Raw genomic sequence first — 144,179 nt, forward strand, 5'->3', positions numbered from 1 at the left:
CTTTTTATTAAATCAGACTAGGCGAGATATATACCACTGGAAATGTCCTGATTGAATCTGTGTTATCTGAGATATCCTTTTCTTTTAGCAGTGCTTTTGCCTGTTTCAGCCCAGTATAAATCACGTACTTTACATTACTAAGCGTCCATTTTCAAAACCATACCACAGTTAACCACAATATTACAGCATTTAAGCCCCCAAAGACATGCAGTGCCTGACGTGACCCGGCTTAAACAGCTCTGGCACGCCAATAGTAATAGCACTATGGAAGAATTGCGACATTAATGATATAGCACCACACATTTGCATAGATAATTGCCTTATTATATAATTGTAATTACTCTCATATAGATTGCTGCCTCTGACACCAAATGCCACAAAGATAATAATTGTGCTGTCAGGGCAGAGTGTGTTGAATACCATGTGTGTTGAGAGATACGTGGCTTGTTACGAAATGGAGGCAAGATAATACTACACAGGAAAATTCTAAGTGTTCATTTAATGTAACACTTGGAATGGAAGTACAGTATACAACGCTCATAGTTTTACAGTGGTGACACCCGGCGCTATCTCTGCGTGTAGTGAAAGATGCATACCACTGCTTGGCCATTTCAACCAATCAGGCTCATTAAAAACCTGTTGGCAGAACCCTCTGCATTTTTTATGAAGCAGCAAGCATTTGGGATTCCGCCAGATGTTTTATTCATTGCACTTAAAATATAAATGGCATATCATCAATGTTGAATGTGGTTTCTTTCGACATATGTGTTTTGTTCATAGCCCGGCTGATTATGCTAATGTCAATGAAACGGTACTGGTTGCTTTTGATGTCGCTGTGTACTCTCTCTCTCTCTCTCTCTGTGTGTGTGTGTGTGTGTGTGTGTGTGTGTGTGTGTGTGTGTGTGTGTGTGTGTGTGTGTGTGTGTGTGTGTGTGTGTGTGTGTGTGTGTGTGTGTGTGTGTGTGTGTGTGTGTGTGTGTGTGTGTGTGTGTGTGTGTGTGTGTGTGTGTGTGTGTGTGTGTGTGTGTGTGTGTGTGTGTGTGTGTGTGTGTGTGTGTGCACACGTTTATTTTTGTTTGTGAGTGCATGCACGTACAGTATTAGCGCGTTTGTGTAGGTTAGAAACCTGTCCACCCCCATACACACACACACACACACACACACACACACACAATAAAAAACACACACACACACACACACACACACACACACACACACTCTGTGGGGGCATTATTGTGCTCCAGTGATCCATCGGATTCCCCAGGCCAAATAACTGCAGTCGCACTCTATACATCAGTGCCGTCAAAGCAACCCTATTACGGCCATAGAGCATCAGGACAGATACACGTGCACACAAACTGTGCATGCACACACACACACACACACACACACACACACACACACACACACACACACACACACACACACCCTCAGACCAATCCCAAGCCAAATAACACCCTTAACAAGCCAAGCAACCATGCATGTATACTACCATGGATATACAGTACATGCAATGCAACATGTTATCCAATAAACCAAGGGGGCACGCCTATGGGAGTTTCGTTTAGACATGTACGGTTACGTTTTAAGGTCAGTGCATGGTTGTGAAATGCTCGATTTTACTTGACTCTCAGCCAATTGAACCTCTGCTGGTTATCAGCCCACAGTAATTACTGTAACAATCCAACATGCACTGGGTGAATGCACAGTGCATGCATCCCCCTATTGCAGCATTTATAAGCAGCGAAAAGACATCAAGAAGTATGTTGATACAATTTTCAAATTCTGGGTCAAACAAATTATCACACTACAAATACCAGTAAGACGCCTAAGGTCGCGTGCACGCAACCGTCTGGGTGACAGCAGACTGCTGGGCGAGCGCTGGCGCTTTGGCATGGGGGGTCAGATCTAACCTGACGCTGCCAGATGAGGGCGGTATTGCGGAAACATATTCCCCAACACAACACTCATCTGGGATCTCTGACGGAGTTGAGCCCTGAGTCAGATCTGCTTCGTACCGAACCAATCAGCGTGAGCTAAAGGCGGGATGCGGATGTGACGGTATATAGACACGTCGATATGATTGGTTGTGTTTGCACGCCCACACGGTGATAGACAGACGCTCCCATCCAATCATCTACCATGTATCTTGAAAAAAAGGAACAGCCCCGTCATCGAATTTGCTTCCGCGATCCCAGATCCAAATAAGCTGTGAAACAAATTTGTGTAGCAAGCTTTTTGGATCTGGCAGCGTCAGGTTAGGTCAGATCAACATATGGAATGAATTCTGTAATGGACATATATGGAGCGTGTCTTGAGTGGACAGGGTTTGATGAGGTCAGATCAACATATGGAATGTCAGAACAGGTCAGCTCCATACTGTATAAGGGTGGCAATGGGGGCAGTGATACAGACTTATAGCATGTTATGTAGACCACTATAATTGCATTGTATGTAGTCATAGCACGTCATAATACATAATATGTACTATGACTATGCTATACATATGTATAGCATAGTATAGTAGTATATATGTATAGTTTTTTATGTATACTGTAGTTTCATTATATAGATATTCCACTGTTACGTTCTTAGCTTACGCATGTTTCATGATAAATGCTTTTTATGTGATGTATTCCCATGCTTTTTTGTTCTTGCTTAATGTAAATCGCTCTGGATTAAGAGCGTCTGCTAAATGCCTAAATTGTAATTTGTAAATTGTCTTGAGTGTACAGGGTTTGATGAGGGCCAAGGTAGGGCCGGGCCTTAATTTTCGGGCCTATTGATAACTCTAGTTTTCGCCGGTTGCCAGGCGCGGCTGCACTAAAAGCTTTGGGGCTAGAGTTTAAATGGACTGGTATCAGTCAAAAGGGAGACATCGAAGAGGAAGGATCAAGATATGGAATGTCAGCTCCATACATGGAGATCTAAGGGTTTGAGGTTTGAGGTCAGATGTAGAGTTGCTGGCCAATATTGATGACATCAGGGATCTCCATATACAGGCTTAATATTGATGACATCCCTCCATCCCTGATAATGTCAGGTGACCATATATGGTCATGCCTGGGGTGAGCAACCAACCAAACAACACACTGATGGGAAATGCATGATTCCATAGACAAAATACTGGTCTGAGAAATGTATTTGAGATACAAATAAGTATTTTGATTTTGAAAATTAAATTTGTAAAAACTGATACTGACCAGAATACTGACCAGGATAAAGGACAATCAAAGTATTTGCTTGTATGACCATGCAGTAATGTAGTCATCACAGACGTAAACTTTCTTTAATGCATAAAGGAAATTCCATGAGGTTTCATTCACTATAGTTGAGACAATTATAGATTATAGAAAGTCTGTCTCAAGAGCCACCCTACTCTGCCTCTCATTTGTGGTTGAATTTGTTCAGACGGTTTATGTCAATCAGAGGCAGAGTGAGGTGGAATATCTCACTATTTATAAACGAACCAATCTATGACATGACATTTTGCACATGCACACAGAGTGATGCAGCACTGGTTCTTCTTTAAACCACTGAATGTTAGTCAAAGCCTGAGGAAGACAGCCGTAGCATATTAACAGTAAAGAATAAATGTAATTTTAGCTATGAGCTCGAATTAATGATCTGGGCATTAGTCTTTTTGCAGACAGCGAGCAAGAAACAATTAGAATGTGAGGGCAACGTAACCTTGACTCAGTTTCAAAGGGACCTATTGTGGAGTTTTAGTTCACACAATTATCTGCTGTAATACATTTGTACAAAGTAAAATCCTGTTCATTTAACTCTGGACTGGTAAGATTGCATTTAGTTCCACACTCTGAGGTCCCTTTTCCACTGAGGTTGTACCAGTTCCGTTCTTGTTTCCCCGCCTAATTCTAAATCAAATTAATTGGTTCCGATCCCTAAAAATTGGTTCGGGGAACCAAAAACAGTTCTCGAACTAAAATAATTTTGGTGGAAAAGGGGCCTCAAGAGTTAAACATCCGTTGATTCCATTTTCACACTCTCAGGCCTCAACACATACTAAACGAACATTCTGTGTTACGTCTGTGTTTCATGGCTGCCTCTATGCTTTTCCAATGGAAGTCACGTGGTTTGAACAAACACTTTGATTGCCCCCCTCCCCCCATCAAACACGTGATGGGGGGAGGTGTTTAGAATGTCGTGATAAAAAGTATGCATGAATGTCGTGATAAAAAATATGCATGAATGTCGTGATAAAAAATATGCATGAATGTTGTGATAAAAAATTGTGTTTGGTGCAAACCACGTGACTTCCATTGGAAAAGCATTGAGACACAGACGGAACACAGAATGTTCGTTTGATATGTGTGAATGAGGCCTCAGAGTTACTTTTACAGTGTAGGCTAGGCCTGCATGGTGCAGAAAATGATATTTTCAATATAAATATTGTGAACAAACATGGCATGGCATATGACTCCTGTACAGAATAGATCTTAGATGTATCTTCCTATGACATAGCTGCATTGTGAGAACATTCACAAGACCTAGGATTTATTTATCCATGCACATTCTTGTTCGAATGCCTATATTTCGAAAAGACAGATAATACATTCTCAACACATACCGAGTGTTTACTTGCCCTAGGTGCTTTTCTTATCCAACCTTGGGCAGGCTGTATTATACGTCAGCCCTCGGTTGGCTCAGCTTGCCTTGGGCAATGACAAATCCCCTGGGGGATAGTTTATCTTGTCATCCATATTGTGCCTCACTATATTAAAAACATTCACAGGGTTTTCCTCCCAATCTAGTTGTTTTGCAAATTGCCAACTTTCCCCATGTGTTGTCCCTATCACCACTAACACCTACAGTGGTCATGTGTTGTCCCTATCACCACTAACCCCTACAGTGGTCATGTGTTGTCCCTTTCACCACAAACCCCTACAGTGGTCATGTGTTGTCCCTGTCACCACTAACCCCTACAGTGGTCATGTGTTGTCCCTGTCACCACTAACCCCTACAGTGGTCATGTGTTGTCCCTTTCACCACTAACCCCTACAGTGGTCATGTGTTGTCCCTATCACCACTAACCCCTACAGTGGTCATGTGTTGTCCCTATCACCACTAACCCCTACAGTGGTCATGTGTTGTCCCTATCACCACTAACCCCTACAGTGGTCATGTGTTGTCCCTATCACCACTAACACCTACAGTGGTCATGTTGTCCCTATCACCACTAACACCTACAGTGTTGTGTGTGTGTGTGTGTGTGTGTGTGTGTGTGTGTGTGTGTGTGTGTGTGTGTGTGTGTGTGTGTGTGTGTGTGTGTGTGTGTGTGTGTGTGTGTGTGTGTGTGTGTGTGTGTGTGTGTGTGTGTGTGTGTGTGTGTGTGTGTGTCACCCAAACACAGTGAAATAGCACGGATTGGGAATTCCGTACATGCACTATAGTGAAAGCCACGCCTCATTTGTGGTCAAAACAATAGTAGTGCAATATGTACGGATTTCTAGTAGTGTATGTATGGAATTGCCAATCTGTGTGTTTGGGTGAGATCGGGCTGAATTGAGTTGTTTTGGGGAAACAAAGGGAAAGTGATAGTGGATACTATCTGTGGGTTTTTATGAATATTTAACAAATGAAAAGCAGTAACTAGTAGGGGTGGGCTCAAATATCACTAAAATATTGGATGACCCCTATTGACTTTGTGACTGCATGTGTACCCCGTGGCCCTCTAGCTGAAAGCCCTATAGATTACTGGCTTTAACACAAAGCGCCATGAAAATCATGAGTCAGGCAGCATCTCACACTCCAGGCTGTCTGTGAGGAAATTATCATTAGAAGATTATTTCAGTTTATTTCTTTATAGGCCAACTTTTTCTGGATCACGGCCCACTTGGAGAGTGGTGGCCCACCCATCTAATGGGTGGGCCGTGTGCATTTACAGAGCATATTTATTCATCGATTGTGTTCCAGCTTCAATGGAACCAATGTAGTATACTTTATGTTCCTATTCATCTGTATCACAATTGTTGTCACATTGTTACTTTTTTATATTTATATTATATATTATCATTGAAATCTTAGTGTTTTGCCTAATAATTATTTGGAGGCCAACTTGCAACACCCTCACACCCCACCCTTGGGCTCGAGCCCACAGTTTGCCGGAAATCGTTGCCTTTTCCTCCCTGTCCATCAAAGCCGTAAATGACAAGCTAGCCAGAGCCCAACCCTGATCTGTTTGTATATTAATATTAATGTCTTTTCATTTACAGATGTCATTTTCTATGTTGATCTTTAGATTCTTTACTGATCTCAATGGACAGTGGTCAATTTGTTGCCAGTACTGCATGTTCTTGTCAGTGTTGTATTGTATCGTTATTGTATCCATGACAAGTTAGACAATGAAGTCTATCCTATTCTATTCCTATCATATCCCATCCTTTCCTAGATATCCACTTGCCCACAAGATATAAAAAACAGGCACATTGCCATAAGTCTTGCTGAGTGCATTTCAACCCGAACCCAATGGACTTTTCTCTTGTGCCACCCTTCAGCCAAAAATGTCTATTTGGGTGTAAGGAACAGCACAGCCTCTAGGAGCCGATAGCAGGGCTTTTAGACGTACTTTTCTCTGCTTTTTATGTTTGACTTACAATCTTGTTGTTGTTTTTTCACACTGTACTTAGCCAGTAGGCTGAGAAGGGCGTTCTCTGTCTTCATCAGAATATTAATTTGAGCGGCCTCTCTTCTCGTCGAACATTGTGTTTCCTCGTGCGCCTGTTGCATTCGTGACTAACCTTTACTTCCCTCCCCCTGCTGGGAGGAATGACTTTCCCATGAAGGTCACGCAGCATCATCAGCCCAGACGCTGTAGCGCCCCCCGTTGCTCTCCAGCTCTCACAGCTTTGCATGCTATTTGCTATGGCGGCGGACGCTGTTGTCACCACGCTGGCATGCAGAGACGGTCATGGTGACGGTAACATTGGCGGTAACATTGAGACAGTGACGTCAGCCTTGCTGCTGCACATACAGTAACAGTAGCCTACAGCACGCATACATGGGGACACCCGGTTGAAAGTGTTTGACCCCCTTCTGAAAATATGTTGTTTCAGGGACCCCCCAAAAGCAAAGATTTGAGTTTTGAAAGAATATATTTTCAAAGATTTGCAACCCACTTTCACGATTTTTTCACGATAGCAGATCTACAAGCTCATAGCACGGCACTCTGTGCCGCGCTATGAGCTTGTAGATGTTTTTCAATGGCTAAAGGGGTTCCCGTCCTGAATGGGTTAAATGAATATCCGGCGTGTGTTTTATGTGGTGGGAAAACTTGCAGCGTCCAGATTAATTCTGACTAGAAAGTGTTGACAAGATTGTGCTCTGCTAGGCCATAGAGATTGCTGTCTCCTTGCTGTCGCTCAAGGTCATGGCTGCTGAAGGTTTTTTTATTTTTATTTTTTCATCCGCTGTTGTGCCTGCTCACTTGCTCTGAGTCAGACGTGGATGACTCACAGCTTCCTAACATTGACTGCTACAGTGACCTTCCTTCCATTGTGCACATGTGCACAATGTTCCACCCTAATGTGGTCTGTTGTTGAATGTTAAAACACATTTGAGTCACATACTCTTTGCTCAGTTTGCTGTCTCGCCCTCATCATAATAATCAGCATTATTATCATCAAGTCAGACTTTATTACCTCATTCCACAAAGTACTGGTAGACAGTGTTTTACAGAAGGACTTGTGTAAGTATAGGATATTAATACAGCTCACAGTAAGGGGTGTGTGTGTGTGTGTGTGTGTGTGTGTGTGTGTGTGTGTGTGTGTGTGTGTGTGTGTGTGTGTGTGTGTGTGTGTGTGTGTGTGTGTGTGTGTGTGTGTGTGTGTGTGTGCGTTTGTGCGTTTGTGTGTGTGTGTGTGTGTGTGTGTGCGAGCCTGCATACTCACACATGCATATGTATGAGATGTATGAGAACTCCTAAATGCAATGACAAACCACCGATGGGAGCTTAAAGGCCCCATAGGCAGATGAATGAAAGGAGACAAATGACAGGTATGGAAGCAACGATATCTCTTTCACGGTACAAAATGAATGGGTTCTGAGGTTGGATTTAAATACTAATACCCTGCCTAAACCTTTTAAACTGCTAGAATGTTTATTCAAAACGGAGAGAACCCTGTGGGAGATTATTCAGCCTCACGCTTTCAAATGTCAAATTCAAGGAATATAGCAACTTTTCCATGGAGAATGGGTTCACAAGGACAAAATCAATTACTGTAGTATTATAGCGTTGCACTCAGGGTTTGTAAATTGATTTGTCAGTTAGAAGCAGTAGTAGTCTGTGTTTTTCAGAGACTGTATGAAGAGCAAATAAGATTGGGGTCATGTTTTGGATTTGTTTGAATATTTTGGGTGCTGACGTTGGAAAGAGTTGGACTTGGAAGAGTAGTGGAAAAACTAGTTATAAGCAGCGTTATCTAGGTCAGTAATGCAGAATCTAGATCAAGCGTACAGTTTTGTACATTTTATTGGATTTGTTTGGGGTAACTGCAACATTTATTTTCTTTTAATCCTTTTGTCTACGCTAACAAGTGGAGAATTGCTTTTTATCCATGTCTCCAAGTTTAAAGGATTCCAGGTTTGAGGCTGCGTTTCACGGGAATAGTCTGGTAATACTGTAGGTTGGTTGTAAACATGATGTTACTTACTGTACTTACAGTAATAACCTTGTTCAGGCCAGACAGCCGTATAGTTCTGAAAGTCTCCCCTCCTTTTCCCCCCCAATATACAACGCATCCCTTATTCCCTTCACGATGCTTTGTGAATTTGTAGATCAGCTTTATTTGACGAATGTGCACCCACATTTTTTTCACCAAATGTTCACCTTGTGACATGCCCAGTATAGGGACTCTACCGTGATTGATTGAATACTTTATTGGCAGAAATGTAATCAGTACAGGGTACAATCAAACAGAAATGTAATCAGTACAGGGTACAATCAAACAGAAATGTAATCAGTACAGGGTACAATCAAACAGAAATGTAATCAGTACAGGGTACAATCAAACAGAAATGTAATCAGTACAGGGTACAATCAAACAGAAATGTAATCAGTACAGGGTACAATCAAACAGAAATGTAATCAGTACAGGGTACAATCAAACAGAAATGTAATCAGTACAGGGTACAATCAAACAGAAATGTAATCAGTACAGGGTACAATCAAACAGAAATGTAATCAGTACAGGGTACAATCAAACAGAAATGTAATCAGTACAGGGTACAATCAAACAGAAATGTAATCAGTACAGGGTACAATCAAACAGAAATGTAATCAGTACAGGGTACAATCAAACAGAAATGTAATCAGTACAGGGTACAATCAAACAGAAATGTAATCAGTACAGGGTACAATCAAACAGAAATGTAATCAGTACAGGGTACAATCAAACAGAAATGTAATCAGTACAGGGTACAATCAAACAGAAATGTAATCAGTACAGGGTACAATCAAACAGAAATGTAATCAGTACAGGGTACAATCAAACAGAAATGTAATCAGTACAGGGTACAATCAAACAGAAATGTAATCAGTACAGGGTACAATCAAACAGAAATGTAATCAGTACAGGGTACAATCAAACAGAAATGTAATCAGTACAGGGTACAATCAAACAGAAATGTAATCAGTACAGGGTACAATCAAACAGAAATGTAATCAGTACAGGGTACAATCAAACAGAAATGTAATCAGTACAGGGTACAATCAAACAGAAATGTAATCAGTACAGGGTACAATCAAACAGAAATGTAATCAGTACAGGGTACAATCAAACAGAAATGTAATCAGTACAGGGTACAATCAAACAGAAATGTAATCAGTACAGGGTACAATCAAACAGAAATGTAATCAGTACAGGGTACAATCAAACAGAAATGTAATCAGTACAGGGTACAATCAAACAGAAATGTAATCAGTACAGGGTACAATCAAACAGAAATGTAATCAGTACAGGGTACAATCAAACAGAAATGTAATCAGTACAGGGTACAATCAAACAGAAATGTAATCAGTACAGGGTACAATCAAACAGAAATGTAATCAGTACAGGGTACAATCAAACAGAAATGTAATCAGTACAGGGTACAATCAAACAGAAATGTAATCAGTACAGGGTACAATCAAACAGAAATGTAATCAGTACAGGGTACAATCAAACAGAAATGTAATCAGTACAGGGTACAATCAAACAGAAATGTAATCAGTACAGGGTACAATCAAACAGAAATGTAATCAGTACAGGGTACAATCAAACAGAAATGTAATCAGTACAGGGTACAATCAAACAGAAATGTAATCAGTACAGGGTACAATCAAAGTTTTGTGTGTGTGTGTGTGTGTGTGTGTGTGTGTGTGTGTGTGTGTGTGTGTGTGTGTGTGTGTGTGTGTGTGTGTGTGTGTGTGTGTGTGTGTGTGTGTGTGTGTGTGTGTGTGTGTGTGTGTGTGTGTGTGTGTGTGTGTGTGTGTGTGTGTGTGTGTGTGCGCGCGCGCGCTCACCAATGCTAGTTGGGATGGCTCAGGGTAGACAGCGTAAAGTGTTAAAAATTGGGATTGGTATTTAAGATATAAGGGATAGCTTCTGCAATACCCTGCCACCTGCCTAACTACTTCTCCAAAGTTTGTGACACCCACAGTCACAACACTAGACTAGAGTGAGCGACCATGATCTAGGTAAGAATTTGCATTCTCCTACTCTCCCACAAAAATGTGTAATATTGACGGCATCTATCAGGAGACCACAAGGGGACGTAAATGTCAATTCCCATCGAAAGGAGGTGTCATTGACTGCCACCGTTTTCCCCTTCTCCTTATTTGTATTTGTTGATTCAAATGAAAGGCTCGCTAAGCTCAAGGACACTCTGGAAAAGTACATACTGGGTGCAGATTCAGATAATACGTACTATCCGCACTCTCTGTATGTATTCATTTTTAATAAAGATTCTGCTCCCCATGCAGCAGCAGTCCAATTAACATTTCGGTCACAGTGTCACTGACGAATGCCTCCTGTATGTGTGCCAAAACGCGCATGTTGCCACGAAACGGATGACGTCATATCACCTTCATATATTGTAAGGTGCAGAGAATAGAAGGTATCATTCATTAGTACAGTGTTAGTCTGTTAGAGCAGTGTTACTGCTACCTCATCCATCGCCAAGGACTTATTTAACTTCTTTTTTATGATGTCCTAGACTGCCAACAACGTCTTTAACGCCTTTTTAACACGTGTTTAACGTTGGGCAAAAAATTATAAAATAAAATAAAAATAAAATAAAATAATTTATAGAAACTGGCGGTCAGGGCTTTTTGGTGCCCCTGGTGACGATGGATGAGTTTTAAGCTATAAGGCTTCCCCAAATAGGAGTCTCCATAGACCCGGTCCCTATAAGTATAGGAGGATCTCAGTTACAGCATATGTTTGGACTGCTGCTGCGGATCGGAATATTTATTTAAAAAAGACTCCTAAATACTTCAACAGAGGGTCCGGATTGTATTTGTTGATGTAGGCCTATTTATTGGATTCATGTTTTATGCTGTTGATTAATTGAATACATAGGACCACAATGGAAATAAGTCCCCAGGATTGTCTTTCTGTTGCTTTAATAGTTTAGTCAAGTGCTTTAACAGTCTAAAGTTTGCCGTTTACATGTCTGACTGACAATACAATCAATCAATTGATCAAACAAAGTCACCCATAACCATTAACCCTGGTGTCCCTATATTGAAAATCCAATTAGGTCCAATGGTAAAAGAAGTCAATGCGATGCCATGTGATGCGTTCATTTTATAGATCGTCTATATTCACTATTTACGACCTAACAGGGCTTAAGGTCCATATACACACTGGGAGAATGTATTTTCTGCGATCAGTTTGCATTCATTTAAACTGCTGTCTTATGGGTACAGTAATGTACATGCACACTGAGCATGATTATAACGAGGCGATGAAGCGAAACAGGGTAGGCTAAATGAAATAAAAGCATTAACCTGGTGTGTATGGACCCTTACGTGGTTAATTACCTGAAGTTGGACGCTGAAAGAGTGAGAGGTGGAATGAGAGACGGGAATTAATTCGGGTATATAGTCTATAGGCCTATAACAAGAGAGGGAACAGAAATAAGAAAACATACAATATGCTGACCCCATAATAAGTGATGTAGCCCACAGTCAAATCATCAGTGTTAATTACTCGAGTGTACTGTTACAAATGTAACCAAATGGACCTGCGTAAAGGTGTCGCACATTGTACATTGTGACCCCCCCCCCCACACACACACACCCCTCCATTCAAATCAGAAGATGTTACTGCCTGGATATGGAAAGAATATGAGAACAACCCACATGCACAGAACAGATGCATGTGGTGATATAGCTGCTGAGGCATTTCAGGGTTGTATTCACAATTCTAGGAGACACTTCCCCTGCTGCTTGGCCATGACAGAACATTGCCTATGTGAGGATGATGATGTCCTGTGGCCAGACAGGAACCGACTCTTTCTTTCTTTCTTTCTTTTGCAGGCCTATTTTCCATTGTTTGTTCTGTTCTGTACAAATCATTTTACACATCCAGTTTTCAGACAATGTTTTTGCTATCAGAAAATGTCTAAACAATAAGGAAAAACTGTAATATGCTTACTTGGCATGAACACTATAGCTAGGCACATATCATACATGTACTGTATAGATGTGGACACACATGTACACACGCACAATTTAAAATCCACAAATTATATTACAATGACTCTGGGGAAAACTGTCAATATGAGGCAGCATTGTTTTGATACTGGCCACCATTGTCTCGTCTGTCTCTTGTCTTACCTTTCTCTCTCACATCAGCCTTTTATTATTCACTTCTACCAACTCTTCATCAGTGCTCTTTTCCTCGTGTCTTCGATCCCCTCCATTCATTTATCTTTCTTGAGAGACAATTTCCTGCCTGAGTGCTTTTTCTTAAAGTCGAGCATGAGTGAGAACGAGGCAGCGGTGGGCGAAAAAAAGAAAATAGAGCTTTACTAGGGGTGTGCTGATAGATGACCGGATAGTGTCAACTACAGAACACAAAAGTATGTGTGCATGTCATTCCCTCTCTCTGCCTTCTCTAATGTCCTATGTAAATGATAAAACACTGCCATGATTTATCTTCTGTTGCAGTAGATCAATAATGTACTCCTAGTTACAAACTAGTAATAGTGTGTATGTTAATAACTGGACTTTCCCTCTTCCTGTCCTATTTTTGCAGGGCGCTAGCCCCTCCTATGTCCAGCTTTGAATGCCATTGCAATGAATAGCTATCTTTGAGTGTTTGTTCAAACACAAACATTGAATGCCTTTGACAATGAATGGCAAGCTTTGAGTGTTTGGGAAACGCAAACATTGCGTGAACACAAAAATTGAAGACGAAGGCGAGCATGCAAATTGTGATTGGCCGGAATGAGATGATGGGAGATGTGAAATTGTGATTGGTTGAATGAGACGATGTATGATGACGTATGAAGATAACAGCGCCCCTCACTTCACACGGCTGTGGTTTTATTGTATAGGATTTGTTGTATTGTCATTTGAAAAGCACTTTGCAATAGTTATCTGGAAAAGTGCTTTATTAGCCTATAATTCGTGTACCACGGAATGTGATGATTGGATTGGCTGAGCAGTGAGCACGGAATGTGATGATTGGATTGGTTGAGCAGTGAGCACGGAATGTGATGATGTATGACAAGAGCGCCCCTCACTTTTTTCGAACACTTTGGGTGTGTAATATGACTACTGGAGGTGTGGCCAATGCTGTTTGGTTATTTTGAGTGGTCAAATCGCATTGGTCACGCCTAAGACCTGGTACTTAAGACACGCAAAATAGGGCCCTTTGTGCCCAACACGTGGTGGCATCTACTCCGCAATATTCCCTGTAAACCCTGCTCAATAAAAGGAGAGATCTACCTGTTGCAAATGCATAGTTTTATTGCATAAAGATAACATTTAATGTATAAGATTAGCTTAAGAGGGATAACCCCCCCATTGGAGTCTAGACGGTGGTGATAGCAGTGTCAGAGGCAGTGATATTTAAAGACTAGGCTATTAAGTGCTCGGAGCTCTTAAGCTGTAGATGACAACAGAGATATTCCTTATTGAACTTTGGACCTTCTGGCTCTATTAGCTCAACAAGTTCTCAGTGTGACACCTTTGAATCTATTATCTACCACAAGAACTTATCTTTCAATACACTCTTCCTCTCAGAGGTTTAAGCCAGCTGTACTGGCTGGAATCCACCTGCCAGTGGTATCCCTTTTCTTACTTTTACCCTTTTGGGCTGGTTCTTTGCCTTTTGGGTTTTGGCGAAGGTTAATAGTTCGCAAAGTATCACCAATTTCTCACTGACTCATTATCTTTTGATTCTTTCTGCCTACGGTAAAGCTTGTACAGTAGCTTAACTTATTTTTCAAGGCTCTGTGATGTGTATTGAACAAGACGCCTCCGGTCCTTATCGGATGTTCTTACAAGTGAAGGCTCACTGCTGCCTAAAGGGTTTGCCCTCTGCTCACACATGAGGCAATGAGAACGCTTCTAGGTTTTGATATCTACAGTTGATGTCTACTGAGTTGCTGTATACTGCATATTCTCTTGTCGTGGTGAGGTCTACTCATCTAGCTCTGAACTGTATTCATTTCTAATAATTTGTAAATAACCTGATTCTCTGTAACAGAGTTGTTTTCTTGATGTGTAAAATCATGCTAGGGGGAGTTAATCTGCCTCCTCTTTTACCAGCCACTCTTCAAGAGCAAAGGTGCTCATGACCTGCTGATACTGTATTCATGCAGGAGGCCTTACGATACACTGATACTACAGAACCACTCATACAATCCCCCTTTGACCTCCCCCGTCAGGAAAATCTGAGTCACAGCTTCAATGTAACCTGCATTTGAACCACAGTCTTCCAACCAAAACTCTGCTACACCGTCAAAGCGGTGTCCCCCCTTGTCTAAGGGAGATACTATAGGCTTATGTGCTAAGAAGGAATACACTGGTCATGGAACAATATGACTTAACCCATTCCTGATTGTGATTCATGGTAAAACAGTAGAACATAGTGTTTTTACACTATACTGTCCATGTATGCCTAACAGAAATAAATCACACCCGTGTGAAGTGAGGGGCGCTCTAATCAATTATTGAAACACTGAAACATACCTTAGTTACGTCACCAAGAATGGTGGTCCCTTATTGGCCAAGACTTTCCACCGACATACCGACAGCCGATTTGCTCAGACACATACAGTATGACGTAAATTCTCCATTCATTGTCAATGGCATTTAATCTACAGAATCTACACTACAGCTGTTTATAGGAGGGGCTAAAAACATCACACTTGTGTGAAGTGAGGGGCGCTCTTATTATCATGCATCACATTCCGTGCTCAGCCATTGAAATCATCACAAATGTCATTCCGGCCAATCACTTTTGTCATCTTCACTTTTATCTTCAATATGTACTTTGCTCAGCCAATCAAATCATCGCTATGGCGTGATCAGCCAATCATCAGCCAATGTTTGTGTTCACACAAACCCTCAAAGCTGGGCATAGGAGGGACTAGCGCAATAAACTTCAGTATTACCCTTATTGCTCCCCCCCCCCCCCCCCCTGGAGCATTATATGTCAATGTTGTACAGACTGAGCAGGCAACCGGACCCACCACAGGTCCGCGGGGAGCCCAGCATCAGTGGTGCACCGATGCAGCTGACTTCTTGCGGCTTCAACCACTGATACGACTATTGGAATGGAACCCAGTCATCGTGCCGACTGTCACCGTCAATTACAGTGATTTATTTATTTATTTTTAAAGGAAATTCTCCCCCTCAAGGGGTTTCGAGCAAGAATTCTGTACGAACGGTGTTACGTTGTGCTACTCTTGTAGGAGTCCTGGGAATTTAGATTTAATAAATAAAACATGAGTCATTGATTGATTGGTTATACATACATTCTTAACCACCATCATTTACTATAGAGACCGCATTCTGCGGGCAAACATTTGGCATTGCAACACTTTGTGAGCTTGTAGATCAGCTATTTGCGAGGAGGAGATTTGGTGTACCGTGAAAAAACAAGCTGACCTAGTATAGAGCCCTGGGGGACCCCGGTCAACGAAGTATATGGTTAAAAACGACAACAATGGTGCAGTGCAGTCCCAAAGTGGTGCTCACTGCACTGTCAGATGAAACGGCTGCGGTTGACCTATTCTACAGTATGTGTCACACAGTAATAGGATCACGTGTCACATACTGTACTGTGTGTCAGTGAGAAGATGTGCTCTGAGCTAGGCCGTTTAATATACAGTCCTGTGGGAGTTCTCAGCTATAAAGACGTCACATCTGTTATGTATGTGTGAGCTGTCGAGTCTAGCATATTGTATCTATGCGTGATCTGATTGATTCTATTTGACATAGATAAGACTAATTGTTTTTTAATCCCTCTTTTTTCATATTGTTTTCATGCAAATGTTTTTCTTATTCTGTATTGTTGCACGCCATATAAATAAAATGCATTATGTATTATAAAGATAGATGGATATATATATGGAAGGAGAGAGAGACAGAGAACTTGGGGTAGCCACTAGTGGGTCGCATCCGCGATGCAGTGAGCTATTTTCCGCGCACAACATGGGTGTACGGCGTAGTAAAAAATTCAGGCTTAATGGCTGAGCCCTAGGGAGAGAATGAAGGAGAAAGAGAGGGGGGAGAGGTGGGGGGGGGAAGGAAAACGTTGGAGCTGTCACATTCTCTCATATGAGACCAGTCCCGGGAGAAAAGATACTCTAGGATGAAAGAAGCATGCCTTGCTCTTTCTTCACTCTCCCTCCCTCTGTCTCTTTACTCTTTACCTTTTTTTTTTTTTCTTTCTTTTTTTTCCTTTCTTTTTTTCTTTTTTTTTATCCCACAAATGTGGGGGGGGGGGGGGGGCATCAGACACACCTCATAGATAGATAGATAGATAGATAGATAGATTTCTTTATTTTTGTGTCAAGGCGCCCAGCCCACATGGGCTTACAGGACACACCATATCATTGCATTCAATATTGCAACAAAACATTCTGCCTTATTTCCCACGCCCTGCATAAAAAGTCTGCCAAAGCAAAAGTACCTTTCCTAAAACAAAATTCCAGTTTTTCCCGTGGAAGGGACACGTTATTCGGACCAGTTCCTTTCCCCCCCATCAGGCGCCCCGGCTGGACAGGGGGAGGCAGTTTATAGAGGCCGGGATCACTGCATGTTTTTGTGAGGGTACCTACCCTAGGGGACACAGGGAGAACATGCAAACTCCACACAGAAAGGCCCTTTCGCCAACCCCGCCACGGGTATGGGCACTGATGGCGGGGGAGAGAACGCGCCCGCAGTGTCCCCAGCGGGAATGGAAAGTTATTTTGTTTTTCAATTGCAACACACACAGACACACCACACGCAAAGAAATCTTGTTTTGTTAACTTGGGATCAATCAGTTCCCAAGCTTGATTTAAGTTTTTAAGATACAAAAGGCTTAACACCACCCCAGTACTCAATCCACTACAATCACTGCAGAGTGGTGGCTGAGAGCCTATATGTTATTGTGGATGCAGCCCCAGTCCCTCTCTCGTCAGTTACGGCATGTGGGTCAACGGGTCACTCATGATTATGGTGGAGTCTTCATCCCTCCTGTTCGGCTTTGACCAGCAGAGCTGTATGCTGCCCTCCGCCGGACACCGCTAGCACTGTGCGGTTCTCCAGCTGTTTGCCTGATATCTTCACGGGGCTCCACTCGTCGTTCTCCTCCCCTGTGCCAAGCTGGAGGTTGGTGCCCATGCCCCACGCGTACACAGAACCTGTTCTAGTGATGGCAAAGCTGACACGGGACCCACAGCTCACTCCACTGGCCAGCTCCATCCCAGGCACGGGCGAGGGCTCGCTCTTCTGTGCGGCTCCCTGGCCCAGCCCCAGACGACCGTAATGCTCACTGCCCAGGCTGTATACCTGCCCTTCGCTATCCAGGCAGAGCGCATGCTCCTCTCCTCCAGAGAACTCCACCCAGGCTGTGGTAGAGTCGTCGAAGCAGGTCGGTTTCACTGGAGAATAACATGTCTCTATAGTCCCGAGCTGGTGGTAGTTTGACAGACCAAATACATACACGCAGCCATTTTCTGATAGAGCGAAGGTGAAGTGTTCCCCACAGAAGGCGTCTATGATGTGAACCTTGCCTTTTAATAGCACCGGCTGGGGAATCAGTAGCCGGTCAAGGCCCTGCCTGCCTCGTTTGTCAGAAAATATATCTTTCCCCCTTCCCAGCTGACCCTTCTCTCCACACCCTGCCGTGTAGAGGTTCCCTCCACGTGTTACCAGCACAAGGTGGTCGTCACCCGATGCGACTTTAACCACAGGCTCTTTCAAGGTGACTTTGACAGGAGCGTTGCACTTTTCCTTGGAATGCAAAAGGCCCATAATGCCATTGCTATCTCTAAACGAGCCCCAGAGGTACACGGTTCCGTCCTCTGTGAGGGCGGCCGTGTGGCACTTGCCCGCGGAAACCTGAACCACCTTCTCTCCCAGGACCACCTTCCCGGGACAATTCTCCGGTGCAGAGTCTGACGTCTCCCGGCCCAAGGCACCCTCGTCGTTGCAGCCAAACGTGTAGATGCTTCCGGAACCACCGAGGCACACCGTGTGCACTCCTCCAGCTGCTACTTGCACGATGTCTTCTGGCAGGGGGACGAGGGCCGGCTTCTTCCGTTGCGGTATGTTGTCTCCTAAACCCAGCTGTCCGAAGAGGCCCTGGCCCAGCACCAGAACCTGACCCGGCTGCTTCCCGTGACTCCTGTGGTGAACTTTCACTTTTTCCTCGTGACCCGTCTTCATCCCACGATTCCTGGGATGAACTTTCCCTTTTCCCCCATGATATGGCGAGTGCCTTTTCCTAGAAGTCTTGCTTGGAGACTTCCCTGACATACGTATTGCAGGCATGTCGGCGAAATAAATGCGATGTACATGTGGCCGTGCCACCAAACTAAACCAAACTAAGCATGTGTATGTCGTTGTTCCTGCATTATGTCATAGTCATGGGAATTCCTGATGTCACAGCGCTGATGTCAGAGTGCTGGCCGGATTATTATACCCAAACTAGACCTGTGCCCGGCTGTAGAGCACAGAGTCACTAGACCGGTGCCCGGCTGTAGAGCACAGAGTCAGTAGACCGGTGCCCGGCTGTAGAGCACAGAGTCACTAGACCGGTGCCCGGCTGTAGAGCACAGAGTCACTAGACCGGTGCCCGGCTGTAGAGCACAGAGTCGGTATAACGATGGAAGTTGGTGATCCATGCCCCACCCGGCTGTGCAATACCCGTTCCACCCATCTGTCTGTCCCTTTTATGTCCATGTATGGAGATTTTTGTATCTGTCTCTCTGTGTCCCTTTATTCCTATATGAAGTCGGTGGTTCTCGATTTACGTGGTTCCCCACATGGAGTTATCTATTTATAGATATTAGATACTGTATACCATAAAGCTTTTTATTTTTTGAGCGGTGCTAACTGCTAACTGCTAAATGGGGAACATAGAACCTTAGGGAACATAAGGATGACCTCAATAAAAGGTACCGCTCACTTCACACAAGTGTGATTTTATTTGTATTTGTAAGGGCCGCTCGCCCCTTCTATAAACAGCTTTTGTCCCCACATGTCTCAAGATTTGCTATTGACCACGGTAAGAGAATTCCGGTTAAATGTCAGCTATGTTGTCCCCGACCGTCTCAAGTTTGACCATTGACATGGAGAAATGACATCAGAATTCCGCTAAATATGATGTAATATAAACATTAAAACATTAAACGCCATTGATATTGAAGGAAATATTTACGTAAATGAGCAAATCAGCTAACCAATCACAGGCAACAGGCATTCTGATTGGCCAGTATGAGATGATACACGATGATAAGAGCACCCCTCACTTCACACGGGTGTGTTTTTTTGCACCTATAGCACCTTTATGCCATGTATTCCAGCGTCGTGCATCACGTTTCAATGGTCTCAGAACAGTGCACTGGGTGCGTACATTTTTGGGAGAGGAGCGCCGCATTTAACAGTTGGATCGGTCTTCACCACCCATCTGAGATGATGCTTTCTAGTTTTACTCTTTTCTTACTGTCCTGTATTATTCATTTTACTCCTGCTTCTCTCTACAGTCTACACTACACCATCTAATTATCTCCCTTCTCATTTGTTCAATCTCCTCTCAATTGGCAGACTGGCTCCAGAGTCTTAATTACACCCCAGAGGATCATTGTGTCTCTCCCCTCATCCTTTCATCACAGCGGCTCTCCTCATTCCCTTTGTTCCTCCGTTCGCCCCATGCCACTCATCATCCTCCTCCTCCTCCTCCTCCTTCACCCTGCTCCTATTGTATGTTCATAGCAGCAACATGTTCTTGGCTGTCTTCATCCCCTTGTGACGTCCATTTAGCGACCATTGTCTTTCTCTCCAGCTCTCTTCTTCTCACGGGAATTAGTTCACCCCTCTGCCATTACAACCCATGCATCAACTCATTCAACTGTCTTCCTTCCATCTGCCCTTAGAACCCATTAACTCATTCAACTGTCTTTCATCTGGCCTTCATTATACTTGCGCAAGCAGAGTACACAAGTACTGCGATCGGCTGGGTGTCAGGGTATGTACAGTATATGTGTCACAACAATAATAGTATGTAAACATATATAACTCTGTACTACGCCATACTTGGCCTACTTGTGTGTAAGGCGCAAGTTAGCATCTCGAGTGCATTTCTAGTTACTTCCTTCACTCACTCACCTCTCGTATTCATTCCTCCCATTTTATCAATTCACCACAACCGCTTGCTGCAGCACAGCGTCTTCGTGAATACCAGAGCATGCACAAATGCATGCATGCACACTTACCACCCATCCTATCTCCATAATGTGCACATGCTGTGCGGAATATGAAATATGCTGCATGCTGCAGCCATTAATGCCTAATGTCTTAAGTGTACACAATGTACTAGGCCGAAGAGCAGATCTGTGAAATGCCAGCGAGCGAGAAATTGAGGGAACACATTTTCATGTTAAACATCACTGATGACTTATGTATTTGATGACAAATACTGTACATGCAAACACACTCCAATATGCAAAAGACAACAGCATATATGCTATGAGAGATTAATAAGTGACATAAAAGATATATATTCACAGGCCTTCATAACAGTAAAATAGCAAAAATGCATGTATGTTATATACTGTGGTTTATTGTGTTTGTTAAACAGGAAAAAAGAGCAGACCCTTACGTTTACTGAGCCAAAGGTCAAATTTACAAGGACTGACGGTTAAATGTCAGAAAACACACATTTAACATATGGATCCAATATGTAGTGGGGTCCCTGCTTCATCCCACTCTCAGCTAGGGGTCCTTGGCCTGAAAAAACATTGAAGACCCCTGCTGTATACGACATCTTTGCTGTGAAGTCGAACACACTCGACAGACGCAACAAATCACACTCCCATGCTCCAGGCCATCTTCCTTTCAGATTACCTGTCAAGGTTTGCTGAGAGCGAGTGAAATGGAACCCCCAGTGCTCTCCATAGTTGATCCTTTGTTTAAAACCTCATTAGTGGAGAGACCTGCTCGGGTCCCTGGTAGGCTTAACACCTAACGACGTAAATGGGAACCCTTGACTGACATTATAGAACAGTAATGCCTCCACTGTGGCTCAGGTGTTAGTTTCTTTGTGTTTTTTGTGTGCATTTGTTTGATGTGCATGTAATCCCAAAGCTATATGACTAACTAATCTCTGAGACATGTACAACCAAGCGCGTGGCCCCTTTACGGTCCATTCACCCAGAAAGCATAAACGCAACCTGATGTCTTAATGAGGTCACACTCGCCATCTCTGCGTCTTCCCGCAGCACAATTATTTTCTGCGCTGAAGGAAAAAAAATAAGGGGGGGGAACCTCACATTAATTCTTTCATAGCTCATGATTAATTTGGCTTTAATCAGTTGCTTGCTGTGCTATTTCCACCCCGCTCCTGGCAAATCATCTATATAAGAATCTTATAATAAGATAACACTGTGAGTGGCTTTTGATGCATGAAACAGTAGAACATGACAACCGCACACTGACCCAGCCGCTTATGTTGTTCAGTCACTTTCGGTGCACCTTGTAATCCCCACTGGTCTCTCAGATACAAATCTGCACATGTACATTCCAAAGAATAGGAGATGAGAGTCTCTTGCCATGTCAGCAATGTGAGTGCAGACTATCGCTGATGAGATGCCACATAAACCTGTTAAAAGATGCAGGTTTCTGGCCGTGTTGTAAAACACTTTTTTTATCCTTCCCACCGCTCCTCTTTCATAATATTTGTGTATGTGGTGTTGATGTCCACGAAGAAGAAAATAACATTTGGCAGCTAAAGAATACCACTTGGCAGTTTCATTTTCCCTGCTAATCCCTCACCTGAGCAGTGTATCACTCAAAATCCCCTTACATGGGGAAAGCCCCCATATATGGTGCCCAGGTCTCAATGACATCACGTGACATCATGGGATGGAGATCCCTGCAATTAAGCCCATATATGGAGATCCCTGATGCTCTCATCAAACTCTGTACACTCAAGACACTGCCCCCGCTGCCACCCTTAGATCTCCATATATGGAGCTGACCTGTTCTGACATTCCATATGTTGATCTGACCTCATCCAACCCTGTACACTCAAGACACGCTCCATATATGGACAGTAAGGGCTTCTCGCCCCCAGGCGTCTTACTGGTTAACTAGAGTCTATGCAGATGTCATAACAATCATTGTGATGTCAGAACAGGCCAGCTCCATATATGGAGATATACTGTAGTGGTGATCAGGTCCAGAGCCCGGGCAGATCGAGGCTTTTGTGCTTGTTCTGGACAACCGCCTATCTGCCAGACGACACCGGGCACTGAACTCCCTGTGGGATTGTGGAACGCGTGTGTCGAATTTGAAGTCGGTGGGACGAAAGGTTCGAGTTACATGGATTACAGACGTACACACAGAGACATTTATGATTTATAGATAGATAACTATCAGTGATTTAGCTGGGGATCATCCTCAAGCTACCCTATAGGACCCCTTCGTCAGGATGCCACCCTGATAACCACTAGATTACATCGTCATAGGACAATGACGTGACTCTGACTATGACATGAATTCAGAAGGATATGGCTCGTAACACTCCCTTACCCCTGATAGACCATGCTTCCACCTCTCCCATCAGGCAGGAAGAAATGTCTCCCGTTATCGATGTGTATAAAGCCTCATCCGGAACATAACCAACCAACTCACCAGCCCTCTCACTTTAAAAAAAAGCAACTCCCAAGAATACACTTCAACAACTGTTGAAATGTTTCCGTGCACTATTTATTTTTTATTAGAATAAAACAAGTTTGACATGTTTTGACATGTCTTTGTCATGTTTCTCTCCATGATGCCTCCTCCCTTGTCTCCCAGAGTCGTACAATAATAACCACCACTTCAGACCTGATAACTCCAGTGAGGATGTTTGCTTGCAGTCCATGGTTGTGTTTGACATGGCCATCTTATAGACTTATTCTTGTTTCACAATACATTTGACATTTTGACATTTTGAACTAGTTTAATGCACAACACAGTTGCATTGAGATGAGGACAGACCACGTTTGTATTGTGATATTACATCATATCACGCAATGTTATGGTTTGAATGCAACATCTTTCTTCATTTATTGATATCAATTATTTTATTCATTTATTGTATTTCATTTGGAAGTACAAAATTGTATTCAAATTATACTTAACAATGGACTGCATGCACAAGCATTGATTGAATGTTGTATTCTGTATACAATGCATTTCACTATTATTATGGAAGAATTTGTTATACAGTAGGCTATTTTACTCTACAGAGTGGCGTATATTGCTTTGTCTGTCTGTAACATCGCAAACTATATAGGCTGATCAGTGACATATTTCTTGTGTATGCTAGGGCAAGGATTAGAACTCAATTCTTGAATAATATTTGAGGCGCTCAACGACAACTGTCATTTTTGTGAAGTAATAATCATAATATGTCCCGCAAGGCTATGGACCGGTCTGGAACCAGCCTTTATCAAGTCCCGCAACCCATTGGTTGCCGTTTCGTGGTTGACAAAAATCCTTTCTCTCCATCCACTACTACTACTGCTTTTCAGTTGCTCCGTATTGATATTCTGTGCATTCAATTCTTATTTTAAACTTGGTGTCAGTAAAAAGCATCACAGGTGAAGCATGGTGACTGGGTTTGTTTATTCTTTTTTTCCCAAAAATGATTTATTTTATTCAACATAAAGGCGGAACCATGCAGGGCGGAGCAAGGCAGAAAGAGCCTGCTGGTCAGTCAGTCGGGGACCAATCAGAATTCAGAAGGCTGACAAATAGTGGCTTATGGGTTCCACACATACTACTAGCAATTTTACAATGCTTTCTTTCTGTTTTGCTGTCCCAAGATCTCATGGGATGTGCATCAGATCTCATGGGATGTGCATCATGTGCTATTCAATCACAGGCATGCAATACGTTGACAGAAGCCATGGAATGCCAGCTCATCAATGTAATGTAGAAAATAATCATCTTAGTAACACTAACCGTGTTCTTATTTATTTAAGTTTACAGCAGATTAAAAAGGTTCGGGTGGACGGCCTCGGAAATGATTTCGGGTGCTGTGCCTCCGAGGTATTGTTGCCTAACCAAATTAGTCTGGCTACTGTGATTGGTCAGATATTGGTCAGACGTGTCGGATTGTTTCCACATAGCCTTCAGCTCAGCTTAAGTTCATTCTGTCAGCAGTGAAGCGAGTGAAAAGCAGCGGTAGTTTGGACTGTGTGTGTGTGTGTGTGTGTGTGTGTGTGTGTGTGTGTGTGTGTGTGTGTGTGTGTGTGTGTGTGTGTGTGTGTGTGTGTGTGTGTGTGTGTGTGTGTGTGTGTGTGTGTGTGTGTGCGCGCGCACCAATGCTAGTTGGGATGGCTCAGGGTAGTGTGTGTGTGTGATGACACTATTATGTGTGTGCCTCTGTGTGTCTCCATCTCCAATAGCTGCATGTTGTGTGTCTTTGTGTACGAGCAAGGCAACATTTAGTTTTCCCGTGTGCCTGTCGTTTGGCGACCTAAGAGATGCAGGGCATGGCCCCACTATGCCTGTTGTGAGCTGCAGAAGAGGAGGACGGGGAGAGACTGCAGACAGAGAGGGAGACAGCGGGGTATAGACGTGAACGGAGAGATGAGCAAGAGATTGGGAAAAATGAGAGAGGACAGCACCGATGATTGGAGAGAGGGTGGTGGTAGGGGGTTGTAGAGATAGCAAGAAAAAGGGCTATTTGCACGGGTGGACAAATTGCTAGGGAGAGAGAGTGGCATAGACTGAGATGATGTGGCGAGAGAGAGAGAGAGAGACAGAGAGTAATGCTTCATTGGAATCATGGCTGGGACAAAGATGGGAGTAGTCGAAGGAGGGAGTGAGAGTTGGGGAAATAGGATAGAGAGGAATGTTATGGTTATGTTAATAGGAAGGCAGTCATTATAGGGTTGTAGAAGAGTTTATAATTGTGTCAAAGAGAAGATGGGCACAGCTGGCATCAGCAAGGTGATTCAAGACTTTTTAGTTTTAGTTGTCACTCACTCTTTCTCAATTGCAGTGAAATGTTGATTGATTAATTGAATCATTTTTTACAGGGGCCAGTTTCGAATTGCAGCCGTCCGTAGGTGCCCTTTGAGAGCGGTTTTGAAGGAGTCAAGGGATTCACATGTCTTAATGACTGTTGGTAGGGCGTTCCACATTTTGGTGGCATAGGAGCGAAAATAATTTAGTCCCTTGTTTGTGCCGAATCTGGGTTGTACATGGTTTGTTGCACTCCCTCTGGTGTTGTGGGTGTGGACTTCGTTTACATTAAGGAAGTATTTAGACAGGTACATGGGTATCTTGGTGGTGTATTGTATCGAATCTTGTGGACCAGACCCATTGCAAGATGCTGTACTCTGTCGTCGACCCTAAGCCATCCCAGCCTGTCAAAGTGGGCAGAGGTGAGGTGGGTTCGGGGGGTGAGGCCAAGTAGGAGCCTGACCAGATTGTGCCAGCTAGAAATATATCATTATTTAACAACTAAAATAACGAAGTACAACACAAGTTAAAAGTGTGGTGAAGGTTGAGGTTGTACTGTAACAAATACTGTATACTCTTAGTGAATAGTGAATCCTATAGTGCTACAGTTAGTGTTTTGGAACCCTTTATTTTTTGCAACTTGTGAATTTGACTCATTCTTCTCTCCCGTGCCTCTCAGTGACCATACTCACCTGCCCCATTGCCTATGCCTGCCTCCCTGCTTTGCCTGCCTGTCATCTTATCTTAGCTACAGTTACAGCATAGCCTATAGTATAGAATAGTGAAGTAAATTGATTATCTCTCAGTAGAACTTCCAAGTAAGATGCGTATCCCCCTCTCCCTTTTCCATCATAAAATCCAATCTCTGCCAGGTTTTTAAATTGACTGTGCAGGCTTCTGAGAACATTAAAGTCTCAATAGCAAAGCCATTTCCCGCAGTATGGCTGTATCTATTCATTTGAACGATAGTGGCCACTGCAAGCTGCAAAGTTACCAAACTAATTATTTTTACCCCATGCACCACAGGGTATTATGGAAAGTTATTGCACGTTTGGCACACTGACCACCAGCCATGTGCAAACTTGGGAAGGCCCAGCATGCCAACCGGTTATCGTTATATCAGTAACACAGTAACAGCTCTGTGAGCAATGTAATTGCGTCTGGGTGTGTGTGCACTGTGCAAGCTCTTGTACCTTTGTTACTGTGAAGACAGATTTCTGCTATTCATTTCAAGGACTTATTAAACCCATACTTGCTGATCTACAAGCTCACAAGGTGTTGCTTCAATATGCCGCTGTGAGCTGTGAGCTCATAGATCTGCTATTTTTTGGACACTGCTGTGCAGAAAAGTATAAATCGGCTTTAGTTTATTGTAATAGTAGTGGTAAGAGTAGGAATCAGAATCAGACTTGACTTTATATTATTTGGCGGTTGAGGAGTGAATGTATTGATGAGTAATAGGATTTTCTGTCTCTTGCCACCCTCTCTCCCTGCATGACAAAGTGAATTAGGGAGGTTTGTCCTCCCTGACCCACTGTTACAATTTGTGCCCAGTCAGTCAAACTGCGACGGAGAACTGTAAACCCTTATGAAGCGGTTTTAAGCCACATGGCCATTAATAATCCATATGGCCAAAGCTCACTTTAGTTTTTTCTATGCTTAAAATGTCCATAAACACACATGCATGCTTTAATTTCATGTATAATAATTACTATACTAACAAAAAGGTTGTCTACCCAGGTCGTCAACCCGGTCTCCCTCCAATGTGTCACATTTTGTAGTAACACACATTTGTCGCGACATACTTAGAATAAATAAATATATAAATCACCCCCACATGAGTGAGATGAGATTGAACGTATGAGTTTTTGATTGCAGCTATGTGTATCCTTGGCTGGCTGTGTCTGTCTCTGTCTGTCCGTCCGAACACGGACAGCTGAAACACCTAAGCAATACCACTGGATGACACTGTTGCGCAGTGTCTCTAGCCAGGATGGAGGGCTTGTACAGTACCGTATAGTATACTATATATATATATATATATATATATATATACTGTATAGTATTTTTTTTGTCAGTGTGTTTTCACTGTATGTATATATATATATATATATATATATATATATATATTTAAAAAATACAACCACTTACAGCACCTTTAACACTAAAATGAATCAACATGTACAATCAACCTCCTGTATACATGGAATGGAGTAAGTAGTACAAACACTATCTGTGGTTAAACCCATTAGCAGTAGATCGTCTGAGAGCATGCTTAAGCAGGCCTAATGTTATTGTGTACAACCAGTAGTCCATTGGTAAAAGCACCCACGTGGGTGAGCAGTCACTAAGCATTAATCCAGTGACGGGGAAGAACGCCCATGGTGCTTGTAAATCCTGATGGCCACCGGCATAAAGGACTGCCCAGGAAGGTCCAAACCACCTCCAGATTATCCAGTTCATACTTCACACTACAGGGCCAGCCTTCTTCACTAGCTGCAGAAGGTTATGCTGTAGCTCTGCAGCATCCTGTCGCACACATTGAAGGACCTTGAGCTTCCACAGGAAGAACGGGTTGCGGCGTGCCTGATAGCCGAGTGGTTAGGGTGAGCCCACTCTGTGTATGCTCTGATGCCTGATAGAGAGTCCCTGGTTTGACTGCCGGGCTGGACAGACCATTTTCTGCTTGTCAAAATTCTAAAATATAAAATGGAGATGAATTTACAAGCTGATAAATACTACATTTAGAAGAAAATATAGCTTGGTCGTTGTGGGAGGATGAGGGAGAGAATATAACCAGTCAAACAATTTGTAAGCTTACATTAGATTATGATGATTAACATTAAGAAATTTTGACCATTTAAACCTTTAACCACTTATACCCTATACTTAGTCCCCTTTAGGGCCTAGAGGGTCTACTTGGTCTGTTCCTTTTCTTTTCCCCTCTACTACAAATATTTTTGTCCAAAATGCAAAAGAAAAAGCAATATAAGAGCTCACGTGTCACAAAAACATACACACACTCACACGCGCCCGTGCTCACACACACACACACACACACACACACACACACCCACACACACACACACACACACACACACACACTAGCTAGCATTGTTGATCATCAGCCCCTGACAGAAAGCAAACAGCACTGTCTCTATCAGCAGATGCGTATCAGGGACAGCACATTCATTCTTATTATCAGTGATTACAGCTACAAGAGTGCTGTCCGTGTATAGGCTACTGTAGGAGATCTTTATCTGGCTAACTGCTAGGAGAACGGTCTAACTATACCACGGCAGGATGCAGAAGGCGACAATGGCAGTGGCGATGTCAGGAGGAGATATAACCTAGGGATTAATGGTGGTGAGGTGGATGAGGCGATGTGATGGCGAAGCATGTTTGATGGAAGACGCACACAGCATTTTATTTTATTCTTTTATGGCTGTGCTCAACTCCACGTGCTATACGTACTGCAGTGATTCACAACCTCTGGGCCGTGAAGATATATGGGCTGTATTTTGCGTGTCTTAAGTACCAGGTCTTATTCCCTAACTTGAGTAAACTAAAGACCTGGAGGTGTGGTCAATGCTCTTTGGCCACTCAGAATAGCCAAATGGCATTGATCACGCCTCCAGGTCTTTAGTTTAATCAAGTTAGGGAATAAGACCTGGTACTTAAGACACGCAACATACAGCCCTATATACAATGCAAGTGGACCCCATATAATGCGAAACACTTTTATTTATTGATAATGAAATTAGTATCTATATACCGGTATCTATAAATATATAATTTTCATTTTCATTTCCATTAAAACCTGAAGAAGGTCAATAGACCGAAAGCTTGCAATAATAATAAATACCTGATTTGAGTGTGCGGAGCCTTTGAAAAATGTGGTTTCTGTTAAATAGGAACTTATACAGTAGTATATTAGTTCCATTGATCCAAGCAGGAACACAATTGATTTGATGGATTAATCACTAAAATAATCATGCTCTGAATATGCATGTTGACCACCTTGAAATTCTTTAAATAGTCATTATTAATTTAATATTAGTAGCCATATTATTTTAAGTTGTTTTGTTATGCTTTTGCTGACCTGTCAAATAATAGATGGAGTGTACAACAATTATTCATTATGCAATGTATTATGTGGTGGGTATTTTTCCAATTTCCGTGCATAAACGTGAGCTGCCCACAGCTTAATCTTGTTAGAATATTTGAGCAGTGTGTGTCTTAAATCTTGCTTAGGTACCTAGATATTGCCTTTGCTGTGACATCTGCATGCAAATCAAATTCCGTACATATATTCATTTACATTCCATATTTAAATTGAATCCATGCAAAGGTATTGTGGGGCCAGCTCTGCAAGACGTGCAAATCTATTAAGCCTGCCTCTAATTTGCCCAAGCTCGTTGCTCGGAACTGCCTCTCACCTGCCTCTAAAATAATGCTAAGTAAATAATGAGATATGGAAATGAGGGTTATGAGGCTACATCTTAATTCCTTAATGAGTGATAGCTCTCTCTGCAGTGTTGCCTGCAGATCAAGGGTAAAGCCGATAGAACAGCTGGTGGGAGGAGTAAGTGATCAAGATACCCCAAAACCAGGGCATAATGGTCACTGTGTAGTCGTTAGGGAGTTCAAAAGCTCAGACAAACAAATTAAGCAGGAGCAAAACTCATTGGGTGTGCAAAGGATATAAAGGATATTGTGCTTTTAGCAGGCCCTAAATTAATTCATAGTAATAGTCAATGAAAATAGTCAATGAAAATAGTTTTCATTGGCGTCCGTGCCGGTTTTTTAATTGATTTTAATCATGCATTAGTACGTTTAGCTTGCATTGTCAATATCTCATTGTTCAGAGTTCAGAGTATATACAGTACCAGTAAGACGCCTGGGGGCTGAGAAGCAACCTCGCCCTTTAGGGCCATATAGACGCCTTAACAGACGACGTCACACTGATAAGCAACAGCATGCGCACGCATACCGGCAGCACAAGAACCCTTCCTCTCAAAAGATGCAATGGAAAAGTTCTAACTCCACTCACGTGTAAAAAAAGTCAAACTTTCAGATGCTGTTTTTCTCCCAATGTGGAGGAAGAATAGGATTTTTCTTGTGATCTCTCGCCCTTGAAATATATAATCCTTGATTTCTGTTGTGTTTGAACAATAATAGCAATTCAAATCAGTTGTCCTCGAAACCACACATCCAGTCGCTGTCATAAGAATAAGGTGCGCTCATGAAGAGCCTGGTTTGTGCATGGCTGCACGTGCACCTGCAACCCATCAAGTATAATGTATGCTTCTTCCCGCGATGCGATGTGAGCTTGTATATCAGCTGTTCTCTGTGGGCACTATTGTTGTGCTTTGAAGTATAAATGTCTCCTAGGGTGCATCTCACTAGCCAACACACAAGAGGAGGTTGAATGAACTGAAACCAGCACTCCCCAAAACAACAGGTTTGGAGATCTGTTGGGAATTGATTACATGAAACAGTCACCTGTGAAACAGTCACCCGTGCGTACACAAATAATTGGTCTATATGGTATGATATGATATGGTATGATATGGTATGGTATGATCATATGGTATGGTATAGTATGATATGATATGGTATGGTATGATATGGTATGGTATGGTATGATATGATATGATATGGTATGATATGGTATGATATGATATGGTATGGTATGGCATGGTATGGTATGGTATGGTATGGTATGGTATGGTATGGTATGGTACGGTACGGTACGATATGATATGTATGGAGCGTGTCTTGAGTGTACAGGGTTTGACGAGGTTGGATCAACATATAGAATGTCAGAACAGGTCAGCTCCATATATGGAGATCTAAGGGTGGCAGTGTGTTGAGTGTAAAGGGTTTGATGAGGGCACAGGTAGGGCCAGGCCTTAATTTTCGGACATTAAAGTATTTGCATTGGTTCTGCAATACAGGTGTTTTTAAATCACCTAATTATTTCCACCCAGCTTTAGCTCCTACATTGAACTTGGCTGTCACCAGAGTTATCAGTATAGATAGGCAGAGATCTCTGATATGGCTGGCTACGTATAGACTAATGTGGAGGTGGCAGATTCCAGGGATAGCCAGTGATACTGAGAGGTCAGACAATGTTCAAGTTTTTAGAGGGGAATGGAGAAGGAAGAATGAATAGTAGTGACTCACATTCAGAGATGTCAAAGTGATGAGACATGTCTAATCTGCTCTAGCTGCTGCTGCTGCAGAATGACAATTATGTCCAATATGAGGTAGAGACATCACTGAGTAGGTGTGCAATAGAATATATTATAAAGAAGCATGTGCTCATTTTGTAATTGTCTTCCTATGCTTTCGTCCCAAAACTGCAAGGCTCTAGAATGGGGCTTGGGCAGGTGCGGTTTAAATCCTACTTCCCCATGATTGGACTGTCAGCTGTCACTCAAGGAAGATTAATGTTAAGGCTGATTTAAACGTTGACCATCACACAACCATGCGCAGCCATGTCACTTAACAAAGTTGACATATATTCAGCAGAAAATATGTAATTTCTGTAATGTAATATCGAATTGACCTTTAGTCGACTATAGCAATACGAGATGTGACATTCAGTTACTATGACAACACAGCCGGGTTCACATGACTGTAACGAAAAGACCCATTTCCAAAGAATAGTAGTCAGATTTTATATCTCAGAATTCTGAGTTTATTCCTCGTATTTGACCGTCTCATATTGTCCGATACAATTCACAAATCAAGTTGCAATTGCAAGAATCGTTATTGGTCTTCATCATTGTGTCTTTATTAGTAAGACTATTTAGTCTCTTGAGTCCTTCCTTGCTCCTTGCTTGTTCATAAAGTTTCCGTGCCAGTTGCTTCCTGTTTTCTGCCTTACTATACCTGCATTACCGTTCCTGTCTGAAGAAGACAGGAACTGCAGATTTAATAGTTTATACAAGAGTTTATGGTCCCCCTTTGTCCCATTGCCTGTCCTTGTAAACACTTGTGAAAGATATTGAGAAAAATATAGACACATCTATGCCGGTCATAAAAATCCCTGAACATTCCTCTCTCTTTCTCTGCCTCTCTCTCTCTCGCTCGCTCACACGTACACACACACACACACACACACACACACACACACACACACACACACACACACACACACACACACACACACACACACACACACACACACACACAGTTAATAAATCCACAACACATCCACATTCACATGCTGGGCATGAACAGCATGGGCCATGCAGGCTTCAAAATCCAACATGGTATTTGGTATCCTCCAGCAGATTGTGGCATTCCCCAGTGTACTATATGTGCCAGAGAAGTCTTTACAATATGTATGGCTTTCTTGATGTTGGCCATGCGGGGGAAGTCTGTTCTGCTGTTGCTGTGGAATGACAAATGTCCAATTAAATGAGGCAGATATCACTGTCCTTTGAGTTCCTCACACACGTTTGTCGTGTCCTTGTGTGTCATTCGTGCCCAGAAGAACTTCAATGAGTCGTTGCTCGCGAAGTGACATTGACATGACATTATGTCAGCTATTTTCGGCAAAGAGATTTGGTGGAAAAGATGGCACCCCGGTCAACTAAGAATTTGTTTACTAAGTGTCAAGGGTCGAAGTGATTATCTATGATTTGTGCACAGGGACGGGCAAATGCAATTGACATCAAAACGTATCTATTTGGCACACTGACATCAGAATGTCAGTGTGCCAAATACACATTTATTTAGAATTTTCAAAATAAAGAAAGTACACTCAGACATCTCTATCATTAATGGATAGGTATGCTCTAAAAATCATAACCATCTAATATTTTCAAGCTTTTCTTTTGTGCACTTGCAGTCATCCTCTGCACCCCCTTCATTTACGCCACCAATGTGTGTGCTCACTGCTCAGTGTACTATAGGCTCCATGACAAACTCCTGAGTGTACATTTCATAATTATTATTATGTTATGTGTCAGCAATATATGTGCCTAAATTGACTAATGCATTAGCACTGAGGGATTACATTTTAAAGTCGTGATTCAATCACATTTTAGTTAATGTCTTCACAGCACAGTTTTGGGGGAAAGCGTTTTCACCTTTGAATAGCCCGTATACCATTACTATCGGGAAGAAAGCTTTCTATCTCCATATAGGCCTACAAACTTTTTGTGTTTTTGTAAATTAATGCATTTACTTTGTCATAGAGTGCAAAAGTAGTGGAAATATACATACAGCATGTTTTAATTTATATATTTGTATATTTATGCAATGCAACATCATGCATTATAGCCTATACCTGCCATATTTTAAGCACAGTGGTTTTGAATTGTTTACCAATGTATGTGTGTGCATCTTAAAACATTGCTGCACTGTCAAAAAACACGAAGCACCAGCCCTGTTTAAAAGAAATAAGACATGAAAAACCTGGAATTCCCTTTCAGTGTGCCTGCCGAGATGAAGGATATGGCAGACACAGCAGCAAGAAACAGTATTTTTGGGGATGTCTTTCCGCAGAGTTAGGCTGTTTCTGTTTACAGAAGTGACAGAAAGTAGACTTGCATCTGGAAAATATGTCATTGCACTGTGTGCACATATGTAGCTCCTTAGTCCTTAGTGTATACAAACAAAAATCACCAAATGTACCATAATATGGAGATCCTCGATGATATCATCATCGGTTTAAAGTCTGCTTTCCAGGCACCGCTGGGTTGAACTGGACTCTCGATATGGCTTTCTTCCACTGGGAACGGTCCATGGCCACCTCATGGGAAGGGTCCATGGCCACCTCATGGTCGATACACGCGCTTTCATGTCAGCCAACACGGTCGTCTGCCAGGCCTCCAGGTCTTCTTAGGCCGGCCTGAACACTGATATCATAGACTGGTCTTCAAGTACTAGTACCATATAATAGTGGGTACAATTACAAAGGGTACTCTGACAAATACAATGGTTACAACATGTAGTTGCATAACCGGAGAGGCATGTGCATTCCCAACAGACATCATTCCCAAGGAGCATTGTTCCCAACGGGGCGTCGTTCCCAGCGGACATTGGTCTACTCTAGATTTCTAGAATTGCACAAAATCTCTTTGAGTGAGTAATATTATGTGAGAATTGCCTGACTGATTGACTTCAAACATTGCATGCGTATCACAGAAGACCCAAGAGAGTGTGTGCTCACAGGTAGTACCCCCCCCCCAGAGAGGACGTATAGGGCCTTAGTCCTGCTCCTCCTCCCAGCCCAAATCACACCTTGGAAAGCATGAGTGTCTATTTCAAACAAAGTATTTTCTGACTGGGGGGGGGGGTCATATTTTAACAGCAGTATCAGGATGTATTATGATGTTGATATTCATTCATCACTGCAGCCAACACTCCCCAATCACCGGTAGTGTGTGTGCTATCCAGAACTGATCTCACAAGCCACGCATCCACTAATAGGTGCCGATCGGCCCAGCAGTTTGCGAGGTTATCTCCGGGCACACAGAAACAAACACTCTCACGTGGATCGCTGTTCTGACATGGGAATAGCGTGGCTCCAATCCGGATCTCTGACTTATGGAGCCATGTGGTGATGTCAGTGGTCTATATGACATATCTATGACATGTGACTCGTCTCTCTTGTCTCATCCAGTTAGGTCTGTTCGTTTAGTTCAGCCTCATTTTAAAAGGCCTATCTATATACCTTTATTTAGCTACCATTAGTTATTTGTTTGTGGAAACTTGTTTTGTATTTGACCTGTGCCTTGACTGCTTGCTCCTCAACAGTTCTGTTTTTGCTGTGCAAAAAGCAAAGTCAACACCAGACAAATTTTGCTTACTTCACCGCATTAATGTCTGGAAATGATAATGAAGTGATAATGAATGTGGTGGCCTCTGCTTGGGCCGTGGCTGAAAAGGCTGGCTCCATTGTGAGGAAGGTCCTCCACAGTGGAGAGCTCGGTGTTGTGCGAAAGACGGGGGATAATGATCTGCAGACGCTGGCCGACAGATTGGGCCAGCAGAGCATCTGTGCCTCACTGTCCAGACGCTTCCCCAAAATCACCATCATTGGGGAGGAGGACCTTCCAGATGAGGAGGTAAGGGAAGACCTTATTGAAAATGGCCAGGCTGAGGACATCCTTCAAAAGACCTGTCCTGTCGAGTACAGTGCTGTGAAAGAGGAGGAGCTAGTCGTGTGGGTTGATCCCCTCGACGGCACAAAGGAATATACGGAAGGGCTCCTGGATAATGTGACTGTCCTCATTGGTATTGCGTATAAAGGCAAAGCCATCGCCGGTGTCATTAACCAGCCATTCTACAACTACCAGCTCGGAGCAGAGGCCAACTTGGGAAGAACTCTGTGGGGAATGCTGGGACTAGGAGCATTTGGATTTCAGCTGCAGGAGGTCCCAGGCGAAAGGCGCATCGTCACCACCACCCGTTCCCATAGCAACAAGCTAGTGACAGACTGTGTCAACGCCATGGAACCTCATGAGGTCACTAGAATGGGTGGTGCAGGAAATAAGATCCTTCAGCTGATTGAGGGAAAGGCCTCTGCCTATGTCTTTGCCAGCCCGGGATGCAGGAAATGGGACACATGTGGTCCTGAAGCACTCCTGCGAGCTGTGGGAGGTGAACTGACAGACGTGCATGGCAATGCGTACAGCTACGATGCTAACGCAAAGCACATGAACTCCGCCGGGGTCCTTGCTACACTACGCAACCACCAGTACTATGCCAGCAGAGTACCACAGTCTGTATTGCAAGCCCTGAAGTCAGACTCAGTTAGTCTGTCAAGCCATACAACTCTTCCACAATCATCGTGAACCCTGATGATGTTTCATGGCACTTCCAACTCCAAGACTCTCATCATTCCAAACACTGTAGTCAAATGTGTGTACGGCATGAAGAAAGATACTTAGGCATACCGCTAGCTGTTGCAGAAACATTCCTTTGACAATCTTTTCCATTTCTGACTCCTTCAAATTTGTTTGTGAACCTAGCTGACCTGCCTAAACTAACAACACACTGTGTGCTTACTGTGCTATATGAACAGAATCTGTGGTTCTCTGAACTTGTTTCACAACCTAAAGTAAATGATGGACTTTTCTGCACACCTGCGTTTATCTTTCAGAGCTGTACTATCTCTACAGCGATATTGTTGTCTTTCAGTTTCCTGGACCAAAACTGTCCAACCAGTACAGCAGTCCTTTTGTAGAAGAATGTGGGACATGTGGGAGAGGGGCAACATACAGTAATAGTTTGACTATTATTTAATTCATTATAAAATTCCTTCATTTCATAAACAAGGGTCTTGTTACTAATCTGCTTAGTTTAAAAATGCAAATGATATTACCGGTAAGGATATAGCCTATACTTTCAGGATAGGGCTAAATTATTGCATTTTGCCTTCGATTTATTTCTCGTTATCTATGAATGTCTGCATTGCTCTGTAGCCAGCCTGCCTTGCCCAGCATCTTGCCAGCCAGTTTAGCAAACAACGTTAACAGCTCAGCTCTCTCTGCCATCTTTCCAGACAGTTTTCCAAACGACAGCTAAGCTCTCCGGATGGCCCGAACCACTGCATGCTGTTCTGGCTCTGCTCATCATCTTTTTGCACATAGTTATTAGAAAGTTTATGAGAGCGGAGCTCCAACGCAATGAAATTAACTCTTACTGGAGCAGTGAGCACACCTGCATCAGAGAACAACCAGAGTGATTCTGATTTCTATGGACAAAGTCATGGATGTCAAACTCCTGGGATTGGACAGGCAGCAACTGTTTGTTTATTTCTGTTTATTTTTAGATTTTAGTTTGAGTTTATAAATAGGATAAAATTGGGATGAGGCTATATACAGTACAGGCAGTCTGGAACAAGATTGTGCTGAATCTGCTTGGCCTCTTGTCAACTGAAGAGTAAAGATGTTCTTTTTAGATCATGATGTTTACTCTAACCTTCATGGTTTCCTGTGTGACTTTCCTACTGGGTCTGCGATGACAACGATTCCCCAGGAAGCCAAAACTAAAGCGGAAGTAATCTGAGCCACTGTCCCCACGGAGGTTGGACCGCCTCGGACCATTGCTTTACGGGCTCCACTGTACACATACGCAGCAGACAGAAGCAAAGCACCGCCAGAGAGGATCCCACAGCTCCAGCAGTTCTGAAACAATGGTTTGGGAACGGGTGGATCTGCAGCTGGAGGCGAAGAGGGCGGTTCGGGTGCCGGTGTGAACATTGCACTGTTTTGTCATGTGGGCCAAGCATACACAACACCTTGCTTATATAGTGTTCATAATCAACTTCACATTTAATGAATGTAATAGTCAATCCAGGCACTCAGTGTGACATATTTTTTCCGTTCAATGTCGATTTGTGCTGAAGTGATCTCCGTATATGGGTATAATATATATATACCTGTGCGTGTGTGTGCATATATATATATATATATATATATATATATGAGAACAAAGTTGATGGCAGCAGTATAACCCAACAGGTGTGCTCTCAGCAGGATTCCACTTCCATGGAAAGCAGTCAAAGCAGTCGAGTCTGCACACAGCATTAATAGGCTAAAAGAAGTCTTAAATACAATTTAGAATTGGTGGGTTGGACTGTGATGATAAAGTTGTTATAATTAATTTTGCTCCAGCAGCAGACTGATGCTGATTAACGTTTTGTTGTTTCTAAGGTAAATAACAAGGCAGAATGATACTTTGATAGAGATGCTGTTGTTGGGAGATATCCTCACTCATTGGAATTCCTCTCAGGCAATCAAAATGCGAGGTCGGAACTAAAGGTATAATTATTTGTGCAAGCAGAGCACGCAAGTATTGTGGTCGTGCTGGTACGAATGCATGTGTATGCTTAGTGTAATGCATGTGATCAGGCACAAACCCTCCATATAGGTATTTGTTCAGTTTCTGTTGGTCGATGCTTACACTAATATCTAGCCGGAGAGGCAAGTATGGAGCTCTCTGCTGGAACTGTTGCCCCCGCGATCCGACTCTGGATAGGCGTTTGAAGATGGATGGATGGATGGACATGCCTGCCACACACAGATGGTCTTAGACTATATAAATAAAGAAAGACCAGTTATTAACTTATTATGCACTAGATACATCTAAAAAGAATGCATACCTCCCATTACCACCTTAGATATGATTGAGTCAGTTTGCCCTTTCCCTTGATTTTGTCCTTTGATCTTTTCAACCAAAGATTTATTAATCTCTCCAAAGCCGTCTACTGATCATTTCCAGAAAGTTTTGTGTAAATCCACACATCCATTTTGTTAGTAGAAAGACCGATTTCAACCTTGACCTTGATTGTGACATTTTCAAACCAAAACTTTATAATCTCTTTAACAGAGGCAGGACTGAATATTTACGAATGAAATGCCAAAGATTTCTTATTTCCCATGCTAAGCCACGTATCTCTAGACAGATATCAGTTCAGTGGCATTCACAATATTAATTAATCACACATTCTGAGACTCCGATAACAAGTGCTCCTCACTCAATGTTGCTACTACATAGTAAACACATCGTTTCTTTGCACAGTATAGGCTACTAATAGAAAATTAACCGTAGAATGGCCTAGCCGATTTATTTCTACATTTTGTACTGTACAAAGCAAAGCATTTCAGGCAAAAGTGTTGAGTGCTCAGAACTCGAGGTGTCTTTAAAAGCCGATGAATATGCTTTACTTGGGAAAACTGCAAACAAATGTATAGGCCTAATACAATTCCCTGGTGTGGTGAATAGCTCCCCTGGAGGCATGCATTCAGTAGTAAGGTCACAATTTCTCCATGCAATTAGCAATAGCCTGTATAACAATAACCCTGAATGTTTATCAGACAAATAAACAAACATAACTTGTTCAGTCTCTGTATGATAGATACGGTATCAAACAGCAACACATTGAAGGAATTAAGAATATGCTGTGTACAGTACTTTGAGTTGTTGCTTTAATGATAAGCCAAGCCATATTCTTTTAGAATTACATCAGCTGTTGTTTTCACTCTACTGAAGTAATTCTTCACGCTGCCTTCATTTAATGTAATAATGGCTTCATTATTCAGAATTATTTGCTGCAAAAGCAAATTTATTTCATGTCACTGAATGCCACACCAGATATGAACGGTTTTCACTATACATTATTTTGTTGTGCTGTAACTGCATACTGTACACTGTGTATACACCCATTCCAGACTAGCATTCATTTCTTGTTGAATAATGATCTAACCAGCAAATGCTCAAAATATACTGTGACTGTCAATGGCTAACTGCATGTGTAACTGTTAAATTGATCAGTTAGGCGACTGTAGGCCTACAGTAAATTATGTGACGGACATCTTTAAGAATCGTTTTCAATTCATTGTTTTGATTATTTTGTTTATTTTTCTAGTTTTTTGTTTAGTTTTTTTCATTATCAGCAGGCCTGATAAAGTGCCTCTAAGGCTAAGGCTAAATCTAAGGCTAAGGCAAAATGGTTTCCTCTCATCCTGGTTCTTATTGCGAACGCAGTGATTGCGAACGCAGTGAGCACTTACTATGAGACCTAGCAGATCATGTCTGTGTGTCTGTGTGTCTGTGTGTGCGTGTGTCCCCCCTTTGTGCCCATATATGGAGCTACGTCCAAATATGGAGTGTGTTGCATCAATACGTCACCATGACTCAGCCATAACCATATAAGGAGTCCCCAAAGCAGCTATACGTCCAAAACCCAAATATGTACAAGCTGCGTTCGCTTACCGCGTTTGCGTGTCTTACTGGTTATTGTACATATACGTATAGTGAATAAAGTTGGTCAATGTAGGATCTATCTTTGAGGAAACCATTATTTTCTCTAGATGGAACGTAAGCCTGCCGTTGAGTATAGAGGAATATAAGTTGTTGTAGACTGTACAAACAAGACTGATCCATCTATAATTAAGAGGCACCCTTGGGTCATCATGTTTAAAAATAGAGATTATAATGGATCTGAACCACACCGTGAGTGACAAATAAATCCCTTTTGATTCTTGGTTGCTGACTGACTGCCTGACTGCCTGCCTGACTGACTGACTGATTAATTGATTCTTCATCCATGAAGTAAAGGATTCTAAGCATAAGGTAGCCTAATCATTGGAAGTTATCCCCCTTCTCAAGAAATTCGTTTTTAAGTGCTTCCCTGGAGAGCCTGTGCGCCAGCTGATGCACAAATACCAATGATGCATAAAAAGGACAATGGCAGGATGTCCTTGCTAGGATTACAGTCCTTGCCTTGTAATATGCATGCAAACACCTGAGATTATATATATTTTAAATCCACCTTCCAAGTCACCTGATTTGCCCCACTTGCCATGAAGGCACACAGTAAAATCCTCAGCTAATTTACCTCTGAAGAGGGTACAAATGAAACCAAATGGACCATTTGATTCCATTTGTTGAGTTAAACGAACACTAAGGATTTTACTGTGCACTGTTTCTGGTTCATGCAAATCAAGAGAAATCATACTGCACCTCACTGCTGAACCAGGCTGACTGATCTGAGCCTACATCACTGAATTATTAAGGGTTACTTCCTTGTCATTAACTTGGGAAAAGTGCATAGTGCTTTACAACACTATGCGCTAATGACATGTCACATTACCGTCTAATGTGTGGCAGAGAGAGACTGAAGAGTGAAGACAGTGGCATATTTGGCCTAATACCAAGTAGTTTAGCCTTCAATTGAAATGAGCCGTCAAATAACTGACAAATAATCAATGCACACAACTGTGTGTGGCAGATTGTAAAATACTCTCTCACTACAAATAGTCAATACAAATATGCATTTTATGTGAGCAAAAAATGGCTATTGATTCTGTATACGTTATCGACAAAATATTCATGATATAATACCAGTTAGTCACTTTTTGACCCAGTATTTGATCACACTCAAGATCTATTCTTCTGTGACTACTGACTAGCAACTATAGATCTCCAGCTGTCCTTTCCTCTACAAACAATTGCACAGCTACCCACAATCTGTATTACTAGTTTTAGACCTAACCAGAATACTGAAACAATTGCTTTTTTGTGTGGATGGGAGGACAGGTGGGTTTACTTTATATCTGTTTGAACAGTACATACATTTCTTTGTTGTATTTCCGTCCGTTTGTGTACAGCTAATCTACAATGGCCCACAATAACCTACAGTAACTGGCCTGGTGGAGACCTGTGCTCCAAAGAGCACATTTTTCTAGTTCAACCTAAACTGATTCCTTCTTTGTTGTCCGTTGTTTACTAACAACATGACAGTGACAGTAAAAGCTAATCATGACCAATTTTGGTAGTTTGCACATATAGGCTGGTGGCCGACGGACACGTACGGGTGCATGCAGTACTTGGTTTAGACTAGTCATTTGGTTAGACCAGTCATTAGTCCTACAACTACAACTACAACATCTCAAACCCTCACCCTAACCCTAACCTCCCACGGGGCAGCACACCTAAACCTAACCTTAACCCATGTCTAACCAATGACTAGTCTAAACTAAGTATGCAGGTCTAGTTTACCATATGGGCTCAAGCTGTAACCTTTGAGGCCAGTCAATCTAAGATTTGACCCAAAATAAATTGCAATAGTAATCATTCAAGGTTTTGTATGATCCAATTAGGGTCATCCAAATAACAAAAGATTCAAAAGATTGTTTTATACATTTGATAACTTGAAATGGGACAGTACTTTTTCCACCACTGCGGCCTCACAGCTAGAAGGTCCGGGGTTCAATAGCCACTGGTTCCAAAACACTGGGTCTTCATTTGTGGGTCGTGGACACATTTTTATGGGTCCCTCTATTTTTGGTTTTACACATTTATTCTATGATTTCCTCAGTAATTTCGAGAAGAAATCAAAGAAATTTCAAAACAAATGTTAGAGAAGTAGTGAAAATAGTGTCTGCTATTTTCATTTGGGTCCTGGGGAGAGATTTCTCTTCTGGGTCAGGCTAAAAGGTTTGGGAACCACTGCAATATAGGTTGCACAATATGATGCAGTTTCACAATAAAGCCATATGGGGCCTATTCTTCAGAGGCTCGCAATTTGTGTATTTCAGGTTTCTCATATAAAAAAATCTTATGAAATTGTGCAAGCAACCATGGAGAGCATGAGTTGAAATTATCGTGATGGGACATCTCTCCTATATCTTCTCTTTCTGTTTCTCTCTCTCTCTTTCTTTCTCTCTCAAACACGCAGGAGCATGAGTAAGGACTACTGTATATGCAGAATTGAACACGCCTCTGTCAGACAAGCTAATCTGGTTTGACACATGGCTCGCAAAACAGGGGTGTGAACGTGTGTGTGTGTGTGTGTGCGCACGTGTGTGTGCGTGCTCGCATGCGTGCAAACAAGTGACACCTGCAGCCACCAAAATGGTACCAAGATGCCCACTTTCACTGTGATGAAGTAGCGAGGGTCATGTTCTTACTCTTGGTCCTGACTTCCTTCCTATACTTCCTAGCCTGATCTCTTTCTTTCTTTTGCCTTCCATATCTGCCTGTGCATCTTCTTCGTTCCACCTCTCCATCTCTTCTGTCTTTCCCTGTCTCAGTATCTTTTTAATCCTGTCCCTGAAATCAATTATTCAGAGTCCTCCTGCTGAGTAGGCAGACACTGATTATATAGGAGAGAGAGAGAGTTAAGTAAAAAGGAGAAAGAAACAATGAGGCAATTTAAAACGGAAAGGATGGAAGGAAACTTTCACTAGACAATGGGCTGAGATGTGAGGTCTCTCAATTTTTTTCTGTTTCTGTGTGTGCGCATGTGTGCGTGTGTGTGTGACATGATGCAAAAGTGAACCAATAACTGATCTAATAACTGCATGTGATACCAGCCAACACCTCCTGCTATGTAAATTGTGTTAATTATTATTATAGTATTAAGACCATCCACTAAGCATGTGTTTATGTATGCTATTGCTAATACGCACGCACGCACGCACACACTCACTCACTCACTCTGGGCTCAGTAAGACATTATTAAATGTAGCCTTTTTTGTGCTTGCTTTTCTTTATACCCATTAGGGCCTCGTATCTATCTTTACAGACAGAATTTATGATTAAAGGACTGTGTGGGCACTGTTCACCCATTATTGTTAATAAGTTAGCAAAGCATAAAATATAAAAAGCAAGATGCTCCATTTTTCCTTTAGCCAGTACAGCTGGCAGTGCACAGTGTATAGTGTCTCACGCCTGCCCTGTGCATGCCAACGCACACTCACACACAGTGCGCTTACATTTTCTCCAACTCTTTTCACAGACATATAGTTTCAGAACAGAATTCCAGTAGGAATTCAAATAAACTCAAGATTTCAAAGTCCCACGCAGTCCATATACCCGACTGCCGCCAAACCCACATTATCACAGGCCTGCATCATTTGATACAGCACATTACTGTAAACCTTCTTACCCACATAAACATAAACAATACAATATCAGTTGTACCAGCTCAGGTCGGCAGTGGCTCAGTAGGTAGAGGCTAGAGCAGCAATCTTGGAATCATATACGGTCCCCGTTTTGAGCCCCGGCTCCAACCATCTGCGTGCCAAAGTCCAATGCTGCTAGCTGCACCCGACTGTGGTGCCTTGCATGGTTTCCTCTGCTATCTGAGTAAGAAGTAGGCTACAGTAAGTGCGCATGCACGTTCTCCAAAGGCCAAAAGCAGTATGGACCCCTTTTGTGTCACAGCGTTAGCTGGAGGCTTCTGCTGACAGCTGCTTTTCATCAGTGGTGGTGCCAGCGGTAGCCTCCGGACAGACTTTCTGCACTGTTAATATTGCAATATAGTGTTCTTGGACAGTCGTTTGCCTCTACCTAGTCTCTTGAGACAGACTAAAAGAGGGCACTGTTTTTCTTTTATTTGAGTCTCTGTCAGGATGTTATGATATTGCCTGTGTAAAACACAGTGTTCTGTACTGCTGCAGTTATTGCACGTATACCTGTTGGTTTGGATGGCTAAACGTCCGTGCGTGCGTGGCCCAGGGGCCCTTGGAATTCGGGGAAATTGCACCGTACTAGGTTTGATGCCCTGAAAAGGGCTCCTGGGACCCTCCATTGGCTGTTGATTTTGTTAAATTTAGGTTAAAAACACGAATATGTCCCGCACACGCGCGCTATGGGGGCCCTGCAAATATTACCGACCCAGAGGCCCTCGTGGGGGTTAATCCATCCCTGGTGGGAGGTGGGGGGTAATGGCAGGGCACAATGATTTCTGCTTGCCTCTGCTCCACTGGAGTAAGTAAGTCTGCTCCACTGGAGTAAAACAAATGATCTGAAAACATGTACTGAATGCGATCCTTCTAGTTGCTCAAAACCTTATTATTGTATAGATCGAGTCAGTCATTACAGTCAATATTTAGGGGTATGAATCCAAGATTCAAAATGACAATTGCAATTCGAGAAAATCTCATTTAACACAGGCTAAATTAATCCCCAAATGCATTTATTATACAGATATTGTAGACAGTTGGATTGACTGCTTGCTGGCCACCACTTGAGAACATGAAGGCGCTTATTGAAATGTTTAATCTGATTGACGGAGAAGAACATTTCCTGGCTGGAGTGGAGACTTGCACTTGGAATAAAACCTTGTTAAAAAAGATTTCACTTTCTTTTACACCTACAGTATGAACCTTTGGTTTGACAAATGGAGTGACGTTGCTGTACAGTACACAGTAGCCTACAGTACTTCAATAATATAATGAACAAGCAAACAAGTCAATTTGAAATATTCACATTAACTGAACTTTATTTTATTGAAATACTTCCGATTAATTTTCTTTTTCTTTTATCTTTTCTTAGTCACACATTGTGACAGGTTGTGAGCTTCGCCTATAATGACATGCCCAAAATAGGGATGCCAAGTTTTTAAAGACTGGGGGTCTGAGACACATCAACTGCATAACTGCCAATACCAATGTTGTAAAAATAAAAGTAAAATAATGTCCGATACATCGCCCAGATCTAAATATTTGTCAGGCTCTATTGAAGAATGCTCCAGAACTCTGTCATTCCTCCATTTTATTAGTGCACATCAAGCCAAAGTAATACATGTTTCCATAATATTTATTTTTTTGAGTACAACATATACTGAAGCCTGTTTATGAGGCACTCTACTTCTTGGTATGGAGGAACTTCCAGCGAGTCAGAGGGCCCGTCTTGGCGATATACTTGACGCCGCAGCCGTCGGGAACCACACGCTTCTCTGCCATCATCGCGTCGAAGTCGCACGCGTTGAACTTGGTGAAGCCGTACTTCTTGGAGATGTGGATCTTCTGGCGTCCGGGGAACTTGAACTTGGCCCTACGCAGGGCCTCGATCACATGCTCCCGGTTCCCGGTCTTGGTGCGCACGGACATGATCACTTGACCGATGCGCACGCGGGCCACCGTGCCCAGGGGCTTTCCGAAGGCGCCGCGCATCCCCGTCTGGAGCCTGTCAGCACCGGCGCACGACAACATCTTGTTGATGCGGACGACGTGGAAGGGGTGTACGCGAATGCGGATGTGGAATCCGTCCTTGCCGCAGGTCTTCACCATGTACTTGTTGGCACAGATACGCGCCGCCTCCAGCGCCTCCGACGACAGCTGCTCGTACTCGTCGGAGACCATGTGGCCGCATAGCGGGAACTCCTCCACATGGGCCTTCTTCCGGCCCAGGTCGAAGATCCGGATCTTGGGGTCGGGGACCCCCCGGCAGAAGCGGGACTTGGGGTAAGGCTTGTTCTTGCAGTACCTGTAGCAGCGGGCTGGTCGGCGACCCATGACTAAGATTTATGGTACTCACTCAAGAGGAGCAAGACAGATTGTTTGATGTAAATTCAGTTCTTATTTCGTTTATATAATGGTGTATTGGTAATGCTGATGCTGAAGTCCTTTGCCCATATATGGAGATCCCCGATGTCATCAGTATCTGTAAAAAACGAGGAACAGGACACGTTCTTTAGTGTTGCTTGGCTCGGTCAGCAGCGGTTTATTAGACTCAATATATCAACATTAATTTGCATATATCAAAATAACAACAGACATCTTACTTCACAATAGCTTAAAAAATACAAAATACAATAAACCAAATAAATCAAAAATAAACTGTATCCTTCATGAAACCAAAAATAAAGTGCACAATAATAACCCGTTTGACATAATATCCAATCTTTAGTGTTGTAGTCGAGACCACCTAAAGCGAGACCAAGACAAGACCAAGACCTAGGAGGGTCGAGACCGGGACGAGACCACCCCGAGTCTAGGGGGGCCGAGACCAAGACCAAGACCTAGAGGGGTCGAGACCGAGACCGCCGCAAGGCGAGACAGAGTTAAGACCAAGACCTGGTTTATTTTTTTCTTATTTGATATAGGCACAGAAAACAATCTTGATCTGAAACACTACAAATAGATTTTACTGACTTTGGAAAAGCTCAATATTATATTATGTATAGGCCTACTACAGGATGATTTATTCAAATATTTATTTTAAATATCAATGATTGAACAACAATGAGGCATGCACATCAGAGCCCATTGGGAGAAACTTTTTTGTGTTAATTAACTATACAAAATCTATAAGGCCAAACCTTATTAGAAAAAAAAGAATAGTATGAAAGCAGGTGCTGCCAAATAAGTAATTACCTTCATGCCAGTATAAAGGTCGGATCAATTAGCAGAGCGGAGCAGCTTCTCACTGACTGCAGCACAATGACCAGCTCTTCTTAAAGTTTACTTACTTTAATAATATAACAGTGTTGGATCTCCAGACAAACAAACATTGGATTAGAATTATTGGATGATAATTCTTCAAACAACCAGCACGAGCCACAAGGTAAGAAACTAGAGTTTTGCATTGTCTCGTCTCGAGTGGTCTCGGTTGGGGAAGAGACCCGAGACAATTGGTCCGAGACAAGACCAAGACAAATGAAGGGCTATAGCCCCTCTCGGAACCCTACATAAAACTTTTATGAAATTTGATTGTCGCTTTAATCAAAGTGTCAGAAACTTTACTACATTTGGGTTCTGCTTGCGGGGCTAATGAAGGGCGAGACCAAAACGAGACCGCACCACGTCTGTGTGGTAACAGTGTAAAACTACCTGGCAGCAGCCATTATTCAACTCAAAAACAATAAAACTACTGGTCCAAATTCACTTCAAGTACACTCAAAACGTTACTAAACATGTCACTGACAGTTCACAGTAGTTTCAACATCATTAGGAATGTTTAGATATGGTTTTTATACCTGTGAAAAACGAGGAACAGGACACGTTCTTTACTGTTGCTCCATAGAGTATTAAAAGGAGCTTGGCTCGGTCAGCAGCTGTTTATTACTGACTGCGCATGCGTGGGACCGAGACTATAGGCAGTTCCTCTATGATTCACAGCAGCGCCATCTATTGACTAGGAAGTCTAATAAGATGTGGCATCTCATAAAAAAGTGTCAATAATGTTAGAATAGTTAATACATCTTAAAAAATGGGGGGTGTATGTTTTAGTGACAAACTATAATAGAGGCTATTTCTGAACCCTCTACACTTACATATACTGATGACATCAGGACATCCGTGTTGTTCCACTTTGTTGTTATGTGAATGAGAGAGAGAGAAGTAGAGCAAGGATGGCAGAGGAGGCAGGGAAATACAAGGAGAGGGAGCATCACCGCAGTTGTAGGACAGCCCTCTGTGATTGACCAGTATAGTGTAAGACAGTGGTTCCTAAACTTTTTCATGTCAAGGACCCCCAAATAGACAGTAATTAGTCTGCGGACCCCCATTTGGATATATACTGCGGTGCCCCTGGGGCCTCTACAGTGGTGCCCACTGGCCTACTTGGAACGATGCAAGTTGGAAATGAATGCCCCACCCAGATATTTTGTCTGTGTCCCTTATATGCTCATATATGGAGTTATTTGTCAGGCATGCCCAAATATGGAGTCTATATGCACACGTCAGAATGATGTCAGAACAGGCCAGCTCACCGTGGCACACGGTCTATGACTGAACCCATGGGTACATACGAATTTACATAGAGCGCCCAAGTCCTGACGTCACTCATGGTTCAAGGAAGTAATTTCTCTATGAAGAATAACATTGGGTCATGTTATAGTCTCACTCTCATATAAGAATTTTGGTCCAAAAATAAACAAACTGTCCTAGCGATATTGTCGGGGAGGTGGCTCTGTATCGTTTACGACAGTCATATTATATTATATTTTATACAGTCTGTTTCTAGTGAAAATGAGTGCAACCACACTAATAATGTGTAAAAAGAAAAACATTTATTTACACTGATAGTTCTGTCAAACTGAAACAAGTCAATGAAACTATTTATGAAAACTATGAAAAAGTTTCATCTGCAACACTATCTATTATTACAATTGAGATAATTTCACACCCACATGCGGAAGTCTGAGGGTGCGAAGTCCACGGGTTCATCTACTTTTTATTTGCATTATAATCCCCATAGAGGGATTTTAGATCGCCTCATAAGAACTGTGTTTGAAAAATACACACATCATCCTGGCCGTTTCACTCATATGGATATTAAGAATCAACTGATTCGCTAATGTTACTGCTGCTGAATTAGTTACATTTTCACTAGAAACAGACTGTATCAAATATAATATAATATGACTGTCGTAAACGATACAGAGCCACCTCCCCGACAATATCGCCAGGACAGTTTTATTTATTTTTGGACCAAAATTCTTATATGAGAGTGAGACTATAACAGTATAACATGACCCAATGTTATTCTCCATAGAGAAATTACTTCTGTGAACCATGAATTTGTCTGTACCCATGGGTTCAGTCATAGACCGTGTGTCACGGAGAGCTGGCCTGTTCTAACTTCTGACATGACATCATTCTGACGTGTGCATATAGACTCCATATTTGGGCATGTCTGACAAATAACTCCATATATGAGCATATAAGGGACACAGACAAAATATCTGGGTGGGGCATTCATTTCCAACTTGCATCGTTCCAAGTAGGCCAGTGGGCACCACTGTAGAGGCCCCAGGGGCACTGCAGTATATTTTCAAATGGGGGTCCGCAGACTAATTACTGTCAATTTGGGGGTCCTTGACATGAAAAAGTTTAGGAACCACTGTCTTACACTATACTGGTCAATCACAGAGGGCTGTCCTACAACTGCAGTGATGCTCCCAAGAGTGTCTGCCATCCTTGCTCTACTCTCTCTCTCTCTCTCTCTCTCTCTCTCTCTCTCTCTCTCTGTCTCTCTCTCTCTCTCTCTCTCTCTCTCTCTCTCTCATTCACATAACAACAAAGTGGAACAATTAACACGGATGTCCTGATGTCATCAGTATATGTAACTGTAGAGGGTTCAGAAATAGCCTCTATTATAGTTTGTCACTAAAACATACACCCCCCATTTTTTAAGATGTATTAGAACTATTCTAACATTATTGACACTTTTTATGAGATGCCACATCTTATTAGACTTCCTAGTCAATAGATGGCGCTGCTGTGAATCATAGAGGAACTGCCTATAGTCTCGGTCCAACGCATGCGCAGTCAGTAATAAACCGCTGCTCCTCTTCCTTTTCCTGCTGCTGAGCTACACTAAAGAACGTGTCCTGCTCCTCGTTTTTCACAGGTATAAAAACCATATCTAAACATTCCTAATGATGTTGAAACTACTGTGAACTGTCAGTGACATGTTTAGTAACGTTTTGAGTGTAGTCGAAGTGAGTTTGGACCAGTAGTTTTATTGTTTTGATCGAGTTGAATAATGGCTGCTGCCAGGTAGTTTTACACTGTGTTACCAGACAGCACACGTGGTGCGCGTGCGTTTCTGAATGAAAACGTGTTATTTTGAATGTGTATTTGAGCTAATGGTGTGAATGAATAAGAGTATTAGATTTAGTAAATTTATTGTTATGATAAATGGAATCTGAGTGTTCTGACTACAGTATTCATTTTGTAATATGTTGAGAGTTAGCCCTGAAACATGACGCAACTGCAGCCTGTTTTATGCAATCGCTACATTTAGTCCAAACGTGTATATAAACATTCCGATTTCAAATAAAGACCTCGCCACATGTGCCACGGGTGTTAAAAATGTGCTGGTACAGCGATTAGCATTTCTGCATCCCGCGTTGTTAAATAAAAAGCATTTTTATCCGAGCGCCCCGGCTACTTTTCTCAAACGGGGTTCGTTTGGGAAATCCACAGTTGCACACCGGGAGCGCACTCGCCTATTAGTCTGTTTTCGCAGGGCGGTCAGCGTGCCTATATCGAACACACCGAGTGCCACCTCCTCCCGACCGATAGGGGCGAGTAGTTGAAAGCAATGGCAAAATGACAGCTCGGATAAAAATGCTTTTTATTAAACAACGCCGGATGCAGCAATGCTAATCTCTCTACCAGCAAAATTCTAACACCCGTGGCACATGTGGCGAGTACTTTATATTTGGAATCTGAATGTTTATGACGTACACCTTTACAATGTAAATGTAGCGATCGCAAAACAGGCTGCAGTTGCGCCGTCATGTGAACCATGGCTAGTTGAGAGTAAGAATACAGATTAGATAGTATGTCAAACGGGTTATTATTGTGCACTTTATTTTTGGTTTTATGAAGGATACAGTTTATTTTTGATTTATTTGGTTTATTGTATTTTGTATTTTTGAAGCTATTGTGAAGTAAAATGTCTGTTATTATTTAGATATATGCAAATTAATGTTGATATATTGAGTCAGTAATAAACCGCTGCTGACCGAGCCAAGCAACACTAAATAACGTGTCCTGTTCCTCGTTTTTCACAGATCATTAGTCATGGGTCGCCGACCAGCCCGCTGCTACAGGTACTGCAAGAACAAGCCTTACCCCAAGTCCCGCTTCTGCCGGGGGGTCCCCGACCCCAAGATCCGTATCTTCGACCTTGGCCGGAAGAAGGCCCATGTGGAGGAGTTCCCGCTATGCGGCCACATGGTCTCCGACGAGTACGAGCAGCTGTCGTCGGAGGCGCTGGAGGCGGCGCGTATCTGTGCCAACAAGTACATGGTGAAGACCTGCGGCAAGGACGGATTCCACATCCGCATTCGTGTACACCCCTTCCACGTCGTCCGCATCAACAAGATGTTGTCGTGCGCCGGTGCTGACAGGCTCCAGACGGGGATGCGCGGCGCCTTCGGAAAGCCCCTGGGCACGGTGGCCCGCGTGCGCATCGGTCAAGTGATCATGTCCGTGCGCACCAAGACCGGGAACCGGGAGCATGTGATCGAGGCCCTGCGTAGGGCCAAGTTCAAGTTCCCCGGACGCCAGAAGATCCACATCTCCAAGAAGTACGGCTTCACCAAGTTCAACGCGTGCGACTTCGACGCGATGATGGCAGAGAAGCGTGTGGTTCCCGACGGCTGCGGCGTCAAGTATATCGCCAAGACGGGCCCTCTGACTCGCTGGAAGTTCCTCCATACCAAGAAGTAGAGTGCCTCATAAACAGGCTTCAGTATATGTTGTACTCAAACAAAAAATAATTATGGAAACATGTATTACTTTGGCTTGATGTGCACTAATAAAATGGAGGAATGACAGAGTTCTGAAGCATTCTTCAATAGAGCCTGACAGATATGTAGATCTGGGTGATGTATCGGACATTATTTTACTTTTATTTTTACAACATTGGTATTGGCAGTTATGCAGTTGATGTGTCTCAGACCCCCAGTCTTTAAAAACTTGGCATCCCTATTTTGGGCATGTCATTATAGGCGAAGCCTTTAAAAAAGTTTTAAAAAAAAATGTGGATGTATAAAGCTCACAACCTGTCACAATGTGTGACTAGTCTTTGCTATTAATATGTTAGATTTGTATTACTAACTTTAAAATAGAAAGTAGAGGTCCTGATGCCAAAAACACATTTGTTACCAACGTTTCGACAAACAAGTTGCCTTCTTCAGGGTATCTTCAGGGTTTGTGTTACTAAACACTTAAACACGCAATACTTTAGTAAACGACCTTTTCCTCTGTACTTTGGAATAACTCGTCTCAACCTCTATTTACAGTATTTGTATGTTTTTCTATGAGGACCCCAGGAAGACTATAGCTGGTTGCCATGGCACCATCTAATGGGGATCCTTAAAGAAATCAAATAAAATCTGTCCTGTCTAAAAACAAAGTATAATAAAGTTGAAGCTGTCTGAAACGCATTTTCAAGATTTGGTGGCCAAACAAAATCACAAGTGAAGAACTCTGGAGGAAAGGGAGTCAGGAACCAGTGGAGAAACAGATCCTAAGGAGAAAGTGGGGATGGATTGGCCACACCCTGAGGAAACTGGCAGCTAGTACAACGCGCCAGGCACTTGGAACCCCCAGGATAAGCGGAAGAGTGGGCGGCCTAGGAACACCTGGAGGCTGGACACTGAGGCGGAGCTGAAGAGACGGAATCAGCTGGGGAGAGGCGGAAAGGAAAGAGCGACGGGCCTAAGTAAGTAATAGTAAAGTCTAACCAATGAAGTATTAAGAGCTTGTGTTGTGATGATGAAATAACTCCAGTGGTTCCATTGGAAGGCAGGTTCCTCTCCATTTCATTAAACGTAACTACTTGGGACATACAAGGTTTCCACCTGCCAGCATCGTGTACTAATGGAAGCACCATTTCTTGGTATTTCATCATTCAAGCTGTCCTCGTGTTGGTACGTTCTCTCTCTAGATGTGCCCCCGAGCCTCTTAACATTAATACCCCCTAAAACTTATGAACCACTCGGTGTGGATGTCACTCCCCTCTGTGAAGACGCTTTAACCCTGAGGAATAATTCACACAGTCACCCAGGTGTCCTCAGAGGAACCTCTGGGGAGATTTTCCCACCCAACAAGGAAGAGTTTGGTCTTACATATCGTTGCTGTACAGTACAGGCAGAAAACCTTGTATGTCCAAAACCAGAGGGAAAAAAACGGTATTCCAATGGATCCAGTGTACTTCTTTTAGTTACAGGCTCTATTTATAAAAGGCACTGACAGGCTACTACTTATACTAACTATACTTTTAGCCTGGCTTCCCTGTTTTGTACATACTTCCCCCCCCCTATTTAAAAAAAAAAAAGTCGATCAGCCATTTTCACTACTACTGTCATGATGCTGTCAAACAAATAAGACAATCTATGAAAATAATTGTGCGTGTGTGTGAGAGAGAGAGACGGGTCAAAGAGCCCCTTCCTTAATAAATAGGGGCCTTGGACCCGTGTCCTGATCTGTGCAGGACTGTGCAAATGAGAATCTACCTCTGTAATTACTCACACAGTTGATTGTCTGGTGGCAGCAGTGTCACTGAAGCCTCATTCATACTACTGTCGTACGACGATGTCGCTCATCAAATATAGCCAATCTACAAGCTCACAACGTGCCCCATCACCATGACATTATGAACTTGTAGATCTGCTGGCGAGCGACACCATCATATGACATAGTATAAATTAAGCATTACAGATGCAGACAGATTGAGGAGTGTAATCTGCCGGAAGATGACGGATTATGTCCTGCAATATTTCCGTTACGTTTCTACCTACTGTGAATCAATTTGAAACACAGTTTAAGCTCACTAAAGCCTGATTTCTACTTAGTTGTGCGTAAATCAGCTATTTTCGGTGCTCAACACAAAGCATGGTACAAAACAAGCATAAGATGTACGTGCACGTGTGCAGTCACACAAACATGAGTGTGATGCTAACGCACATCCACATCCAGAGTTCCAGACTATTGAGCAAACAGTGGTGGAGTGTTGACAGAGTAACACACACGCAGCCACAAACTCAAGAGCGGTGGAGGTTAAAAGGATTTTATGTAGTGACAGCATCCATCCGTCATTGTGTCTATGACTAAAACAACAAATAATGGCCTGCCGTCAAACCTATACAGTATGGCTGTGGCAGTAGAGGCGTGGAGAGTTGGTGTACAGTATTTATCTTTTTTTCTAGCATGGCTGCCTGTATCCATTCCACTTTTGACTTCAACAAATATAGCGTAAAAGCAATATGCATTATGTTCTCCGCTCTATACTATGGTGTCTGCTGGGGAAACTGCATGACAGGGTCACAACGAAAACTAATTTTCAAGATTTTTAAAGTGACATAAACACATAATACATTTTTTTTTAGGTTTTCTGAGCACACTTAAATATGGTGCCAGAGAGTCATGCAACCAATCAGAAGGGGTTAGGGAAACACGGGTTAAATAAGACCAGTCAGTCCCTGTGATATGAGAGGTCGGGATCACGGTCATGTGGTGTCTCAAGTTCAAATACAAGAGGAGTTATCTCATAAGAGGCTCTGGAATATAAATTCCTTGTCATAGAGACACTTAAATGTATCTGAGAAATACAGCAGTATACAATTGTGAAATATAGAACCATACAACATCGAAATCTATACATAATTAAATACATTCAATACAATCAATATAGAAAAACAATATTCATAGATATATGTGGATTAAATCCATGTCCTGAAAGTAGACCTGAATGCCCCTCTAGTTATAATGGAATAAGCCTAGAGTATATATACAGTAGGTAGGACACCTGCAGGTGAAAAGGGGAAGGTGGCCATCACAATTAGGGTTAAAAAGGGTTTACAAAAAAATAATGGAAAAGTTAAGTTATAAGTACAGAAATATTTTAATTGTATTTTATTACAAAAAAGATTTGAGGTCAAAATCTACATTAAGGCCAAGAGGAGATATTGTTTTTAAGGACTGAATCCAAAAAGCTTCGCGTTTTAGCAGAAGCTGATGAATCCTCTTCTAGGTACAGACACTTTTTCTATGCCTGTAGTGTAGAGAGGATACAGGGTGGTTGGCTTCCACAAAATGGGCAGCAACGGGGTATGTAATATTCTTACACCGAATAGTGCTCTGCTATGCATACTTTTAGTTCACGAGAAGTCTTACCTACATACAGTACGTCTTGCCACACGGGCATGTCAGTAGATAAATGACAGCCCTGGTTGTGCAGGTAATAATGCCTCTGATGGGGATATTTTTACCAGAATGAGGATGCTTCAATTTGTGACATTTGCGAGTGCTGTTGCATTGAGCGCAGGAGCCGCATTTATAGTTGCCGTTAGGAATAGGAGCCAATACACGTTGAGTGGGGGTTGGGACAGGGGGTAAATCAGACTTGACCAAGTGATTTCTAAGATCCTGACCACGAGAGAAAACAATCAGAGGAGGTTTGGAAAAGGTATTAATATATAGTGGGTCCGATTGTAAAATATGCCAGTGTCTTTTTATAATAATTATGACTGAGTTTTTCAGACACTTGACTTAAAATATTTTGGCCAATTATTTGGGGGCCCACTCATGTGGTATCTCACATCATGTCAGGTTACACTGTACTCCTACTGACGGCCCTGCAGTTTCCTTTCCGCTCTCAACCGTAGCTACGGTATGTGTCCTCATGTACTCTGCATCAGACAGACAGCACCAGACCGTCCTGTATTTAATGGAAATGGCTTGTGGCCATTACCGATCTCACTGATGGGTCTGCGGGTCCCTTCCCACACTCGACTGTGGCTGGATGTCCTTAACTGATCTACATCAGACGCCATATTACGGGGTAATTGCTTTCACTGACACTTTGATGTCCCTCGTTGTGTTTTAATTATTATTAATGTACATGCCAGTTGGGGCTGTATTATCAAAGGTATATTAAAAAAGTAATATAAAGATGGATTTTTGTACTTTTTCTGTTTTGTATGTGTATGGAGTTCACATTAATACCCCAGGTGTGGTTAGAATATTCAAATATGTCCCAGTGTATTTTTGGTTTCTTCCTGAAACTGAAAGCCTTTGAGCCCAATCGAAACTAGAAATGCACTCTGTCGAGGTGCCAACTTGAGCCTTGCCTACTTGTACTGCAAGTACAAGTAGTAACTAATACTAATGTCTATTACAATTGCTGTTCTAAATCCTAATTGGTATGTCCTCCCCACTCTTTTCCCCACTCTTTTCTGTTTCTGTTTCTGTGTCTGTTTCTCTGTCTCTCTCTCTCTCTCTCTCTCCCTCTCTCCGTCTCTTTGTGTGTCTGTCTCTCTGTGTCACATTGCAGTAAATCTTCTGTTGTAAATCCACCCCCTCTCACTCCCTATACTCCCTTCACTCCATCACTCATTCTCAGTAACTCAACCTTTCAGTTCATCACCTTCACCTCGTGTGTGTGTGTGTGTGTGTGTGTGTGTGTGTGTGTGTGTGTGTGTGTGTGTGTGTGTGTGTGTGTGTGTGTGTGTGAGCAGTGTCCTGCTCCCAGGTGACTTAACCTCCATAAATGATTGAACAAGCTCAAAGTGAAAAATGGAGAGAGAGAGAGAGAGATATACGGAATGAGAGGTGTGATTTGAACCTATAGTATTTCTCTCTGTTTCTCCCGCACTCCCTATTTCCCTTCCTAGCTCTCTCATCCCCTCACTCATTCGATAATACAGTATATATCCCACTCGATGTGGGATCTACGTTAAAAGGTTCACGTGGATGTAAAACATACCAACAACAGTCTATGAACCTGTTCACTTGCTCTTGGGGGGAATGTGCTTCAGCTTTGAGGCTTAAGATATAAGGACACTACATCAAATGCGGCTGCATCAAATGCGGCCGCGTCTCGTGTCCAACACAGATCAGCTACCCCGGGAGAAATCAAGCACCGCTGCATTGCCTCGCCTCAGAGCCCCCTCCCCTGACCCCCCCTATACATCCAACTCTCATCATCCCAGGAGAGGCCCTCTGAAACTGGGGGTGGGGGGGCTAGCAGCTGTGTGTGAATCAACCCACCGACCCCCTTCCCGATGCAGCATGTATAAGATTGGCTGCAGAAATGATGTATAAACTACTATAGGAAGAGGCCTTGATGTGATATACGCATTACATAAGCACACCATGCTGTTTGTCCCTCTGGGGATGCCCCTGTGCAGTGGTGATTACAGTCTGGCTGCCAACTTGCTAATGGGGGACCATTTAAAACAAAGGCGGCTTGCTGCATTTCGCTACTAACAGAAATTTGCGTGCACAGGGGGCGAAGGGCTGCCAAAGTAGGCTATATATCTTTTGTTTGTTTGTTTTTCTGGTTTATTCGCCCCCCTCTTTTCGAAGTTAGACTGGGCTTTCTTTAAACTGACTGGGCCACGGCCCGGGTGGCCCAATGGACCCTACGGCGGTGACGTATACAAACACGTGCACATACGTACACGTACGTACTAAATAAATGGCTCCTGAGTTCATTGCTTACATTACATATAGTCACTTTAGTCAAGTGAGAAACGAGCACACGTACTTACTACTTACACATTCCCACACACTTTCTCATGCACCTGCACGGAAGCAAAGGGAGAAATGTATCGTGGCCGATTTTTCAGGGGAACCATGAAAACCACGCCTACTGCTATTCCCTATAGGCAACTACCATGCATGAATGCACATGTGCGCGCACACACACACACACACACACACACACACACACACACACACACACAGAAAGACACTACTGGTGTGAAACAACAATTCAACACAGTCACACAGTCATTGTTGGTATCTCATGAAATGCAACAGCGCTATCTTCTGTCCTGCAGGAGGACTGCAGGACTGCAGTAAGTGGATTCTGTGAACAAGTAGTAGGTCTCCTTTTCTCCTTCCCACCTGTATGGACAACAATCTGCTGATTCATCTGAACCAATGAACACACACACACACACGCACGTGCGTGTGTGCGTGCATGCATGCATGGTTCCGATGAATCTGTGTGTGTGTGTGTTCCACCCTATTATTAAAGATTGAATACAAACGTATACTATCTGTCCAGTGTCCACTACAAGGCGGTGATAGTGAGCCTGCATGGGGTTGCTGCCATGCACATTCCTCCACCCACCCCCATGTCTGTCTCCCATATCTCCCTGCCCAGTGCACTGGTGTTTCAGATCTTCCTCCCCCTCTCTCTCTCTCTCTCTCTCTGTGTTTTTGCCCTAGCTATTCTCACTCCACGGCCTCCTCTCATCTCCACCTCCCTCCATCCTTAATTCTCGTTTACCACCCTTTCTCTCCACGCCACTCCATTCTGCTCCCCTCCTTCTCTGAGGCTCTCCCTCCTGTTCATCCCCTCCTTCTCTGAGGCTCTTCCTCCTGTTCACCCCCTCCTTCTCTTTCCCCATTCTACCCCTCCCCCTCCCAATATCAGCTGCATTTCTTTCCCTCCTACTCTCCTTTTCCGACCTATACCATTGTTCTCCATCAACCACCACTGACATATACCCCCCAGTCTCTCCCTTGCTCCCCTCTCTCTCTCTCTCTCTCTCTCTCTCTCTCTCACTCACTCTCTCTCTCCCTATTTCTCTCTGATGTCATAATGAACTGCAGTGTGGGCTCTGGCGCTTGCTCACGCACGCACGCACGCACCGGTGGTGGGTGGGGAAAGACAAACTAAGTAAATGACACGAAGAGGAGTAACATATACATATACACATTATTCTATGCTCAAATGACACGCATATAGTGTTGATCTGATTCTGAACTATGGTCTGGATATTTTGGTCTTGGCAAGGCCGTCATCCATGCCTCCTTAAGGAGGGGAATCGGCATACTGATTCTAGCACCGGCGTTGATAATGATATGACTCATAATGTGTTTCGCAGGCATGGTGCAAAGGGCCCTGCACACACAGGCAACACAACAGGCAGAGATGAGCAGACTGGCGTCACACTGACGAAAGAGATATCGAGATCAAACCACAGAGTATAAAATGAATGTTTGAGGAGAGGAGGGAGAAACTGAGCATGATATTGTTCTAAGAAAAGGATAGGCAGTTTTCAGTTTGTGTGACAAAGTTGGTGAGAAGGAGAGAAAGAGAAAACTATAGGATGTGTGAACTGAAGGCATTTTGGGGCAGTGAGCAAAATAATCTAGATGGAGAAAGGGACGTACTGTAGACATGCAGACAGCAAGATGTTAAGTGATTAGCATTCTATGGAACTGGCTGCTGAGTCAGGAAGTTGTGCACTCAGTCTTCACGCAGCACGCTATACAGGCACACACACACACACACACACACACACACACACACATTTCTTGCAAACACCAACTCAGTCTCATCAGGGACTATTGTATGATGAGGACCGATTTCTGATTGAATGAGTGTGCAAAGATGTTTTTCCAGGCAATTTCTATATCTGCCGACGTCAAATGCTTCAGTTTTGCTTGATATGATTCACTGCATTGTTCTTTGTCTTTTGTATGGAATTGTTTCCCTGTATCAATGTGCTTAACATTTGCATTTGGCATGAAACTAATGAGGAATTATTTACTGCCTGCCTATTGTGCTCATTTGGGTCATGGTCATGACTAAGTGGACCACAGTTTAATTCAAAGTGACTTGGCAATCAAACACACACACACACACACACACACACACACACACACACACACACACACACACACACACACACACACACACACACACACACACACACACACACACTGGAACTCAACTCATTTATTTTGAGAACAGGAGATTGAAATCCAATATCCCGTGGGGCAGACTTTCCAGCTGTAGCATCAAAGCAGCCGTTCCGGTTCCAGTCATGCATGACTCCCCTCAAAGATGAGTAGCTCATCATTGACTCTAAAATCCAATTTGGCTGCTTTCATACCTAAACTAACCTAAGCGATCACACGGTATAGTCTAGTTTGTGTGTGTGTGTGTGTGTGTGTGTGTGTGTGTCGTGTGTTAATTAAAGGATGAAAATTAAAATAAAATAATAATCTGAAGAAGCAAAAATGAGAATATACACAATAATACCTGAAGAATAAAAAAGGAGAATATACACACATTATTTTTCCAGGTGCCCAGTCATCCAGGTGCCCACATATCCCTAGGTAGGTACCCACTCGTCCAGGCGCCCACTTGTGCAGGTGCCCAGTTGCCTACTCGACACTCGTCCAGGTGCCCAGTTGTCCAGGTGCCCAGTTGCCTACTCGTCTAGGTGCCCACTAATCTAGGTGCCCACTAATCTAGGTGCCCACTGCCCAGTTGTCCAGGTGCCTATACCCCCCCTACTCGTCCAGGTGCCCACTTGCACCCGGATTAGCGACTGTGCTGGCATCTGGACTCAGTCTGATTGATGGTCGAGTGAATGTGTGCCATCTGGTGGACAAACGCATTATGGTCTGATTTTCAGCCAGCCGTGCTGCCACGCCATACACGATAGATCAATTTAATTTAGGGTGTCAGACCTTGCTCAACAAGCACAACCAGTAACACAAAAAATAGCATCAATATAAGAGACCCTGACGTTTGACCTGTCCGGAACCTATTGCTAATTGTTTACCCTATTTCAAGCCGACATCGTTTCTATTATAGAGTAGGCCTAGAGCCCTAGACACTCTATCACCTAGGCAACACAACAACCATGGAATAATAAATGCCAGATTGCAGGGATAGAGTTCGATTCATGGCTCATGGATGCATGGCATATGGCACTGCAGGGCAGTGCAGGCACAGTAATGGCCATGGTTCACATGACGCTCGTACTTCTCAATGACAGTCATGTTTCAGGCCTAGCACAGTAAAGAATATGAACAGCAACCAGAACTGGATGGCTAATTTAATAATAATAATTCTACATGACTTTGGTGGTGTCTTGGTTTTATAGCCCGCTTGCACTGCTGCTCGTGTTTGCTTGTTGTGAATGAAAGTATGCCCGGAGTTGAATGAATGGAAAATGTAAACGCATCATGCCATCGTAATGCCCACGTCATTGATCTGCTCCACTGCGGAAGGATATTGGCTGGAAACGTAGTTCAGGGATCTGGAACTACTTCCCGGCTTGGAAAACACTATGGGGGCGCCGCGTAAGGATACCACAGAGCTATGCAGAGCTACACGTCGCTACTAGCAGGTGCATATGACGCAAAACAGTGAGAACCCAGCAGCGAAAATAGGACGGGGAAGATGCGATAGGAAATCGTAATTTACCTTTATTTATCGGTAAAGAAGCCAAACATACCACATCTCGATACAGTACCACGATGATACGGTAAGTGTGCTAGCATGCTATCGCACAATATGCAATTATGCATTCAATATTCAACCATGGTTGCTAGCAAATGTTAGCATATGTGGCTAACAGCTGATTGTCAATATGGTCTGTGATATTGATGCTTAAACACGACAACATCGCAAGTATTTGTAGGATATTTGGTATTAAATCAAACCTCGTGATTTTGTAACAGAATGCTTTATACCATTCACTGCTTTTTCTCGTCGAGTCACAATTCTCCCAGAAAATGGCATCATTCGCATACATAATTAGGTCTTCCCTGACAACACTTACGTGTCATTACAAATATATACCATAGGCTTTTTGGTAAAAGACTTAAGAGTGTGTACACACACTCTTGTGTATGTGTGTGTGTGTGTGTGTTTTGTAGATATCATTAATGTGAATTATTTGCTCCTTGCTTTAAATTATGGTATGTCAATTTACTTGTATACACACACGCATATCATAGTCAGACTGCTGTGCTTGCTTTTCAAAGTTCGTTGCTTTTAAAGAGGTTATCTTATCTGTGTGTGTGTGTGTGTGTGTGTGTGTGTGTGTGTGTGTGTGTTGGGGGAGGTGTGGGGCATGGATGGATGCATATTGAGGAATACAATTGCCATGGTAATTATAGCCCAAATATTTGCAAGCTATTGTACCACACCCTGTCTGTATGCTCCAAAGTGCCATATAATCAATCACCTGTTGCAGCTTCCAAAGTTGGAACTTTCTGTTTACTGATGCCAAACTGTTAGTAGACTATAGTATGCAGCGTAATGTAGGTGGTTTGAATTGTGAAAGCTTTGTCATTTTGGGAAGCTGTGGCATTAGCGTGTTACCCTGTGTGTGTGTGTGTGTGTCAGTCAAAGTGTTATATTGGTTATTATTCAGGGGAGGTCCCTCAGTTCTGGATGGCAGAGTTTTCTCTGTGTGGAGAGAGGGTAAATGGTGCATTTATATAGCGCCTTTATCCAAGGCGCTTTACAGAGATTGTGCATTATATTCACCAATTCACACACACATGGCAGCGGAAACCATGCAAGGCACCAGCCAGCACTTAGGGATTCAGTGTCTTGCTCAAGGACACTTCGACACTAACTCTGGGGGAGCCCGGGTTCGAACTGGCAACCTTGCGGTTACCATCCGGTCACTCTACCCCTAAGCCACTGCTGCTGGTAAACAGAGGGAAACATTGTGCGGGCTATCTGAAGGAACAGCTGGCTTGGGTCTGGTCAGGGAGCAAATTTGTGTTTTGTGTATATATATAACGGATAAATACAGACACTCTGGAGAATCTTGACACCATAACACTGTTCCCATTTTATCATAAATAGTGACTGACTGTTTCAAGGAGGAAATGTCACACATGAATGTCCACCTGCCTACACACTGGGATGTCTTGAGCTTTGTTTAATGGCAGCAGGCGGCAGGGTGTTGGCCAGCATGTGCAAACATGGGTCACCCGAGTCTCACCTGAGCTGCGGACCAAACCCTCTTTGTGGTCATGCAACAAGGAGGTGGGCAGTTTTCCTTATCGTAAAAACACACGGCCTGCCACAAAGTCAACACGCGGTGCTTGATTCGTAAGTGTCCTGTCGTGGGTTTTTGACACAGTGGCCCCATTTAGAGTGGTTCCTTCTTACACTGCATCTCTATTGTTTGTTTGTTTTGTAGATATCATTAATGTGAATTTTATTTGCTCCTTGCTTTAAATTATGGTATGTCAATTTCCTTGTATACATACACACACATATCCATAGTCAGACTGCTGTGCTTGCTTTTCAAAGAGGTTGTCTTATCTGTGTGTGTGTGTGTGTGTGTGTGTGTGTGTGTGTGTGTGTGTGTGTGTGTGTGTGTACCATTACTGTATTTACATTACTGTGTTTGTGGTTTGAGGATAATCCTTGATGTCTTCTTTGTGCCCATGCTCTTGGGCACAAAGACTTGTCCTCATGTGGGAATTTGTTTTGGAGAACGTCTTCTAGGTGAAGAGCTGTCTTCACCGAGTCTTTTGGATTTGGACAACAGCGCAGCCATTTGCAGCAGTGTTGTCAGAATGTCAAGATAATTTGTGGGATCACGGTTCAGGAGGGTTTCTGTCATCTTGACTACCTTGGCAGTTGATTACGCTGTTGGCTGATTACGTCTCAGAATCTGCGTTCACCCCACTGGCTTCACAGAGGCAGAGCTGTGAGCCCGAGATGGCTGGCAATCCTCCAAGCCTCAAATTGATTTCCCATCTCTCTTCAAAGTCCTAAATTCCTCTTCAGAGATGCCGCAAGCCTGCTGCTGGAATGAATCACTCCTAGGCGAGTCTGTCCGCCTGCTAGCGAGCTGCATTGGCGTGCTAAGATTATTAGCATTATTATAATACCATTGTGGCTGCCTGTGTGTGTATGTTTGTGTGTGTGTGTGTGTGTGTGTGTGTTATTTATCAGTCGGTGCACAGCATGCCTTGCTAACAGTGTCCCCTGTTGCTGTATTGTGAGCTTTTCTTGACAAAGCTGCACTCCTGCTGTTTTATTCTGTTGAGTGAAGGCCGAGGCAGGTGGCTGTTGCATTCTGTTGAGGGGAAGGGGGAGGCAGGTGCATGGTTTGAGAATGCTTTGCTGTGACATTGTTGCCATGGAGATGGAAATACATGAATGGATGGAGTTTATTTGATGATTAAACCTAACATATATAACACTGCACTGCAGTCAATACATGTATGAATCACAGTGAGGAAGAAAGGATGGAAATACATTAAAGCCCAAGCCAAGGGCTTGGCTATTTCGATTGTCTAGTCCAGTGGTTCCCAAACATTTTAGCTTGAGACCCAAAAGAGAAATTAGACGTTTGTTCTACAAGCACACAATGGCCCCTTTTCCAACCGGTTGGTTTCCAATGGGAACTGGTTCAGTTCTTTTTGTTTCTTACTCCATGAGCCAGAGCTCCAAAATTTGATTATTTATAGTATTACACACTTTACATGTTTAAGTATTCAAATGAGGCATGTAGGAAAATATGCAAAATAATAGAAAATATGAAAAAGCTACTACTGTGGAAGGGTTATCATGTTTTAATTTACTTTTATTGATCCTATAAACAATTTAATATAGGTCTAGTTCTTCCCACCAATTTTGGAGCTCTGGCTCATGGACTAAGAACCAAAAAGAAACTAGACCATGAATTGTCACCCCTTGTATCATGCATGTTGACCCTCTAGTCCATAGTATGTTCCATGCATCTGCATATCCATTACTGTATATTCATTATTCACACTTGATGACGCATGTTTGTGTGTCCCTTTTCCCACTGCCATTCTCTCTTCATTACTAGTATGCATGCGTCATGTTGCCCTGCCAGAGACCTTGTAAATGTATTGCTGGCAACTAAAGTACGTAGGATGATAGGATCATTTCTGTGATTTCCGCCTTGGACAACATTTAACCCATTCTGGGAGGGAACCCCTTTTGGTGTTTTAAACATTATGTTGTAATTTAGCTATTGAAAAATAGCAGCTCTACAAGCTCATAGCTACGAGCTTGTAGATCTGCTATTTTTGAAAAATCGTGAAAATATTTATTTCAGAAAACTGGAGGATTTAGATGATTTCTTTAAAATGTTGAGGTCAGGCCTATTTCTGGGTTAAAGAGGAGTACACAGTACTATGATGAATGTAATTCATGTGCACTCGTGGCCATGTTGTACCATCCAGCTAATAGAGCCTGCTTGCTTGCTCAGGGGATAATATGAAAATTCATGTCACATCCTGTGTCTAGGTCAGGGGTTCTCAACCTGTGGGTTCGCCAAATTATTTCGGCATGCATAAGTTCCTTAATGATTATATCTGGTTTCAGTATTTATTTGTGATGTATTTTCGCTATTCAGGTTATTGTAGCGGTCCCCAGCCAAAAAATGTTGAGAACCCCTGGTCTAGGTGACTGTGAGACATGATGACCTTGACACGATGTCTCAATAGAAGAGCAGCGAGACAAAATACAACCACCACAGTTGTAATGTTATACTCTAGTCTAGAGCCATTGCAAAATTAGTAAGCCCAGTAAATTATTTAAAATGTCCATGGCAGAAGACAAACCAACTGTGTGTTGAAGCTGTGTGTTGGGAAGTGGCTTAGATCAGATGTAAATTTTGATTAGCTAACCATCCATGAGAAACACTTGTCTGTTTGTCCAATCTCCATGTCTAAGACAACCCAATGATTGTTGCCTCGAGTTCTTTCCACAACAAGGAACCTGTTATTCACTTGACTTCCACTCGTCCGGCAAGACACCAAATGCACATTGAATACTGGTGAGCAGCAGTCCTACCAGCTTTAACCCATGAAGACATGGGAACGCATCTGTGTCACCTTATAGCTTTTAACCACTGTCTATAACCATTATTTTAAACTTTAGCTGTTGAAAAATAGCAGATATACAATCTCATAGTGCGGTACCCAGTGAGTTAATAACGCAGTCTGAAGTGAGCCTTTTCAAAATCATTCAAGGGATCTTTGCACTGCAGGTGTTCTGCAATTGGAAACCTACACGGATAAGGATCGAGTTTAGGGTTTTAAGCTTCTGTCAGTCACTTGTATTTGGACTTTCCCCCACAAATGTCCCTGTGCTACTTCCGTGAGCCGTGTCATGAGTTGAGTCTGGAAGAGCCGAGACAAAGAATTGTTTGTGTTCATGCGTTATGTGAAACAATGTAAAAATAGGCCTAAAGGCATACTAAATCCTTTATTAGTTTAACCTAGATCTAATCAGGGAAACGGAACAAACAAGAAAATGGAGCATTCGGTAGAAATAATAATGCAGCCTAATGAAACTGAAAAATGTGTTAACTAGGGATGTCAGGGGTTAACCGGCTAACCGGTTAGCCGACCGTTAAGAAACATCCGGATATTATTATCAGCTTTAACGGTTAATTTGCATAATAATAAATGTGTGTTCTGATCTTAAATAGTGATCGACCGATAATCGGCCACGGCCGATTATCAGCTTCGATATTCATGTTTTTTATTAATATCGGTATCGGTGGTAAAAGTTAATAATCGAAAAAAAACGGCCGATTATTATATTTTGTCATAAATGCGCAAAAAAGTACAACAACCACTCCACTCTCATTGAAAAGCCGGTAGAGTACGGTTGTAAGGAGATGTATATAGCTTAGCTGCGTGTCTAACACGGAGGAGTAGACGCACACAGAGCACAGCACGCTCTGCCTGTGCTCCTCCCTCCCTCCCAGTTCCACACACACACGGAGTAAAAAGAGAGAGGACCAGGGCTAGAAGGAGTAATACTAACCTTGTAACCATAAACATTGCTGTTTTCATCTTGCATTAACAAAAATAAAATCCACACTGAGAGGGACAGAAGGTGTAACAGTGGTAGACCTACAGTAGCCAACGCTAGCTCCTATGCTAACGCTGCAAACGTACAGCAGATGTAAACGGTTCTTTGATTGTGTGTGTGTGTGTGCGCGCGCGCGCACATGCTGCGTGTGTGTGTGTGTGTGTGTGTGTGCGCGCGCGTGCCCACATGCTGCGTGTGTGTGTGTGTGTGTGTGTGTGTGCGTGCGTGCGTGCATGCGAGCCAACTGAATGTTTTCTAAAAGGACAACTTTCCCCCCCCATCCTGACCAGCCTATTATTATTATTGCATTTTGGCTATGTGCAATAACTAACTGCAAGCCAATGAAGAATGAACCAATCAGTAGCATTGTCAATATTTGTCTTAATTTCTAATTCATATGTATTTAGTTGACAATAATGTAACGGTAGGCCAGTGTTTTGAGACATACAAGGCAGGCTATTGTCTTGTATTGCTATAAAATTATGATCTTGAAAGTGGCAAATTTCAGTGGTGGAGTAAAAACAACAAGGTCACATGGCTTTGGGGAGTTTGGGCAGCAGATCTACAAGCTCTCAACATGTCATGCTGCAATGTGCTGTGGGCTTGTAGATCACCAATTTGGATAAATAAACTGATTATTTTTCCCTGATTTATTTTTAAATAAATGTTTTAAGCCTGTGCCTGCACTTCATACAGCACTATGTTCCATATTCTGCTACAGTACATGTTTGCACTAAATTAAAGCTGCATTTGATGGGGGGGGGGGGGGTTGTTACTGAAAACGATGTTGGTGCTTCTTGCACTAACTTTTTATAAGCAATAAATGTTCTCCAATGCATTTAAAGGAATTGTTGTGTTAGTAATTTAGTTACTGTAAAAAAATTTTTTTTTACTTAAATTAATATCGGTCATAATATCGGCTATCGGGCTTTTTGATTCTCCACTAATCGGTGATCGGAAATATCGGCCAAAAACCATATCGGTCGATCACTAATCTTAAATCCCTTTATTTTAGATCGTTTTTAGTAATAGTACAACATAAACATTACTGTAGTTGTCACTGTACAATACTTTAAAACAGTTGCCTAAAATTGCTCTTATTTGTGCCGCCCAGCTTGTCACACTCCAGGCTGCATGAACAGCGCTCTGGCTCTGTTTTCTGCCCCCCTCAATGTCCCCGTTCTCTGTTGTACTTCAATGGCTAGTTGGCTACAAGCCTACAACGGTAGCGTTGCGGTAGTCAAAATGTAAGCGAGTGACAGGCTGACAGCGAGACGAGATTAACACATGTCGACCGTATCAATGCAGAGACCTACATTATTAAATCCATTATTGGCCATTTGGCCTGGAGGGAGAACGTTTAAAGCCGCTGTCGCTTTCTCCTCAACCTCCTCCTCCTATCCGTCTCCTCGAGTCCCCACACTGGCATGGCTTACGGCTATCAAGTTAGCCATGTGCTATCGATGTTTGAGGGTTTTCTCGTCAGCGAAAAGTCAACAAATGGAACACGGTGACATGCATGCTGATCTTCCTTAATAATAAAAAAAGCCTTAGCCCATGCGTCCAGTGGCTTTATAGGTATAGGTTGCTCAGATCTGGACTGGATTTATTTATGTTTTGGACTAGAACCGGCGGACCTCTGTACTGTAGACGCGCAGATGCATGCATCATGCAGATGCGATGCGTTGTTTATTGATGATTAAGCCTACAACAATTTATTTATATTGTTAAATGTTGCTTTTTAGTTTGTCTTTTAAAAAGGAGCATAAATAAATGTATACAGTACCATTCGTCTACCAACTTTAATTATGTAGCCTATACATGCATATTACATTTGGGGTAGCCTATTAAAAAAGAAGAAAAAATCAACCACTATCCGTTAATGACCCGGTTAATCCTATCGGCTAACCGGCTGGGAAACTATCCGTTACTGACATCCCTAGTGTTAACCAGAATAATGTTTTCCTCCTCATTCCATCTGTTTACTGGTCTAATTATTATTTTTCTTTCTAGTGATGTTTAGTTTCTATTTTATAAGCCACATTTCATCTGATATAAGTAGATACGCATGCACACACACACGCATACGCTTGCGCGCACACACACACACACACACACGCACAGTCGCACACGCAAGCACGGGCAAAATTAAGTGAAACAGTTGGCCTACTGCTCCTGTGCAGACTCTTCCCTCATTATCTTTAGAGGCATTCTCTCTGTCTTTGTGTTTCTTCTTGTCCTGACTGAGTTCATACAGTAGCTACACCATGTCTTATCTGCAGAAACGCAATTCTAGCGGAGTGTTCTTTTCGTGTTTTTAATTCATTTTCCGGGTATTCCGGCATTAAGTGAGGGATAATTATATCGGCAGAACGGATGACATGCAATCAGCGACGTGTTGAGCAGGACTCAACAAAGTTTTCCAATGTTTCCGAGTTTCCCCCTCATCCACTCTTTTCTGTCTCTACAGAGAGGCTGCTATCTGTTGACCTCCTTACTCCAGAGCGGCCACACTCTCTCTGCACAGCCGCTGTTCACTCTGCCTCCCACCAGCATGTCAGGTAAAGACTCTGAGGCTACAGTCTGTGTCTTTTTATACAATACCATTCCTGCTAATGATCAGTTGTGTTTGCTTCCAAAATCCACATCAAAGTTGTGTTTCATAAAATGGGATATATATATTTTTACGGCATGGTCCTCCTGGAGTCTAGCCGTCTATAACAATGAGAGTGTCAGTCTGTGTCCTATGAGCTCTGCTAATCTGGCAAACCAATGGACTGTTGGTGAGACCTTTCCTGTGCACACTGCCAAACTAGAAAGATTATAAGCACAGCTCGGGTCACAGATCTACAGATAATATACTATTTACAGAGTGCACGTCTCGGAAGAGTTCAATATCGGTAAAAGAATGCCAGCATTTACGGAAGTGTCCTTCAGGTACTTTTATTTAGATATGGCACAATGGTGAAATAACAAAGGTGTTTCAACCGAAGCCTTCCTCGGAGTGATAAACATGATGATTATCATGCTGAGGAAGGCGGAAAATGGTTTACCCGTATTATATGAAGAAAAGTACCTGAATGCACACAAACGCGAGTGTTTGCTGCTGGCATTCTGTTGCTGACTGGTTTGCTTTATGTTTTCTAATTATTGAAATATTTAACTTAACGTAATAATGTATAATGGATGTCAATTGGCCGCTGATTAGGATGAAACCGCTGCTAAATTTTTAGTCATGCGTCCGATGACTGCGTCACAAACTGGAGATGCAAATTGGAGCCACACCATAACGATGTGGATCCCGAGATCTACATGATTAAGTTTTTATGTAATTGTTTCTAATAAACTTGAAGTAAAAACGGTTGTATGCACAGTTGAGTAAAGTCCTCTGCTCTTTTTCCACCTCTTCTGCCTTTTGCTCTTTAAGTGAAAATCCAACTTACAAAAGAGAACTTTGACCTACTTTTTGTGTGTGTGTACTGTGTATCACTTCTGTGTATACCGTACTACCTCTCAATTCTCATTGGCCGTTGCTGTTCCAGGTAGCTACACTCCGGCCCCTGGGGGCCCCTTCTCAGCCCTCACCCCCAGCATGTGGCCCCAGGACATCTTGGCCAAGTACCACCAGGTGAGGCTGGGGTTTCTTTTGACGTTTAACACGTCCTGACGAGTAGGCTCGTCTTGAGACATGCAGCAAAGGTCATCATGAACAGCTGTCAGGCCAAAGCCTATATGTGGCATGCGCCACATATTACTTATTTTGTGTGTGTGCTATTTTGTGTTTTTTGTGTAGCAACGGAAGGTTTTCCTGTCTAATTTGTGCAATAATTATTACCTAGAAGTCAAATGGTCAAGTCAGTATATCATCAGTTGTCACAGTGTAATTTAGATCTTGTGCATGGTAACTAACTGGTGGCTCTCAAGAGCTGCCATGGACCTTTTTCAGCAGGGCTTTTATCATGCAACACCGCTTTATGTGGCCAGATCATAGGACTATTTGAAAGTGGGATATCTTTTGTGTGTCTTCTCTCTTGTCCTACAGAAGGATCCCGAGGAGGAACCAGAATTCCATTATGACGAATTTGGCTTCAAAGTGGGCAGTGACGGTAAAACACGCACACAATGTTTTCAGTTTCTCAGGAACCTTTTTATAAATTATGTTGCTCTAAGAGGATAGAGCACCACAGAAGTGTGTTGTTGGTTACGCGAAAAGTGATTAAATCAATTTCCCACCATGGTTAATATTATCTTTCAAGTTAAGTGTTTAATAAACCCGGTACGATTTGGCATGTGTGTGTGAATAATGTGTTGCATGTGACCCGGACGAGTCCCTTGGCTGAAATTCAACTGAGCCATTTCTCAAGATGGCTCTTGCTGATAGACATGTGTGTTCAACAAGGACAGCGATACACTACCTACCTACTGTACCTACCGCCTGCTCGCGGTGTGACAGTGCTTTAGAGCAGTGGTTTTCAACCCTTTTCATATCAAGGTCCATTATTTATTCAGCATTTGAGCCACGGACCATAATTTGATGACATTTAGCCTCAAGAAGACTAAAGAATATTTTCTTGTCGTTGGCTAAGATTTTGTCCACAATTCCATGCTGTATGTTGGTATCATTAGGAGAGATACCAGGCAAAGTTGATCAAAATAGCAATTATATTACATTCTCTAATTGTGTAGCCTTCTTGTAAATTAAGTAATGCAGATGTTTAACAATGATTTAACTTTTTCTTTTTTTTGTGGATTTCACCATTATTTTTTATGGAGGGATAGACTGTAAGCTGACAGGAAATGGGGGGGTGACATGCAGTAAGGGCCGTCGGGATCAGGAGTCGAACCCGCGGCACCTGCTGAGCCACGGTCCAGGCCACAATAATTTAACTCTTGAGGACGTACACATTTTATGCTCTCAAGAGTTAAAGATCGAATAAAGGTCCATTTGGATACCATCCAATTTGAAAACCACTGATTTAGAACACTGTTTCCCAAACAGTGGGTCAGGAACCATTTGTGGGTCGCAGACACATTTTTATGGGTCCTTAATTTCTTGTTTGCTACGTTTTTGTTTTTATGATTTCAAAACATAAAAAAAAAAACGTTTTTATGAATTAATACCAAATTAAATTATTTTTTTCTAAATCATTTCTTGAATAAGGACAGGAAAATAGAAGAAATTGCACAAATTAGAAAACGGATATTTAAGAAATAGTGAAGATATACAAGAAGTCACTTCATGCCGCATTGTAAGCTTGTAGATTTATTTTCGGTCATGGGCTAAAAAGTTTGGGAACCACTGTTTTAGAACAGTGATTCTCAACTTGTGAGGATATTGCAAGTGGGCCCCTAAATAATTGACCAAACATTAAGATTTCAATGATAATATAATATTCATATAAAAACAAACATGTAAAACAATGTCATGGTATTTTTGATAAATCTATTTCCTATTTTCATTGTGATACCGATAAATAGTCACAAAAGTATAGTACTGTTTCCATTGATCCAAGCTGGAATTAAATCTATGATTGGTCATTAAATAAACATGCTCTGAAAATGCACCCAAATCAAAATCTTAGAGTTCATTTTATTATCTTGGGTATTATTGTCTGACAGCTGATCACTGGCTTCGATATGTTCTATTTTAGATTTATGACTGCAGCTGTTGGTGTGTATACTCAACTGTTATTAAATCAATCAATTAAATAAATATTATTCACTTGGGAAAAGATGATCCTTTTTGCCATTCTTGCAAACTCAAAATCTTTAATTTGATATTGCTTTAAAACTGACTTTCATCAACTCGGCTCGGGTGGGTACATTTTATAGGGTCCAAAAATATATTTATCTCCCCCATACATACTATACAGTACATTATCTTTCTTATGTTTAGGTTAATATGACCTTGAACTCTTTCCCATGTGTGCGTCCATCAGGTTGTGAATCAAAGGCAAACGGCTCGCCGCAGCGCGAGGACCCCCAGCAGCGTCTGCGCTGGCAGGCCCACCTGGAGTTCACCCACAACCACGCCGTGGGCGACCTCACCTGGGAGCTCATCTCGCCCCTCCTGCCGCGCTCGGACCGCCTGCGCTCGCTGGTGCTCGGTGGCATACCGCACAGCATGAGGCCGCAGGTGCGTTCTTTCAGACTATTGTTGATTTCGTCGACTAAGTCTATGACGACCTTTTTTCACTGACAAACTGAATAAGAACTAGGCTATGATGACTAAAACTAAGACTACATATAGGCCTACTGATAATTTTGTCAACAAATAGAAACTAGACTAACATTTTAGGGAGGTACTAGTGGAGAAGAGATCTAGTAGAACTAAAGGACAAGTCATTTTATGCTTTGTTGCATGCTGAAAATAGAAGATGTACAAGCTATGGCTATTTTCAATATGCAACCAAGTCTAAAATCTGCCATTACGAAGCCATCATGGGCCGCCAAACATTTTAATTTTATTCCAAAGACTATGACTAAACAAAAATCAAAATTTGCTGCCAAAATCAACACCGATTCAGACACAGCAGGATGGAGCTGATTGGTAGGGCAAGGCCCTTTTTTGTATTTTGCCACAAAGAACACAGACTCATTTCTTCTTTTTCATTTGGTTGAACCACTTATTGTTGTCCCACTCCCTGCTAGTTATTGATCCATCTGTCTTATTGTTGTCCCTGCTAGCTATGGATGCGTCTGTCTGGGGCTCTGCAGAAGAAAAGAACCTCTGAGATCTCTTACAGAGAGATCATCAAGAACAGCTCCAACGATGACACCACGACGGCCAAACAGGTCTCGCACACACACGCACGTGTGCATACGCACATGTGCACACACACACACACACACACACACACACACACACACAGCTTATATAAAGAGCAGTAGCAGAAACTCACAAGCTGACTTTGACATTCGTGGTTGCAATAAACATTTCCGTGTTAACAGCAAGCTTCTTCACCATTCTGAGAAGTCGCTGTTGCACTTGGGATTATAGGTAATGCAGTATGTCTTTATGACATTGTGATAAACCATGTTTTCCTTCAAACTTGGTTGATCTCATACAGACTTTTATGGTGTATATACCATGATTTCCCAATAGCATAGCTCTTCGTAAATGTACCATGGATGGTTAGAACATTATGTCTAAATATCCAAATCCTCTTAAACAGAATATGAGGTCTATTGCAAATTAGCTACATAATGAACTTATGAGTCTGATGGAATTTGCATGAGGCCTACCATTAATTAGTGGTATTTATTATTATGCTGATAGGAGCTGATTTGCCAGACTTCCGACTTTGCCAGGTCTCCCTAGACGTGTGCGAGGCTGTACATAAGCCACATGGATTCCACAATCCTCCACAAACACAATCCTGTAGTTTAACCACTTAAACCCTCTATTCTTAGTAAAAACACTCTACTTGGACAGCTTTTTTCTCTCTACACCAAATTTCTGCACCAAACATAGCCGATCTACAACAAGCTTTGTTTTGTACATCGGCTATGTTTGGCTAATGTTCCCCCAGAATATGGATGTTGGGGTTCAAGCGATTAAATGTGGGCTGCAGCCCAGTAAATAATATCTAGTCAATCTCATTCTCCTCAAGGAGAGATGGATGGTAGTAATGAAACTAAAATGTCTGCTGGAAAGAGGTACGAGATAAAGAGCTAGCCTGCACATATTTTTATTAGTAATACAAGCCCAGATCTCTTTAAGCCACAGTTAATTAAAATGCTATTGGAAACACTCTGGAAATTAGATCTGCAATATGAAGGAGCTGAGATTAATGCATAGGCACCCAATAATACTAGAGTGGTAAAATAGTAAAAAAAAAAAAAAAACGCTATTTTATTGTGTTGATTAAAATGACAATTCTTTATTGACAAAAGCAGTGTGTGCTTCTTTGATACATTTCTGTGACACAAAACTGTGGCTCTCACATTCCATGAGAGCCTAACAAATCAACGCTGGCCAAACAATACACCAGATTTTCCACAAGAGGACAACTATAACCTCTTGCAGAATTAAGTGACTTCTGTACAGGTGGTGAACTTGGGTTACACCATGTTTCTGATAGGCTGCCCACTTGAATGTGTTCAGACTAAAATATTAGTTCACGTTGCCTTTATGTTGTATACTCGTTCATGAAAATCAGCGGGTAGCACCCTATTATGGATATAACTGTATTGACCTCATTTGACATTACATTGTCATGTGTCATTTTCATAGTTTTAGTAGATGGCCCCAGTGATTATTAGGAGTTCTCCTTTTCTCTTCTTCCTCTCTTTCTGTGTATATATGAAATGCTTATCTCCCTTTCCTAGCTGGTGCCTGCAGTTGTCAACATCCTGATGTTTTTGTTTGTTCTGTCGCTGTATCCCTCCTCAGATAGAGAAGGACCTGCTGCGGACGATGCCGTCCAATGCGTGTTTCTGCAGCATGACCAGTGTGGGCGTGCCCAGGTTGAGGCGTGTCCTCAGAGGCCTGGCGTGGCTCTATCCAGACATAGGCTACTGCCAGGGGACTGGCATGGTGAGGACTGACCACACACACACACACACACACACACACACATCTTAATGGCTACTGGCATGGTGAGGACTGACCACAAGGCATGTAACGGTATATCCATATTAATCCTGACGATATGAATCGATTTTATTGAAACGAACGATTTTCCAAAGATAATTTCTTTTATGAGTGATGTGAAATGTGAGTTTTAGTCATATTCCATCATATTCAAGTGCTTTTGGAGAGAAATGAGAATCACTTTCAGTAGTAGAGCACTGTAGAGGGGAGCTGTGTGTGACTGTGCCCAGGTGATGATGGTCTTTGATGCTCATCAAGGAAGGAAATTATGTTTTTGCACTGTCAAAAGTAATGCTGCTTCTTTTGCACTGTAGTTAAATAAAAAAATTGAAAAAAGCTCTGGGGGTAAGATAAATTAAAAAAACTGAATTTCTTCTGGAAAATATTTTTTTATTAAAATATTGTGAAAAATCGTGTCGTGATACGAATCGTATCGTGAGTTGAGTGAATCGTTACATGCCTACTGAACACCACAAAGAATCTTAACGGGCCTTGTCACAGCCTTCTCAAACGGCATCCTGTCATTCTGTGCAGAGAACACAACATGGTACATGACGCTTCCCAGTGCATTCTATGTATCTAGGCGATCCAAAAATATATATCTTTAAATGCATATATTTGTTTTATGTAGGCTGGAGACACGGACCTGGAACACATTGGACAGTGTTATCACAATAGAATGATAGGGTTTCGGGTATAAAAACATAATCAAATAAAATAATTGCCAATTTTACACATTTACTGTACACCGGGAACCACTATACGTATTGCGTAACTATACTTTTTAAACTGGGAACCCCTTTTGGGGTTGTTTCTATGTGCAGTATATATCAACAATGTTTTTGTAATTTTTTTAATTAATTTAATTAATTAATTAATTAATATTTGAAGTTTACATTGCCAAAGCAAAAAGTGGAACAATACAATCGAAACAAAATGTATGTACACTGTACAATTGAAAGTGAGAATCTCCAATCGAATCCATTTCTATGTACCAAGGTCACTCGATGCAGGTGCAGGGATACACACAATGATTAGTAGTCTTTTTAAAGGTAGTTGTGTTCCATTTGATGTCTTATCACAGCAGCTCACGAATCTTGCGAGGTCTTTTTGTCATGTTTTCAATCTCTCTCTCTCTCTCTCTCTCTCTCTCTCTCTGTGTCAGGTGGTGTCATGCCTGCTTCTCTTCTTGGAGGAGGAGGATGTGATGTGGATGATGTGCGCGCTGATTGAAGACCTCCTGCCCCCCTCGTACTTCTCGTCCACCCTGCTGGGCGTGCAGACGGACCAGAGGGTCCTGCGCCAGCTCATCGTGCAGTACCTGCCTGCCCTGGACGGTCTCCTGCAGGAGCACGACATCGGTAAGGGGCCAGGGTTTTATTTTTATGCATTTATACATTCAGGACACTTTTATGATGTGAACGTTATTTAATATAGCACTTTTCATGAGACAGTCAATTAAACTGGGAGAAAAATATATTCTATTTTATTATTATACATTATCAAAGTGTAATAAAGAATCAAATGAATCGACAACACAATCAATCTGGATTATTATACATTAGCAAAGTGTAATAAAGGATGCAATTAATATACAAATAAAATGCAACTACCGTAATCTTTAATCAAAAGCTGTTCTTAAAACATAAACTGTGAAACTTGGAAAATTGAAAGACCGTTTGCAAGCACGATCTCCTTTGGCAGCTGGTCAGCCTAGACTGCAAAAACTCTGTTAACCTTGGTCTTGATTTCGGATCGTCCATTGGATTTCTTCTTGAAGTGAAGAACCTTAGGCTGCGGGAGATGTCATATATGACGTCTCATAATACCATATTATGGTATCTCCTTCATAACCTGCCTATATATTACCATATTATGGTATTATGTATTTGGGAGCAAGACCATCTTAGTTATAGGCAGGTTACGAAGGTGATACGTTTAGGATTGAGTTTAAATAAGGGGCCAGCCTAAAGGAAGTAGACATTTGCTGACATTGGCTTCATTTTGGCATGCAGGGCACACAACCACAAGCTCTGTAGCACACAGTGGGTCTCCTAACGTGTATATTAGATGATCATTGTGTTGGTTGAGGCCATTATTATCCAATCAAATTACACTGATGGGGGATTGGTGTAATAATCACCTGTGTTTGCCTGCAGTTAAAAGCCTGCATATACCTGCATATCCTGGTAAGAACCTTTAGATGTGTAAGAAGGGGTGAATGATTACTGGCATACAGACCGACCGCAGACGGAGAGATGAGCTTGAGGTGAAATTAGGGTAAAGGATATTTACTCAGCCTGGCTTTTTCAGGAGATCACAGCTTGCTATAATATTCCGCTCACGTCTCTCTCTCTCTCTCCTATATGCTTCCACAGAACTGTCCCTGATCACGTCTCTCTCTCTCCTATATGCTTCCACAGAACTGTCCCTGATCACGTCTCTCTCTCTCTCCTATATGCTTCCACAGAACTGTCCCTGATCACGTCTCTCTCTCTCTCCTATATGCTTCCATAGAACTGTCCCTGATCACGTCTCTCTCTCCTATATGCTTCCATAGAACTGTCCCTGATCACGTCTCTCTCTCTCTCCTATATGCTTCCACAGAACTGTCCCTGATCACGTCTCTCTCTCTCCTATATGCTTCCACAGAACTGTCCCTGATCACGTCTCTCTCTCTCCTATATGCTTCCACAGAACTGTCCCTGATCACGTCTCTCTCTCCTATATGCTTCCACAGAACTGTCCCTGATCACGTCTCTCTCTCTCCTATATGCTTCCACAGAACTGTCCTTGATCACGTCTCTGTCTCTCCTATATGCGCCCACAGAACTGTCCCTGATCACGTCTCTCTCTCTCTCATATGCTTCCACAGAACTGTCCCTGATCACGTCTCTCTCTCTCCTATATGCTTCCACAGAACTGTCCCTGATCACGTCTCTCTCTCTCTCCTATATGCTTCCACAGAACTGTCCCTGATCACGTCTCTCTCTCTCTCCTATATGCTTCCATAGAACTGTCCCTGATCACGTCTCTCTCTCTCTCCTATATGCTTCCATAGAACTGTCCCTGATCACGTCTCTCTCTCTCTCTCCTATATATGCTTCCACAGAACTGTCCCTGATCACGTCTCTCTCTCTCTCTCCTATATGCTTCCACAGAACTGTCCCTGATCACGCTACACTGGTTCCTGACGTCGTTTGCCAGCGTGGTGGACATCCGCCTGCTGCTGAGGATCTGGGACCTGCTGTTCTACCAGGGCTCCCTGGTACTCTTCCAGGTCACTCTGGGCATGCTCAAGATCAAGGTGTGCTTGCAATAACGCCGCCCGCCACGCACTTAGGGCTGTCACCACTATACATTTATGTTGTCACACAAATAATTGCGATAAACCGTTTCCGTCCATCCGACGTGTCCACACGTCCTAGGGAATCCAATCGACGGATGCATTGGACGTGTGTACACGTCTTAGCGCATCCTCAATGATATCGGGCGAGGGGAGAATATTCTGGAAATAAAATTCAGTCGGACTCTCGGCCACCGTGCTAAATCACTGACTCATTTAATGTTTAATATTGTTTTCTTTCCATTTTTCAAAATGGTGGAAACGTGCCACGAAGTCACACTGTCAAGTCACTGCTATTTCTATTAAATAGTATTTTTGTTTTGACTGAAATGAAACGACAACCCTTGAAGTGCACTACAGCTGACCTGATGGGGACCTGTGCTCTGAGGAGAACTTTATCTATTTGAGTTTGTAACAGCGCTGTCCCTCTGTTTTTCCTCTGCCTCTTTGTGCACCTCTTTTTTGCTCATTATTTCACGTTGGGACCTTACTGCTCAGCATTTCATTGTTGTTTTCGCAAGAATACAGTAACACAGTTTGGAACCGCTCACGACACGACTAGATAAAGGAGCCGAAAGTAATTTCCCTAGAGAGGCTAGGCTGCAAAGCTTTCTAAAAATACTCTATAACATGTATATGTTATTCAATGTAACCATCCCAAGTAACCCCCTCCCCTGCCTCCACTCAGGAAGACGAGCTGGTATCTTCTGAGAACTCTGCGTCCATCTTCAACACGCTGTCGGACCTGCCCGGCCAGCTGAGAGACGGGCCTGCGGTGCTGGGCGAGGCCATGAGGCTGGCGGGCTCGCTGTCCCAGGACACGCTGGAGGCTCACCGCCACAAGCACCTGGCCTATATCCTCAACGAGCAGGCGCAGCTCAGCAACGGCAACAACGGGACCATCAACGCCAACCTCAACAAGGTACAGTCGCTGTTGTCGACAGGACGCCGGAGGTCTCGGAACCCCAACTATTCTCGTTTGTGAGCTTAAAGATTTCCCATTTCTGGTGAAAAGATTTGGGGCCCTATTTTCACCATGCTATACCCCTTATCCCTAAACTTGAAAAGTCAAGCCATCATTTGTGCAATTTCCTCAGTTTAGAAGATTATACAAAATTCTTTGTGTTCTTGTTCAAGGACTGTATTTAGGGCATATATATTCTATATTCCAGGTTGCCATTGTGCATAATGTTTTGCATTTCCACAAAAACAAGGCTAAAAGAACCATAAATGAAGATGTATTTCTGAAACATGTTCAATGAATACATGTGTCGTGTGCGCAGGTGGTCAGGAGACAGTCCCTGCGAAGGAAGTCCACCCTCAGCTCCCTGCTGTGGGGCGAGGACGAGGCGGAGGCCCTCAAGTCCAAGAACATCAAACAGACGGAGCTGGTGGCCGCCCTCCGGGAGGCCATCAGCAGCACCGCTGAGCACTTCCACTGTCTGGACCCGCGCCATTGCAACACTGTGAGTCATGCCGCGCACACACCTTTCTTAGGTATAGGGCTTAAATGGAGCCCTATGTACTTGAACAAAAGGCATAGAACGCATCACATCACAATGTGTTGAGTCTTTTTTTTTTTTTACACATTTTTGAGTGGGCAACCACTCCAAGGAACGGCAATGTCCGTGTTCACCTATGTGGCCATGAGCACCAGTATATGACTATTGGTACCAGTAGGGGCACTGTTCGGAGAGAGAGAGATAGTATTATTTTCAGTTTTTTATTGTGGTATTATCAAACATATCAGAAAGTCTACATTTGACCAAATTGAGAATGCATGTATTTTACAAAATCAGTGATAAAGCATACGGATTGGCAATTGGCAAGGTCTTCACATCGGTATCGGCCGATGTTGGGTTTAAAATGCAATATCGGTATCGAATCGATTATCTGTTTCAGCAGATATTTTAATTTATAATAATTATGTTAAAAATTATAAAATAGCCTGAAAGGGCTTTTGTGATGATGATGATGAAGGCTGCGAATTCTATCAGTGTTTTTTTGGGGGAAGCTTTCAAAAGAGTCATCATTATCAAAAGCAGAGGCATGTTTGTATGTACACGCACGCACGCACGCACGCACGCACGCACGCACGCACGCACGCACGCACGCACGCCATCACTCAGCTGTCCAGCAGATAGCTTGTTGCATAGTTGCATCTAACAGCCTAACAGGCTTTTTATTATTTTTTACGGCTTGGAGTTTATGCTCCGTCTCCTAGGAGTTGGAAGCAATCAGTGAGTCATTCTAATGCGGCAGAGTGCAAGGCGGAATGGAGTCGGCCGTATATAATGGCCCAGTTGAGCCCCACAGCCTCCCTCAGCTGTTTGTTACTGTATATGTATGAATTCATTAGTGCGTCCATCCTGCAGTTTAGCCACTCTGACGTACGTGTAGTTAACCCCCATGTCATCATGGGTTTATGACTAGAACTCCGTTTGAATCCCTGGACCAGTTGGGAATGGCCTTACTGTATGTAAGCCATTAAACTCTACAAATTAGCCCCACTGGCTCTAAATAAATCTATTTAATCTAAATAAATCTATGCTATGAATTATAAATCATACTTTCCTTATGCCTAACCCCACTGTCACTTGGGTTATGATTTACCAAATAGTTTTCTTAAATATGCTGTTCAGCTACAGTCTGCTGCATTTATTAGTTTTTCCAAATAAAGCTGTTTTTATTTGCCCTTTTCTAAAGTGAATTTGAGTACTCAGAAAAGCGCTGTATAGACTCAGGTCTGCCTAGCGGTCCGGGCACCTACTGTAGGCTCCTAATGCAGCCTGACAGTGCATCGTAGGGTCCGGGCACCTACTGTAGGCTCCTAATGCAGCCTGACAGTGCATCGTAGGGTCCAGGCACCTACTGTAGGCTCCTAATGCAGCCTGACAGTGCATCGTAGGGTCCGGGCACCTACTGTAGGCTCCTAATGCAGCCTGACAGTGCATCGTAGGGTCCGGGCACCTACTGTAGGCTCCTAATGCAGCCTGACAGTGCATCGTAGGGTCCGGGCACCTACTGTAGGCTCCTAATGCAGCCTGACAGTGCATCGTAGGGTCTGGGCACCTACTGTAGGCTCCTAATGCAGCCTGACAGTGCATCATAGGGTCCGGGCACCTACTGTAGGCTCCTAATGCAGCCTGACAGTGCATCATAGGGTCTGGGCACCTACTGTAGGCTCCTAATTCAGCCTGACAGTGCATCATAGGGTCTGGGCACCTACTGTAGGCTCCTAATGCAGCCTGACAGTGCATCGTAGGGTCCAGGCACCTACTGTAGGCTCCTAATGCAGCCTGACAGTGCATCGTAGGGTCCAGGCACCTACTGTAGGCTCCTAATGCAGCCTGACCCGTTCCTGATAAACTTTGCTGTATGTCACTCCCCCTCATTTGCTCTCCTACTCCTCCTAAATTAAGGGTAAAAAGCCCCCAGAAAAGCGCTATATAAATTGTAAACATGTATTATAATACTATTATTATTATTCCACTAATAATTAAGTCTTTATTGATCAGGAGCAGCTGACTCCTGACTACTCCATGGAGAGCCACCAGCGGGACCACGAGAACTTCCTGGTGGTGTCGCGTAACCGACGGCGACGGGCCAAGGCCCTGCTGGACTTCGAACGCCATGACGACGATGAGCTGGGCTTCAGGAAGAATGACATCATCACAGTGAGTCACAGCTCATTCAACAGGGACTAGCCAAATTCCAATACCCAAATTCTCAGCCACTCGCTGGTGTTATGCTGTCATATGTGAGACAATCGTGTAGACATCACATAATGTCAGTGCCCGAATGTAAATCGTTAGTTGAGTTACAGGTACGTGAAGCAGGGCAGGAATTTCACGTTGGCCACGGCCGTCGTTGCACCTCTCTTTGGCCGTTTGCCCCTCAAAATGATATGCCCAAACGGCCACGGTGCCCATGTGCCCCGACCGGCGCCCACAGCAGTTCATTTTACCGGTTTTTCTCTGCGCAATTTTCCAGTCATTACGGTAACCTTCCCCAAACGTCTCGCGCAGACTTGTATTGTCTGTATTGTAGTTGTGCCGGCTGGCGTGGTGCTTCAAGATTATCACACAGAGCCCGTGTGTTAAGAGTAAGACCAACGTGACTCGTCTTCATGGATATAAACTCACAAAACAACACCACGCAACAGCATAGACTGCAGGACTTTTTTACCACGCTATCGTCTGCTACAGTACGTTAGTTGACAGAGTAAATTGTTTAAACAGTCAACGCTGGCCACGGCTAATATCGCTAGCCAAACGCTAGCCAAGCACCAGAGCGCTCTCACTGTACACCACGCGTCGGCGGCGTCGCTCGCTTAATAATCATTCATTTCTGTATCAATGCGAACATAACATGGTAAATGTTCATAAGCACACAATTGTACAAATGTTTTTACACTTTGTGTTGAGTTGAGTCCTCAGTCCTGCAGCCCCACAATGGAGAGATCTCATATGTCACTAACCTCTGCAATGCCATATGCCAGTCTAGCCTTAAAATCTTCATACTGTATATGTTATTCAATTTATTACTTTAGGACAAAATATAGGCTTTTCTAAAGCAATGTAAGTACATTTTATTTATTAAGCACCTTTTGAAACAAAGTTACACAGTATAAACAATAGAAGCAAATTAAAAAACAAACAAGGCAGAACAGAAACATAGGGCTATAAAAATGAATGTAGGCTGTATGTCATTGTATATTCTGTGAATTAACTCACAGTTTAACCCAGTGATCCTCAGCCATTTTAATTTCAAGGACCCCCAAATTAAATGTATATGAATTAGCCTAGGGTGACAGGGTCCTGGGCCATTTCATTATGATTTTCATCTCTGGACTGGGACCCCATGTTACAGACATGTTTACAATATTTTACAACAGTAGCTACTTATATTTTGTTATTTAAAGCTGTGATTATTTATTTAAGAAGCACTGTTCTGGACCAATGTTCGCCTTAACTGTAAATCATCCTTAACCTTTAAGCTAAAATAATGATGACCGGGGACTTAAAATCGTTGTTTTAATTGATGGCCTTCATGCCCTGGCACTTGGCCTTGTGCCCTCAAAAAGTTGACCACACTAAAGGCCAAGTGGCCTTGCCCCTAAAAGGATGAAATTCCAGGCCTGACGTGAAGTCCACAAGATGGTCACATATTTCGGCAGATCACCAATTTCATCATAACATCGCCATGCTGGAGTGATTGAGTGTGAGTGAGCGAGCGGCCGAGATTTTGGGTATTTTCACACACACACACACACACACACACACACACACACACACCCTTCTTTAACTAAAAATCTTAAATGTCTTTCTTGTGTTGTTCTATTTCAGCTCATCTCACAGAAGGATGAACACTGCTGGGTGGGAGAGCTCAATGGCCTTAGAGGTGACAATCGTCCCAATGACCAAACACACATGCCACTGGTTCTCCAACATTAGTTTTATTATTATTTCAGGGACCTCACCCCATTACTCTGAGAGTGTACAAACGGACCAGTTTGTACACTCTCAGAGTTACTGATCTGTAAGGGTCCATTTGGGTCCATTGGGTCCCTGAACCAACTTGGACCACTGATCATTTAACACGGCTCATTATAAATGTGTGTAATCTTCTTGTGTGACCACAGGTTGGTTTCCAGCCAAGTTTGTGGAGATCCTCGATGAAAGGAGCAAAGAGGTATGTGAAGGGGGGGGGGGGGGTTGTTGAAGTGAGGGGGGAAAGTATAGGAACGTTCGATCGATCTAGGCAGTTTGGCCCATGTGTAGATGAAGCCCTGGGTATTGAATTTGATGATTGATTGAAACCAAATGGAAGCTTACACATCTGTATCTACAGCGTCCATTTAGTTCCATTTACGGTATACACTGAGTTTTAACTGTGTAGATTGGGGTCCTAGTCGTGTGTAAAAAAGGGGGGGAAATCAGTGAGGAGTGCTCTTGGTTTGGTTTGTTGTGCTTTAAACAAACATTAAAAGTCCATAGACTTGGATGCCACTCTGTTCATTAAAAGTGCTCTAAACAGACATTTAGCTAGCGCCCCTCCAAAAAAGTATCAAATGAGGGTTTGTGGCCTAATGGTTCGCTCCACCATGGGTAATTACTGATTGGTCCACTTTGTATCCAGTACTCGCTGGCAGGTGATGACTCTGTGACAGAGGCAGTTAATGACCTGGCCAGAGGAACCCTGTGTCCTGCCCTCAAGGCCATCTTCCTGCACGGCCTCAAGAAGCCCTCCATCCTGGGGGGGCCCTGCCACCCCTGGCTCTTCATCGAGGAGGTAAGATTAATGGAGCCCCCCATTCCACAAGGGCAGGTTCTAGCTGCAATGGACCTGGTCAATACAATCAATGACAGAAAACCTTTAAGATGGCACACTAATGAAAGTTTAATATACTTAAAGGCAGGGTAAGTGCTATTGTTTTGCTTTATAGAGGTTTGAAAATCCTCCTTTCAACTGGTTTCACTTGTTTATCCTGTATGAGTTCTCTATATTGATTCAATTGGTATCCTGACCCGAAAATGTCAAGGTTCTGTTTATTACAGCTGCAGAGACAGGGAGAACCCTGTTAATGAACACACACACACAGAGAGTCAATGATTACTACTTTAACAAAAAGAAAATCTACCCAATGTTTTGTTAGTGTTATACTATCCCATTTGATACATGCATAACATTATATTCAAACATCAATCAGCTAGAAATAACCCTGCACAAGGTTACCATATGGAACATACAGAAAATGCCATCGTTAACACATGTCTAGTAACATTTTTCTGCTCTTCCAATAAAGAAGAATCATTTGGGTCAACGTGTATTGTTGTACTTTCTGCTCTTCTCTCAGGCGGCCAGCAGGGAAGTGGAGAGAGACTTCAACTCTGTGTACTCCAGACTGGTGCTGTGTAAAACCTACAGGTAACCTGACACCCGCTCTGACTCGCATACACTCCAGATGGATTTACACTGCATAACAGAAATCAACGAGGTGCTCAGTGGAGGTGCAAAAAGCAGAGTACTTTTCAGGGTACTTTATTAAAGTTGAAAACTTGTTTCGACTTAAACAAGTCTTCACCAGGAAGCCTCGTTTGAGTCGAAACAACACAAGATTTTGTATGCGCCCTCTCCTCTGTTTTATTTTTTTAACCTTGGATCGCCTCTTTCTTGTGGATTTACACTTGGTTGCACACCTTGTCGCACACCGGAAATAGCAAATCTGCAAGCTGAATGCATCACACTGCGACACGTTGTGAGCTTGTAGATCATTTCTCTGCTCTCCGTGTTCCTGTTATAATGAATGAATCCATCTGTGCTCTTTCTGCAGGTTAGATGAAGATGGGAAGGTGCTGACACCAGAGGAGTTACTCTACAGAGTGAGTATTGGTTAAAAGCTTACATTACTTAATCTGTCAACTCTGTACTCGTTGTATTGTAAAAGAATCGGGTTTAATGGACATGCTGACTGAGCTTTTATTCAAGTCTGGGACACAAGGCCCATGCAAGTAATTGTGTATTCACTGTTAGCCTGTGATTGAGCGCCCTCTGTCTGCCCCGGTTAGGCAGTGCAGTCTGTGAATATGAGTCACGACTCGGCACACGCCCAGATGGACGTCAAGTTCCGCTCACTCATCTGCGTGGGCCTCAAGTGAGTACACACACAAACACACACACACACACACACACACACACACACACACACACACACACACTTCAATGCTGTCCTTTGAATCTACCAAGTAAATTATTCAGCATATCATTCAAATGCAAAGGTCCAACATGCATTACAAATTGGTACAGAGTGTTTCTCCACACAGCCTGGCTACATACTGTATTGACCCGTTTCACTGGCAGGCTGTATTTAAACACAGCTTACGGTAATAAACATTAATTGTGTGCTGCGCTTCAGTTGGGTGTTTTCTGAATGCCAGCTGCACAGTTAAAATGACATCTGGCACCCACAACGCGCTATATGAAACAGACTCACGGCTAATCATAATGTTATTACCTTCAGCTGTGTTTGCCCATCTAAATGTCAGCCATGAAAAGAGTTTGTTAGAGTCAGCTCAGAATTGAACAGAAAGTAGAAGTTTGCAGAAACAATCTAGAACCAAAACACTGTCTGTTCTTAACCTCATTGCTGGAGTTGAACCAACAAGTGATCAATTTGCCGTTTGTCAATGTGTAAATGATGCACTGAAGAGACCCCACCACACCACCACCCATGGAGGAACTAATTTGCTTAGAAAATAAGGCACACATGCAAATGAAAAAAGGCACACTGTTCTCTCCCCAGTGTTGATTTTGTCGACTAGAACTATGCCAACAAATGTTTGTCAACTACCTTTTTTCACTGACAAACTGAATAAAAACTAAGCTATGATGACTAAAACTAAGACACAACTCCAGGCAGCATCTAAAATAAATGTATTCCAGGCAGCACGTGTTTCTCTTCCATAAGGCAAGATCCAGGGCATAATGGATTATGGATAATAGATCTCTTAAAGGGAATGGCACCTGGCAGACTGATTGGTTTAAGTTGCGTAACGCCCAAACCACACCTACGTATGCATAATGTAATTGGTAGCGGAGGTGTTTTAAGGATTTAGGTGGTGGCACAAGATAGCATTTTTTACGGCGGAACGCCTCTTACACAATTCTAAATCCCAAAATGAAAGAGATAGGGCTCGTCGCGCCCTATGTCTAAAAACGAACTAAAACTGTGCTGTCAAACTCATCACTGTTCTCTCCCTCTGCTGCCTCATGCACCTCAACCCCGCCCCACAGTGAGCAGGTGCTCCACCTGTGGCTGGAGGTGCTGTGCTCCAGCATGGTGTCCGTAGAGAAGTGGTATCACCCCTGGTCCTTCCTGCGCAGTCCAGGCTGGGTGCAGATCAAGTGTGAGCTCAGGTAATGTAGATAAACACCCATGTATGCACATACTGTAAATAAGCTATAAAATGAAGAAGAAGCTGCTGCGGGTCACTGAAGAAGAAGGGAATTTAAATTACCAACCTTTCACCTTTGGTAATGTTTACCATAGATAAGCCAAAATGACAGTGAAAGTAGTCCATCAATATGTACATTTTGAGTTTACTAAGCTTAGTGTCGTGTATTCGTATACTGAGGTGTGCTCCAGCCCAATGTTACAGGTTTGAATCGGGCTCAATGACATTTGTTTGCATATCGTTGTCCAACGTCTAGGTTACTCACATTCCGTCAGTTACAACAACATAAGAGGTTAAAACAAACTATGTCCACTGTTTCCTCAGGGTCCTGTCCAAGTTCGCCTTCAGTCTATCCCAAGACTGTGAGCTGCCTGACAAGAAGGAGGTGAGCCCAGATGATCTATTCTAAACTAAAACGCACGCACGCGCACACACGCACGCGCGCTCGCACAGCCACACACACACACACACACACACACGCACACGCACTCACACACACACTATACAAAGCATGAATGAACGTGTGGCTCTACTGTTTCAGAGGTGTGCTGCACTGAAAGCAGAGGTTGTGGACGTGCTGGTTGAACATCACCTGTTTAGTTGGGATCTCTAGGTGAACTGGTCACAGGTCAGACTGTACATGTAGATGGCATCTAATGCTGCCTCATTAAATTAGTCACTACCTTTTATTAGTCGCCCTATTTTATACCAGTGTTTCCCAAACATGTCCTTTATCCCATTTTAAATTTACTAATTTTACTAATAAATTTAAATTTTCACTGAGAAAAATATTTTGGTTTTTCAAAAGCAGTGAAAATCGTATTGTACTGTAGATTTGAGCTCTTTTTGAAATGGTGCTTAAGTGATGAATTCATAGTGCATTTTTGTACGTTTTGGTCCCGGAGAGACACCACATTTCTCTTTTGGGTCTCGAGCTGAAGATGTTTGGGAACCCCTGAACCTATACAGTAGCTAGCTGCCCTCCCATCTACAGCAAATCACTTCGCTGAAAATAGCTGTTCTACACCGTCAATAGGCAGACATTTCTGATCGTCTGACAATGCAAAGACTAGTTTAGCTCCCAGAGTGGGTGTGACAGTATTTTTCCCTCAGTTTGTTGTCCCTTTCCTTACCAAGTAGTTGGTTGTCATGACAACCCACCCCTCCCTTCTATTTTGGATAACCAGGTACGTAAATTCCCTCATGTTCTCTTAACACCTCTTTACTCTTTTGTTTCCCTAGGAGAAGGAGCAAAGGCCGTTGAAGGAGGGGGTGCAGGACATGCTGGTGAAGCATCACCTCTTCAGCTGGGACATTGACGGCTAGGCACACACACACACACACACACACACACACACACACACACACACACACACACACACACACACACATGCACACACAGTACATGCAGACAAATATACCTCCATCCCAGGCTAATCCCTAATGCTCATATCCGTAAAACCCTTGCCACTTTGTTGCCTACAGTGACTGCATCGCTGTAGGTCTACATGCCATTCTACAGACATGTGTGGTCAGCCTGAGAAAGTAGCGCCACCTGCAGCATAGATTTAAGCTCTGTATTGCAGCTACTGTCAAAAGGTATTTATTTTTTACCATGCTCATTTATTCATTCTAAGCTGGCAGGGATTTATTTTTGGGTTGCTACTTTTAACATTAGCCAGTGACTTGGACCACATTGGAAATTACAATACCTCTGAGTTTTTCTTTGCAATGTTCCTCTAGTTTGCATGCACTGCTGTATGCACTTTCGAGTTTGGTTTCACTTGGAGCCAGTGTGCAAGTCTTCACTATACACTAACAACGATACATAACGTCGTTTGTTCCATGGGAATGCAGCATTCTGCAGTCAATCAGGAAGCATTTATTTTCAGTAGGAACTAACTACTAAGGGCTGTCGGCCTTCCATGCACAATCATGTGTGCATGACATGTGCAATGAAGGATCGAGCAGTATAGGTCATTTTCTTGAACTGCCTTTGTCTACATGTAGCTGAAAGTAGGGCACAGAGTTTGCGTCCGGAGACACTTTGGCCTTTGACATAGTCCTAAATTCCACGTTGACCCATGAATTTCCAAATGTAGTAGAACAGAACATTCCAAACCATGGAGCAAGTGTATACACCTCCAAGATGTTCTCAATGTTAAAGAGGGAACGACACACTGTCCCACTGGAGTGTTGCTATGTTTTATTGTCAACACACATGCCAAGTAAAAGCCTTTCCCTAGTTGTATTGGTATGTGTGTTCAATGACAATTGAGCAATGGTAGTAAACACTACTGTACAGTATGTATGACATTTATGTACTGAAAATGCCACAGCCACCACTTGAGTGTTCTGAGAAGATCTCCTTTTTGTCATTAAGTCTCAAAGAAATGTTACATTAATGTATATTTTTAGTACATATGGAGAGTACATATCCTGAGTGTACTCTCTTATGCAAACAAGAACACTATTTTTATTTTCATGTTTCCCCCCAGAAGTTGTCTTAGCAGAGGTGCTAGGAAAAATGATGGCAGATTAATGTGTGGTATAATAACATATCAACATTTGTAGTACTGCACTCTGAGCTACAGCAAATCCAAATGAGCCTTTATGTATTTTGCTTTATAATTTATGAGCAAATACGGCATTACGCAAATTTGGAAATTTGGATTTTGAGTAATTCTACATACCTCTGCGTTCTTGGACATCCCTGTTTTGACATGGATTTTCAGACAGACAGGTTTGTTCCCTCTCACATCTAGCTACCTACAGTAAAACTGAGTTCCTGGGTGTTTCACAAACTACCTTTTTTCCACACTCATTTTGCGACTATTCTATGCCGCAATAACCTTGATTAATATCTAGCGGTATTGAAATGTTTTAATTTGCTGAAAAGACATTTCTAAAGATTTTGGCTCATTGCGTTAGCTACCAATCTGAGATCATGCAGTTGGAAAATGCGTTTATTACTCCACCAGCGGCCAAGCTTGACACAAGATACTTTGGGTGTGCCATCGAAAGGTTAGCAACAAATTACCATGACATTTCCAAAGGTTTCTTTTCGTGTATATATAGTTTATATGTATTTTATATAACTTTTCCACGGTAGGAAAAAGCATTTGTTAATTTAGTTTTGTTTTTTACTATGTAAGTATAAATCAGATTATATCAATTGTCAGAAAATGTCAGTTGAAAGATTATATTGATCTCTATTCACAAGGTGAAAAAAGGTGTTTATCCAACCAACAAATGTCACTTGTCACTCCTGTTCATGTACTATTATGGAAAGATTGAGGAAAGTGCTATATTTCTGGACCTAAAGAATCACATTGTATGTACAGTATACTGTATTGAACTACTATAAAGATTATGAATTTATTGACAGAGAAGTTCCCTTTGTCCATTATTATTTTACAAACGTCTGCTTTCACACTGGCAAAGAAATGCATGCGCTACTTGAATTATTCAGATCTGGCAATTAGAATCTCCATTCAACATTTCTAAAGCAACATTTCAAGAGAAGTAGAGCCCATTGAGATGAAAGACAAAGCAATAGGTAAAGTCAATAAAGCCTGTTTATTCATGGAGAACATTTCAGAGGCATAGTGTATTGAACATGTAAACAACAACGGCCCATAACAGATGCTGGGGAACTAGATATTCAAACGGCACTGCAAAATACTGCATGTATTAACAATCATGAGTAACTGCTGGAGGAACATCGTCATGTGCTGTATTCTGTGTTAGAATGTCAAATACCGTCACAATGATGTTCTGTAACCGGAGAGAGAGTGATGCTTTAAGCTAGAGGAGATGCATTTTGGGAATATAAGAGCACAAGTGAGTCAAGTCGGAAGATGGATCACTTGGAAGGCCATCCTGGAGATGTATTATGGTGAATAAATAATTATAAAATCTAATAGCTTATATTTTCACATCTACAATTATTTAAACCACTATTATGTGCCTTCTGCTACATTCGCTGTGATTTTTTTCTTTACACTTCGGGTCTATTTTTTCCTTCTCCCGTTCAGAACACAACTATTTTACATAATGCAGTATATAAATATTACATGGACCTGTTTTGCATTGCCGAGGCCAAGGGAATGTATGGGTGGGGAACTGGGTCCACTTATAGCTGCTCAGATGGGTCCACGACCCTCAATGGATATCATCCTCCTTCACTGCCAATTGGCTTAGAGAAGCGTGGGATCATGCTGTGGCCTCCATTCCAAACCAAAGACTAATACCCTCTTCCCTTTGTTCTTGTTAAATGGGTGGAGTACTATAGTAAAATCAAATGATGTAAATTATTGTCAGCAAGTGGTAACCTCAAAAACCACATTACTGTACAACCAAATAATATGTTTTTGTTTGGAACATATCCCTTATTGTTCCCTTAAAAAAATTAAAATAGATAAATAAATAAAAGGCAAATCAAAGAAACTAATGAGACTGAGACGTCATCTAAAGAGGATTGGTCCAAAGACGGATGGGAGTGCTCAGGAGGAGGCGTGGACTGGGGGGGAGGGGAGTGGGGTGTTCTAGAAGCACCCCGTCCCTGATGAGGAGGATGGAGCTGTGGTGGAGTTGGTACTGCTGCTGTTCTGGCCTTTTCCTTTATGCCTCTGACCTCCTCTTCTCCTGCCACCTCCTCCGGACTTTGGCTGCATGTGAAAGAGGACCAAAAAGTCATCATTGGAAAGGGGGCTGAGCCGCTGAACTGACTACAAATTTTGTACACTGGCATTAGGTTAGCATTCCTGTCATTATGAATTTGACAGAAAACCTCTTGCTCTACAAATACAAAACAAAAACTGTAATGTAGAAAATGGTGTTGACCTAGTCTCGTGTAGCCAGACAACTATTCCACAATCTCCGAATGCTATATAGAGTCTACACCTCCCCAAATCCGAGTAAGGAAGCTGCCATTTCTGTTCACGGAAATATATCTTTTTAAATATCTTTACATTTTATTGTTTTATTTCCATTTCTGCTAAGCAGCAAGCTACCGGTATATATTATGCTCAGTTGATTTATATTTATATTAGGATAAATTTGCGCAACTGTAAACACGAAAGAAGAGGCTTCACTTCCGCTTTATCCCTTACTCATGATCAGAGCTTCCGTGCTTCAGACTGTATAACAGAAGTGTTTGAAAATTGCGAGAGGCAACAGTCTGGCAACGCGAGACTAGTGTTGACCCAACTGAATCCTCAGTTCAGCTTTAATGTGAATCTAACCCAGCGATTCTCAACATATTTTCAAGGACCCCCAGTTTGATATGCATTAAGCCACAGACTCCCAATTTGATACAATTACATTTTGATCTCTGGGACCCCAATCTACATTGTTAAATCCATAATTTAACTCTGAGAATGTTCAAATGGAACCAAACGGACCTGTTTGGTCCATTTGGCTGGTCCATTGTTTGAAAAACCTCTGACCTGACCCACTTTACCTTGTTCTCCTTGTTGCCCTCCTTTATCTGAGGGTCCTCATCCCCCTCTCCCTGAGGCAGCCAGCCACGCAGCAGAGGTGAGGGGAAGGGAGAGAGACGCAGCTCAATAACAGTCATGTGATCAAAGAGGGAACGAGTGCCACGCCAAAGACAAGCAGTGTGAAAGGATGGATACAGGTCACAGGAAACAGAAACGTTTGATTATGGACAAAAGAAGAAAGATCGAAAGTTGCGTTAGGCTTGAAGACAAGGAAACGGCAGGGAAAACAAAACAACAGCAAGGAAACCAGAAAACAAGGTAAACGGGGAAAACAAGGACACTGAACAGAGGATACCTGTGGGGATCTCACCTAGAGATCCCCACAGGAAACAAGGAAACAAACGGAACAGAAGAAGAAAGAAACAAAGAGTAATCAAGGAAACTGAACAGGAACAAGAGCTGGAATGGAAGAGCTTTCAGAGTTCTCGGAACACTATCTCAAGCCCACCACACACCGGCTGCGTCCACCGCGCGGCGCCGCGCGGCGGACACGGCCGCCTCCATTATTTTCAATGAACCTATCGCACACCGGCTCTGTCCGCCGCGTCGCGCCGCGTCGCCTGGCGCGCCGATAGAACACAGTTCTATTTTCCAGGCGGCCGTCGCGCCGCAGACGGTCGCAGACGGTGTGTGATGGGCTTCACACACTTCAAATGATTTTCACAGTCTTACCGGTTGTTGCGTAGCGTTTGGAGTTGTCTGTGCTATCGTTGCTGCAGCCTCGTTGGCAGCAGTCATGCCATCCTCTTTTCGGGGCGGCGCCTTTTTCGTGGACTGCATTTTGATTTGTGGAGGTTTGGAGTTGGACGGCAAATTGTTGGTCGACTGCAACAGCTATAGAGAGTGGCAGTGAGAGTTATTACATTATTATACATAATATATATATTATTTCAAAACTCCTTAAAACTGAGCTCCCTGCCATCCTTCGGTCAGTTCAAAGGAACGCTCCAGAACAATTCACCGTGATTGCTCCTGCTTCAATTGATATATTTGACTGGTTGTTGTTTATTTTACTCCATTTAAGTTTCTTTGTAATTTATCCTGATTTATAATGTTGTGTTGATGTATTGTTTTGACTGTATTTGTGAATTGTAACCTCGGCTACATTGAAAATGAGGGCTTGCCCTCAACTGTATTTCCGAGTATAAATAAAGGCGATGATGATGATGATGATACAACAGGTCGTTTTGAGGAAGAAATCTGATTGGTTGAACCGCTTTCTAGCCGTGTTTCAAACCACATTATTTCAAAAAATAAAAACAAACAATTCAGCCGTGCTTTTCTCTCAGAGCGCAGCAGACTCGGTGGCTAGGCTAGCTTGTTTCTTGGGACATTTGTTGTCCTAGTGACTACATCCGTCATTGAAAAAGAAAAAAATTATACTGTTGTATAATTGCAATATTCCACTTGAGGGAGTGGTTTAACGTCATTAATGCACTTCTGTGTTTCCTTGGGAAAGTATAACGGAGTCCTTCTGCACTCCTGCTTTGCTTTCGGAACATTCGAGCTCCTGCAGCATCGCAGGCGTGCATAATGACGTTAAACCACCCCCTCTTGTGTAATATTGCTTAATTAGTTTATTAGTTGTCAGATGGAACTACCATTAATCACACTTTGAAATGTTTATGAGTAGCCACTGTTTGTGAGTGAAATAGACAAAGCTTGCACTGTCTGAGAGACCCACTCATCAGCAGTTACTATTGTCTCCACCAGGCCGAAGGCATGGGGAGAGAGCATGTTTTGCACTCTGTTCATGATCTCGGGTCATGATCGTACATAACCCTCACGTGGAGTGGTCCAGACTGAAGCATTGGTACCTTGGTGATGGTGCCCACAGCCTTGGTACGGCCCTCCCTGAACACCAGCCTCTGGTCGCAGTGCAGGTACTCGGGCGTCTTGATGAAGCGGAAGTGGACGGAGGCCTTGTCGCCCGTCCGTAAGCAGTCCCTGTTCATGGTCAAGATGGTGGCCGTCTGTCTGATGCTGCCACAGTGCACTGGAGTGGCGGAGGATGCGTGCGGTTGGACAGAGAGTAAGGTAAAAAAAAGTTACACACTTGGTGACACACATCGTTTTGTCCATTTGTGTCATGAGAAGACACCTAAAAAAAGGTATGCATGTCTGGTCCATTTTTTAACCACTTTCTTAAACCCTATATCATAGTTATTTTCAGTTATTTTGGCTAAATGGTTGCCTGTTTTGGCAGATTTGGGGATACGGTTTATGTGCCAGTGTGTGACACCCACCCATGGCCTGGTATCGGGGGGATATGGTGGTGGGATGGTGCAACACCAGTATCTCTGCCTCAAACTCCCAGGTGGCCTGTGGGCTTAACCTTGGAGACACCATCACCATGCCTTTCCTTATGGACGAGCGCTTGATCTGCAGAGGGAGGAGGCGGTAGAAACAAGTCAGTTTCACCATTATAATTGTTTTATTATTATTATAACAATATATTGTTGCTGTCAGGAAGAAACCTTGAATCTCTCTCGCTCTATTTTTTTTTTAGTGGTGCAACCACTCCTATAGACAGCTGTGTGTGTGGCTGGGTCTGTCCCTGTGTCCGAGCACGAAAATAGCGTTATAGATATAGCTGAAGATCTGCTATGTTCGCTATATTAAAATATTTAAACCGGTTTGTCCGTTTTATAAAATAAATATTTAACCAATGAAGAATATTAACGAGCTTGTGACCAAGTAATAATTTTTCCTGAAATGTAACTGTTTTGGACATACGATACAAGGTTTCCACCAGACCGCGATGATATGCCACTGTGAATAACCTACAATTCAATGTGGTTCATATAAATAATGTTATGTTAAAGTCTAGCAATGCGAGATTGCATGAGTTATTGTAACATTCCATTTAATCATTATGTAAACAACTTAATAAAGTTATTAATTTATTACTTAATATAATAAGAGGGCAAGGACATTGGACATTATTGTTTCCCCATCCATCATTAATAGCCCATTGTTTTTCACAGTTCATTATGTCTCGTCCCATTACACTTTATGAGCCCCATTAAATCCACATTATTGATGACAATTCAACGCAATCACATTTTTATTGTATTACACTTTACTGCAAAAACGTATTTAAAATTGGATGTGGATTGTCACTACTTTACCCCTGACTGAGAATATAGCCCCTCACAATGAGTAGCACTGTGTACATTGTGCAACACCTAAATTATAAATGTGAATGGGTAACTTAAAACTATTCTTTTGTGTAGCTCTGACTTATGTGACTGCAGATTTCCAAATGGTGTAGAATCGTTCATTGACGGGCACATACATTTGGGTGCTGTAAAGGCTGACCTGCACATCACTCTGACTAAGCTCAAAGACCCCTGGGGAACCTCGGAACCCACTTTGAGAACCACTGATCCCATGCAGTCCTAAACCGTGCCAGCAGATGGTGCTGGGAGGAGGAGACCCCCACCTACCTTTTTGAGAGCGAAGGAGGCGGTCTGTCCGCCCCTCACCTCCTTGACAGGCATCCTCTTGCGGTGGATGGATTTGACGGCGATGGGCATGAAGCTGCCCAGGGGGTCGGGCCCCAGCAGCATGGTGTCGTTCAGACGTATCAGTCCACGTAAAGTAGTCCCCGAGACCACTGTGCCCACCCCCTGGCGTGTGAATGAGAATGAGAGCGAGCCTTGAGGCATCAAACAATGTTGTAGTGCGATTCATACTTTACAACTCTTTCTGTCAATCCATACATCTTTCTGTGGGTTTTGCAATTATTTAACGCTTTATTTTATACTTGCAAAGATGTTTAAAAATGGCATAATGACGGGCGCTAAATAAATAGGGATGCTAGCTATGAAAGCGGTTAACCAGTGAAAAGTATTAGAGCTTGGGCAAAATGTCCATTGTAACCGTTTTTTAGTTTCCCCCATGTTTTGGACATGGTTTGTGTTTGTAATTTCTTTTTCTAAAACGGGTAGTCCCAATACTTCATTCTGATTGGCTGGTTACCGTCACGTGACCGGTGTAAATTTCACCGATAACCCACTCCTTCAATCACTTTGTATCATCCTGCAGCCTTGTAGCTGAACTGGGGAAGGGGAGCGCTTCATTGCTTTACAAACACATGCCGTGCGGGCGTCTAAGCACCGCCTGGCTCATATGACTGTGAATGTGTGGCTCCAGGCAGCCCTGTAAATACATCAAGCGCTATTCTGCCGTCACATAGGCTACTTGCCGAGCAAAACAAGGAAGTGTTGTGGCTCTGGCTCGCTCGCTCTGGTGGCGCAAAGCGTAGCTAATTTTGTGAATGTAATAGTTTTATTAGGTTAATATTGCTATAATGTTTGTAACCGTTTTAGAAAAGCAATAAGCCACTCGAGGCCCCAGCTTACCGGGTATTTTACACTGGCTTTACACTGCAACGTGAAGCTGATAGCTAAGGCAGAGGCTGCGGCACACAAACTGATTATACTGCCAGGTGCAGAAAGCTCTAGTTTATGAGTCATTCTTGTAAATGTTATGCTTAGATGTGTGTGTGAGAGAGTGTATATATATATATATATATATCCATGTGTAACTCTGAGAGTGTACAAACGTTCTACTCTCAGGATTTGACAGTGTACCGGTACAGAGTAGGTGTCGTCTATCTGGAACTCTGCAGGCTGGTCATCTCTGTACGAGGTTCTGGATGACAGCAGGTTGAGAAACATTTTCAACAGCTCCATGTTCTCCCCCGTCACGTTGGAGATCTGGAAGATTGGACACATCCTGGGAGAGAGACACACACGTACACGCACACAACATATTTTGAGTTCTCAATCTGTATGAACCTTTGAGTGAAAACAAAATGTATTGTATAGCATGTTTCATACACAAAGGCAAATTCAAAGCCCCAAATGTTGACAGTTACTCTTGATGTACGAATAGGAACACTCTAAATTATCGAGCAACGATTAAGCACTCCGACGCCCTCAATGTTTATTTACGAGGCAGATTGTACATTTAGAATAAGACGAGGAGGTAAAGTAAAGGCATTGAGGTAAAGAGTGAGATTGAATGAATAGAGTGATGGATTGACTCTCCGAATTTGGTCCTAATTTATTGAGAGCACAGCCCCTTGAGATGCAGCATCTCATTTTAGAGGTGGTCCTCTAAAACTCACTGACTGACTCAGCAGGTGACTGAGTGATTGAGGGAGTGGCCGACTGTGTGACTGCATGTCACCAAAATGTGGAACGCCCTACCAACAGTCATTAAGACATGTGAATCCCTTGACTCCTTCAAAATCGCTCTAAAAATGCACCTACGGAGGGCTGCAATTCGAAACTGGCCCCTGTAAAAATGTCTGAGTCCCCCCCACCCCCTTTTCCCCTCACTGTATTATCCTTTCCCTTTTTACCTCCTTTTATGATCATTTCCTGTTTTTTGTTATATAGAAGTGTATATTTGTACGTCTCTAAATGTTCTGATGAGTTGAAAATGGTGGACCCTATTGTAAACAAGTGTAATGCTTTATGGTGTCGTCCACAGTTAACAGATTTGTATTTAGTTGTGCTTGAAATGTACCTATTCTGCATGCTGTTAATAAATCTTTCAATCAATCAATCATGTGTGTACCTCTCGGAGCTGAAGTTGGAGGCCGTGACGATGACATCGTCTTTGTTTTGGACGAGGACAGGGATCTTCCTACAGCCGGGGGACTTAAGTAACCTCTGCAAGAGCTTCAATGTCTCTGTTACCACCAAATCAATACAATACATGTGACTGTTAGGCAGGTAGCATCACCCTTAAGTGTCTTGTTTTCATTACACAAACCGACATATTTTGTTTATTTGTACCCTTGTATTTCTCCCAGTCATTATACAATGAACATGTATATTTATGGAACAGCTATTATTGCAACATTCTTTACACTGTCTATCAGAGTTAAATTAACACTCTGGATTTTGCAGTACAGTCGACTGACCTTGCAGGATGTTGGCTGGACACATGTCGATCTTGGTGACAACAACAAACACAGGAACATTGAGAGCCAAGGCGAGGCCCAGGTGCTCTTTGGTCATCCCTACAATACCCGCGTTACTACCCACCTACAGAGAAGGAAGATGAAATGCACTGTAAATGTTGCAGTGAAATTTCTATCATGCCAATTCAAATTCCCCCCGTGTAGAGCGGACGCTTGGTAGGGGGCCCGTCACACCACTCCCAGCTCTCTAACCATGAGCATGCAGAAGTCGGGCAGGTGTCCGGTCATGCCAAACACGGTGGTCTTGAGGTACTTCTCGTGTCCAGCCAGGTCGATGAAGGTGATGACCTTTGAGGACTTCTCACAGATCTTGGTCCAGTCCAGACTTCCTCCATGACTGTCTGGTTTATTCACCACCTAGAGAGACATGGGTCACACAGAGACAAATCCTCAGGGCTCATTTAATTCAGAGAGGTATAGTATGACGTATATTTTAAAAAAAATCAGTAAATCGAAGAAACTCCATAAATTAGAAAACAAATGTTTAAGTAGTAGTGAAAATTGCCGTAGCTTCAGATCTGTTACTTTAGTTTGTGTCCCGGGGAGACATTACATTTCTCTTTTGGGTCGCAGGCTCAAACGTTTGGGGACCACTGCTCTAATCCATATCCTGTCTCCCCAGCTCGCACCTGTCCCTCCTGGTCAAAGCCCAGGATGTCGTTTCCCACGCTGCTGGTTCTCCCGCTCTCCATCTCGTGTTTGTGTCTGAAGAGCTTCTGCCGGGCGAAGCCCCTGCCGTTGTCCAGCTCTCCGTGGGTCAGGACCCCCAGAAGCGTGCTCTTACCGGCGTCCACGTTGCCCACCACCGCCACCCTGGAGGAGGAGAAGACACAGACTGTAAGTCTGCATCTCTAACCTTGACAATGTTTACACCACACATCATGATCTGATTTAAAGCCGCAATCTCATGTCCCTACCCGGGTTTTGAACCCGGGTATCCCGTGTGAGAGACCAAACTTCTGCCGTTCTTCCTAGACAAAATCCTTGCTTGGCCAGGACATACAGTATATTACGCTTATGAGGTTCAGACTGACACCAGGATCTATATTTCTCAGTGAAAGAGTAGGGAGACCACTTCCAACCACTGCAATGTACTAGTTATATTGTATTAACATATTCTACCGTGCAGTTCATTTAAAATAATGTTTTATTCGTTCTGTTGTTTTAGATGTTCTGGCTGTCCAAGTGTACAAAGTGGTAAATTTGTACACGTTCAGTTACAAATGGATAAATGAACAATGAGGATTTCGCTGTGATGGATGGAAGTGAACATGTCTCCAACTTTCCACCCTGCGGCAGTGCCTCACCTGACCTCCAGGAAGTCCAACTCGCCCACGCGTCGGCGGATGAGGTAGTCACGGACCACGCCAGCGGACTCGTTGCGCTCGCGCAGGGGGATGAGGTCGGTGTCCAGCTGCTCACACAGGGAGTGCACTGTGGCCACCGATGCCTCCATGTCCTTATCATCCAGACCCCAGTCTCCTCCGTCTGGTGAGCAGAAATGATATTAATACTGTACATTGTATTTGTAATGTTTAGACATTCAAAGAGAGGATAAAACATCCGCACTAAGCTAAAAGAAGCTAAAAGGATCGTTAACAGGTCCCCGTTTAATCGACGGATGCACGTCCTGAGTAAAAGCGGCCATGTTTTCCCGGCACACCAGAGCTCCTATTTTGAAGGAATCAATGTCAGGAATGATTGTGTTAAGGAACCGGAATCCTTAAAATCCTAAAGGACCATGTAGGATTATCACTTGACATTTTGTTCCTTTAAAACTTTGTAGTGTATATTACGACTGGAAAACATGATATGAATTAAACCAGATATCCTCTGGGACTTTGGATATTGTAATGGTGTGATATGGCGTGCTGTCCGTTCCTGGTTTTAAAACTCCTCTTGTAGTGAAACGATGTCATTTTATGAACTTACATGATTAGTATTTGCCTTTACCTATTTAGTTTATCTTGTTGTGTTAAATATTTAGCCAAATCACCAAATCACCCAATCACCCCCACAAATTTATATCATCTGAATATTGATATGAAAGGTATAATTCAGTCAAATATATGGTTTGACTGACTATATGTTTGTATATGACATTTGCCCAGTCCTACTACTGTATATACACTGTGTGATTCTCACCTGAACCCATTCCCACCACATAAATTGTCTCTCCACAGCCTTCGTCCATCCTGTCACGTAGCTGTCGTAGTAACGAGTCATACTGCTCTCCGTTTGGACTCACCAGGGCCAGCTGGGGAGTGACAGGGTGACAGAGACGGTGAGAGACACTCAAAACAAACATCTACTGTTGGTCATCCCTCAAATATGGCTGCAACTATTGAGTATTAATGTGATTATTCTATCGATTTTCTTTCGATGAATCGAGTGAAAATAGCCAATCCACAAGCTCATAACATATTGTGAGCTTGTAGATTGCCTATTTTCCTTTAAAAACAAATAATTGCTTAATAACATGCCCAAAATATAAATTAATTTCTTAATTTATATACTTTTTTTAAATTAATTGATTCAATTGATTCTTTGATTAACTGTTGCACCCCTACAGTGAAATCCTCAGTGTTAAGTGTTAACTGACAAATGGCTAAATTAACAGAATGTTACTGTGCAGAAAGGTTGTGGGACTGGACTGGTGACCTGTCATTACATAGCATTGCATCAGGCGTTACCGCTTTGTTACCTTCCCTAAGTGGACGTCATGTAACAGAAGCTATAACTGAGATATTTCATTCATTTCAGACAATTCATGTCCAAATAAAAGTACTGGATAAATAAAACATGTCGATCAGAAGAAGTAGAAGTACATAAAACTGAAGTTTTACTTCACAGAGACGCAGAGGAAAAAGAAATTCAGTATCCATTTCTAACTCTGAGAATGTACTGTGTAATTGGAAATGGTACATTTGTACACTCAGTTGTTCTCATGACAGATGACAGTAAAGTGACAATTTAAGGCCTTTTAAGACCTTTTTAATACCTAAAAAAGAAAGAAAGAAAAGACCAATAGACCATTACTGAATTATTATTATTATAAAAACTAATAAAATTGTCAAGTAATATAAGAAAGAGGCGACAATTGAAAATAGCAGATCTACAAGCTCACAGCGCCTCGCAACTGTGGAACCGATAATTCATAGGCACTTGACTTGTCACGGCGGGGGGTCCCCAGTTAAAATAATGATTATTTTGGGGGGTCATGTCCTGAAAAGGTTGAGAACCTCTGCTCTAGTTAAATGATCACTGATAGTTTACAGTGCAGCTGTCTCTCTTCCCACACTCACTGCCTGGAGGACACATGGAGACAGACACTGGCACTGCACTGCATTAACACAAGCCTCCATGCTGGTGGATGACAAGGATCAATAGGCTACATTCGAGCATACACAGTCAAATCCTCCTGAGTGTTGGTGTACAAATGGAACCACATTTGTAAACTCACAGAGTTACAAATGGAGAAACTAACGCTGAGGATTGTACTGTATGTTGCCTCAGGCTGTCGCCTCGGTTGGAATTATCATAAACACAACTGCTCTGACTTAAGCTGCACTGAAAACCACATAATTTCCAATACAATTAGACTGGACAAGACATCCAAGACAAACTTCTGATATGTTATCACCACGTTTCCATCACGACGGCTGTGACAATGTTGTGATTCAAGACATGCGTAATTGCGTATTATTCGTAAAAATGTTATGAACTTGTGCATCAAATTCTGAATAGTGTTATAACTATTGATAATATTTTAAAATGTGTTCTAAGGCTATATACAGTCAGTGTGAATCAGTGTGAATACACCATTGCACTAAATATGCCATAGCAGATCAAATACTGTTTATTAGGATTATACAGTGTACTGTTACTGTATTATAACATTATCTCAGAGGAGTGTTGACCTGTAAGCATCCATTTAGATTTCTAGTTAAATGACCTGGGATTGTGTAGTAATAGGCCTAATATAAAGTGTAGACTAGAGAATCATATAAGTCTCAACCCACAGATAAAACTTTGGGTGTTAAGGTGTGCCTGAGGCCTGCCTCCCAGCTGTTGCAACCCTCTGCAATGTGTGTGTGTGAAGATACTATTCATCTATTACTCAATCACATGCAATCTGAGCCTACAGCCATGACACATGGATACACGCGCACCAATCACTTGCTGCTGTGTTTCATCAGCCTGTCCTGTCCGAGTAAATCATCAGGGCAACTCAGTTTTAGTGGCTTGTTTGACAACACAGTGACTGGTGGGTGATTTCACCCAACACCGTTGCGTAGTGCCTGCCCTGCACGACTCTTCAGCAGCAGCAAGTTCTTGAGCTTAGTCCAGTTACCCTGGGTAAACATGGTAACTTTGCTTTGCTTTGCTTAGCAGCAGCAGTAGTTAATAATAATCATAAGTACCTGTGTATTATTTAATCTTTTTGAGGGGCGCTAACCCTTTCCTATGCCCAATTGAAGACAAAAGTGTTTAAACACAAACATTGGAGACAAAAGTGAGGTCGCAAATTGTGATTGGCCAGAATGAGATGCTGTATGATGATAAGAGGAGAGCGCCCCTCACTTCACACGGGTGTGATTTTTTTTAATTTATTTACAAAAACGAAACTAAACAAAAAATGTGTATGCCCTAAATCAAGAGATACAGTGCTATAGCCTACTGTTATACAGTATACACATATAGCATCAAGTAGCTAAGCTAACGTTTTAAATGTCTATGAAAGTCCAAACTGCAATTATATTGAACATGCATTGCAAACTAGGTTTAGGCTGCAACTTGCGTCAATATTTAAAAAGCGCTCGCCGGTTCCATGCATGCAATGAGAAGTGGAGGAGACTATGCCAATGATGCCATATGCTTCATTCATTTACAGCAGCAGCCATGAAGGCCTGTACTGTACGTACAGGCTGCACGTCGTCGTACGGCGGTGTCGCGAGCCGATAATAGCACGGATCTACAAGCTCAGAACGCTTGTAGATCCGTGCTATTTTCTGCGGGGCGGGCCAAGCTATATCTCTCTCTATAATATCCATCTATATTTCATATAAATATACCTTGCTGGTGAAGTCCACCCTCCCTCGGTCCCCGAGCTCGCCGTTGAGCATGTCCCCGTCTTCGAAGCACTCGTCCCCGGCGTCGTCTCCTCCGCAACATCCTCCTCCTCGGTCCGGAGCGAAGATACTAGTGGGGACGAGAGCGTCCGCGAGCGCTATCGAACCCGCCGTGTTGTTTATACTCAGCTCGTGCGCTGCCATTGATGCCATGTTTTTTTTTTTTTACGCCAACAACCCTGCAAGTCTCCTCTCTCCTCTCAGCCCCCCTCCTCCTCCCCGTGTTGATGCCGCTATGCTGAAGACGAACAGTAGAGTAGATACACACACTGACCCTCCTCCCGCCCACCACACACTACTACAATGGCTATAATATAACACGTATATACACACTGATTTATTTGACTGAGTATATGATACGATACACAATTTCAAACAAGCCACTGACTCTCCTGTCGTGCTATTTTGTCTCGCTGTATTGTTGTTTGTGACATTTCTATTTAGCCGGCTATCATTAAATAACCATGAGGCAGGTGTGGCCTTTGTTTGTTGGTAGGATCCTGGCCAATGACGTCTCTCTCCGTTGTAAATATTTTACCTGTGGGCCAATGACACGAAGGGGGTCGTTCATATCATTTAAGGATGAGGCAATGTTGTGCTGCGCCGTGCAATTGCACTAAACTGAAATGAAGTGAAGGCCCTTATCAGTCATCACAGACAAACGTACAGTAGGAAGTAACAGTGATCGGGGCCAGGGCCGATGTTACAGTAATATATATGTCCATAGGGCCTAGGCCCTGCCTATAACTTCGTAGCTGAAGTCAAGTGCAGTGACAGTTTAATCTACTTGAGTGAGTACCCCTCCTCCATCCTTTGAGGGCCAAATAGCCTCTGCTCTATTGAATTTATTAATTCACTACAATTATTTGAAAGCTTTATTAATGCAAAATATATGATTGATAGATCAATTCAAGCGAATACCAAATGACTCGCCCCTTTACCAACTCGCCCTAGGCGTAAGTAAATTATGCTTAAATGTTTAAACCTATAACCTTATTCCTAACCTTAACCTCAGTAAAACTATGCCTAAACCTAACCCTATATAACATAACCCCAGTAAAACTATGCCTGCCCTAAACCTTACCCTATACCTAGCCAAGCCATGGTTCACATGACGCTCGTACTTCACGAGCGTCATGGCTTAACTTCCGGCAGTTTTACGTTTGCTACATTTACATTGTAAACGTGCATATAAACATTCCGATTTCAAATATAAAGTACTCGCCACATGTGACATATGCTTATATGAAACGATTTTAAGATGACCCCATGTTATTCTCCATAGAGAAATTACTTCAGTGAACCAGGCAGAACCAGGGGATGAGCGAGTGGCTCTTCGGCGCTCTATATCCAATGTGGACCATACAAATTTTGATGTGATAATGTCCTTCAACCTGAGCCACTTGATGCTAATAAAACGAGCCAGGAAGAACAAGTGTTCTGTAGTATGTAAAGATCCCAAACCAAAACCCAAATATTTATTTTGTGTGGTCTGTAGCTTCTTTTTAAGGATCTTAAAAATAATCTAAAGATCTATAGCATTCCTAAAGGCCTATTCATACTCCAGTTTTAGGTGATAAGGTGACCACTGAAACGGTAGTAAAAACAGAGATGTGTTCGAGTGAGCGGTGAGTCGCTTATCGTGGCGTCATGTTGTAGTTTTCGGTGGTCACCTTATCACCTAAAACTGGAGTTTGAATAGGCCTTAAGAATAACACTATAGTAGCAGCTAGTGTACTTGGTCCTGCCAATATTTCAAGAGCACTTCTATCTATAAACTCACTTTTTCATTGACATTTGAGATCACTTTTAGCATCATACTCTCTAGTTTATTCATTGTCTAATATACAGCCTATAAGTAACTTCCTCAGCTTCTAGAAAGAATGCGAGCACAACTCAGTCACAACTATTACAAAGTGCAAGGCTCTGAATAGTCATCAGTGCCCATACCCGAGGCGGGGGTTGGCGATAGGGCCTTTCTGTGTGGAGTTTGCATGTTCTCCCCGTGTCCCCTAGGGTAGATACCCTCACAAAAACATGCCGTAATCCTGGTCTCTAAAACTACCTCCCCCTGGCCAGCCGGGGCGCCTGATGGAGGGGAAAGGAACTGGTCGGAATAACGTGTCCCTTCCACGCGCTACGTCTGACCGGGGAAATTCTCCTCTGTCAGGTGAAAAGAAGCAGCTTGGACTCCTCATGCATAGAAGGAGGCAAGGAGGTCAGTCCGCTGCCCCCCCAGGTTGGCAGAGGAAGTGTAGCGCCCAGGATTACTTAGATAATTGGCACTGGGTGAAAAGAAAAACTGGGTTACAAAATCGTGGGATAAAAATTTAAGAAAAAAAAAAAATAGTTCAATAAAATGGGAAAAGAATGCCAGCACTCATTGAAGTGTCCTTCAGGTATTATTTAGTCAGATAATCCACGGGCAAACCATGAATGGCTCAGTTTAAAAAGGTAGTAATTTATGTTGTATTCATGTGTTGATATAGGCCTGCCCTAGTGTCAGCTGTATGCTGAGGAAGGCTTTGGTCAAAACATGACCAAACATCGTTCATGGTTTGCCTGTGCCGTATCTCAATAAAAGTAGCTACCTGAAGGACACCTCTGTGAGTGTTGGCTTTCTTTTGCTGATATGTTGTCTGTCTTGTCAGGTTTCAGTGTCCAACGCTGATTTTAGTTCTGTACCATTGTACCAAGTAATTTTCGACCTAATTTTAATTTATCATAATGAGAGACTATAGATGTGATCGGCAACGTGTTACAATCACAGGTTGACTTAATGGCATTAACATAATATGGGGGAAATAGTCCTTAAATGCTCCCTTGAGGGACCCCACATATTTGTGGATGAGGTGAGGACATGCAGGTGCCATTCACATCCACCACTTGTTCTCTATCAGATAAGACCTTAACCATTGTAATGATTCACTGTTAAAACCCAAAGGCCTAAGTTTGCTCCAAAAGGATATCATTTATGTGTCAAGTGCTTTAGATGATACAGCATAATCAATGCCACAATACTTTCCCATACTGTATCTGCTTATTTCCTAGTGATCTGTTACATATAGCAGACAGGTACCGGTATCTATCTGTATTTTTTAAATAGATGATACTGAACAAAGAATGCATGGAGACAAGATAGTAGTTATAAGGTTCTAATTTTATTGGGCTTTTTGTATAGAAGGATTGGTCTAGCCAATTTGAATTCACGTGCAACACTTGCATACACGCTCATGCTTGTCCATGAGCCTGTGTGTGTGTGTGTGTGTGTGTGTGTGTGTGTGTGTGTGTGTGTGTGCGTGCGTGCGTGTGCGTGTGCGTGCATAAGACAAAGAGGTTGTTGAGTTCTTGTTGATAAGGAATTGACAAACAGAACTATTGCTGTGATACAGGCTATCAATTGACAATTGTCAATGTGTGTGATGTCCAATCCCACACATACTGCACACTTAATAACTTATAGTCCCACCTCTCTCCCACACCCCTCTCACAGATGTGTCAACAAGCCTGCACGGCTAACAGCCATAAACAAACACTGTTGCCGTCTAGAGATTTAGATAATAGGTGTCAAGTTAGTAACACCTATTATTATTTCATATATTTGTGATATGAAATGTAATTTATGTTTGCACGTACAGTATGTAGGTTACGTACGAGATGTATTCAAAGTAATCATGTTACGTGTGGTTTGTGTAGTATTAATATAATAATAAACTTTGTTTGTTGCACCTGTACAGCACCTTTATATATTTATGCATACTGTATCTTGGGCCCATGCCCCTAAACAAGCCTTATAAACAAGTAGAATGACACAGTGAAGTCTAGTTAAGACTGCAGTGATATGCTCTCTCCTTTGTTTATGTTGGCAGCAGTCTAGCAGCTGGGCTCTGATTAAGCTATATACCTTCAAATTACTTTTAGGACGACTCGCAAAATGGCATACTACTTGAGATAAAAGCATTACCGTAATTAGATTTTAAGCATCTTTTGATTTAGGAATGGTACATTTTAGGTAAATATTTCTTTGAGTTGACAAAAGGCTGTTTAGGTCACTTTGTTTATATGGGACTTAACTCTAAATAACACCTAGTCTAAACCGTCTGGGTTTATTCAGGAATTCAGGTCGATAAGTCTTAAAGAACTCATCCTTTTTTGCTTTGGGGCCAACTAATGAGATCTTATCCTCATTTAATTTGACAAACTCATTACAGATGAGCATTTTGAGAGCTTATGTAACAGTTGACCGATGTGCGATGTTGGTCAAAGCTCCAAGCATACAAAAACCCAGGAATGCAATTTTAGGTCAATTTATTCGTCTCGGCAGTCGGCACTAACAGTCCGTGCACAAATACAGTGCTGCCAGCACTATGTGAAAAATTAACAAAGACTAAGACTAAGAAAAAATATTAAGAAAAATAAACACTTAAACCCCAAACTGTTAAGAAATCTTGCACAAAGCTTTCACAAAGGGCCTTTTATCTCTCTCTCAAGGATGTTACCTGTGTTCCAGTCTATCTGACTATGTGACAAGTAACCAGGTATAGTCTGGTGAGTGGTGACCACCGGAGAGACGGGTGACAGCCTGAATGTAGACTGCACCCAGGTCCATGAGCAGTATGGGTTGGCGCCCAAGCCTGTGTCTTCCGTGAGGAGGAAGCCCAAAAACCCTCGGTGAGGCCTTCAAGCCGCAAGCGGAGCCTGCAGCACCACTGTTGCCCAGGTGGAGAAGAACCCACCACTACTGAATAAAGTGTCTGATGCTGGAAGTCTGCATGGTGCAACGCACAGGTCCTGGACCTGGTGAGAGCAGGAGTGGACCTGGTGAGGTGTAGGAGGGGCCCGGACAGGAGTCAACCCACAGAGCCTATAGTCCTTCCATGCGCCAGATTGGTCTACCTCCCAGTCCCGGCAGTCGGCAGAGTAGTCCCTGTATAGCTACTGGGTCGTAACCGGGACTTGATCACCCGGCTGGTTCAACTGAGTAAGGGGTATGATGTTCGCGAGACCTGAAACCCTGATGACCTTGGGATACAACACTGAGGATACGTCCCAGGTGCATCCATGCAATGTATTTTTGTTGTTATCTCACTGTACTGTCCCTGCAGCCTCCCAATAGAGGGTATGCGCATGCATATAGTGAATGGCAGATCGAGTGGCAAATCGAGTGGCAAAATGAGTGACAAAGTGAATTTAATGTTGTTTAAAGTCATTTCATGCAATGAAATAGGACTTTTCTGTTTGGATGTATGGGCTGTCAAGGCCAGAAAGTAGTTTTTTGCCACTCAGTAGGCATTCCCGCATAACTTCCTGGTATGATGATGATGTCACGCGCATACCCTCTAGGGAGTGGATCCTACCACAGACAGAGAAACAATTATATTAGCAACAATTAGCTGTTTCATAGGCTACATTCTCCATAGATTACTTGGGTCACCTGTGTGTGTGTGTGTGTGTGTGTGTGTGTGTGTGTGTGTGTGTGTGTGTGTGTGTGTGTGTGTGTGTGTGTGTGTGTGTGTGTGTGTGTGTGTGTGTGTGTGTGTGTGTGTGTGTGTGTGTGTGTGTGTGTGTGTGTGTGTGTGTGTGTGTGTGTGTGTGTGTGTGTGTGTGTGTGCGTGCGCGCGCATAGGGCATGGGCTGCCCCTGACAGCTTCAGGCATAATTTTACAATGGTGCATTTATATACATAGTGAGAACACATTTGTGACACATTTTCTCCAAGACTAATGGAAAATTGTGCTTCCCTGTTCCTTCCTGTAAGCCTATTGTAATGTATGTTCGGAACTAATTTAGAACACAAGCTGAGAGGTCAATAACACAGCTCTCAAGGCAATTTATCAGGATTTCATGGTAAATTTTTACGGAGCTATATGAGGCCTAAACCAAGAAGAACCAAAACAGATACATTAGCAGTTAGTTCATGTGATTACAAATGTTGTTACATTTCTTTTTAGTTTATTTGATTGAAACCTCCCTTTCAAGTATCTTGTTTAGAAAGGGAAAGTTTGGTCTGTAATTGTTTAGAACTTCACAATCAAAATGTGGTTTAGTAGTAGAGCTGGATCCCTGAATCGGCTTGTTGGCAGATCTACTGTACAAACTCAAAAGGTTTTCCATGCATCATGGTTCTCAATCAGTTGAAAACCCCTGATCTAGAAGGATTCAAGGAACAGAGTTAAGACAGCAATTAAGTGGAAGAATTAACACTTTTCAGCTGGTGAAAGGTTATCCCATAAGTGAAACTTATTTATTTATTTTTACTTTCCCCCCTTTCCTGTAGCAGATAAAGCTGCCATAATGCTCTTACATTACCAGCTATACTCTTCAGCAGTTCCAAATATTTAGCGGTCTCCCAGGCAACATTGTGATGCCTATTTTTATCTGGCTGATGGCCCTCTGTGGTCCTCTCTCCTTGCTGTCTGACTAATTAAACTACAATGTTGTAGTAATGGCCTAAAGTAATAAATTATCTATAATTATGTTCATATTAATACAATTCACTGTCTTCTCCCCTATGTGCGGCTGGATAGTGTATTAAAATCCACGTCTAATTTCACCAAGTCACCATGCAGTCTTCCCAAGTATTGCAAGATTCTATTGGCTACTTAAAACGTCACTCAAGTGGCTGCACATGCTTGCTATAAATGAGACTGTGAGATTGCAGTTCTGCCCCGACGCACCAGCACTCTCTTTCTCTCTCTGCTTTGTACCAGACGGGATCTGCAGGCAAAATGAGTGTAAGTACCATTCCCACACAATATTTTCCTCCTGTCTTATTTTTGTTGTCTTCATTTTAGTTTCGAGCCGGGCCAACTTGCATTAGCCATGCTTTGAACACAAGTGACAGCTGCTTGTCTGTTCAGCACTTTTCTAGATAGGCTACTTAAATTGTAGAGGTTTTGCAGTTCCAATGTTGCATAATTACTAAGTAGGCCTACTATTCAGTAACTTAAATATTGTGTCCAAGATATCTGCTTTTGCATGTTCTTTCAATGACCATTTATGGTCAAAATATTTACTGACAGTGACAAACCCGGCTGACCACATCACCACCGGCAAAATTGTCGTTCAACAGTATAACTGCATGATAGGCCTATAGGTGTGGAAGTTATACCATTACATTTAATTGGCTACAATAAACAACTTGTATTTTAGTGCAAAAATATAGAATTCTATTGAGATTAAATTCTAATTTTTGAGGAGTGCTGTAGCCCCTCCAAATCTCCAATTCATGGCTTTCGAAAAATTAGTCTTTGTATAGTATACTGTAGGCCTAACAGTTTACAGAATGGACATATACATTTCACATGAAAGCACAACTCAATACAAAGACTGTTACTGTGGACGACACTGATAAATTACACTTGTTTACAACAGGGTCCACCTTTTTCAATTCATCAGAACAAAAAAAAGGTCATATGGCATCAAAATCTATGGGCTTTTTAATGCTTGTTTAGAGCACTTATGGCTAAATCAAATGGCAGCCAAGTGACAAGTCTATGGACTGTTTGTTTAGGGCAGGCCACACAACATTGACGATGTGAGTGACCAGACCAGACCGTCACACATACTGTATCTCACAGACGTCATGTGGCCAATAAATACAGTGGGCGCCATTCACACGAGTGTGATTTGTCTTTTCTATAATGGGCCCTTTCTCCCAGTAGTATTAATATCTGTGTAATGAATAGCCTAATAATGCTTCCTTCACTGGTGTTATAATGATATACTAAATTATGTTATGTTCTTTTAGGTCAAACAATTAATCAATTGAAAAGAGGCTGCTACAAATGAAGCAGCGCTTTAATTAGTATAGGCAACACCTAATTCACATTACACAATATGCTCAATATGGCTGAAAAAAGTAATTTGTCGTGGTGTATAAGTATAATAGAACAATGCAGGCAGTATCACTTCAGCTATTTGTTGGTTACAGCGGTAAACATGTTGGAGAAATGCAGGCTTAAATCATATTAAGGGTTGTAATGAAATAGAGGTTTCAGTGCAAAGTGGTCAATTGCTATGTTAAGATTTGATGTGACCTCTTGGGGTAAAAGAAAGGCATTTTGGAATAGCATGTGATTTGAGTTTGTGCTACTGTAGGGGAATCCTAGTTGCACTACAGAAGGTTTATTGTACATTTCTAACACACCAGAGGCCATCAGATGAGATGAGTCAATCTCACAGCAGCTGTAGTAGGCCTACAATTACATTTAGTTAGTGAATTTATTAACACTAAAGGGACACAAATTGAATCTATTGATCTCAATTTAAGTTGTAAACATTACATTTTTTGTGTAGACCAAACCGATTTGGCAATGTACATTAAGGCTATTGATTCTCAATGTGGGGTCGGGGGACCAAATGGAGTCTAAAGGTCTGTAGCTCTGAGCGATAAATGCAATTCAATGAGAAAACATATGTTTACATTGCCAAAAGCCAAGTGTCAGAACATAAAACAATCGAAGGGGAAAAAAGGGGAGAAGTACAATTGGAGGGGGTACAGCATTGTGTTAAACACATTGGCACATTGCAACGTTATGTTATATACTGTAACAGGGTATAAATGCACTATAAAACTGAAATGAGGATTTCACCGGGGTCCCAGAGATACCAATCATGTTAAATGGGGTGCTGTGGCCTAATGCATATCAAACTGGCGGTCCTTGGAATTTAAAAGGTTGAAAATCACTGCATTACTGTATATACTAATGTGTATTTAATGGGTGTGTTTCTGTACAGTGGAGAGCCCCAGCTGTCTCCTGTCTCTGACAGGGGAGAGGCAGGGAGGTGGGTCGGCATGTCACACACACACATAGGGATTCCTTCTCCTTGCAGTGTCTGTTATCACCGTTGTTGCCAAGTCCAGCCCCATAGTTTACAGTTTACAGTTACACTGTAGGACTAGCATGGAAAGAATGTGTTCTCTCTATGTTCATCCATCCTCTTCATTCATGCTTTCGTTGTGCAGCAGTTAGTTTGTTCCTGTTTTTGCTGTGCTTCATTTTATGTGCTATATGATTTCTAGATTTGTATAACCCACATTTATAGGAGTCTTACCCCAAACTAAAACTCTATTTGAAAGTATCCGAGTACCGGTATTTAAAATCCAATACAATTGGCAGTAGGCCTCCCCTCTCTTTCTCTTTTTATTATTAGTTTTTCCCCCCGTGTTTATTTAGCAAAGTTAGTGTCAGTCATAAAGAAACACAACATTTTGGTGGAAAACAAAGTGGAAGTAGGCTACTGTCACCTGACACATACTCTCACAGCCTATGTGACTAAGTAAGTACACTTTCACTTTCGCAATCATCTTGCAATACTTTTGCTTTTAGTCTGCTTAATTTAGATAGGACAAGTATCTGAGATACAGGAAACGGGACAGAGAGGGCAAACAATACTCGATTCCAGCTGGAAACAAACTGTGGAACGTGGCAATGACATGCTCGAAGAACTATCCAGTCATACACTGCCACTGGCGTACCTCACGTTGCAGCTTAGTAAAAGTAACAATGTTCTTACAATTACAAACATTATCCACCATTGCTGATATTTCCTAAACCTTCTCGGCAGCTACAATAATGCCTTGAGAATCTTTGGCTGTCCCAAAGACCATTGGGACAGGATTGATTTTATTTTAGGATAGGGACGGGAGTGAATAAAAAAAGAATAATCACTCTTTAAAAAGATACTGCTCTCACAGAAAAAGTACTTTCAGGTAGTGAAAGTTATTACGTTTTATTTTATGTTTAACTTTTGCCAGTGTCTTTTCTTTAAGAGCTTCCCTTCTTAAACCCTCCATTCAAAAACCATGCAAACTTAGGAAAAAGCAAACGGACACACTACTACAGTCATGCAACAGTACCTGGCGGTAGCTAAATGTACAGTAAATCACTCCACTGTAGACTGCAATGATAGTGAGACACAAAAGCCTCACTGGCTGTTGTGCTTATATACAGTCATTATGTTATAGTTTAACCATGTTGGAAGAGATGTCACTGTCCGAGGGCTGCTAAGGCTGTAATTGGACTTGGAAAGAATTGTGAGCAGTGGTGATCTGTGATAACATAGTGTTCAACCACAACTTCCTAATCACTGTACAACTTCCATATTCCCATCATGCCTAATGCACAGTCCTGGATTGGAAGAGTGGGTTCTGCTGTACTCAGCCTTTTTTCTTCTGTGCGCTAGCCATCGACTTTGGGGCCGTTGAGGAAAATGTGAGTCATTTAACAACAGCCTTCCCCCATCATTTGTCAGAGGCTTTTAGCGTCTCCTACGCCAAAAAGTCAGTGCAGGGAAATCTGGGAACGGCAACCGGTATAGGAATCTGTGAGCAGTCCTATGATGAGAGGGTAATTAGAAACACGTGTTGTATTATTTTAATGTATGGGGCTAGCCCGGCCACAGTAAATGAGATGGTTTAGGCAAATGAAGGCTTGAAGCTACCTCTGGTTCCATGACTGTGGATCCGATTCTGCCATGTGTCCAAAGCTTCCAATGTAGTGCCAGGATCCCCCAGAAGAGAAGAATTGTGCAAAAAAGGAAGAAAAAAAAACTTTAAACAAAATTTAAAATAAATAGCAAATATAATATTTTCTATTTTTGACACATTTTGCTGGAGCCCCCCCTCCTGACCTGACCCCACTTTGAGAAACACTGATTTAAAGGGATCTTTCACTTTCAACAAACTTTTGTTCATTTTATCATCTACTCAGGCTTATGTGAACACCCCAGACAGTTTTAAAGTTGCTTGATTTAAAATATTACAACCCATTGTAACTTCAAACTTCATTTTAACCATGATAGATTAATCGAAAACACCCAATGTTTTTCTGTTGACTGGTGTCCCTCTAATACGTGAGGGGGCCTCTCGTTGGCATACATCGGCATTATGTATGTCGGTGGGAACCCTTGGCCAATAAGGGACCACCATTCTTGATGATGATGTACGATGATTAGAGTACCCCTCACAGAAGTGAGATTATAACAGAAGCGAGATTATGGTTTTAACAAGATGTACTGAACAGCACATTTCGCTGTTCAGTTGGCCCAGTCTGAACACAGAGGGTACCATATATCATTGCATCAGAGTACTGTATAACAGACAGTGCTCTCTCTCTCTCTCTCTCTCTCTCTCTCTGCATACAGGGAATGACTATTAAGAACATGTCCTTCAAGGTCGGACAGACCTTGACCCTCACAGGTGTCCCTAAACCTGATGCCACCAAGTAAGTGCCTGAATCATACAGACCTCTACTACAGTCCTTCTATAACTTATTTTACCTATGGTACGTTTTTCGGTAGGCCTAATGGCCTATACAGCAAGTTATCTTAATCTAATCTAATCTAAATCTGTGTAATCATAAGATATTATGGAGTGCATAGTTAGGGGTATTTTCTTCTTGGTATAAATGATCTGCTCTTTCCTAATCTATCTTCCTTATGTAACTACTTTTCTAGTGTATTACTTGGATGTTTTTGTATTATATATCTATTTATTTTATATACATTTGACATATTGCATCTAGTTCATTCATGGGGTGGATTTACTGTAGTAGACATGAAGGATAAGAGGAAGGTTTGTGCGTTACAAACCTCTGAAGAACGTGCCTATATAATGTACCTGTCTGTGTCTGTGTCACTAACAGTTTTGCACTGAACATCGGCCCCAATGACAAGGACATTGCACTGCACATGAACCCTCGATTCGACGCCCATGGAGACGAGAACGCTGTGGTGTGCAACTCCTACCAGGAGGGCAACTGGTGCGAGGAGCACCGCGAGGGAGGCTTTCCCTTCAAGCAGGGAGATGAGTTTAAGGTGTGTGCGTGCGTGTGCGCGTGCGCGTGCGTGTGCGTGTGCGTGCGACGTGTCTCAGTGCTCCTCGATGCTTACATTCCATGCACGGTGGTGGGAAATATTCAGTGGTGGAAAAAGTACTCACAATCTTTACTTAAGTAAAAGTACTTAAATGTGTACTTGAGTAAAAGTAAGAGTTTTCAAATGTATAAACGATATTTTTAAAATAGCAGCTCACAATGTGTCGCATCACGACGCATTGTATACATCCGAGATGTAGTGGAGTAGAAGTAAAAGTAGCCCTACTGAAAAGTGGAAATACTCCAGTAAATTCAAAGTACCTCAAAATGTTACTTACACCTAAGTACACCTCCTGAGTAGGTTTGGTGCCTTGCATGGTTTCCTATGCTGTTGTGTCAATGAGTGAATGTAACACACAGAACATTAGCAAAAGTTCTTTGGGGAAAGTTCTTTGGATAAAGCATTATTATTCTATATGCACAATTTCTGCTCTCTCTATGAGTGACCTCTGGTGGAATCTTTGTGTCATTACACTTCAACATATTCAACTCATTTTGTCAGTAAGAAAATTGAACTTAAACTTAATGAAACAAAAACAACAGGTGAGGTGTGTATAACAGTATTCATTGTATTCATACTGTATATAGGCCTATGTAAATATTAATTCACACACGCACGCACACACACACACACACACACACACACACACTCACACTCACTCTCTCTCTTTCTCTCTTTCTCCTATTAGATGTCTATTACGTTCACTCCAGAGCAGTTCCTGGTGTCTTTGAGCGACGGTTCTGAGATCCACTTCCCCAACCGCATTGGTGCTGACAAGTACCAGTATATCTTCTTTGAAGGGGACGTCCGTATCACGAGCATTGAAATAAAGTAGAATGTATCTTAATGATCCTGATGCAGCCAGTCCAAAGGACATACCACCCCGCCGCCACCACTGTTAGGCTACATGTTTGTTTTGTTTTCTTATTTCTCATGCACTTGCATCAGGGTTATGAGTTGTCCTATCATCCTGGCTACTGAAAACAATCACCAAACGTAATCTCACCCATCGCCTAGCTCATGTGAATCCGTAGAAATGTGCAATATGATGTTGGAATAAAATGCAAATAAAAAATGATTCCACTGGCACCTCAAACCAGGGATTGTGGTTATGTGGCCAAATCCCAGAGCTAAATAACCAAAGTCAGGATGGGGTAACTACAAATGTTCTAACTGCAGTGCCTTACATGCATGTTGCATAAGAGATACACATTAATATTACACTTAAACAGAGGCACATGTTAATTCTCTTAAGGCTCATTTACACTTTCTTACGAAGTATAGATTAGCCTTCGCAGTGATAGGACCATGAGTTGCAGATGCAACCCTGCCATGGCTATTAAAAAAAAAACTGACACGCACATGCACACATGGACATAGACATGCAAACACCGCACACGGTGTTATTTCATTGCATGCCTGTCACAACTCATGGAGAGAGCTATACTAACAAACGCTTGCACTAAAGAGTTTCATTTGACAGTATTATTTTCTTTATAGTTGCAGGTAAAGATTTAAGTGGATAACCACTGCACAATATGTATTCAAGTGTTCTGTATGGTGCCTTGACGTTCTGTGTCAACGTATGTTTTACTCCCTCCTATGCGACAGACATTCCAGAATAGTAATGCCTTTAACCTATATGGTCATCAAAACCAAATGCATTAAAACATGTTTAATGAGCAAATCATGCCTTTGGTGAATCACTTTAGTAGATTTGATTTCCATTTTCCTTAATTTATTTATTGTGTTGTTATAAGTTGTTACAGAACTGACACCTGAATCACTGACAACACTCTGTCGTCTGTAGTGCAAGAGCTAATTAATGGAATTATCATGACAACTGCCTTTGTTTGACACTAATTTTATTTCTTCATTTAGGTCTAATGTTCCCATTGATTTGACGTGATGTCGTGAAACATTTTCTGCACACATATCCTAATCTATTCCTCTCTTCGCGCTCAATCAGCGAACTATCATTATGATCATTATGTTAATTGCAGGATAATCTGAGTAATAGTTTAATCAGTGCTGCATTTCCTCTCATTTTACGCTTGTTAGGTCGCGCGATATATGGAATAGCCTCCTCTCACAATTAGCAATGAACTTGGTGAGACAGGAGGGGATTCCATTAAGAGATTTGACTGGACAAGTGCTGAGGATTTCCTTAAAGGATTTAAGGATTTCCATAGATAAGACTGCTGGTAGGATTTCATCTACTCAGCACTAAGTTGGAAAACATGATGTGGAAATTATGTTTGTTATACTTTTGTGAATTGTTTTATTAAGTAACAATTAACATGTCATTGTAATAACAGAACACATACCAGTAAAAACTAAATAATAATAAAATCAAATCAAAGACAGATAATAATAATAATACTACTTATTATAAAAACACTAATTCAATATCATGGAGAACTTGAGAAGGCTATGTAGCTTTTGAAAACTTGTTCCACAATAATTATCTACTAGTAAAACTTCAAATGAAGGTCCAGATTTCGAAATTGTGCTTGTGTATGAAGTATTCATCACAATGAAAACGTTAATCACATATCCACGGATATACCAAGCCGTGCATATCCACGGATATCCCGAGCCGTGCATATCCACGGATACACCAAACCAAACATCACACACTCTCCTATCCTCCTGGTGGAGACCTGTGCTCAGAAGGGCACTTTTTCTAGTTAATTTCTGCATCTCTTATGTGCCATGCATATTCATGAGCGTTATTTGAATTGACAAGTTAACTAAATCAATCTTTCATAGAAAATGTAACATTAGCCTACTTAATCAAACAATATACAAATGCTGATCAGTTACTGTACAATGTACAGTGTACATCAGCAAAGGTAGACACCATTGAATTCCGGGGATAGTATACAGACGTACGGCATACTATAGCGCGCCGTTTTTCATCATTTTTGAGGATTTGCGACCATATCGTACGGGGTTATAGCCCATCGTTTTTTGAATTTTTAGAGAAAAAAAATCCAGGCCCATGAATTAGAGGATAAAGCTCACATGTTACCCAAATAGTTGAATACACAAAAGCTAAGGCAACCGGAACGGGGTTCAACTCCCTGCAGTGCCCTGCTAAATGTGTTGTATTTTCCGCAATTTCGAATTTCCCCAATTTCCGCTTTCCGCAATTTCCAATTTCAGCAATTTCTGCAATTTTCAAATTTCGCAATTTCCGCTTTCCGCAATTTCCAATTTCCGGAATTTGCAATTTCCGCAATTTCCAAAATTTAAAAAAACATGGGCTATAACCCATCGTTTTTGTAATTTCGTCATTTTTTTCAAATCCTCAAAAATGATGAAAAACGGCGCGCTATAGTATGCCGTACGTCACTACACACCTTATTTACTATAATAAAATGAACCTCTTCTTGAGAATACAATATTTGGAAGTAATATTCCTTTTCCCCCCCCTAATAGGCTGACTATACAAGAGATCCAATTAAAAGTCTTAATCTTTATAGATGTTTTTGTCAAACAAAATTTCAAGCCAGCAGGAGCTAATATCATGTAGCCTACATGCTCTCATCAAGGGACACATGTTTTTATTAATTACATCATCCCGACAGGTAAATTCTTGCATGTAGCCTATACATGGGGAAAACTATAAGAGGGTATAGCTTGTTGTTCATACAGCTTGAGCCTATGTGGTCAGGAATCAAGATAATAATCTCTAAACCATTTCGCATACTTTCATTAAACAAAATTGCATTGTGAGGAGAAATCTTATCCCTATGTTACTTTTTTGTTGGATTCACAAGTTAACAAACTAGGAATTTAAAGAAATAATTATATCACTTTTACAGCAATTCTAAGACTAACCACTAGATGTCAACCCTGCCTTTGTAATACCACTAGCGTTCTTTCCAGACACAGAAGAGACGAAGGAAAACCAAACCCACACTGCACGGTTTGGGCTCTTTTAAACATTCTACATAGACATTAGACATTGTATGTTATTCGCTATGAAAGACCCGAAAGAGCCTCCGCTAGTTTATCATTCTCTTAACCGTCTAATTTAAAATGTCACTGTCAGGAACTGAGTCTGGGACTCGACAGGTGAACACAAATTCAAGGTGAATGTAGCTTCCAAATCAACAAACAGCTGTGCTAAATTCAAAGCCTCTTCATGCAAAAGGGTATGTTTTCGACCCCCAAGAGTAGTCTGGTTTTACAAAGCATACTTTTGTGGTCTATATATACCGCTTAATTGCTACATTCATTGTATTGTTTTTTTCCCTTCAAATAATTGAATTTTCAGGTTTAGCGTCTTGACATGCAGGTCTACTCTACACCATGCTCTAGTCTACACCCCTCTTGAAGACACCCACATTGACCAAAACAGCTACTGCAGGTGCCGATGTTGTGCTACCGTTGGTGATATATGAGTCCATTGTACACAGTACAGTACAGTACACGCTTCCTTCCTAGTGGCCAAAAGAGCCATTGTTCAGGAAAATAGCACCCTGGGGTTTAGTAGCTGAGAGCCAATGTCATTACAATCAGCAAGGCTCTGTGGACTCATAAGTAGAAACCCAGTATTGATTTTACTAACTAAGTCCATTTAAGTGATGAAGGGGAAGAGGCAGATTAAAAAAGGCATTAAGCCATGAGAGAGTAGTAGTGTTGGGTGCAAATAATTTGGAAGGCAAGACCTAACATTTTGTACACTAGTCTAGGGTTCATTTCTACAGTACACACACACACACACACACACACACACACACACACACACACACACACAGGGACAACATTGGTATTCCCGATAGTTTCATGGTGTTAGGGACAAGGTACAATAAAGTCTTGGCTGTTTTCCCTAAGGGTGCAACACATTGTTTACTGAAATTTAAAATGAAAGGTCCTGTGTGTGTGTGTGTGTGTGTGTGTGTGTGTGTGTGTGTGTGTGTGTGTGTGTGTGTGTGTGTGTGTGTGTGTGTGTGAGGGGCACATGGTATTGTTTGTTTAAAGTGCTCTAAAATCATTAAAAGACCATATAGACTTTCAAAACCAGATGTTGGAGTTGCCTGTACCCCTCAAAAAATATTTGGATCATGTAAAATCAACATCAAGTGTGAATATTTGATCTCGGAATTCAGACTCTGCTACCAAGTGCAAGGATATATATATATATATCTCCCCCTCTATCCCCCAGAGAAAAGACCCAGAGCCCGCTGGTGGAGTGGGGCAGAGAAGCACAGTGACCACAGTGACTCTGGCAGCAAGAAGAACGACTGAGAGGTGAGCTAAAAAGGACCGCCAAATTGGTCAGCTGCTTGACGTGTCACAGTACAGCACAGTTCATAACCCACTTAGTGGTGCACGTAAACCTTGCGAGTGTATCGGCCCGAACTACAGTAGCTTGCAAGCTACAGATTTTTCCCCGATTCAAAACTATTCTCTATTCAAAATGATTCTCGATTTCAGCAGGATCTACTCCAGTCTTCTCGTCTGGCATGAAAGCGGAGTACATTTAGTAAAAAGCTTTCATAATTGTAAAGGTTTTACCAAGACACATGTCTAATTTATTTATGCTTGCACAAATGTATTGGTACAAAACGTTTTAACTTCTGACTGAGTCTTGCACTCAGTTACTTCTTCTCACTCGGTTACCAGAGCAATACATTCAAGTAAAAACTGCTGTAAAATAAATAAAATTGGTAAGCTTAGGCTAGCTGGTAGTAAAAATTCACACATGCACGGTATGCAGAAATCCATAATGTATTGCACAGGTACTTTTGAACTAACTCATTGTGTTGGTGTACAGAGACTACAGACACGCTCACACTAAAGAGTTGCCTTTATGCAAGTAATATTAATGAGTGTCTGTCAGCAAGGGTCAGCTGGACAATGACACACACCTCTGCTGTGCTGAACTGAAGTGACTGGAGTCACTTGAATATGATTAAAAATATGATAATGTTTACTGTGATTATGGTTAAGCTTTCATTTCATATTACAAACATTTTCATATCACATAGATTTTTGGACATTTTGAATCGTTTTTAATGAAAATCACAATTTTAATTCGAATCGATTTCTTTGACACCCTAGGGTGTTTTACATGGGTTTGGACAATTTTGGCTGGTTTTTATGCTTGGACTAGCTGGAAACCGTCATTCTGATCTGGCAACCTTGATGGAAACCAGGAAGTAGTGTTGATGATGGTCGCTCTGGGGAGTGAAATGTCCACTCTCACGTTTTCACTTTGTAAAACAATTCTCTCTTTTTGGCATCCAAAGTTTTTCAATAAATTGTGTCACTGTGCAGGCTTTTGTTTAACTTCCTGATTGCACTGGAGTAAAATTTATGAGCAGGGTTTTAATTTGAACAAGGGACATTAGTACTCGGGTGCTCACTGCTCTCCATAGCAGAGCCTTTGTCCTAGTCATTATGAGAGACCACATATCAAAACCAGAACTCAGGCGAAGTCATCCATCAAACAGTGTTGAGACATGTACCGACTTAAAAAAAGGTACGCACGCACGCGCACAGCCGCACACACCCAAAAATACACACACACACACACACACACACACACACACACACACACACACACACACACACACAACACAATGAGTGCTCAACACAGGTTAAGATGTTAAAACAACTCAAGATGACTAGACATAAGTGTCATAGACAATTCTGTGACAAAATACATGTGTACAAATTCAATTCAAAAACACAAAACCTTACATATACTGTAGACAACCCACAAAACACAGACAAGGATGGCAATCGAGCATGGGTTTAGGAGATGGCAATACGTACACCAAGCGTGCCCTGTGAGGTGCACCTAGTTTGAAATTTGCATTTATAATTGACGGTATGAGGCTGTGTAAATGAGACTATGCACATTTAATGAGATGTACATGCTCACAGTACACTACAGTAACGTATTATTCAGACAATGTTTGAAGCAACTGGATCCACCTTCTCTGTACACTTTATATGAACTCTTTGTGTAGAAAATGTTCCTGCAGGAGTTTTTCAGCTTTTTTCCTTTTCGGCCTGATTGAGATGTTGAGACATTCTGGTAGCTTAGTTTCCTGAGTGGTTTGAAGTCAAGTACTTCAAACCACATCAGGGATGACATAAACCACAATGACGTAGTGCTGTTATTGACGTGGTCAGTGTATTTTTCTCCGCTACCCGTGGATGTGAAAAAGGCTACTGTGCAGGGGTGGGAAAAGTACTCACACATTTGGTGTCATATCAATACTGCAATGTAGAAGTACTCCGTTACAAGTCTGGAATTCAAAAGTACAAAAGTATTGGTATAGAAAATAAGTAAATTAAATTAAAACTCATTAAAGTACCGTATGTAGAATCTACTCGTTATATAGAATGTCCCCGAGGTGGGGTTGGCGAAAGGGCCTTTCTGTGTGGAGTTTTCATGTTCTGCCCGTGTCCCCTAGGGTAGGTACCCTCACAAAAACATGCAGTAATCCTGGTCTCTAAACTGCCTCCCCCTGGCGCCTGATGGAGGGGAAAGGAACTGGTTGGAATAACGTGTTCCTTCCATGCGTTACGTCCAATCAGGGAAACTTCCCCCCTGTCAGGTGTAAAGGAGCAACTTGGACACTCATGCATGAAGGAATCATGAGTTCAAGTCCGTTGCTCTCCCCAGGTTGGCAGAGGGTGTGTAGAGCCCAGGATCACATTAGATAATTGACACAGGGGTGAAAAAATGGGTTACAAAATCGTGGGATAAAAAAAATTAAGAATGTCCCACTAAAGTTTTCGAATGTATAAAAAATCGTATTAAAATAGCACATATGCTATTTTCAAATGGTCCGAATAGAAGTAAAAGTATTCAATTCTCAAGTTCAAGTAAAGTACAGTACTTTAGTCAATGTACTTATTTTTTATTTTTTAATGTTTTTTTGTGGTGTTCGCCTTTATTTTAGTAGGCTGACAGGAAATGGGGGAGAGAGATGGGGGGGTCACATGCAGTAAAGGCCGTTGGGATCTGGAGTCGAGCCCGCGGCACACTGCCAGACTTGGGCTACCGGCCAGGGTGCCTGGACTGCTGAGCCACGGCCCAGGCTGTCAATGTACTTAATTAGTTTCCACTACTGCTACTATGTGTTTTAAGAAATCGACCTGTACGGGGTGAAGGCTCTGCTTGAGTTGAGAGTTTAATTCTAGGGGTAGTAGGAGTTGAGGATCTCGATGAACCCATTTAAGTCTCTGCCTCCAAGATACGGAGTGGACATTTTGAATACTTTAAAAAAGTCTGTTCCCACACTGCAAGGCAGATTTTGGCATAAGCTGGTGAATACTTTCTTCTTGTTTCTTAGTAAGGTTTAGTGGACATAGAATATAGAATGTCCCAAAAGTTTGCAAAAGCACACGTGTGGGGATGTGGGGGTGTGTGACTCCCCTGTCTGTATTATTCTAATGTCATCTGATGTAACGGAATGCAAGGCAGAGTGATGCACATGTCTAAAGGCTATAAAGGCACAAGAAAGAGACAGAATGGCTCAGGGCAGACAGGTTCTCATGCTTTGATCCTAGAACACTGGGTTTGATGGGTGCATTTAAGGTGACCTTTCCTTGTGTGTGTGTGTGTGCTATATATATATATTTTTTTTTTCTTCTTTTCCCTCTGTGTGTTAAGCATGTGCAGCAGCTATGTCTGGTTGGACCATATAATGTAACCTAATTCTGATCAGTGTTTGGGTCTATTGTATTACGCCTCTTGTGCAGATCCAAATAAAATATTTCGTGTGTGTGTGTGTGTGTGTGTGTGTGTGTGTGTGTGTGTGTGTGTGTGTGTGTGTGTGTGTGTGTGTGTGTGTGTGTGTGTGTGTGTGTGTGTGTGTGTGTGTGTGTGTGTGTGTGTGTGTGTGTGTGTGTGTGTGTGTGTGTGTGTGTGTGTGTGTGTGTGTGTGTGTGTGTGTGTGTGTGTGTGCACGCACATGCACACAAAATCCTGAGTATTTTATCCATTTGCAACTCAGAGTTTACAAATGTAACCAATTGAACCTGTAACCCATCTGAAGGTTAAATGAACACTCCGGATTTCACAGCATGCATGACATGGCTGTCTGTGTGTTTTGTGTGTGTGTGTGTGCTAGCCTAATCATCACTCGGACATCACCAGCTGATGTCAAAGGTGTTCTAGAGGAAGGAAAGGAGATTTGGCTACCATGGTGACCAGGTTGCTGTCTGTTTCCTGCTCTCTCTCTGTCTGTCTGTCTCTCTCTCTCTCTCTCTCTCTCTCTCTCTCTCTCTCTCTCTCTCTGTTTTTCTTTCTATCCAATTCCCTTAATTCTCTTTTTCCCCTCTGTTCTTTGCTTTATTACCGCCTTCTCTTTCTTCCATTCTCTCTCTCTCTCTCTCTCTCTCTCTCTCTCTCTCTCTCTCTCTCTCTCTCTCTCTCTCTCTCCCCAGCTGTAATCCCTTCATCTTGCCATGCACCTGTTTTCAAATAACTCATTTTAACACCTCCCCTTCTTCATTATGGCGTGGGAGTGGAGATCAATACGGAGGCTCTATTTTTGGCGCGTGTGCATGCGAGCGTGTGCATTGTGTGCGCCTGCATGCGTGACTGTTTATGTCTCTCTCTTTAGCTGCCTATACTGTAGGTGCGTGTCATGTGTATGTGAATCACATGGTATGGCTGGATACTCTGGTGCCAAAGTTGCGGTTAATTCATACTTTACATGTATGACAGTGTCACTCTCTGAAAATAGCTGATCTACAAGCTGACATTTGAGTATCTCTGGCAAGCCATTGCATGATGAAGTATGACTCAAAGGAGAGATTGGAGAGAGGAGACCGGTATATTTCAAAAGGGGACACAGGGAGAGGGAGGGACAGATGTGTGAATGTCTGTCTTAGAGAAATGTAGGATATGGGCCGTTCATGTGCATGTGTGCACATGTGTGCTTGAGAGAGATTTGCTGGAAAGAGAAATACACGTCGTCGCCCCCCCCCCCACACACACACACACATTAACGCCATTAATCAATCTTGTCAGAGCTTTGATTAACGCGCTGTAATTACCATCATCATGGTAGACCCGGGGGAGGGGGTGAACACAACCACAAGTACACAACCACATACAAGCATTGATCTTAGTAAGGCAGGCCGCTGTTCCCCAAATCCATACCGTCGTGACTCGTGATTAATATTGCATACGTTTTCACCACATGTCTTTTTCTTTGTTTATTGTCACCCATGACGTGTCACCTCAGTGTGTGTGTCCGGGATTGGGTATGTGTGAGTGAGTGTGGGGAAATATATGTGGAATAATGATTCACCTCGGCTTACATAAAACCATTGTCTATATATAGCACCAGCATGACTCCAGATTTCTGCACCAGAGCTATCAGCCACACTGCGATGATGTGCGTGGGCCCATGCACCCTGGATGACTGCGTTCCTGGATTCACATTCCTGGGCTACTGCCTATATACCTCAGGCTGTTTGCTAAATATCACGGCGGTATGATGGCTCAGAGGGATCTATTAGCCTAGCAACATTGTAGAATATTACCTTGGTGACCCTGAGCTTACCTTACCAGCATGGTAGGTTACTTTAAACCCATTCCAATTCGGCAGGCGAACACAAATTACTAATCTGTAGCCAATGTTTAGTGTCTTCATATATGGAGATGGCCATGGAGACGTGATGTCACGAGGCGTGACCATATATGGCGGCGTGATGTCATGAGGCGTGACCAACGGACGGAAGATGCAGGTTTTCATAGTAAATGAGACCTACCGTCTCAATAAAACTATTTTTTTATATAGCACCTTTCTTAACATGCAGCACAAAGTGCTTATTGCGAATTCAGTGAGCACTTACTATGAGACCTAGCAGATCATGTCTGTCTGTCTGTGTGTCTGTCTGTCTGTGTGTCTGTCCCGCTATCCAAATATGGAGTGTGTTGCATCAGCAATCACTCAGCTCCATATATGGGCACAAAAGGGGCCAGGTCCACATATACAGTAACAGCGGGACAGACACACAGACAGACAGACACACAGACAGACAGACATGATCTGCAGGGTCTCAGCTGCGTTCGCTTCCCGCGTTTGCGCGTCTTACTGGTGGTTTAAGTGGTAACAGTGTTTCCCCTAGCCAGAAGCTGATAGTGGGGGGTGTGTGAAATCTTATTATTATTATTTTTTAAATTCAATCTTTTGCAGTTATTTGCCTTTTTTTGGCCTATTCGCGGCCGCCTACTAAAATCATATTGTGGTGGCTGGTCATGACTGTGGTGGCCCGCCACACAATGATGCATATAGAGGGGAAACACTGGGTTAACAAGAGGCTATTCTGATCAAACCTCCTAAGATGTATTGTAAACATGTTAGATTAGCAGCATGGCCGGAACCTAGGCCTGCTATTGTATCTCAGAGGATTCTGCTCACTCAGCAATGTTTGAATTTAGTAGCGCTGTTTGCTCTCAAACATTCCACTTTTAGCATGGTGTTTGATGTCACAATGTTTGTACAAGTGTGCTGTATCTGTTACAGCATATTTTATATTCCATTGTGTCCATAGAACATTGGTGGGAAATATTTGCTAGAAATTTCCATTAGGATTAGGTCCATATCTTTAGTATATTAAAAGATTAAAAATAGTGTCTTTTTCCTACAGATAATAGGACTAGAGAAATACTAGAATAGAGGAAGAATTTCAGTAACAATGGGGATCGGACACCACAATCTAGAAGTGTGATCACATTGCACACCATGCTTACAGTATAGAGAAAATTATACCCTTTCAACATCATTGTGGATGTTCCACTCGTTGATTCAATCTAGTAGCATTTCTCAGGTATCTGAAATCTGTGTGAATGCAACACAAGAAAGTGTGGCATCTGGATTGGAACATAGATACTGGCAAGTAATAGTCTGAGTGTGTCTGTTGTGTACTAAATAGTTGGGTAACGCTTTGGTTGTGATATTGCTTTTTTAATTTTTTTATAATTGTTTTATTTGGAAAGTGCAATACAATACATATAACACTTTTACATTATGACACGAGAGCAGTTCCCAAGATTTATTTTTTATAGGAATTTTGTAGAGATGTGGCACTACAGTATGCTTGAATTGTTTAGGCTGACTCACTGATTATTTTTTTATTAACAAATAACTCATCGACTAGAAACATACCACTAAAAAGTGTTATGTTTCTAGTCGTACACACAGCATGTTGTAAATAAGGTTAGGCAGGTTTCTATATAGTGCCATTTTTATCGAAGGAGGCCATTGTCCGTCCAATCTGTCATCCATCGCTCAGAAGCCAGGGTCTACTTGTTCCCCTCCGACACCAAATCACCAAAAGTAGCCAATCTACGAGTATGTGTTGATGTTTGCCTCACCAATGTTCACCTATTATGCCATACCCAGAAAAGGGATGCTATAGCAGCTAGTGTTCATGCGGTTAATGAAGCCGTTAATAAATGGTATATTGAGTTGACTACATTGCCATTTAACATACTGCTGCTTGAGGCATGAGACAGAAGGTGTGGTGCAGCTATTTCTATGTCTGGGGCGCTTCATTTGCTAAGGTTTTTACGCTAAAGGTCAATCAGACTCGGCTGGACACCACTAAAGTGTTCCAGTGAGACGTTGCCTCAGGTTGCCTCAGGGTGTGTGTGTGTTATATTTTGTAGCTGATAATGTTAACTCCTTCTCTGCTATGGATGAGATTGGATGAGTTTTATTAAAAGTCACAGATCGCCTTGAACGACATTGAACAAGTTATTAGGTTCTTATTAATCCAGAATCACCAGTCTTATATTTACCGATTATTGGCGTCTCCGTCGCCTGGCAACACTTTGCAATTTTGCTCAGATTGAGGTGATCATACATCATTACATCATCATCAATGTTTTATGAGTTCAATAAAAAAGCCCCACGACCTCGCGGTACTATGTTAGCGCTTCTGGCGAAAGTAACTAGCGGCTGCCCTGGAAATCAGTTTTTCGGGCTCTTCAAATTAAGACCTCGCGGCTGAAAAGTGTGGCAGACAAGCGACTAAACTTGACCTTAAATGTGGCGAGGAAAGTGTTTTAAGTGTCACCGCTTGGAGGAAATCAGCTTGATTCAGCAGTTATCTCTACCTAAGCATCCAGTGAGAGGGATCTATTGCACACTCAAGCCCATTTAGTGACACTCTTAAGAGGGGGTGGGGTGGTGGAGGATGGTTACTGGACCTGAACGGTGGAGCTGCCGCCAAATTGACATTAATTAACAATGGCGTGGTAATATTGTTGCGTAATCATATTAAGGGACATCTAAAATGAATGATTATTATAATTGTGTGTGTGTGTGTGTGTGTGTGTGTGTGTGTGTGTGTGTGTGTGTGTGTGTGTGTGTGTGTGTGTGTGTGTGTGTGTGTGTGTGTGTGTGTGTGTGTGTGTGTGTGTGTGTGTGTGTGTGTGTGTGTGTGTGTGTGTGTGTGTGTGTGTGTGTGTGTGTGTGTGTGTGTGAGAGATAGAGAATAGCGCGCACATGTGCACTATTCCTTTATGTGTGTGAGATATAGCATGTTCCAGACCAGCAGTCAGTTCAGAAAGCCCCAAGAGAGCTTTCTGTTACAGGCAGACCACAGAAAAGAAAACCTGACAGCTCGGAGAGCCCAATGTGCGTGCGTGCGTGCGTGTGTGTGACTGTGTGTGCGTCACATACACATTTTTACCATACAATTACATGTCCTTTCAAACAAGATACAGTACCAAACAAATTATTTAAACTTAACGTGAGGCACAGTTTATAGCCTGAGTGCTAAGAACATACCGGTATGCCAAGCTCTCTGAGCTGTCAGCAAATCCTACCGGCGTGTACAGGGTTTAGTGAGAGCTTGCATACACAACGTCCTGCAGAATAGAATATGAAAAAGAAAGTCTAAATGAACCCCAGTGCTATGGTAAAGGGTGTAGTAAGCGTTGATATACACAATCCACTGCAGAATGGAGGGCGTAGTATAATAACTTGCATACTGTAAATAATGCACTGCAGGATTAACAGGGAGGACGGCAGGCATTGGTCCAGTAAGCATCTTCACATGGTCTGTTCTAAGTCATTGGTCCTCTCTGCCTACTCTATTCAGAATCATCTTTATGGTCTGTTCTAAGTCATTGGTCCTCTCTGCCTACTCTATTCAGAATCATTTCACTCCTTTTGGACACAATAACGATTAATGACTGCTTCTGCACAATCTATAGAAAAACACTTGGTCTTGGTCTAAAGGGTAGAGGGGATCAATGGATGGATGGATTGATGGATACGAGGCAGTATAACTGTGTGCCCTGGGCTTCCGAAGCCTATAGAATCGGTACGTGTATGAGATGAGAAACATAACTGGATTAGATTGGCTCGACTATAGTTTCTCCACCCCAAGTAGACATCGAATGTGACTTTGAGTTTTATAGCTACCCGGCTATGATATAGGCTGCTTCATAATTCATGGCCTCTATAATTGTGCTATTTTTAAGTATTCAATGAGTGATTGAAGTAATTCACTCATTCACACACACATATTCACTCAACGATGGTGGAGGAAACTACACAAGACACCAACCTACTCATTTTGAGTAGTTAGGGGTTCAATATGTCTTGCTCAAGGACACTTTGACACGCAGCCATATTGGCCAAGATTCGGCCAATATGCCGAATTCCTACTCATGTACATGGCAGATTTACTTGTAGATTTGCCTATTTTCATCTCCTTTTTTCCGTCATCTACTCTGTCTCTAAATATCTTTAACAAAAATAGCTGATCTACAAATTCACAGATTGTATACAGTATCTGCTATTTCACCCCAGATATTCACCCCAGAATAGCTAGGCTTTCATGCTTAACCAATTAGTTCATGCTTAAACCAATCTTCTGTCATATCGTCAGATGGCCGTACCATCATCTCTGGTCCTACAAGGAAGCTTCTGAAGGTGGTCTGTTTAGGGGACAGGTGGTAATTGTATGTTTGGCAGTCTGCTCAGGCTCGCCACACACTCTCATTCACTTCATAGATGATTTGAAGCAGCCGACCCCCCCATGTACAGTACATAGGCGGTTGGGCACGGTCCGTTTCAGGCATGGTACATCTTCTCATTTGACGCCTAGGCCTGTCACAATTATTACATAATCACCTAATTGGAAATATTTGAGATGATCTCAATTATTTTTGCATGATCATCAGAAATAGCAGAACTAAAAGCTTAAAACACGGCACGATTTACGTTATTTTAGTAATTTTTGGAAAGAAAAAATTAGGACACATTATTTGTCATATCTGCACTGTGCAATTTGTGATTCAGAATATATATATTTTTTAATTCATCGCAAATATTTGGGTGACAATTAATGGTTAAATGTGTAATGGTCACAGCCATAGTGAAGCCATCTCCTGGGTCCCAGGTGTACAGTATACGTGTGGGCCCAGCTGTCTCACACTCCTGCTTCTATAAGACACCACCAGCCATGCGTTCATAGACGGGTCCTCAGAGATGGAATGTAGCATCTCTTGTGCCGTCTTATTGTAGGGGTGGAAGGACTTGGGTCTGCTTGGAGGCTAGTATCTATCGTGGTGTCATGCAGGATGTGCCAGTCATGTTTCTGGCCTTTCCTTGCCAGGGCGAGGGTAGCAGCCTCCCGTCGGAGGCCAGCCACGTCGCTGATTGAATATTTCACAACTGACACACACACAGGGGCCACATTCTGCCCAAATCCAAATGATTAACACCGTTCTCTCCATTATCCAAAATGGAAAGAAATAAAAAAATGCAATCACGGGTCATTCCAAACTATTCAGCAATCAAATGACAGGATTTGTAATGCTTTGTAGACTAAATCTATAGTGCCACCGAATGAGAGGGCAATGCCAAAATAGCGAAACGGCACAGAGGCAGCTGGCAAGAACTTGGGAGCACCATACGGCTCCATAAGCTCCACTGATACACTTATCCAGATGGAACCTTGTTATTTGACTCAATGTTATCTGTAAACAAATAACAAGAACTCCGCCAGATTGCGTCAGTATTGAGTTCACAACTTCACAAGTGGCGGAACTCACTGCTGTGGGCATACAATGCCAAATTCAGGAAACTCATGGGCAAACTGCAGTGGCTGAAAGTCCATACCACTATGCTGTGTCAATGTATTCATGCATTTCTTTTTTTATAGACATTTTTATGACTAAATCGAGTCTGATTAATTTACACATAGCATATCCATCCAAACAGTAAGTACATGACTTGTACATAGCTGGTATACTGTACATGACATCAGTGAAATTATGGTGCAGAAGAGTATCTGCAAGTGTTAAGTTGGTAAATGGCAAATGGTGCATTTATATAGCACTTTAAAAAACAAATCCAAGGCGCTTTACACAGATTGTGCATTACATTCACCCATTCATACACCGATGGCAGAGGAAACCATGCAAGGCACCAACCTGTACATCAGGAACCTGTAAGTTCAGGAGTTCAGAGTCTTGCTCAAAGACACTTCGACACTAACTAACCCCTGAACCACTGCCACCCCGTAGTAGTCCAATATAGGTTGCTTTACTGGTTTACTGGTCCAGCCCTCCTCTCCTCTCCTTCTGTCTCCCCCTGCTCTTCTCCTCTCTTCCCTCTGCAGCCCTTCCCTCTTCTACTCTCCTCTGCCTGCCTCTTCTCTTTCCTCTGCACACTATTACCCTCATTTCTTTGCACCACTTGTGTGTGTGTGTGTGTGTGTGTGTGCGTGTGCGTGCGCGTGTGCGTGCGTGCCCCACTAATCTGTTCTTCATATTGGTGTTCACTTCACTGTATCCTCTCAGATTTGTACTTGTATCAATGCAGCCCTCACTCACAATCCTTTAATGCTGAGTCCAATATACCACCTATCTGCATCACCATCTATTCTGTATGAGAGAGAGAGGGTTCAGAGTGTACTGTGCAAATGACAGGTTGTCAATTTGAATCAGTGATGTCTGGACCTCCACTCCATACACCCACACAGTCAGGGATGTGTATTCGTAATGTCATAAGCGTGTGGGTGCAAACACATGCACAAATTCGTGTGATGTGTCCGTGCATTTATAATGGAGAATGTGGCCATGTATACCTTTTTTTAATAATTCAACAGTAATATAATGCAGAACAGTACAGCATATATGCGACTGAACTCAAAGACCAGGGCATCATGTTTTTGTTATTGTATTTAATTTGATATGAAAGCACAGAAAAGAGCTATATGAAGGGATATCACTTGCAGAGACCAACAAAACAGTTTGGCTTATTAATGTGTTACACTTTATAAGTTGATAGGATTTGTTTCAAAGCAATGGACGTAGGTTTGTTAGCAGCCATTCTCATCACTATTCCACCAACTATCTTGGAATGTGATGTCTGTAGAGTGTAGACACATCAGTAGGCGTAGATCTCCCATCATCTGGCAACGAGAGGCTGCGGTGGCTCGTGCTGGGATTCTGTGCAAAAAGTAGTGGTGTAAAGTACATTTACTTATAATTACTGTACTTCAGTACAATCTTGAGGTATTTGTACTTTACTTGATTATTTCTAATTTCCAGTACTTAGTTAGCCTACTAGTTACTTTGTAGATTTAGAATATTACAAAACATACATTAAGTACTTCAGCCCTATATACAATGTGAAAATAGCCGATCTACAAGCTCACAATGCGGCCCAATACGACGCATTGTGAGCTTGCAGATCTGCTATTTTCACATTTGAAATTTTGAAATGAGACATTCTGCACGATGAGTACTTTTACTTTTGTTAGGCTACTTTGTGCATTTTTATGCCAATTATTTTAATTCATGCCAACTTTTGTACTTTTACTCAAGTACATTTTGAATTCCGTCTTGTAACGGAGTATTTCTATATAGCAGTATTGTTCTATATAGCAGTATTGATACTTTTACTAAATATTTGGGTACTTTTTCCACCACTGGCAAAATGTAAAAGGAAAGTGGAGCATGTGCCACTCACTCTAGGGATCTGCTCGCTGCTTTTCTTTCCTCTCCCCGGACCTCTGGATCAATAAGAGCAGTCAGAGTAATAGAATTAGGCTTTAATGGAAAGTACAAACTAGCGTTCTATTTACTAAATCCCTCCAGGGGGTTCTCGGAAGGTAAAAAGCAGACTTGTGTGTGTGTGTGTGTGTGTGTGTGTGTGTGTGTGTGTGTGTGTGTGTGTGTGTGTGTGTGTGTGTGTGTGTGTGTGTGTGTGTGTGTGTGTGTGTGTGTGTGTGTGTGTGTGTGTGTGTGTGTGTGTGTGTGTGTGTGTGTGTGTGTGTGTGTGTGTGTGTGTGTGTGTGTGTGTGTGTGTGTGTGTGTGTGTGTGTGTGTGTGTGTGTGTGTGTGTGTGTGTGTGTGTGTGTGTGTGTGTGTGTGTGTGTGTGTGTGTGTGTGTGTGTGTGTGTGTGTGTGTGTGTGTGTGTGTGTGTGTGTGTGTGTGTGTGTGTGTGTGTGTGTGTGTGTGTGTGTGTGTGTGTGTGTGTGTGTGTGTGTGTGTGTGTGTGTGTGTGTGTGTGTGTGTGTGTGTGTGTGTGTGTGTGTGTGTGTGTGTGTGTGTGTGTCAAGGAAAGGAATCAAGTCAAATGGGTTTAGATTCCTTGGCTGATGTCGAAAACGGCAAACAGATGGGATTCTTTCACCGGGTGGGAAGTGTGAACAGGGACAACAGGGGGTTTGTGGGCATGCAGAACTGTGTGTGTGCGTGCGTGCGTGGCAAGCTAACAGCTGGAGGAGTTCAGTGAATCTCAAAGCCAAAGGGTGTCTCTGGTTTGGATAGATTCCTGTTGTTTGTCATTGCCAAAGATTTTTCGTATTATCTGCAAGGACTGCTGGGGCTAAGCTCTGCCTTGCTGTATTGTTTACTATTAGGATACCGAAAAAAGCTGGAGTAAGAGCACTGTTGTTAATGCGGCATGGAAATAATAATATATATATTTTTTTTTTATCCACTTTACACTTTACTGGGTCACAATAAAAAATGGCAAACAAGTGGAAGTATCCAACGTAAGCAGTACCTACAGTACACCACCACACAACTAATGGACACATACACACTTGTAGACTATTTAAACATTGTTTATTCATTGTGCACAGCCCTTGTCAAAGGTTAAGAACATTGCCCAGTGCCCACAGGTCAGCTGAGACCTTAAGGTGTGTGAGCAATCAGATTCTTTAATTGGGAATATGGTTTCATGCACATTGTTTCTCGTTGAGTTATTAAACTCACAAGCTGGCAAAGTAAATACATCACAGCTGGACAAAGAGTCCATGATGCAAGCAGGCAATGTTTAAATGTCTGTCCACGTCCCATGCTACATTACATTATACTGTACCTCATCATAGTCTAATAAGATATTATCTGTATTTTCGGTATAAATATTAATTATGCATTTATTTGTGAACAGTATATTGTGTGTTCTCTGAAAAGCATGTTAGTCCAGCCAATGTTTGCGTTTTTGAGTGGCGCTATATAGCTCAGGATTCGATCCCGGGCTCCCCCAGAGTTAGTGTCGAAGTGTCCTTGAGCAAGACCACTGAACCCCTAATTGCTCCCCATGAGCAGGTTGGTGTCTTGCATGCCGTGCCGTCGGTGTGTGAATGGGTGAATGGATGAAATATAATGCACACTGTAAAGCGCCTTGGATAAATGCACCATTTACTATTGACTATTTGTGTCTAAAGAGTTTGATGAACATTTTCATGACACAGTTAAAGATGGAGTGCCGTGATTTTTTTCCACCCTAAAACATGATCATCAGGTCTTATTGTTATATAAGGAGTACAGTATTTCAAAAAGGTGTATACAGTATTTGTTAAAATGTTGTTTTTATGTGGGCACGCCCACCAGTTCATTAAGTATGCCTGGTTTGCCTGGTGGGTGGTGATGGGTGGTGATCCACCTGAACTGAAGCCGCACCCACAGCTGTAGTTGTATGATAAAGGGGGAGGGGTTAGGGCAGGGGCTGATAATGTGATGTCACTATATTACTGTTTATTTCATTGGCACGTTTGACTGTCAAGGGTTCAGCCTCCAGGAAGAAACCCTAAATACAAAGTTAATACACCATTGCACATAAAAACGACTCCAGGGTGTCTAATGAAGTACTGTCACCTCATAGACACATGAAAAACTGGAAAAATACAAACATTGTGGCACTCTTTAAGCATTATTTGGGTACTTTCATTTCCGGTTTTCCGGCACATTCAAAGGAGCGGCTAAGTTGCACTTGTTAGCAGTATAGCTCACAAAACAATGTGTTTCATGACGTGTTGACATTCTGTTAACAACCAGTCCTTTAAAATGAGTTATCAACCTTTATCAAAACGTATCAAGTATCAACCTTTATCAAAACATATCAACTTTTAGCAAAATTAGGGATGCATGCATGCGTCTCTACATTTTTTAAATGGTGGGAACGCCTGGCTTTGGCTTTCACTCGTGACATCATATATATATATATATATATATATATATATATATATATATATATATATACACGGTTGTGCCCATATAGAGAGCTGAGTGATTTGTTTGTGCCTAATAGTACAAGTCAAGAATAGTATACAATTTGAATTATAACCCATTTATTCTCACAAAATAATGTATTGGCAAAATGTCAATATTTATTTACACAAAGCATACTTGGTCTCTGGATTTGCCACATTCAGCACTGGGCTTCACTGCTGAGGTAGGGTCACATGAATCACATGAGCATTCACACAGATTAGAGATTTGATGTATTTATTTCCCACATGAATGACATCACATGAATGACAATCACATTTCAATGAAATGTGATTGGACTTTCACAATAATGACTGACGTGCTCAAACAATGTAGTTTGACATTGTTGTCATTGTCACATTATAGCTGCTGAAATGCATTTTGGTCACATTTATTCATGTGGTGTCATAATTATATTTGGCACTGACTATCATGAAAATGAAGACGTCATGTGGAAAAAGGTTGCAGACCCCTGATACAGGCTACAGTCTAATTCCAGTCTGTTTCATTTAACTGCCCTGGTTGTTACATTAAGCAGCATCTCTCTCTCTCTCTCTCTCTCTCTCTCTATCGAAAGTGTTACTTGGCTTCTGCAGCATTTTAATCTGGGATATAATATAGGCTCTAATCAAAACTACCACTGGTTATAGGTCTATACGTGCAGAGTTTCACTTGATGTTGTCCAATAGGAATTTATAATCAACAACTGGTGGTGTCTACCGTACTACTGACCGTATAACACTGAGGAGAAACGGTGAAATCAGCTGGGGCAGGGCAGGCACCAAGGTCACTGTGTGGCCAAGTAATTTTCCGGGGGCACACGGCCATGACCGCTGTGAAATTGATGCCTTGTGAACAAGGCTGCTGTTAGTAAACGGAAAAAGAAAGAAAATGCTCTGCAAGAGGATATTTATTTTCATGCAAATAAGTCTTACTGGAAAACAAATTAGTCAAAGTATATGCTTTGCAGGAATTGATACTGAATTTGATACTGCAGGAAGTAGAAATAACAAACGGACGAAAACTTCCTCTTTAAACAATTTGCGAAGCAGAGACAGGTGTCCTATTTTGTGCCGCCCCTTACCCCTTATACGTACCTAAACGTATTTGTAATTTTCTACTACTTTGAAAAACACTTAGTTCAACAAAATAGTTCAACTAGCTGATCTACATCGACACGTTGTGAGCTTGTAGATTGGCTATTCGCACTATTTTAAAAATAGTACAAAAAAGTGGCAAATACGTTTAGGGATAAGGGGTACGGAGCTGCCGTATAACCCCTATAGGTAAAATACAGCTGCCGTATAACCCCTATAGGTAAAATACCTGCCGTATCTGATCAGTGTTTGCAAGCTTATCGTCCTCATGTTCCTTTACCACTGATGGGGATAAATACTTTAGACACCTGCTGTACTGCATACATACTGTACTAGTGCATACCTCTCCTAACATGCCTTCCCCATTTTTTGTTCTATCATTCAATCCCCCTACCCCCCCCCCAACCCTGTCTGTCTCTCTCTCTCTCTCTCTCTCTCTCTCTCTCTCTCTCTCTCTCTATCTCAGTGCCAATCACTTTATCCACTCATGAGTGGGTCCCTGTGGGGCCGTGTCTCACACAGCACTGGTCCTTGACACAAGCCTGGGCATGACTAGTGATGTGGCACGCGCGCACACACACACACACACACACACACACACACACACACACACACACACACACACACACCCTCTTAAACTGAAACTTAAACCTTGCCCCTTCATGTTCTTATGAAACATTCAGGGTCCCCGTTGACTGGACATCTGTTCACGTGTGTGTGTGTGTGTGGTTGAGACAGGTGGCATCATGTATCATAGGAGATGTTTATTGTCTACAAGGCAGTCTGTCTGCAGGCTTTAACTCTTGAATCTAATGAGGAGGCCTTTGGGTCTACTATACGTCTCTCTCGGCACCACACACAAGCTTGTCAACAGCACTGATTCACATTTGTGGGTCACAGACCAATTTTTGTGGTTCATGACTTGAGTAAAAATCAGATTGTCTTTTACTACATTTAAAGAAATGTGGCCTGTGCCGTTGTCCAGTGGCCCAGGCACCTATATAGGCACATAAGCGGCCTGCAGTGCATCGCGGGTCCGAGCCCTGATCTCCATGATCTTTGCTGAATGTCTCTCCCTGTCTCTCTCCCCGTTTACCGTCTATCTACACTGTAATCTATAAATAAAGGCAGAAAAGCCCCAGAAGATACAGATACAGTAAGTCGTCGATGTCAACAGTAGAACCTGATATGGATCCAATGGTTATCATTTAGTCACAAGCTCTTGTTAATACTTTTCATTGGTTAGATTAAATATTTATAAACCCCACAGACAGACTGAACCACTTTCAACCGATAGCCTCCCTATTTTGGGCATGTCATTATAGGGGAACATTTAAAGACAAAATCAACAAATAAATAATTAAAAATAGCGGAAATATCTACAAGACGGACGTATAATATATAGGGCATTAAAACACATGCTATATATGGAGATACAAGAGCCTTTTCTCGACAGTGGTGATATGATATCTAAGGTAATGTTACCATATTTTAACCCCCACCACATATGGATGGGCCCTTTCATCCAGATTGGGGGACAGGCCTACTTTTAGTTGGTTCTTAGCACAGCTAGAGACTCCTCCGTCACTCAGAAAGATAAAGAATGATTGTGATTCAATCTAGCCATTTCCAAACGCTTGCCTCTGATTTGATCCGTGTTCCACAAAACGCCTGGTGTTCGACCCTTATCTTACCCATGGGAGCATGAGTAGAGTGCCTGTGGGCAAGGCTCAACCACCACCCACCATCATCACTGAATGGAGACTATAACCCCTGGATGTGAGATATCTCTACCAGACAGCCCTGAGGGTGCTGGGCCACCATCTCTGTCCATGGCCAGCTCTCTCCAGGGCACGTTGTCTCTATGGTGGTGGACAGGAACTTTACCTCTGCACCACCCACCGGCAGTAGCCCCTCCTATATACAGGTTTAATGTTCGTCTTTAGTTCAATGTTTGTTTTGTAAACGCCATTGACATTGAAGGGAAAATTCACGTCATAATGTGCCTCATTACGTCATATTGTCTCTTTATTGTTAATGACGTTTAATGTTTGTGTTGGCACAGTTTGTTTTATATCACCATTACATCACCTAATCAACATGAAGTTAGACTTTAATATATTAGCGCCCCTCACTTCACACGGGTGTGATTTTTATATGAAATAGTCATATAAGTAAGGTAAGTCTGGGATTTGGCATCCGGCTTTGTCAAGCGTCTATAGTAGACTATATGAACCCAATTGGCCCATGTTCGGGGGAGGGAAGCCGGACGGGGATCTCACACGAATTTTGACCTGTTATTAAGAGGTCAAGATTAAATTTATCCCCTGAGCAAGCAGGCAAGCTCCATTGGCTCAATTTGGTCAAAATGTCAGCAAACCAGGTTCAAATCCGGGCTAGAAGAGGAAAGTTACATAATGCAGCTTTTAACAAACAAATTAAACCCTCCTCTTGTATGTGTTGTTTAATTTTATTTCAGATATTCAAAAGGTATTCAACAACAACATCTCTGGTCCGTTTGCTGTGGCCCATATTGAATTCCTGAATTCAGCCAGCGGGACCCAAGCCAAGGTGATGTTGAGGTGAGTCGGACACACTTCACCAGATCCAAAAACTGACTGATGAGGCGTTGTTCTCTCTCTAATATGATTAGAAGACAAGATGCTTTGAACAGATGTGCTGCGATGTCAAAATATGTTGACTTGAAACTTGACTTGAAAATGAAACAAGCTCGAAATCTCAAAGCATTGTGAGCTTGTTTTGGATTTTTGTAAAAGCCATTTGGCAATAGGGGAATATGTATTGTACAGTCAGGTTGCTCATCCATGTGATAGGTGTGTCTAGGTGCATGAGACATGTACTGTATGCTGATGCTGTATATGTAAATGACAATACATTGTAAAGAAATGTTTTGGTGATCAGGAATGTGAAGCAATTCATTGAGACGCGCACACACACACACGCACGCGCGGTCGCGCGTGCACACACCTTGTTTCGCATTGCCTTGCCCTGCGGATTGAAACGATACCGTTAAACTTAACCTTGTGGTATATTCAGTTAGTCTTTAGTCAATCATTCAAAGGTCCTATTTGGAGGTATAATTGCCGTACAATAAGCAGCCATTGTTATTGAGTTCATAAGATAAGTGACGTCCTCATATATTGTTAACGACGTAATTTGAAATGTATACTTCCACTAACGAGTTTTTTTCCGACACTGTAAGCTTCATTCAATCTCCGTTTCACTGTCCCGTGGAAATGGAACACTTGAATAGCGTGTTCTATTTCATTATACGACTATTAGTCTACATGGTTTAAGTGCCTCTTTGTTGTGTCTACTAATTGCCTGGCCTGCCTTATACTCTCTCGGAAGTGCCAAAACAGACACATAGTGCACCATCAGCAAATATGCCCCCTCAGTCTCAACTGTGCTCACAAACCTCAATTATTCACAACTTATGAATAACGCACTTTACCCCGAGCTGGTATAAGTTGGGATATTTTTGTACACGGCACCTTGAATTAGTCATGGCTTCTTCACAATGGCAAAACATACAATTTTCATACGTCCTGAACACTTATTTACCAGGAAAAGCGCCACAATAAGCATTCTTGACGTCAGTATAAAGTGCACACCCGGCGTGACGCTGAACTGCCAAGCCTTGTGCGTATGTTTTTCAAACTAGGCCGCTCTCCTCTGTGTGACTGGGATGGCATGTAGAAGAATGGCAGTCATATTTAATTGATTGGAAACCTCTGCAGGCCCACTAAAGTGCAGTGTGTGTCAGCATTATTTCTAATGGCAAAATCACAATGTGATTCTTTTCTTTTCTCCTGTCAAGCTGCTGACTCTTATAAAGCTCACAGAGTGTTATCCATAATTAAATATATGGGGGTAATGCTAGACCATTATGTTATCCTGCAAAGACCACATTGAGTTGTTTGTCTGACAAAAGACAGAGCAAAGAATGTATTTGCTCTGCCACGTTATGTCTTGGGGCATGTATTTCAATTCTTCTATCTATTTGTATTTGTTTTTCTTTTACAACTCGTGATTGAGAGCATTCTACAGGGCAGCAGTGTTTCTCAAATGCGGGTACCTGTACCCTAGGGGCACTTGAAAGGTACTGCAGGGTGTGATGAAAGTGGAAAATGGCAGAATACATTTTATTATGTTTAATAATATAACATTGATAACCTTTGTGTTAAACCAAATGCAAGTAAAATCGGACTGCTGTAGCACAACTGTTATTGAATAGAAAACAATACATATTGAGAGCGGCCTACTCTGGGACGATGCAAGTCAGGAACAATGCAAATTGTACGCCCCCATTTTAGCCCATATATACATGTGTTTCTTGTCCTATTTATTTGTTCGTGTCGTGTTGCAAATTGTGCTACTGTATGGAAGAAATCTTTCACACCAGTCTGGAAAGCCAGTATATAATAGAGATATTTTCAGTACTGAGGCACTTTAGGTACAGTATACGGCCTGGATCCTATACGGTATGTGTTAGTGAGTCCCACCGGGTCTGTCCCAATGGGGGATTGGTGACAACATAATCTCAAGGGCGTTTTGACTGACCATACCATGCATGGGGACCATAATTGCATTATAGGCTCAGTGTTTCTGCATGTGTATTAGTCTGTTTTTGAGGGGCACTGTCCCCTCCAATGCCTGGCTTTTCATTGTGACGTCATGTGACAGCCAAGTCTATGGACTTTTTATGTTTCTTATTCATGCCCCCTGTGACGTCATGTGGCACCCGCGTCTATGGCCCCAAAAGCAGCCTCACTTCACACAAGTGTGATTTTTTTCCTTCCACTTACTTAAAAGTGTGACAGGGAAAGAGAGCCCTATGGCTCATGTCCAAAGTGCTGAACTTTTCAATACTGTTGTGGGCTTGATTTACAGCTGTGTGACCCGGTTGAGGATAGTCAGGGTACATAAGTCTTCGGTGTTCAGTTCATTTATCCATTTAGCTCCGAGTGTGTACAATAAATGTGTACACTCTCAGAGTTAAAGTGAGTGCGCTCTTCTTTCAGGTCAATGTCATTTTGTGCGAGCGTGGCAGGGTGCGAGCATGTGCCTGTATAGCTATTAGCTATAGTATACAGATTATGTGTTGCCACCATCATTCTCATTGCTTTGGGTCTAACAAACAAACACCCCCGTTTGGATGACAGTTGGTCATGCATTTCTCTCTCTTGCATCCATGCTGCGCTTGTGACTGCGCACTTGTGTGTGTGTGTGCGTGCGTGCGTGCGCGCGTCCTTATGCTGCACTGTCCCATGCTGTTTCAGCCCTCTGTGCTGCTGTGTGTGTGTGTGTGTGTGTGTGTGTGTGTGTGTGTGTGTGTGTGTGTGTGTGTGTGTGTGTGTGTGTGTGTGTGTGTGTGTGTGTGTGTGTGTGTGTGTGTGTGTGTGTGTGTGTGTGTGTGTGTGTGTGTGTGTGTGTGTGTGTGTGTGTGTGTGTGTGCAGTGCGCACTGGCATGTTATAAACCGGCATCGTATCGTCCATGAAAGATCGAATCCCCTTCCCTTTTAAATCGTTCTCTGGCTGCAGCCATCCCGTTTTGATTCGATCTGCACGCAGTTTAGGAAATAGGCCTATAACACAGAGAATCGCTGGCCCTCCACGTGCTCACACCAGCGAACTCCTGTTGTTCTGCGCTCCACGCATCAACACGATTCCGCTGAGTGGCACAGGTGAGCCTATAGCCCCCCTCCCTCCCCTCTCTCTCTCTCTCTCTCTCAGTCTCATCCTCCCCCCCTCTCTCTCTCCCTGCCCCCTCTCTCTCCCCCCTATCTCTCTCTCCCGTCTCTCTCTCTCTGCGCGCGCTCCTCTCCTGTTCGCCTCGCTTTTCGCTCCCGTGCCACAGAAGTCTATATGAGCTCCGACCGCAAGAAGATACCGGCTTGACGCGCCGCACACTCCAGCCTGGGAAGCTGCTGTATTGCAATAGAAAAGGCTCCAGTGATTTGTGCTCCCCCCAAAAAGCCTCGTCTTTGAAGTGGAGCAGATTTTTATCAGAATTTATTTTAGCTGGGCGCTCATTTGTCCAACCAGTGCTCGGGTATATCCTCCTCTGTCTG

General features: G+C 42.4%; 7 protein-coding genes across 11 annotated transcripts; 4 read left to right on the top strand and 3 right to left on the bottom strand.

Moving 5' to 3' along the window:
- Positions 1-17,692: 17,692 nt before the first annotated feature.
- Positions 17,693-18,895, bottom strand: LOC308323306 (regulator of chromosome condensation-like; the record flags this gene model as incomplete). The annotated part of the gene is made up of 1 exon (XM_080775027.1): positions 17,693-18,895. One exon carries the CDS (start codon positions 18,893-18,895, stop codon positions 17,693-17,695), a length of 1,203 nt encoding a protein of 400 aa, XP_080631153.1.
- Positions 18,896-35,529: 16,634 nt separating this feature from the next.
- Positions 35,530-36,504, top strand: LOC308323307 (3'(2'),5'-bisphosphate nucleotidase 1-like; the record flags this gene model as incomplete). The annotated part of the gene is made up of 1 exon (XM_080775028.1): positions 35,530-36,504. The coding sequence occupies one exon, from the start codon at positions 35,530-35,532 to the stop codon at positions 36,502-36,504; it is 975 nt and encodes a 324-aa protein (XP_080631154.1).
- A 9,197-nt stretch (positions 36,505-45,701) lies between these two features.
- LOC308324023 (large ribosomal subunit protein uL16) lies at positions 45,702-48,007 on the bottom strand. The gene is made up of 2 exons (XM_080775917.1): positions 47,925-48,007; positions 45,702-46,609 (listed from the first exon to the last, which is right to left on the bottom strand). Exon 2 carries the CDS (start codon positions 46,459-46,461, stop codon positions 45,811-45,813), a length of 651 nt encoding a protein of 216 aa, XP_080632043.1. The 5' UTR covers positions 46,462-46,609; positions 47,925-48,007; the 3' UTR covers positions 45,702-45,810.
- Positions 48,008-50,205: 2,198 nt separating this feature from the next.
- Positions 50,206-52,243, top strand: LOC308323998 (large ribosomal subunit protein uL16). The gene is made up of 2 exons (XM_080775892.1): positions 50,206-50,302; positions 51,474-52,243. The coding sequence occupies exon 2, from the start codon at positions 51,484-51,486 to the stop codon at positions 52,132-52,134; it is 651 nt and encodes a 216-aa protein (XP_080632018.1). The 5' UTR covers positions 50,206-50,302; positions 51,474-51,483; the 3' UTR covers positions 52,135-52,243.
- A 9,307-nt stretch (positions 52,244-61,550) lies between these two features.
- Positions 61,551-91,394, top strand: sgsm3 (small G protein signaling modulator 3). 3 transcript variants are annotated; one of them, XM_080776645.1, is made up of 21 exons: positions 61,551-61,709; positions 69,525-69,615; positions 70,597-70,682; positions 71,097-71,160; positions 72,994-73,190; positions 73,742-73,849; positions 75,450-75,593; positions 76,816-77,011; positions 78,812-78,957; positions 79,685-79,918; positions 80,280-80,462; positions 82,515-82,673; positions 84,345-84,399; positions 84,641-84,690; positions 85,138-85,290; positions 85,856-85,926; positions 86,333-86,381; positions 86,568-86,653; positions 87,793-87,915; positions 88,278-88,338; positions 89,196-91,394. In XM_080776645.1, exons 2-21 carry the CDS (start codon positions 69,609-69,611, stop codon positions 89,277-89,279), a joined length of 2,256 nt encoding a protein of 751 aa, XP_080632771.1. In that variant the 5' UTR covers positions 61,551-61,709; positions 69,525-69,608; the 3' UTR covers positions 89,280-91,394. The 3 variants fall into 3 exon arrangements, with proteins under 3 accessions (XP_080632771.1, XP_080632773.1, XP_080632772.1); XM_080776647.1 differs by having other exon boundaries at positions 82,521-82,673; XM_080776646.1 differs by lacking the exon at positions 61,551-61,709 and adding an exon at positions 65,896-66,008.
- Positions 91,395-91,513: 119 nt separating this feature from the next.
- Positions 91,514-104,806, bottom strand: gtpbp1 (GTP binding protein 1). 3 transcript variants are annotated; one of them, XM_080776648.1, is made up of 14 exons: positions 104,534-104,806; positions 101,604-101,715; positions 100,766-100,946; positions 100,088-100,271; positions 99,651-99,815; positions 99,399-99,522; positions 99,050-99,164; positions 98,056-98,200; positions 96,907-97,089; positions 95,704-95,839; positions 95,275-95,453; positions 94,130-94,291; positions 93,418-93,468; positions 91,514-92,623 (listed from the first exon to the last, which is right to left on the bottom strand). In XM_080776648.1, the coding sequence occupies exons 1-14, from the start codon at positions 104,741-104,743 to the stop codon at positions 92,501-92,503; spliced, it is 2,070 nt and encodes a 689-aa protein (XP_080632774.1). In that variant the 5' UTR covers positions 104,744-104,806; the 3' UTR covers positions 91,514-92,500. The 3 variants fall into 3 exon arrangements, with proteins under 3 accessions (XP_080632774.1, XP_080632776.1, XP_080632775.1); XM_080776650.1 differs by having other exon boundaries at positions 100,771-100,946; positions 104,534-104,674; XM_080776649.1 differs by lacking the exon at positions 93,418-93,468.
- Positions 104,807-111,217: 6,411 nt separating this feature from the next.
- Positions 111,218-118,157, top strand: lgals2a (lectin, galactoside-binding, soluble, 2a). The gene is made up of 4 exons (XM_080775888.1): positions 111,218-111,324; positions 115,739-115,818; positions 116,239-116,410; positions 117,159-118,157. Exons 1-4 carry the CDS (start codon positions 111,319-111,321, stop codon positions 117,303-117,305), a joined length of 405 nt encoding a protein of 134 aa, XP_080632014.1. The 5' UTR covers positions 111,218-111,318; the 3' UTR covers positions 117,306-118,157.
- The last annotated feature ends 26,022 nt before the right edge of the window (positions 118,158-144,179 follow it).

Source organism: Protomyctophum bolini (assembly GCF_963924005.1).
Source record: "Protomyctophum bolini genome assembly, chromosome: 11".
Classification (NCBI taxonomy): Eukaryota; Metazoa; Chordata; class Actinopteri; order Myctophiformes; family Myctophidae; genus Protomyctophum; species Protomyctophum bolini.

Coding starts and splice junctions, on each gene's coding strand:
- lgals2a (XM_080775888.1), top strand. Junction 115,819..116,238: donor CCTAAACCTGATGCCACCAA/GTAAGTGCCTGA, acceptor TGTCACTAACAG/TTTTGCACTGAACATCGGCC. Junction 116,411..117,158: donor AGCAGGGAGATGAGTTTAAG/GTGTGTGCGTGC, acceptor TTCTCCTATTAG/ATGTCTATTACGTTCACTCC.
- gtpbp1 (XM_080776648.1), bottom strand. CDS start 104,743: ATGGCATCAATGGCAGCGCACGAGCTGAGTATAAACAACACGGCGGGT. Junction 101,716..104,533: donor GGGTGGACTTCACCAGCAAG/GTATATTTATAT, acceptor GTCACTCCCCAG/CTGGCCCTGGTGAGTCCAAA. Junction 95,840..96,906: donor CCTCCTTCGCTCTCAAAAAG/GTAGGTGGGGGT, acceptor CTCCCTCTGCAG/ATCAAGCGCTCGTCCATAAG.
- LOC308324023 (XM_080775917.1), bottom strand. CDS start 46,461: ATGGGTCGCCGACCAGCCCGCTGCTACAGGTACTGCAAGAACAAGCCT.
- sgsm3 (XM_080776645.1), top strand. Junction 70,683..71,096: donor TCTTGGCCAAGTACCACCAG/GTGAGGCTGGGG, acceptor CTTGTCCTACAG/AAGGATCCCGAGGAGGAACC. Junction 73,191..73,741: donor CGCACAGCATGAGGCCGCAG/GTGCGTTCTTTC, acceptor TGTCCCTGCTAG/CTATGGATGCGTCTGTCTGG.
- LOC308323998 (XM_080775892.1), top strand. CDS start 51,484: ATGGGTCGCCGACCAGCCCGCTGCTACAGGTACTGCAAGAACAAGCCT.